General features: G+C 35.9%; 5 protein-coding genes across 18 annotated transcripts in view; 3 read left to right on the top strand and 2 right to left on the bottom strand.

Moving 5' to 3' along the window:
- The window catches only part of l(2)gl (LLGL domain-containing protein l(2)gl), a 106231-nt gene extending 84704 nt beyond the window's left edge, over window positions 1-21527 (top strand). For 3 of the 7 annotated variants that reach the window (XM_071588706.1, XM_071588702.1, XM_071588705.1), the window contains 9 exons: window positions 3965-5028; window positions 5191-5307; window positions 7330-7496; window positions 7618-7859; window positions 13344-13726; window positions 14738-14915; window positions 15005-15150; window positions 18688-18752; window positions 21073-21527. In XM_071588706.1, coding sequence (XP_071444807.1) covers window positions 3965-5028; window positions 5191-5307; window positions 7330-7496; window positions 7618-7859; window positions 13344-13726; window positions 14738-14915; window positions 15005-15150; window positions 18688-18752; window positions 21073-21147 — 2437 coding nt within the window. In that variant the 3' untranslated portion in view covers window positions 21148-21527. Of the gene's footprint in view, window positions 1-3188; window positions 3369-3964; window positions 5029-5190; window positions 5308-7329; window positions 7497-7617; window positions 7860-13343; window positions 13727-14737; window positions 14916-15004; window positions 15151-18687; window positions 18753-21072 lie in introns of all 7 variants that reach the window. The other 4 variants (XM_071588707.1, XM_071588703.1, XM_071588708.1 and 1 more) reach the window with 4 other exon arrangements.
- Window positions 21528-38317: 16790 nt separating this feature from the next.
- On the top strand, window positions 38318-65020 carry LOC139690035 (casein kinase I-like). 2 transcript variants are annotated; one of them, XM_071587219.1, is made up of 10 exons: window positions 38318-38488; window positions 38617-38694; window positions 39129-39239; window positions 39311-39459; window positions 39566-39794; window positions 41094-41264; window positions 48672-48820; window positions 51532-51811; window positions 56399-56531; window positions 63435-65019. In XM_071587219.1, exons 2-10 carry the CDS (start codon window positions 38619-38621, stop codon window positions 63538-63540), a joined length of 1404 nt encoding a protein of 467 aa, XP_071443320.1. In that variant the 5' UTR covers window positions 38318-38488; window positions 38617-38618; the 3' UTR covers window positions 63541-65019. The 2 variants fall into 2 exon arrangements, with proteins under 2 accessions (XP_071443320.1, XP_071443319.1); XM_071587218.1 differs by lacking the exon at window positions 38318-38488 and having other exon boundaries at window positions 38604-38694; window positions 63435-65020.
- Window positions 65021-65049: 29 nt separating this feature from the next.
- Window positions 65050-69123, bottom strand: LOC139690036 (L-xylulose reductase). Of its 2 annotated transcripts, none has more exons than XM_071587220.1 (6): window positions 68945-69123; window positions 68617-68869; window positions 68427-68532; window positions 68187-68288; window positions 67454-67571; window positions 65050-65264 (listed from the first exon to the last, which is right to left on the bottom strand). In XM_071587220.1, the coding sequence occupies exons 1-6, from the start codon at window positions 68994-68996 to the stop codon at window positions 65161-65163; spliced, it is 735 nt and encodes a 244-aa protein (XP_071443321.1). In that variant the 5' UTR covers window positions 68997-69123; the 3' UTR covers window positions 65050-65160. The 2 variants fall into 2 exon arrangements, with proteins under 2 accessions (XP_071443321.1, XP_071443322.1); XM_071587221.1 differs by having other exon boundaries at window positions 68617-68863.
- A 49-nt stretch (window positions 69124-69172) lies between these two features.
- On the top strand, window positions 69173-100877 carry LOC139690735 (uncharacterized). Of its 5 annotated transcripts, none has more exons than XR_011701498.1 (6): window positions 69173-69362; window positions 69448-69855; window positions 78964-79029; window positions 89912-90089; window positions 90875-90973; window positions 100827-100877. XR_011701498.1 is itself a non-coding variant. In XM_071588265.1 (3 exons), exons 2-3 carry the CDS (start codon window positions 69472-69474, stop codon window positions 78982-78984), a joined length of 405 nt encoding a protein of 134 aa, XP_071444366.1. In that variant the 5' UTR covers window positions 69173-69362; window positions 69448-69471; the 3' UTR covers window positions 78985-79313. The 5 variants fall into 5 exon arrangements, 2 of the variants coding, with proteins under 2 accessions (XP_071444366.1, XP_071444364.1); XR_011701497.1 differs by lacking the exon at window positions 100827-100877 and adding an exon at window positions 94098-94461; XR_011701499.1 differs by lacking the exons at window positions 89912-90089; window positions 100827-100877 and adding an exon at window positions 94098-94461.
- Window positions 100878-114748: 13871 nt separating this feature from the next.
- On the bottom strand, window positions 114749-143294 carry LOC139690796 (uncharacterized). 2 transcript variants are annotated; one of them, XM_071588367.1, is made up of 7 exons: window positions 143067-143294; window positions 142607-142897; window positions 118944-119036; window positions 118480-118567; window positions 117745-117818; window positions 117067-117220; window positions 114749-114889 (listed from the first exon to the last, which is right to left on the bottom strand). In XM_071588367.1, exons 3-7 carry the CDS (start codon window positions 119016-119018, stop codon window positions 114789-114791), a joined length of 492 nt encoding a protein of 163 aa, XP_071444468.1. In that variant the 5' UTR covers window positions 119019-119036; window positions 142607-142897; window positions 143067-143294; the 3' UTR covers window positions 114749-114788. The 2 variants fall into 2 exon arrangements, with proteins under 2 accessions (XP_071444468.1, XP_071444469.1); XM_071588368.1 differs by having other exon boundaries at window positions 142607-143294.
- Between the last annotated feature and the right edge of the window lie 885 nt (window positions 143295-144179).

Below are 144179 nucleotides of genomic sequence, written 5' to 3'. Positions count from 1 at the left end.
TTGTGAACTGACCATTTATAATTTGTCATTTTTTCAAGTAATCAATGTAATTATCTATGTGCATCCCATAAAACTGTGGTCATTATCTTATTTGCTGATTTCACCATCTTCAGAGCCTTCATAAACTCACTGTTTTGAATGTTTCTTTGTCTATGGAGTGTAATAATGTGCCCATGTTTTATCCACAGTTATGTATGGATGCAGAACATTGTCAGAATTACAATGGAAAAGCTCCATATCAGCTTCAGAATTCACCACACAATTGCATTTTTCTTCTCTACTGATAGCCAATGCAGCACTCATTTCCCTGCATTTTCTTTCACACCTAATTTTTCATGCAAAATTGGAAGAGCTGTACCTTGTCATGTGCCTGTGTCCTCAACTTTTTCCCAAATTTTGATTCGTCAATCACCCAAAATCATATCATGGATTTTGTTAATCATTTCAGAGGAAGTCATTTCCACTGGATGTCCTGAATGTTTATCATGTGTATGGCCACATGTAAATTTATTTATCGAATTGTGAACAGTCACTATAAGAGTAGCCAGTGGGTCATGAACTTCATCCAACTCGGCTTTGATCTCTTTTGGTGTTAAGCATTTTAAATAGAATTGTTTGATCTCCTCATGAAACTCATTTTCTCCATTTTTCTAAATAAACAAAAGTTTGTTGCTGCCATCAGCTATAAAAATGAAACCAAATTATGGATATAGCTGAATGTTTAACAGCAGTCTAGTGAGAGATGAAGCTTACAGAAAGAAAACCTTTTCCAATACTAGGTTTTTTATGGAATTATTGAATGAACCATGTATTATAATTCATTATTTTGAATGTGTTTTAGTTCTCATGAAAGTAGATGAATTTCATTTTATTGCAATGTCTCTAAGTAAAATGCCCTGCATTTAATTTCATATTTATCCCCCTGTCATTCTAATTGCTAGCAAATATTCATTCTGGCTTCCAAGTAAATCCAACTTCATGGAATTTTCTGTTTCCCAATACATCAGCATCCACCTGTTGATACATTTCAAACTTTTAGTACTTCTAGAAATGCCCATGCATGAGTGTGCTGATGATAAAATACATGTACATGTATTAGTAATTGAATTATACCAGATGTAGTTTTATATGAATAGAGTTAGTACAATAAAATGAGCCAGAGAAAGAAATGCGATGGTTTAGGGTGGGAGGATGTGGTGAATCATGTGGTATGCAGGGGCATTTTTATTCATCACCTCAAAATGTAGCGGAGAATATGAGTGACATTGTGATTTTATTTGAATTATTCTTTGATATTAAAATCATGAAGACTTTTGTGATGGGATCATATTTCCTGACCAATATATAATATCAAATGTGGAGGTATTAAAAAGTAAAGAATTGCATCATAGAGAGAAGTGGCAGTGAAAGAACTCAACACACTTAGAATTTTCATGCTAATGGGAATTTTTGAATACCCTCACTTCATTTTAATTTTTCAGACTAAGGAATTTTGTCCACTCTGGGATTTGGAAATGTTATCTCTAGGGATTAGCTGGAGATAATTTAAAACTGTCTTCACTTTTCTGGTAATGAAGAAAAATGGTACTCATGTTCTCCAAAGAAAAATTTTCTTGTCATTTCCAATCTCATTGCAAGTCTGCGATCATTATTTTGCCACATGGAGAACTTTCAGTAGATAAATCCCCATGCATTGTAGAAGGGCCATTTATTCTTTGAGGAGTATCTTCCTCTCAAGTCTTCCAAGTTTGAAATAACATTTAAATTATGTGATGCAAAAATCAGATATTTATAGTCATTTCTTGTTTATCCTGGAATGAATCCTGTAATGTATTCAACCATTACCATAAAAAAACTATAAATGTCATTATCACCCCGAAGGTCAGTTTGATAGGTAAGAGTAGACTTCACTCAATGCCAAGCCGAACAGCTTGTGAAATTCCTAAATCAGGATAGGACGGTCAGATACTTTCCCAAGTGCCACTTAAGGTTTCCCTGAAAGATCTGCTACCCAAAAAATCACACAGCTTAGATGAAGCTGAGGGTGCTCAGAGGTGTGCCAGGAAATGTAACCTGGGCCCTCCAGTCATTAGTCAAATTTCTCTTGCCGTGGGCTACCACATCCCCCATCCCTTATGATAAAAATAAAATGGCTTAAACAGGTTTAAATCTAGCACACACTTTTGAATCAAGGACAATCTCTCTGAAGGATAGATTTTTTAATTCAACTGGTCTTGCAAAACTATTAAAAATTATCTATCATACTGAATGGCATATATGGGCTTTAAAATTTAATTGAAAAAAATACTCCCCAGAAGTTGAAAGAGAAAAAATTAAGCAAGTGTTAAAAATATTTATGCTGCATTCCAACCCCATCTCAGTGCGAAAAGATATAAAAACTGTCAATGATATCTACATTCCACATTGATGAAATGAAAATTGAAATAGAAATCAGGAAGAAAAATGCCAGCCCGTGTAGGTTTCAGATTATATTAACTGTATGAGCATTTTAAAGTATAGGATAATTTACTTAGACGCATTTGATTGAAAGAAAAATGCATAAAAAGGAGTGCATGAAGATGTCCTGAAGATTTTTGAATATAGCTGTACTAAATTCCATGATCTACCAGTCAAACAATCGAAAGAAAGTTAATCTTCTCTTCTTCCAAATTCAGCTTGTTGAAGAACTTTATGAAATATAAGCAAAATGGGTGATCAGCAGGCAGAAACATGAATGCATGCTCTCTAAAGTTATAAATGTATAAAATGTAATTGACAACATGAAGGTGGTTCCATAGATGCATTTGTGATACCCTGTTCCATGGCTGGTGTTGCATTTTGAATACCCTGCAAAATTGATTATAAGACAGGGTAAGGTTTTGCTCAAACTGTTTGCTGCTTTTTTCAGAATTTAATTCAAACAAAATACTTTCTACGATGTTATTTGGCAAAATTATGTATGCTTATGAAGCAAACTGTATTATGGTTCCACAATCATTTGTGTTGAGTTTTTAGAGGTATATCTATCAGTTAATTGAATTATCATTACATAGCAGTAATTTGAAAATTAAATGTTCTCACCCTTGCCAAATAATTTTTTGGGTACTAATTGATGATACATTTTTACTCCATTTGTACTTACTTGAAATATGCATCCATTTACATACTAATGAAAATCTGTTGATCAGAGATTTGGAGGAGCAGGATGAACCCCCAGAGGGTGCAGAGGATGAAGGTGTAATGGGAGGCGGGGGCACATTACCAACCACCTCTGAGCCTGCCCCCGCTTCCCAGGAACCTACTGCCTCTGCAAATGGTGCTGAAATGTCAGGAATGCCAGAGGATACAGGAACAAACCAAGTCCCTGGGTAATTGGCTGATGGGGCCATATTAATTGTGATCTATTTTCTGATTTATTTTTCTGGCTTAGGTTCTAATTTGCTTAGTAAATATTTGGTTTTGGTCTCCAAACTTCATTTTTTTCCTTCTGTAGTTACCAAAGTGACATTGGATTACATTTTTTGTACATATTATGAACTCCATGGTTCTCTTTTATTTTGTTGCAGCATGAACTAGCTGCCGCTACTCTGGTATTTGGTGTTTTCTTTTATTCTCTTTTAGTTGTGCACAGATTTGATGGACCATGATTTAGATTTCACCAGTATAAAAAATTCTTTCCTCGTCATTCTGATTTTAGCAGTCATCACATGAGTTTGTTTCTTTTCAGAATCTTTTGAGCAGTGCATGCTTGTTATGCATATGATGTGTTCGATGTTGTAATGCAATGGTGTATTCATCAGTACTTAAGCTGAATTGATGCAGGAGCATGTGTAATTTATTTTGTGGTTGAGTTATAATATACAATTTGTGTATATATGGATTATTTTGAGCCCGTAGAGAGACAGATTTTTAAAAAGTATGTGGAAGTAAATCATTACTCCATTGTATTTGCATGCTGCCCCAGATGGTCTGCAGAGAAGGGCCTGCACGTTCAAGATTCCAAGCTCTCCAGCAGTCCATCTAAGGACAATTTAGATAAAACTAATGCCTCGCCTAGCCCAGTTCTCCTGCAAGATCCCTGTTCTTTGGCTCGTAGAAATAGTGCTCCCATTCTCTCCCCGTATACATCTAATTTTGGTAGCCTACCTGATGATTTGGCTGCACCTAATACTGCCTGTGCACTACCAGTAGCATTGTCTATGCCTGATCCGCAGACCAACAGGGCAAGTACCCTAGATTCTAGAGCAATGGGTGAAAAAGTTAGTGGAAATATTGATCAAAATTCACAATCTTTAAGGACTGAAATGAATGTCTCTCGTCCAGTATTGGGCAAAATTGGCTTAGAATGTATCAAACGAACCAGATTCATTAAGGATGTAGAGAGAGAACCCAAAGAGAACGCAGCTGGAAGAAAAATAGACCAGCCCCATGTTAAAGGTGGGTGGCAGAGGATCAGGGCATTGGTTGTCAATCGTAGGAGGGCCACTACTCCCACCAGAATTGCTCCTTGGGTACAAGCAGATCCTTCCTTGCCCCGTGAACCTTCAAAATGGGAAGAAATAAGTAACTCCTCCCTTGTGTCCCTCGGCCTTGGAGCTAGTCCAGAGGAGAGTTCCCTTTTAAGTCTTGCTTTCATTGACTCCTCTCCTGTAGTGACCCCAGCATCCCCCCCTATTGCACCCATGCCCACAGTTGCTTCCAGCCTTCCAACCAATGGAGTGGAGGCTCGTATTGCTTCATTGCCTTTAGAAGAGGTTGAAAATGCTAATGTAGTCCCTTCTGCAGTAAAATCCTCCATTGCTATGTATTCTCCTCTTAGTGCTTCGGGCAGTGGTGAGATGGCAGCAGGGGATACTGCAGCACCGGCAGCATCACCAACATCTCCAGCCTCCACATCAGGTGTACCTGCACCTCTCAGTCCTGCAGAGGCTAGACCCATAGAGAGACAAGTTGAAGCACGGCCTTTGGAAGATTCTTTGGGCAGCATGGTTAGGTGCTTGTACTTTGCCAGAAGTTTCATTGTTAGTGGTAAGTGAATTAGTTATTATAATGACACTAAACTACCACTTTATGTTATTGTTGTAGCAGTTTACATCCTGATAGAAAAACTATTACAATTAAATTTTTTATTCTTTTAAATCTCCTGTTATTAAATATTTTGTGACTGATTTATTTACTAACATTTTACAGCCCAAACAACAACACCAACTCTGTGGGCTGGAACAAACAATGGCACTGTGTTTGTGTTTACTATTACTGTGCCAAATGGTCAGAAGAGGATGGAAGAAGATGTTTCTTGTCAGCTAGGTATGTTTTATGAATCATTGTCAAACCCTGTAATAATTTTAAATTTGGTACTCATGGTAGAGCTTTTTTGAGGCATCTGTTTCATAATCAATCAATATTTGGTGACTTACTGTAAACTTTTTATCAGTCTTACATTTTGTAATCTTTATCATCTAATTTTTTTGTAACAATGTCCTAAAAGAAACAATGTAAAGAGTGGGACTCCAAATTTCATTTGAAAAAATGGTACAAATTGAGTAGCTTCAGGCATAATGTGATGTCAGTCGAACATTTAGAATAACTGATCGTAGCACCATTCCACTTGATAAAATTTATTTCACGGCCAGGTTTCGATGTATTACATCATCATTAGACCTGATGATGATGTAATACATCGAAACCCAGTCGTAAAATAAATTTTATCAAGTGGAAAAGTGCTACGATCAGTTATTCATGACAAATGGTAAATGCTAGGGTGGAAAGTTGACTAGCAAACACATTACATAATGAGTAATTCACATAATGAGCAAAAAATATTTTTAAAAAGTGATTCACCTAACATGTGATGTTTCACACAACGAGTGATGAGGAGAGAGGAAGTCCCAGATTGATGGCGTAACTGCTGCTTCAATCTGTGTTCAGAACTTATTCCACTGGCATCTTATTCTTGCTAGTTATCACACATTTTTCTAAACTTGTGTTCAGACATATTGTTTGTAATTTTGTTGTACAAAGTTTAATAACCCTTGCAGCACTGACCTCAAAAAAAAGCTTCAAGAAAACAGCGATAAGAGAATGTAAATAACCGTAGAAATGAAAATTAAAATCATTAAAAATTGAGGACAAGATGTGAGCGCGGCTGATCAATCACTGTTGATATCAATGATTTGCCCTATTCTCAAGGTCAAGGACAACTGAGGAAATAGAGGCTTCAAAGGTACTGACAAGAATATCTATGCAACAGTTATGTATGCTCAATGATGTTGAAAGTTTTGCATCTCATATGGATAAAGAGAACGAATTGCAAGGCAAAACTGTTATTGAGAACATCATTCATGAGAAGGTAACAGTGATTCTTACCAGTCTCATTGAGAAGACACCACGGCCATTAGCGGCGGAAGGAGAAGCATTTGAGGGAAGCCATGGGTGATTCAAAAAGTTTGAGAGAATAACCAGCATCAAAAGCATTGTGAGACATGGGGAAGCCACAAGCTGTGACAGTTGAGAACTTCAACGATAATCTCAAGAACCTCATATTTTTTTAGGGCTACCTGCCACAACAGGTTTTTAATTGTGATGAAACTGGTCTTTTCCAGAAAATAAGCTATAGCAAACCTATATAACAGCAGAGGAAAATGCATTTCCTTGCTACAATTCATGAGAACACCATCTTATGCTGCTATTTTGTGCCAATGCAGTCAGTGATTGGAAAATTAAACCACTGCTTGTTCACCATTCTGAAACTCCATGAGCCTTAAGATGAATGTAAAGCAAGGTTCTACTGTACCTGCAATAAATTGAAACCTCAAATTTTTGGAAACAAAGTACAAAAAAATCAAAATACCTCCACACTTAAGGTATTTTGGCAAACAATGTAAGAATCTGGCCTAGAGAAATTAGCATATACAATCAGTTGTCACAAATTGAAGCTACCCTAAAACTGACACTGGCATCTGTAACAAAAAATGCAAATTTAAATACACATAACTGAAACACTCAAACCCAGTGATAAACAAAGTTTGTCCATTTTAAACACTTCACAAGTTATCTTTAATTCTATGTGGGCTTTACTTTACAAGGTATACAGATGATGTAAATCAGACCTTGGTTTTTAGTTTTTATTTAAGTAATTAACATCTGGTGTTAACATTTTGAATGGCTTTAAAGGCTGTTTTATTGAGCCATTAAAAGATCATTCTTTTTGTTTTATTGGCACTGTACATTAAATGCTTTATTCATGAAACTCACTTGTAGAAATGTATTTTCATTTTTGCTACATCAAGACAGCTTTGCATGTAAAATGTATTTTAATCCACTTTTCAGGAAAAGAAATCCAACTCAAGCATAGAGCACCTGTAATTTCAATTACAGTGGTAGATGGAAGTGCAGTCCCACTTCCAGAGCCACTTGAAATAGAGAAAGGAGTAGCTCCTCAACCAGATAATTCAGCCCCCCATAAAGTATTGATATGTTCTGAGGAACAGTTCAAGGTAGGCATGTGTATATGGGTATATAATTTGGAATTTAATTTCTGATAGGTGATTTAAGTTATAGATATTGATGGTAACACATGTTCACTACTTTCTGATTTGTTGGATTCTTTGCTTGCAGATGTTTTCCTTACCAGGTCTAAAACCTTTGGGAAAACTTAAATTAACAGCTCATGAAGGAGCAAGAGTGCGGAGAGTGGGACATGCTCGATTTTATGCACCCCACCCAGCCCAAACCACCTCCACACCCTACTCAGAAACATGCCTCCTATCTCTGACCAACCTTGGAGACCTGATCATTCTTAGTCTTCCTGATTTGCGTCGACAGCTGGTATCATCATGCATTCGCCGTGAGGATATCAAGTAAGTCTTTGAGTCGCCATAAAACTTAAAAAAAGCTGGTGATTTTCAGATACATGATGATGGGGTAATCTTAAAGACATGGCCATAAATCCCACCATGGATGTTTCATGTGATAGTTTTTGTGGGTAAAAAGTGACTTTAACCATCTGAGTTTTTGCCAAATTCAGATGAAATCTGAGGTTACCACAGTATTAATCCAGAGTGGTTAAGGCTTTCTAGCATTCCTATGCATGATGGTGTATCTTGACAACAGCTGTTTCTTCAGCCATTCTGCTGGCATCATCAGGTCTTTTCTGACCTGAAGATGCCAGCAGAATGGCTAGTCTTGGGTCAGAAATGAAATCAATGAAAAGACAAGAAAAGGTAAAAAGGAACAGATGAAAAACATGTGTGAATAAGTGCAGTTAAAGTTGTCCATGTGAAAGTTGAAATCTTTTGCAAAATCGTGAGACATCACTTCAATGAATTCAGATCAAATATTAATGTCATTCTGGATAGCAAAAGGGACAGTCTTATTAAACATGGAGAAGGAAAAAATTGATTGACAAAGCATTAAGATAATAATAATAATACATTTTATTTGTCCAGCGATCAAGTAGCTACAAATGTTACACTTGATATAAGACACGTCAGGGGAAAGTGACAGAATACATTTGTGGATACAAGACAAATCAGGCATAATCAATAAATTCAGCAATTGAATAAAACATTTTTAATTTTAAGAACGTAAGTAGATTGACTTTAAATGCAGCCACACTTTTATGGGCCTTAATCTCAGCTGGGAGTTTATTATAAAGTTGAAGGCCCATAAAATTTGGGCCAGCACCTGCATTTTTTGTACGCACATACTACCTTGATCAAAAAGTTCCCGGAATAACCACCGTGTGGCGCTCCCATCGTTCCGATTTGAGTTCTGTTTTTTTTTGTTAAATTGGTACATCTGTTGTTGATATTCCCTTTAAATCTTAGTGTCATAACTTGACATTTGCAAAAGTTACGTAGCCAAGAGTACATCTATCTCTGTGTGTGTTGGCGATTTTTTACAATTTCAGAAATGGATTTAAATTTGCAACAACGAACTTGTATTAAATTTTGCGTAAAAAACGGATTTAGTGGCGCACGGACGTTGGAAATGTTGGAAAAGTGTTTCGGCAACGATTCTCTAAAAAAAACGGTCGTTTACCAGTGGCACGAGCGGTTCAGAAGTGGTCATGAGTCAATCGAAGATGATGAACGCAGTGGCAGACCATCGACATCGAAAGTCGGTGAAAAAATTGATAAAGTAAAAGAAATGTTGGTCAATAACCGCAAATTAACCATCAGAGAAATAGCGGAGGACTTGAACATTGCCTATGGATCCGCCCAAGACATTGTGGTTAATGATTTGGGTTTCCGTCGTGTAGCAGCAAAGTTGGTGCCAAAAGACCTCAATTTCATGCAAAAAAGAGACCGTGTTGACGTCGCAAAAGACATGATTTGCGAGGCTGAATCCGATCCCACATTCATCAAAAGGATCATTACTGGAGACGAGACGTGGGTTTATGAGTACGACACGCAATCCAGACATCAGGCAAGTGAATGGCGTTCACCAAATGAGCCGAGACCAAAAAAACCACGTCGTTTTCAGTCAAAAAAGAAGGCAATGCTGACGGTTTTCATGGATTACAACGGTGTAGTGCATCATGAATTTTTGCCAGAAGGCCAGACAGTAAACAAAGAGTATTATTTGGGCGTTATGAGACGTTTGCGTGAAGCAATTCGCCGAAAGAGACCAGAAATGTGGGCAGAAAACTCGTGGATTTTGCACCATGATAACGCACCGTCGCACAGTGCTATCATTATTCGTAATTTTTTGACGAAAAATGCAACAAATACCATCCAACAGCCACCGAATTCACCTGATTTGGCTCCCTGTGACTTCTTTCTGTTCAATCGAGTTAAAAAACCATTACGGGGAACGCGTTTTAGCAGCCGAGAGGAAGTAATGGAAAAATCGCAGGAAGCACTGATGGACATACCGAAAACCGAATATAAAAAATGTTTCGAGGATTGGATCAAGCGCTGGCATAAGTGTGTTGCAGTCGATGGGGATTACTTTGAAGGGGACAATATAGATTTAGATGAATAAACTTGTATTTTTAATTTTCTGAATAAATTCCGGGAAATTTTTGATCAAGGTAGTATAAAATGTGCAGCTGCTCATTCTGCCTTGTAGAATATTTGTGGATATCGCAATTTTTCACATACTCAGATAGATTTCTTTTTGTATGTACCACTGCATGAAAAATATAAATACATGGCACTGGCAATACATCCAATTTTTTAAACAGGGGACGGCAAGGGGCATTTTGTTTTGCAAAACTCATTAGCCGAATGGCTCTTTTTTAAACCCTGAAAATAGCCAAGGCCTTAGATGATGAACCCCATTGAAGGATACTATTGGCTATGTGAGAATAAAATTCACCATAGCATAGTGCACAGAGAACAGCCACTGAAACTGTGGATCTAATGGACCTTATTAAAAAGCAGGCCGAGCTTAACTTACTGGTTAAAGTACTTATTGTTCATCCCAAGAAATTTGTGAATTGATGTGGAAACCCGAAAATTTGGTAATTTGTACCTGTGGGAGAGAAGAGAATAGAGATTAAGAGAATCTATGACTGAAAGGGAATGTATCCCAGAATACTGAAAGAATATGGCACTGTCGATAATGGCAAGAGAGGAAACTACATTTTAGGGCCAAATTTAATGTTGCAGCCAAGTAGGCTAATGCCGACGCCGGGTTTCTCTCCACCCTTAATCCTTTCCTGTCCATCCCCTATGGCGCAAATGACCTTAGATGTCGGTCGCCTCCCCTCAAAACTACTACTACTACCCCGATAGACGTTAAGGTGAATGTAAGCATCTCTATGCCGAAAAGGGAAAGGGCCGGCAAATGTGAAAACTTATGCATGAATAATTTAATGAAGAATGCCAAGAAAAGCAGAAGTTGATCAAGTGGGAAATAATGCGAATTTAGAAGCTAATCTTGCTCCGAGACTCATTGTAGGGAAGAGAATACAGAAAAATCATCTGGCATTTATTGAATTTGTGAATCTGGAGAAAGTTATTGATGGTGCAGACTAGAATATATTGCTATATATCCCAAAAGAAATTGGGGCAAACTCTAATGCTGGATTAAGCAAATTTTCTGCAGAGAGAGCAGGCAGTAATTAAATGTGATGAAAGCAAAGAAGAAGTTGACATTGAGAGGAAAGATTACAGAAGTAAGGATAATAAATAATGAAGGAGGCAGGTAATGAAAGCTGTAACCACAAGGAACTATGCAAGAATGAAGAAATCAGCAGTTAGTATAATAGCCACATATGGTGGTCATATTGATAACCCATGATGATGCCAATAAACTGAATAAATCTAGTCCCATCACTTGTTTGATAATAAGTATGAATTTTCACTTCAATATCAAACCAAAGGTCCCCACTATGAGCATATAAAATTCCTACTTCAGTAGCCACAAGTTTGTACTTCAACATGTTTTCTATTTCATAGATGTTGATCTACAACCATTGTAATATGTTCACTTCAAGAGTTACTTATTTCACTGGTTAGGTGCTAAATGCTGCCTTTTTGGATGGTATCATAAGCAGCTCAGAGGCCAATAGGTGTGAGAATGTAATGGTCAAATATATAACCAAAACATGCTAGAATGGGTATGAAAAAATATCAACATACTTTCATCTACAAGTGTGAAAATGGGTAAATGCAATGATCAGAAGCACTCAGTGACTGAAAATGCTGAAATCTCAAACTGCGCATCAAAATTTACAAATAAAGTGCCTAAAATTTTTTGAAAGGTTTTTAATTGAGTTACAGATTTATTTCACAGTTTTAAAGCAGGACAGGACCAATAATATAATTGGAATGTGAATGTAAATCAAAGTGTACGTTTCAACCTAAAATATCAGATGATATAACCTTTGCTAAAGAAAAAATCACAGCAACCTTCACCACTCCCTCCTCCAATGAGGATACCCAGATTCTCTCCTCCATAAAAAAATACTCAAACATTCCTACGCCCCAAAGCCTGCCTCAACCACAGACTCCCACCCTCTCTCAATCTGTACTACCTACTTCCCTGATATTCAGTCCCTCATATTCATCCTCAAAGACCTGTACCCCAATCTCAAAAATCAAAACACTTCTTCAACCTTATATATATAACCAAACTATATAGATATAGGAATCACTCACTCAAAATCTAGATTATTTCAATTCTAAAAGCAATAAGATGACGGGAACTCTAAGTTCTCAAGTTAGCCTAAAGTTTGAAATGAAAAATCACGTGCAGAATATTGATTTTTAATGTGATGATGGATGATGGGAAATATTTATGAAAATAGTTTTTTTTAATTTTGCCATTATATATTTTGGTGGTATTTTTATCTCAAGCATTAGCCATGCTATTTCGCTCAATAATTCAATCATCAGCATAGAATTCTTTTATTCCAAAAATTATTGTAATTTTCTTTATCTTGCTTATAATTTTTCAAAGTTATTACAAAAACTGCTTTTATTAGATCTCTCAGGGGCTGGAGATGCTCCTATCTCACGTAGAAAATCTTTTAAGAAATTTCTGAGAGAGTCATTCAGAAGATTGAGAAACACGGGTGTGTGTGTGTGTGTATGTGTGTATTTATATATATACTTCACTTCTCTATCTTCCGATGAAGATGGAGTAGAATTCCGTCGAAATTATCTAGAAATTACGTGTGAGTGTTCATTTTTTTGTGCATATGTACATACATACATAATTATGCACATATTCACCCATACATGTTCATATAAAAATTAAGGATGCACCTACACATACACACATACTCATAGTAAATGACTGTGAAGATAGAGAACAATAAAATAAGGAAAGTCTAAGCAAAGAATGATGTTTGTGGGAAAAGCTAGGGAGAGCATAAATTAGTAGATAAGATTGGAGAAATTAAGTTTCAAGAAGTTACAAAAATGTAGTTTCACAATTGTAGTTTATAAAAACCATGATATAAATGTCTAAATGTAATACCTACCAGTGAGTCAATTCACTTGGCTTTATATTCTTGGAAATATATGTTATCATTATTTAAGAATAACGTTGCAATTAGGCTATTTTCCTGGTGGCAACGTTCAAGTTTGGTCAATGATCACTCTTACAACGAAAAATACATACATACATGCACTGGCTAAAACAGATAGCAGACAAAATATTCTTACTTGCAATGACACTTCCAAATTACATACAAACAAACTTCCACATCATGTACAAAATTCCATTCACATCACATTCAAACAATATTCAAATAACTACAATGAAGTTTGAAATTTTGAGGTGCTGAACCACAGTTCTTATTTCTTATGCGCTGACAAACTTCTTGGTGGGCTTAATTAGAGAGCTGTGGGCCCTAAACAGCATTTTTGATTTTCTTTCATTTTCAGTGGCATATCCAGTTTGGCCTTCACACGATTTGCAGAGGCTTTCTACCTTCATTCATCTAGTGAATTGCAGCGTGTGACACTTTCTGCCACAAAGGTCACGAAAACCAATTGCTCTTTGCTATTGCCAGAAAATGCAAGACCTAAGAGAGCATCTCAGATAATCATTACCCCTCAGGATGATATAGAAGTGGAAGTAGCTGTGGCAGTAGAAGAAGAAAAAGGAGAAGTTTTGGTGGAAGGAGTTGTAGCTGGTGAGCCATCAGATGAGTCAAAGCAACAGGAAAGCTCTGCTCCATCTTCAGAGTCTACAGTAGTTAGAGAAGATGAATCTGTAGTGCCAAAGCCAACAGTAAATGGCTGTGCAGATGTTGATGAAAAAAAAGGTATGCTGCTTAGTGCAAATATTCCTGCCTGCTTTTAGATCAATTATTTTGGCATACATAATTCTGCATGCTAAATATTTGCAGAATCAGTACATCTGTAGAAATATTTCCTTATGGCTGTAATTTTCCAATTATAATACGCACTCATCATAAAATGCGCATATGTTTTCATGAGCAAAATACATAAGTGTTATCCATTATATTAAGTTTGTACCTAATTTTTAATCTTCCTGCTTACATGACCTCCCCTCCCATTTTCACTTGTGGAGGGAATTTTCCTTCTTTGTGTTCATATGTTTTTAGTGCATGAAGAAGATTGCATCTTTATTTGTAACACCCTCTGACTTTGGCTGAAGACTGTAAATGATATGATGGATATCATTTATGTGGTGTGTTATTATTTAAATTCAAGTTATATAACCAGAAGTGAATTTAAAGGCACGGTAACTATGGCCGTATGGATATTATGGGAAGAATCAACCCCAGCCATACTCATGATAATGGGCAAAGGGTAAGGTGAGGGAAATTAGAGAGGAAAACCGAACAGTTCTGTTCTAACCCCCTATATCATTTTAATTTTTAAATTATTTTTATTTATTTATTTTTCCTCTCAAATTTCCCTCGCCATATCCTTTGCCCATTATTAAGAGTATGGCTGCGGTTGATTCCTCCCATAATTACCAGAAGTTGTGATAATACCAAACACTATTACAGCCATTTGCAACATTCAATAGTTCATGGTAGTCACATTTTTCCTCTTTCCTTCATTAGTGGAAAACAAAAATATTGATATTTTCCAATGCTGAAAATTGTTTCCCCATTAAACAAGGCACCCAGTGAAAAGTTTCATACTTTGGAAAAAAAAGAGATTTTCTGTGGATTTGTTGAAATTTGCTTTGATTTTTCTGCTACTTACAACCTATTTTGTGTCTTTTATTTTCATTCCCATAAATGATTTTACAACATCTATATGCAGTGTAAATAACAATTTTCATATTTTTTTCATAATAGATAGCACTTTAGAAAGTCAGATTGAATTAGGAATGATTAAAAAAATAACAAAAGTAACCACTACAACTCATTTGTCCAAAGATAATGGTCCCAAAGAAAATGGTGGCACCCTTGATGACGAAGAGTTACTTGACATGACCGGGGACATCACAGTAGATTCTGTGAAAGACCACTTGATGTAAGTGCTCAATTTGTAGAATTGTTTTCACCTTATGCTATTACTGTGAGTTAATGCACTATTATAAGTATTGTTACCCATTTTTACAGAACCTCGATGAATGATGACAAAATAGTTGAGCGAAAAACAGAAAAATTTGAAATCAGCAGCTCCAAGGTGGAGTCATCTGTGATTGTTAAAACCACCACGATTAGTTCGAGTGAGGTTGCCACAGTGATCAATTCCTCTGGTGAAAGTAAGTAATTTTTTGTTTGGCTCCTGCTTTTTCTACATGCTGGTTATGTATTCTGCTTCATAGACTCCTATTCTGTGTTTTCTTTACTACTTTTATTGCATGCACATGTCGCATTATTCATTGCAAGTTTGATGTGTCTTGGTAGTGGTAGAGTTTTAATTTTACCTTTCCCCTAAACAACCTATACATAGCCATCTCAAAGCCTTTCATGTTATATTTTTTGTTGCTATTGTTTAATTGAATTCTTATCCATTCATCCAAATTTTAATTACTGTTGGTGCAAAATCAGTAAAAATTCATTGCCACACTGGTCTTATGTTTGAAAATCCAAGCATCATAGACAGCCCTCTTTCTTTATCAGCTTTCTTTGTACAACTTTTATCCACACCTGCAGCCTATGTTCTTCTATCGCATATTATTACACCATAAAATGTTCAAAGTTAATTTTGGAGAATTTTTTTCACTTGCTTTTGACTAACTTTTCATGGCAAATTAATGCTTAGCAATTCATTTACTTTTAGAACATTTTAAAGGGAATACGCATCAATTTGCTATATTTGTTATTTTGGAAGAACTAGGTTTGTGTTGGTAATATATTTATTGAAATTAATGTTCATTAAGATAAACTTTCAAAAAGTTCATTAAACTCTGTATGGGAACTTATCAATTTATTTTGTGCGATTCATCTTTACTCCAAGAAGTCTGTTAATAATTCATGACCTGAAATTAGTAATAATCTAAAAGTTATATCAAGCAAAATAATTGTTTGAAATTAAGGAATTTATATTATGTTGATTGATTCCTAAAATGACCTGAAAGATCAAGGTAATTATGTCACTGACCTCTGATGAAGAACATTGTGAATGTCAGATTTTAAATCTTTGCTTCAATGTGTACTAAAGTCATCATTTTTCAATTTGTGAGAATTTTCCTTACTTTTCACATTACATGTGAGTAAATATGGAGTTTTTGGGTGCTCATCTTCAAACATAAATTCATTTATTTTGGTCTGTCAAGTCAGATCAGTTCTAACAAATGCCAATTTACATTAAATTGAAGTGCTCATTTTTACACATTTACTTTGTGTTTTAGCTATTGAAATATTTATTTTCAAAAGTTTATTCTTGGGTCTGAAAAACATGCCATATGTTCTGGTCAAACACAAATGCTAAGTATACATCTACTAAATCTTTCTGTTAGAATAATAAATATGAAGCCCTTGCCAAGGAGTGTAAATGCAAGACCCTAGCAACTAGGCATGTATGTGTCTCAATGCAACAATTTCAGAGTGTAAAAATCATTCGCCTTGACCGCAGTTTCTTTAGAATTAGGCATATATGTATTTAGAAATGATTGGATTCATCACTGGTCGTGCTTGTTTAATCATTACTTGGTGAACTAATTTTATTTGCCTATCACGCAGAAAACCTGTCCTGTGAAGAATAGATCTGTAAATACCATATGTCCTTTTAGGAAAGGAATTGTCATTTGTACAGGAACCCTTCTAAAATCAGTTTTTCTTTGTGTTATAAATCATAAAATATGCAATATGTTGGAATGTTAAACAATTTATATTGCCCATATTTAGCAGTTCATCATTTGCACTCCAGCTTATTTTCCTCATTCTCCCCCTATCACCATCTCAAAAGGCACCGCAAACAACCATATGCATAGAAACCAATTCTCAACAGAGGACATTGTGCAAAATTTTCTCAAAAAGAGCTAAGTGCTGGAATGCATGAGACATGGGAAAACAGTAACAGTATATTTTAACTCTAGAATTTCCTAATTATGGTCACTTCTTGAAATAACTTAGAGCTGTCAATTTTTCAGTTTTATTTATCCTTTTTAAGAACTATGTATTAATTGTAGATTATTCATCCATGTGTGACAGTGTGATACAGTGTCAACCCTCATTTGCAAAGAACTGTGGAAGATTCCTCGACATTTTTTTGTGGGAACTAGTAGAAAAGTATATATGTATAATTGAGGTTGGTGGAAATTATCTTGAGAAGTATTTTTTTCATGATGTATGCACACACAGTTCTAATAAATTGAATAACACTAATATTTTTTCATAAGACCAGGTTCAAAAATATGTAAAGAAAGGCCTAACATGTACAATTTTCAAGTATGACTTCCCGTTTCATCTGAAGCAGAATTTTTAGTTTCTGTGTGATTTTTATTATTTTTGTTTCCTTTAAACTTATAGACATCTTTATTAAAATGAAATAACATGAAACTAAGTTCAGTGAATAGTTATGATGTTATTTTCAGTGATTTAAAAAACTGCCCCTACTGGGATGAAAGTTTCATATTTTACCTTGTTTTATTTTGTAGATTGCTCAGCTGACAAATGGGTTCCTATCTAATTAATCCAGCAATCATTTAAAAAAATTATTAGCAAATGCCTTAATGACTAATTCATTAGTTAGAAACTAATTTTTCCGAGCCAATGTACACTATATAATCAAAAACTTACATTCATAAACAAAACCTGGGAAAAGAACAATGAATATCAACCCTTACTTTTCATTGGGTCCTGAGGGTTTACATTAAAGGTTTCACTACAATTGAAAATTAAAGTTCTGAAAATTATGGGTATTTAATGGGTAAAAAGTTCCATTGTGATTCAAAATATCTTTTACCCATCTGTGTACCCTAGTCACCCAGAAACAAAATTTTGAGCCATAGAAAGAATGTCAAAAAATGTTCCCAGTTTATCAGACTCCAATTCTTTCAAACTTTTCACCTGTTATCCCTGAGGTTGGTTTCAATGGCTGATTATATCTTACTGTCTTGGATATGTTATTTTCAATGCTGTCGTATTCACTTTTAGATTTTTCTTTCTTTTTCCTGTGTACCAAATAATCAGTAAAATCTACGGGAAAAACTGCTTGCAAGAAATATCAGGAACTAATTAGGGACTAGCTAATGCAATCCCTTTAACCCTTGTCAAGCCACTATCATGTTCGCTAAAATGACCTCCAGGCCACGACTTCTTATGTATGAAAAATTGGCCTGAAAATGGCCAGGCAAATGAAGAAGTAAGATGGCTCAAGTACAATCCAGCTTACACTCGTATGATTATATATTAATTATTCTGCTGTATCACAAAGTAACATGAGCATGAAGCAATGACATGATTGTAATGTTCATCTATGAAAGTTGGCCTAATGGCATTTCCTTATAATGATAGTGATCATACCACAATATGAATTCTTCGAAATACATATTTATGTAAACTTTTTAAATTAAAGAAATAAAGTACGTATGAATATGAACAGTTTTTTGGGGTAAAGTTAAGTCACTATCTTGCACAAAATTTCTCTTAGATAGCTGATTTTTATCATAGGTGTGATGTAAGTGGAGAGTTCTTCCTTGCTTAATTACCCTCACCCTTTTGTCTTTCGCTTGACCCTCACACCGTCATTGATCTGATTTGAGTCTTTATTTCATAGTTGTGTTTTTATGTAAGTGGTTGCCTACCTTTCCTTTGGTAGGTCTAATCAATCTCTTGTACCCCTTCCTATGTAGCCGTAGGTCAGGAAGAGTCTCCAAACCGGACTGAAGCTCTACCCAGTAGAAGTGTTCTGAATGAGGTTAGATACAGTTTGGATGTATTTATTTCAAGCTTTCCTGAGTTTCATTCATTTATAGCTTTTGCTTTTTGGTTTTGCATATGGTTGTTTGACTGTGGGTGGAATTTCACACATATTTAATAGTTGGTTTTTAACTAACAGCAATTATTAATGCATTAAGATGTAACCTATCTATATAATCACTATTCTTATAATTATATAATATTCTCTTTGCCTTTGTTATTAATTTGGTTGTGTTGTTGTTTGCTAACTTGAATTTACTTTTTCCTCTTCTTCCATGCATTCTTACTGTTAAGTCTCCGTGAGTAAGTACCTATTCTTTTGTGGATTGCTTGTCATGAAAAATAGATGTAATGTGAGTCACCTACCACATCAAGGAGGCAGGACTAATATTCTCATCCACAGATACTGATTAGAATGATTTAATTTTATCAAGTTCTTTTAGATTCAAGATTATGAAGCTTCTGGCTTATATAATCTTTTTCTGGATGCATCTCTACATTTCATCTAATTCTAACTTTTTTCAGGTCTGATTATGTAGGAACTAAACTTTTTTAATTTCAATTTTTGTTGGTGTTTGTGGTGATTTCAAGCTGCTTACTTCCATGGCATGGTTACATAATTGTTGTATTACTGGCACATGCATTTTAAATATGTGATGTTACTCAAGCATCTGTGTGATTATGATATTATTGTGGAGGTAAAAAGGAAAGATGTGATTAATCCTCTTCATATCAGTACATTAAAGCCTATAATGATGTGTATTCCCAAGTTGTTCCAATGATAAAGTGTGGCATCCGATATTAATAATTTTGAAATTGGTGTGAATTTCTTGCATGTTAAAAAATCTGTGTATGGAGAGGATATATTTTGCATGCATCATAACTTTTTATTTTTTTCTCATAATAAAATACAGCTTGATAATCAAATCCTCCAATACTAACTTGGAAATAGATTATTATTCTACTCCAATTTAATATTTACCGCCATGAACCGTGGCATTGCTTTTATATATTCTCTATGTAAGTTCAAATATTATTGTCAATATTTTATAAATTGAGAATGGTGTGTAGATTAAGGTATTTGGTTGTTCAGTATTCTCAGAAACTTATAATTGTAATTGATAAATATTAATAAGCAATAATGCATGAGAATCCTTAGTAGTTTCAATTTACACCAATTGATTGTGCTATTAGCTATTCTTTTACGCTATCAAAAAATGTTATTGATGATTTAACAAAATATATTTAAAGCTAGATATTGAATACTTAAAAGCAGTGTGATTTTTTCTTAATCATCAAAGAGTTAAAATATTAATGTATAATTAATACTTGGGAACAGTTTTAATGAAATATTATTGTGAAAGACTTAATTCAATTCTCAATGAATGGAACATGGAAAGAGAATGAGGAAAAGGTATATCATTGAGTGCACAGGTTACATGTATGAGAACATGAGATGGGAAATCAATGTGCAGTATATATTTCTATCAATCACTGGTGTAATAGTCAAGATATGCATCAGTCATCCCCAATGCGCAGTTTTGGCGCTTAAAAATTCTTCTAATTATTTTGGAACAGATTGCCAGTTGTGAAATAGATAAAATTGTTATGTAGAAAATGTAAAAGAATTTTCTCAGCCATCTTACATTTTGTAGACTCAATTTTGGTTCCTTAAAACATTGAAATGAAGTGGAGGATCAGTTATATGATGATCTTCGTAGTTGCCTTTTAGGTTTCCCACATTTGTTGTATGTACTCGCCATTTATTGGACTCATATAATGCTATCTTGAGATAGAAGGCCTTGTTATGGTCAGAATAGATATTAGGAAGCAGCCAAATTTTTATAAACATATTTTTGCATACTGTGCCATTATTTTTGTTCAATCTGTTCTTGACTAAACATTGTCATGTTTCCTTCTATCTTTCAATCTGCAAATAATTAAACACTAAGTTGGTTGTGCATGGTTAACACTGTGTGTATATTGGTACATATTTGTAACTACATGTATAGTCACTGCTTCGGAACAACTTTCTCCACCAGCTAATGTAGCATTGGAAATAATGCATTTATGGATGTGTCACCATACTAATGCCTATCAATTGACTATTTCAACTCATTGTGCAACTGACTGATTTAAAAGATTTGTCAAAATTCTTTAATGGACATGTTAACTTTGAACCATTCGCACTTCACAAGTGTAGTTTTGAATTACTCTATATGTAACACATTTTTACACTCCTAGGTTGAAATGCCAGTTGCTAATATTTTTCATATTTTTATATGATGTGGTGGGGTAATTTTCCTCTTCTTTTTCAGATTAGTGTAGTGAAAAGGCGACTGATGGTGAGAGCTCCTTTGGCAATAATGGAAGACCTGGAAGAAGTTGTTTGAAGCAAAATTCAGTGTGTGATGGGAAGCTTTCATCAGGAAGTCCCTGCTATTTTGAAGACAGAATATATGAATAAAATTATACCTATGAGTTTTACTTGCTGATTTTTCCAAATTCAAAACAATCAGCTGTATGTTTGGTAAAGTGTGTTTGGTACACCATGGTTTTTCTATATGCTTTACAGTATCTAACTGCCTCTTAAAATTTTATAAGGGTGGTTTAGCCATTTTGCACCACCTTTTGATGTTACATTCCATGATGTTTGATATGAATGTGTGCGTGCGTGTGCATGTGATTTAAATTTAGTCAAATTTAATGTTGTGTCCCTGTCAAATTATTGTCCTTGAAGTGCAGCTAAATAAATGGTGTGATATTTCTGGCATATTTTTAATCTGTCTGTTGGAACCCTTTTGTATAAATTGACATTGCTTTAAATCATTTATTTTGTGTGATTGGCAGCATATTTAAAAAACAAAAAGCAGTATTTTGTAGTCTAGTGATCGTGACTCTTTTAACTGCATCAGAATATGATAAACATGTAATTTTTATTATCTGTAGGTGTTTTTAATGTGTTTTCATTTTTGAAAAATCTTTGAATGTCTTCCCAAAACCAATAAGGTTTACTGTATTCAGTGAAACTTGTGGAAATTCTTTTATTGGAAGGAAAGTGTGACTCAGTTTTTCCATATATTATAAATTTCTCATAGCATAGGTTTCTTTGAAGTACCTCATCATTTGGTGTTCAGATTTCGTCATCAACATCTAATAATGTTGAAATTCAACACAACCTAGGTTGTGATAAATGTAATTTTATGGAAAAACTATGTTGTCTTTTATTTCAACTCCAAAAAACATTTTAATGAATGCCTTATGCTTACAGTTCTTTAAATTGGTCACTGTTTCTTCATTGTAAGTTTGCAGTTTTATATTGGACCAATTGCTTCAGAGTTCTCTGTAACATTGCATGAATCTCATTATGAAGCAGGAAAAATTTTAATGGTGACTGGGTAACAGGGTGATAATCTAACATTTATTGTTTCCTAAATTAGTGTGGCAGCATGTGTCACCAGGAGATGTCTATCTTTGAATAAATCAAAGAGAAAAGGCTAGTTTTATTTTCTTTTGAAGGACTTACTGTAGCCAAATGTCTTGCAGTACATATGAGTTTGGTGATGGTTGATACAACTGAATTTTGCATCAATGAATGAGTGATATTGTAGTGAATGTGTGTGCATTTATAATTTTCATAATATTTTTAATGTATCACAATTGTGTTGAAATGCAATTCAATATTTGATTCCTGGCTTTGTATGAAGTGTGTAATTCCCTGCGCCTTCAAATGTCCATTTTGTGTGCAATGAGATACTGTTTTGACTCGTACCTAAGCTAGAAGAGATTGACACACAGGCCTAAGGAGGTGCATCAGTTTTGATATACTGGATTATTAATTAAAGTATCCACAATCTGAAAGAGGTAAATGAAAAAAAAATATCTTTGTAAAAATGTTTTCATTCAAAATGATTTATTATAAAATTTTGTAGAGAAATGTTTATATCTTTATTTAGAATTAAGGACCTATATTTTTCTTGATACATCACCAGACAAAAGAGTGATAATGACAGTTGTGTCAGTATTTGATCAATATAACGATTGAAATGTCCCTTTAGTATAGTTTTTGCTACCAAAATATATCTGGGACTAAAGTTCATATTGAAGTGTATAAGATATACAAGAGTTGAACAATAAATTATATGACATTTGAAAACGTTGTATTGAATGAGCAAATGGTTTTAAAGGAATGCTTGTTCATATAATGCCTTTCTTAATTATAATGCTACAACGTTTCATGTTGTTGTTTAAAGGTAAAATATGAATATAAGATGTTTGAGAAACATATTTTTTGCTATTTAAATGAATGCTTCTGAATAAAAACATGAAAATAGCTTATTTTATGCATTTTGCCTTGACATAAATATTAAAAGGAAGATTACAAACGACATAATAAATTCCTTGAAATACTGTGAGATGAACCAACATTTCTGCTTATTGTAAGTGCATGGGGGCTTTAACATTTTAAATGCATACATAAGATGTAAGTACTTCGTGGAGTATTTTTCTTGCATATTTTCATCATTATTGAAGTAAAAAAAATGGCTGTTAATCAAAAAATGTTAACAATTCTTGCATACAAGCTCCATTAAACATATTCATCGATTAAAATGAAGTTTCAATGCTATAAGATGGTTCCTTGTGGACTAAGAAAGTACTATTGAGCCCCTCGACTCTTCTTTTGTCCTTGCCAATTGGTTTTTGCAATGGCTTCTTTTACAATTATATTTGGAGTTATTCCTTTTTGTCTTTTATTTTCCTGTAAAATTTTTAAAACATCTAATAACATCCGTTTTCAAAATAAGAGTATATCCTTGAAGAGATATACATGTAATATTATGGTTGGTTGATATTGGGGTGTATTGAGCATTAATTTGATTCTAAAAAAATTATTTTTAACATCTTTATATTAAAAAAGCTACATATCATCATCAATTGATAGTACACATGATAATTACATGGTGCCCAAAAATGTAACTTATCCATGCAGTCTGTTAAAGTATAGAATTGAATTTAATCATTGAAAAATGTCTATTAAAACCCGTATTGGTTCCTGTTTGACTTTTTGGAAGATTTGGTAAATAATGAGATCAAATTGAACTACCAAAATTTTATAAAGAGTCGTAAGGAGACCAGAAGCTGTTCAGTGAAGTTGATCCTGGATCCTCAATCAGAGACCCTAAGCATTGCTAGATGTGATATATTCTTCTTCTCTGATGTTTAGCAAGAAGAGCTCTTTATATAATGGAGGGGTACTCAAATTTAGGCCACTAAATATCTTTTCTTCCAGGAATCATTGTTATGATGGTATTGTTATCCTGAAGAAAAGGATTGATATGAACTAATTCAACGGGTATAGCACTCAACATGAGATGCATAGTAAGTGGGGAATCTAAACACGGAAGGAATAGAAGGATCTCGATAAAGGAAAAGTGAGGTGACAGTCAGAGAAACCTGTAAGTATCTTGCTGGGCAGCATAGCCATTTAGTTCTCATATTAGAAGTTCCCCTGTCTATGCTGTATAATTCTAATGGCGAAGCATCTAATCCTAAGTCAATGGATATTCAGAACTAAATTATAGGGGAAATATTTTGATGCAAACGTGGGTTGCTTCCTGCTTTATATCAGATTTAAAGTGGTATGTAAGCGGGTTGGATATCTTGATATCTCAAACCTCACTCAAAAATTATCTGGAATGATGAGCAGAAGTTGATTGTGCTCCCTCTCTCTTATGGGTTAAAAGCTGTCATATGGCTAAATTTATACTTTTTTTACTAAAGGATGAATACTATGAAAAAATTAGCAATAAATTGCAGGAGATGCCGTGACAGTAACTTTTAACAAAGTCATCCACTGTATGTCCATTAAAATTCAATAATTTTAGGTTTAAAAATCATTCGCCTTGACTGGGATTCGAACCCAGATCCCTTGATGTAAGGCAGATTAATTTAGCCAGTTAGACTATGGAGGTATCCTCTTACACTGAAATTTTTTTTCAGACTAGGAGGGCAAAAAAAATTTCGGAGTGTAAGAGGGCAGCTTGATATCTTAACTGGCTAAACACTCGGCCGGACATCAAGGGATTCAGGTTCGAATCCCAGTTAAGGGAAATGATTTTTACATTCTGAAATTGTTGCACAGCAATGCAACTCTATGCAGGGTTGTTAAGTGAAACTGCATTAAAAAATAAATCCATTTCATAAGACCTATATATTTTCTTGTAGCTGATAATTTCAGTTTAATGTACTGTTGTTTTTATTCTGTGACGGTGCTTAATCTTAGGTCCATTAATGTCTTACCTTGACCTAGATAGATGAATGATAGTCATAATTTTGAATTCACATACCGTAATTGGTACTTTTCCTTGCTCTTTACTTATATCAGGTGCCTTAATTTCTTTATTACACTTTTGCTGCAGTGACTTTTTATTACTCATTAAATTGCGAGTAAGAGCAGAATGCAGTCCAGAGTTCCAAAACTGTGGTTCATACTCTGCACAGAAAGGCAGTTCATTGAGTGTGGTGAAGATTTTACATTCAATATCTTTTGGCACATTTTCAAGAGCTCTTTGGTCAAGCTTAAAAGTTTTATATGGCAGAATTATTTCCCCAGGAGCAATAGCTTTCATAAGTAAACTTCCGTCTCCTATGGAAAATTTAAGTCATTTGAAATATTATAGTGCAGGGAGGGATATAATTCCTACTAAAAATTTACTTATAGCATTGGAATAGAAGCAAATGTAATTTAGCAATCACAAGTATTGCTGCAATCGGAAGCATAGGAAATGGCTATTGTATATGAAAGTAATTCCAAACAGCCAAATTAGTTATGAAGATGGTTATAGTGGCCTTTTCAAGAATTGCATTCATACTAATTGGATGGACGAAAATACTCCATTTGACCAAAACATTACATACATATTGAAAAATAACAATCCTGTCCAAATACAGTAGTTAGTGCTACACATTATGGGGTACCGATTGGTATTCACTGTAATATGACATTTAAAATTGAGTGGTGCTGCAGTGGCTGATACTTAGGAAAACAAATTTAAAATGAAGTGTTTGCCAAAGCCGGAGGGCTATTCCATACACCATAAATTTCATCTTGATTCCTTACCTGGAACTAGAATGAAATAGCCAGATACTGGATCAGAATGCTGGTGGGGCTTCAACTGGGCCAAAAGAAATTCTTCATTAGTTGTAAGCTCTCTACACAATGTTGCAAAACACTGCCAGAAATATATTTGAAAAGTGTTACTAGTTTTTTTGATTCATACCTCATTGAACTCTGATTATAATAAATTATGATAACCCTTACTTCGATAAATATCACTTTGAAATGAGATGTAGGTAATTAAAAATTTTAGATTAGCCTAAAAGCTAGACCTAGGCTATACTTAATCCCAACCCAATCATGGGTAATATGTAAAATACACCGTAGGTTTCATAGCAGTAGCTCTGCAAATAAACCACAGTATGGCGTAAATAATATTCTACTAAATATATGGGTTAGATACATCTGGCATAAAAAAATACATATGTGTTTAAGTTTGGAGGGCATTTGATATTGGCATTTGGTGAAGGGGTTGATCATAAGGTGGTATAATTCTTTTATTGTAATGGATTTAGTGTTCACCAAGAAAGTACATGGCAGTTACATTCAACTTTTCTTTACAGTTTGTTTTGTGTCTTGAATTTTGAGTTGGAAGCTAGAAGGAAGAATTTATTTGTGAAGTAGTTTCCAGCTATCTGCATATTTTAGGGCATCACATAATGTAGTGGTGAATTTGTAGGGAGGAAGAATTTGTGTAGATGCTGATGGAGAAGGAAAGGGGGATTGAGCATCTGTTTGTGAATGGTGGTAGCTGTTTAAGTGGCGGTATTGTTGGTGATTAGTTGGTTCATATGAATGAAAGTATTGAATTTGTTATTTTAGAGGTGAATGTCTGAAAGGTGTTTGTGGAATCAGAAACAGAAGACATGCAGGAGACTGAGGGGGAGGAGTTATGAGAAAACAAAGGAGGAGAGCATATCATATCCATGAGGCCTGAGGAGAAAGATGTAATCCTACTACAGTGGAGGGGAGAAGGGTTGGAGGGTTTTTTAAAGGAACTAGAGCTTAATGTGGTACATATTCCAATATCCCAGTTGGCAAAGAACTAGGCCATCCAAGTATATATTGTGATACCTTTTGTCTGTTTATAAAATATATTGTTGAAAGTGAATGCTATGTTAGTCATAGTGAATTCTGCTGGAGGGACAGGAGGGATTCTGATGACAGGGTTGAAAAAAATGGTCTAAAATTGTAGAAATCTGTTCTCTGAGAGAATGTTTGTTGGAAAAAACGGGTCACCTAGGTATGCTAGCCTTGTAGATTTTAGGCAATATGTAAGAGTGTGGTCTTGGGGTTAGGAGGGGAAAAATGGTGATATCAGTGAGTAAGAGATTTTAATTCCGTCTCTATGTACATATTACAAAAGAGAAAATGTCATTTGAAATTGTAGGTTTGGGTCATTCAGAAGGGCAGTGTAGGAGGATGAGTCTTTATGTTGGTGCAGTGAATCATAGCTATAATCATTTTTGTTGAGCATGATGATAGGGAAGCCTTTGTCTGTCATCATTTGGGTACAATGCTGTGAATGGATAGTAATTTAATGAGAATTTTTGATTTTTAATGAGAGAAGTTTTTGAGTGGAATCAGAGATTGTCGAAGCATTTTGTCAGATCTGTATTATGATTGAGTTGATGAATATTTCATGGGAGGTATTTGGATGGAATTGGATGTGGTTATTATTTAGAAGTTGGGTAACTTTATGAGTGCATCATTGATTGTGAGGACTAAAGAGAGTTTGGATGGGCTTTCTAGAATGCATTCCAGTGCATGTTGCAGCAAAGCTTAAGACATCCGTGAACATATTTGCTGGGCTAAATCTAAAAGTTAGAGAAAAGGAGAGGTTTCTATTGAGAAGTACTAGTACTATTGAGATGGACTAGTCACCATTTAAGGGTATCGAAGAAAGGTTTACCACGTCACAAAAATGGGAAGTGGATATCACAGCTGCTGGTTCATAGGGATGACATTTGAGGAAAACCAGAGGGCCATGAAGTGAAGGGGCAAGTTGGGAACAGTGGCCATGCCAGGTTTAGATGGGTAGAGGGGCTCGGGTTCTGGTGGATGAACAAATGTGACACCTTCAAGAGATAAAGCAAGTTCTAGAAGATATAATGATTTGGATAGCTTTTAATAGGTTTCTGGATCTATGAATGATATTATTGAGTGGAGATTAAGTATAGGGCAGAAATGGATATGATCTCGGTAAGGGATAGAAGGTTTGCTTGGTATTTGGTTACTAATGAGAGGTATGGAAAAGAATGAGACCCGTGAATCTAAATGTGATAAATGATGAACATATTGGGCAAACTTGCTAGTATACAAGTGGAAACAGCACAGACCAAAGGGAGAAGTTAGAGGGATCCAAAAGAAAATAGTAGTGGAATAAATCTTCTACCTTATACAGTAATGTCATCGATAAGTATATCTCCTGCCACAACCAATCTTTGAATAATTGTTTTCACATTACGATCCTAGAAATCCTGCTCAAATCTGCACTATCATGTAAGTGAAACCTCTCAAAATAGCTCACTTCTGGCCACATAAATCATGCCATAATCCAAGTCTTAATATTATTCATCGATACCCCCTCCTCAAACCCTACGCCCCTACCTCTACATCTTCTGCCCCTTTAATATCTCTATCCCCTCACATATTTTATCCTCCATATAACTGTAGATGTCATCACATCACAGACATACCTAAACATAAATAAACATGTTACAACTTAACCTTAAAGAATACAACTACATTATAAAATGCTTTGCTCTTCAGAATTAGCTTTAGCTTTCTAATAAAAAATGATAAATATGAGGTGGGCCAGATACTATAGAATACTAGCATTTACAGGAAGAGGGTGAGAATGACTATTGGCAAGGAGTTGTTTACAGGAGTAGAGACAGATATTCCACATAAAGCTTTCATGACTTACTTTTGAAATGAAAATGCCTAAGAAGCGATGAATGAATTCCCCAAAATAATCTAATATGAGAAGTGCCAACAATTCACTTTAATAGTTTTAGGCTGATCATATATAATATTAAGGTTAACCTTTGTCACTCTTTTCAGTGTTATGTATGATACTGCCATCTCATATACACCTATATTTTGTGTATGTTCATGGGGCCAAAGGAGTATGATATCATCTATCAGGTGGACCCAGAGGATGGGTTGGAAAGTTTGACTTTGTTCTAGGTGGCCCATGAATAGGTTGGTATAAGCCAGGCCCATTAGGGTGTCTTGAGTTGGTAGTTTAAAAACTGCCGTTGAATGTGAAGGCATTTTTGGCAGGGAAAGGAACAAGGAAGTTGGTGCATGGCATTAGCGGAGAAATTGTTTGTGGGCCTTCTTTGTTAGGTGTGCATGTGTATAGGAAACTCTCCATGTTGGTTATTAGTATTTTGGTGTGTGGTGGAATTTTTATTGAATGTAGCAAGTTGAGGATGTCATAAAAATCTTTAATAAAAGCAGGAAGGGATGTGGTCTTTGAATGCAGAGATCTATCCTGTAGAAAAATTGGTGCTAGAGACAATGGGTTACCTAAGGATACCAGCTTTTGGATTTTAGGTTATAGATTAAAAAGTAGGATCATGGGATTGTGATGGGAAAGAATGGCAATATCAGTGGGTGTCAAGTTTTCCCTTGGTCCACACATATTTGAAAAGAAGAATAAAACAGTTTGGAAAGGTGACTAAACATCATGAGAAAGGGGATTATAGAATATCGAGCCATTATTTTTGTACAGTATTCCATAAACGATGTAGTAATTCATGCAGAATACTAACAAACATCAGGAGTAGCCCTAATTATTGCTGTATCTCCTTGATGGCCTCTTAAGCTTGTGCATCATAAGAAAGGCCACATTTAAGAAATGCACAAACTTAATCATAAAACAAATCAAATTTTAAATGGTACATCATCATCAACAATGTATGCTTTCATAGAACTCTTCAATTTTTTATTAATAATTGAGGTATTTTTTTAATTTTTGAGGTATTTTGGGTCAAGCGGACAACATTTGAATAATTTTTTTAACTGTTGGAAAATTTCATAAAAATTTGAATGTTATTCATTAGTGAAACTTTATTCTGCATACTTTTTGTATCTGTCCTAAGTCCGGACATGGGCCCAGATTTTAGGAACAAGAACCTTGCAGTAAATATAACTGATAATGGGCAGTAGTAATGGATGTTCAGTATAATGGTATATACAATTTCATTCCATTCATACTGAATTGAAAATATTTTCTGCCGCAAGTATTGAATATCAGTGTAGGAGAATGTTATTTATATTTGTGAAAAAACTGTGTATGTACACATGCAAATGCACAAATATGTATATTTATGTATGCATGCACTTATTTTATATCATGTTTGTATTCTTATTTTGATTATAGTAAAAAGTTATTTGACCAAGAAATAATTTTATAGAATTAATGTTTGTACTTCACTGGATTAATCAACAAAATTAAAAACCTGTTGGTTTTCCAGAAGTTTTGTCCATTCCAAGTGCCAGCATTGTGTGGGGGTTAGGCAGAGAGGTTGGCCAAACAACAATGATTCACATATTCCATTTAAGGACAGACGGCATAATACCACAAATTCATATATAACTAAGTCGCTTCCTGAAAAAAATGTGTATTTTGTTTCTTTTTATATGTTTCAGATGATGTGCTACTGGGAATTTAAACAATCTTATATAATTTCATTTTCTTGATGCTTGACAAACCTTGTGCTTTGCACATATTTCCTCCAAGACTTACACCAAGGAAATCGGTCTGAATCAGGAATCTGTTGCCAAATGGTAATGACAATGGGTTTATCATACATTCGGACACATCACATTTCAGCACTAGGTTTTGGTTTTGGGAGAAATTTGCTTTTATCCTTTGCTTTCCTGTTTCTCTATTGGCAAATATCAATCTCACATGTTCATTGTCTTTGTTACAATCAAGAAGCCAGTGCTGTTGAAAAATAAAATCTGAAAACTTGCATCCAGGTAATAAATTTTCAAATATTACCGTACTAACCAGTTATAGCCTTTTGAGAAAAAATTCATGAAGCATATGCCAGCCAAAGAACCACAGTTATCAAGCTGATGGTCGGTTTGATAGGTGAGGGTAGAGCTCACCTAGTATAAAGCCCAGCATCAAGTAAAATTCTTGCAGGGTAGGAGGACCAGGTCCTTTCCCTGTTCCACCTAATGGTTTCCCAGGGAAATCTAGTACCCAAAAAGTAACACTGCTTGAGTGAAGCCAAGGGTGCCCAGACGCATCCCCAGTTAAACCCAGGCTCTCTGGCCAGTAGTCCAATGCCCTGCCCCTTGGACTACCATGTCAATACATGTACCAAGCATTAGATATAAAATATGAGGTAAGTATGTACCTTTTAAATGTAGACCAAATTTTTAGGTTGGTTTTTGTTGCTTAACAATGGATTTCACCGCGAGTCAAGCACTAAGGTATGCAATATTCATGCATCAGTGTAGATGGAGTAGTTTGTTCTCGGTGCCACCAACAATTTCTACCATCAAATATATGAATCTGGGTCTTCAGTCAGTGGCTGAATTCATTTTCTATTGTTCTACCATGCTGTTTGAGTTTGAACCCAAGAAAAATGTGTATCTTGGGTGGTACAGCATTTTACATGGTAGTATTTTAAATGGATTTGACTCAGTTTGGAAAATTCCAGTGGCCCAAAGTGTATCTTAAAAATATACCCAAGTTATATCTTATAAAATATTTCTGTTTTACTCAAAATTTTAAAGTTGTCGGCACCATAGACATTGAATTTTTCCCCAATCAATCCACCTATATTTTAATCAATAATATAGCTATTACAGCATTAAAGTTGCCATTATTGATTCTTTAGAGGACTTTTTGTGATTTTAGAGATTATTTTATCTTTCTAATGCAAAATTCTTTGATTTAAAGATTTTGTGTACCTTAAATTTTAGTATGTTACTAGATCAAAAAAAGTAAAATTGTGGTATGGAGGGTGAGGGGTGACATCATGGGGATCACTATGCTTGCAGTTTGTCCCATGAACTGAAAACCCTTCCCTCTAGCTATGATGAATTACTCATTGAACCCCCAAAACTGTATATAAATGAGGGGTCCCAGAGGAATGGGAATCACCATTACCCTACCCTGCAAGACTGCAACCTTGATGGACTTGTATACCCTACCCTGCCGAGATGGCAACAATGCCAGACTCAGCCTCCTTGCCTCTGTGACTCCCCATTTTATAACCCAAACCTGTTCTTGTAAATTAGATTTTAAATTATATAGTACACCTAAATAAATGGTTTTCAACATAGATCAGGTGAATATGCCACTATAACATAAATTGGTGTCAGGTGTGGGGTAATTGTTACTCCCTTTCCTCTGGGACCCCCGGTTTATGTACAGTTTTGGGGGTTCAAAGGGTAATTTGTCATAGCTAGAGGGAGGGGGCTTCAGTGCATGGGACAAACTACAAGCATAGTTATCCCGGTGTCGTCACCCCTCACCCTCCATACCACACAATCTCCAACCTTATTTCCCTACATCTTCCTTTTTACAATGTTTTTAGATAAATTTTTCTCTTCTAGATACTTTTCTATTTTTCTCTTCTCTCCTAAATGATCTAAATTATGTCCTAAGCTCAAACATCATTTACTAGGACATCTACAAATTTGTATAGCATATGTGTTGAAATGTCTTCACTCTAAGAATAATTACCAAATATTTCTTTAGTAATTTGATTTTAAACTATCTCAATTATTTAAGTATATGTACAATTTTATCATTCAAAATACATACTTTTTATCATCCTTAATGATTCTCTATGCTTGAAATATTTTTTCAGAGATGATAGTTAGCTCAAGTAGTCCATAATTTTATTCATATCAAGAACTATACATATACAGATGTTATGATTTAATTTCTAAGGAAAAGCAAAAAAAAAATATGTATTGATAGTTACCTTAAAATATTCCTCCAAAGCATGTTTACTAGCTGTTACTTTTATTAGCTCCACAAAACCAAGTGCTTTTGGAAATTCAAGCTCAGAATGTAAATTTTGTTCTTGTGTGGGCAGTTTTGTTAATGGGCATGTCAATTCTAATACCTGAAGTAATCAAGCACATTCCCTCTTTACATATGATCAGTAGAGAAGTACATGTATTCTTAAAATAATGTCAGAATAAATTATTGCACATAATCTACAAGCATATGTATGTTCCTTTAGACATTGTTTAATTTGCAGTAAGAGATTTGCAGTCTATGATTAGCAACTTATACTCACCACTATTTTTTTGACTTTAGTGTTTGATACTTCTTGAAAAATTTCTTCTAGGTATTCTTGAACTTGCAATCCTGATTTTTTTGTGAGCAGAGTTACTTGAAGCTGTGATGAAAACTGCCAAATCCCTCCCTGAAATATGTGGCACTATATTTCTCTGGGATTGAAATCCTTAAAGAATCCCATAAAAAAGTATTACAATTGTTTATTAAGCAATGCTTCTTCCCTATTACATTTACTTGTTACTGCCTTACCAGTGAGCTACTATTTAATACATGTGCTAAAAATACTAGCTCCACTCAATTTCCACAGTTATGCAGGAGTCAGCATGACTAAAGTGAATAGAGGAGCAAAAGAAGAGTGAGGCCAAAAACCCAGTAGACCAGAAAATGGTATTTGAATGAAGCTAGCCAGGAAGGGGAGTACTCAGTCAAGCCTCTGTATTTTGGGAGAATGCATGTCATCTTAAGTCACTAATATAAGTCCTGAGAATTCAGGGCTAATATGATTCTTAACTGGTATACATATGTGTTGAGTGGTTGACAGGAATTCCTTCTGAATATGATTGGTTAGAGTAGTTCAGTAGAGTAGTTGAATCCGAATGATAGCTGTAGCTCTGCTGAGTCCAGCTGATTACAGCAAAGTGCAACAGTTCTACCAAACTGAATTGATTATGGTATAGTGTGCAACTCTACCAAACCTAGTTGACTATGGTAGAGTACAGTGGTTCTACTGAACCTAGTAGGATTGTTCTAAAAGCTAGGGTGGCTACCAAAACCAGTAGGCAAAATTTCCATGGAAGAAAATATTGAGGGAAGGGAAGATTTTTGAGTAGGCATACCTGGACATGCTATTTTATGAGAATATCAAATTGGGGTTGGATACAGACAGACATGGAATGGTATGTCAGCAGTTTGGATAGCCAGTTAGCTGTGTAGAAGATTTTAAAAACCATTTATTTTACAACAGAGAACACATATGTATCATTTTGCCCATGGTTACTTTCCCCATCATAATAAAAAAATCACATTTTATTGAATACCTGCAAAGCATAATAGAGGTAGAAAATTTTGGCAATGTTGACAGTTTTACATTGCTCTCAAAAGCATTACTTCTGGAAAATTCAGGTGGTGATTTTCTTTATGAAGAGTGGATAGAAAGTGTGTATTTGTTTGTCAACCCTTACCATTATAATAAATTGAGAAACAGATGTCTAGAAATGACCATGTGCCCAGCTGGCAGAAAGATCATTGCTTGGATTGTGTTAAATAAACTTATGACTAGTAAAGAAATTGTAATTGTTTCACATTGCAATAGCTTTACTTGAAAACATGCTTAGAGCTCAGAGATGCAGTATTTGTGCAAATTATTAATTGATCCGGGTTTGATTGTTATTGAGTGCTGATGAAGGCAATGTACTAAATTTTCATGAAGATCAGCTTGATTTAGTTTTCTGCTCCATGTTAAAACCTTTTGTGCTGTAATAAACCTACCAGTTAAAAATTATCGCCCTGCTTTTAGTTCCTCCTTGAGTACCATGGTACACGAATGCTTATTAGGGAATGGCTTTTATTTGGCATTAAAGAATACTGATTCGGACTCTGTATATCATTTCGACTCTGTGCATTCTCTTTCTTTGCTTGACTGGGAGCAGATAATTTTTAGTTAGTAAACCTTTCCTTAGAACAGTTTCTAATAATCTCTTCTCTGTGTTATAAAATTTCACTAATTGAAAGACCTTTAGCAAATTAAAGTTCCCCTCGTGGTTATATGCAGAATGTGAAACCTTAATTATTTATTCATTTAAAAAAAACTGCACATGAAGTATAAACTGTCTCGTTGTGAATGTTATTATATAGAATTGTTGGTAGTCCATGCCCAGTTAGAACTTAGTAAGAGTATGTTACTCAAATTTTATGATAGTGATGCTGAGAATTCTGATAGTGAGATTGTAAAGGCATTCTGGAAACAAGTTAGCTCAACAAGGAAACAAACCACTACCTGAATCCATCCACTTATACCAATTGGTTTCAAATAACCTAGAAAAAAAGCTAACCTTTTTGCTGAACTTGCTACAGTTCCAACCATATAACATTCTATAAGTTGTCTGTTGAGTTAATTCAGTACAATCTGGGCTTCATTCAAAACTTCTTAAGGTATAGGTTCTTACACTTACTATCTTTTACATACCTTCCAGACACTCCTGCAGGCCTCATTTAAATGAGCTGCAAATTATGCCATGGACTGCTCTTTATGTATACATTCTGATGTTATTTTTTAAGAATATCATGCATGTATACAAACAAAACATAATATCCATCATCATGACACATATATCATGATTGACATACACATTGAGGCAAGGTTGTCTAATTTGAGTGGTGAGAGGCCATACCACCAAGAAGCCAAATTTTTTAACCTGCTTCCAGATTTGAAAGCATCTCCTTCAAATAATTTTAAGCATAATCTTAAAGCATATTTGCTAATTAAACCTTTGTGCTCTGTGGATGAATTTTGTGAATCATGTAAAGAAAAGTCTAACGTTTTTTGTTTGATATCCTATGTAATGTAAATAAACTTTTATCATGTGATGTATACTAAGAGAATTTATGTACATTTTTTTTGCTTGATAGCAAAACCATGCTGAACCGGCCTATGGTGACTAAAGCAACAAATAAATAATTTTTTCATTAAATCCCCCAATTGTGATATTTTTCCCACGATCTTCAAAAATGGTTTTGTCATTCCTGTATTGAAACAGATGACAAGAGTGATATACTAATCACCACCCAAAGGTTATATAATACTCTCTTGCCAAAGTCTTTCAGAGTAGTCTTTGATAGGATAATTTGTACTTGTAAGTCAATTATCATGAATAAACTGAATGGATTTACTTTAAATTGCACCTAAAACTAACTGTTCTCGTTAACAATATCTGGAACACTTTTCACAAAGTTACACAAGTTGATAACATTCAGCACACTTAACATAAACCATTTTTTTAATTGACCACCAACTCCTCTTAGCTGAGTTTAATTCATCAGGGATACAAGACACACTCCACAGTTGACTTTTTAGTTACTTGAGTGATAGAAAACAAGTTGCTAAATCAAAATCATCATAATCCCTTGAATATACAAAAAGCCTTCTCTGGTGTGCCCAAAAAATCAAATTTGGGTCTATTTCTTTATTTATTTGGACCTATTTATCGTTAATGACATACTCATATCTGTTCTCCTTTCGCAGATGATTGTAAGCTGTACTCCAGGATAAAATTTATGAGTTTGTGTAATCTAAATTCAATGCCCATGAATGTAAAAACGTTCATGTAAAAAATGTCCAGTTATAACTTACCCTTTCCATTCTCCCATCATCTGTGATTACCTATTAAATGACAAGAAACTGCCGTGACTATCTGACCTTATCTCCTTCATTATAATATTAACCAAGTCAGTAAAAAAATTTCCAGGGCTTTGTACTTGTTAAGGAGGACAAAAACATGTGTGAGTGAAGACTACATAATAGTAGCTAACTTTGCTTTCTTTCTGAGCATACTTATCTATGGTCTTAAACTCTGGGGGCATATTCATGAAACTGTGGAAATAATTTTACTACAGTAGAAGGCAATCAGGATTCTAAGCAATTCTGGACCCCGTGAATATTGTAGTCCACTATTCAAAAACCGGAAAATTGTAACCATCTACTACCTGTTTGGGTTGTACAGCCTCATGGACTTTGAAAGAAACTGAATCTATTCCCAATCCAGTCATCAGCTCATTCACATGACCCAATATTAAAACATTTTTGATATAATCTGAGTATGCTGTCTAAGGCCTGATATCAATCTGACAACTTGGCAATCAAATTTTTCAAAAGGATGCCAAGCAAGACCTACTCTGTAAGCTGTAAAAGGTTCAAAAATCTAATTGAAAAATGGTTGTCCACTAACCCACTGTACTCTATAATGGAGTATTTCAAGCTTGACTTTGAAACTATTGTATTTAAGATGCATTGTTTACCATTCTTTACTTACTCACCATTTACTTACTCCTGTAGTATCACCCTTTTCATTATGTCTGCATCCATGTGAATATATTTTATATCATTACTTCTATATCTTCAGAGGAAGACGGATTGTTTCCGTTGAAATATCAAGAAAATACGTGTGAGTGTTCTCTTTTTTTGTTTCTATATTATGTGTTACTGTGTATTGTACTATATATATATATATATATATATATATATATATATATATATATATATATATATATATATATATATATATATATATATATATATATATATATACAATGCATATTTTTATGCAGATACCAAAATAATCTATTACCAGCTAATTTTAATAATAATTCTCACAGTGTTATCAGATTTTGACTTAAAATCTCCAATTACTGCAGTTACAGCTTCCAATAGTATTTCCTTGAACCTATCAGCGGAAACACGAGTTTCATCAACCTGAGGACAGAATGTATTATAAGTGTGATTTTTTAATATTTCAATTAACTTTTATTGCGAAGCGATTAATGATGATTACCATTTCATTTAAAGAGAGTAATGCATCTTGGAATTTTCCATAACTTCCTTTAATTTTATCAAATTCTATAATGCTCTTAAAATGAGACCCTACTGCTGAAATTCCAAATCCTGCTATTCTATCACTTCCTCGGATAGAGCATCCCAGGGAAAGAACTGCTTGGACAGCCTATCAAAGAAAAATATACCATTTGATCCTTTCAAACCACAAAGATGTGGGTTGTGCAAAAATCTACCAATTAATGGCGGTATTTTTTTTACTCCAATGCAGTTTTCCAAAGTGAAATTGGTCATTGGATAGCCTACGTCCACTAGCAGGTGTTGTACCGGCTGATGTCTAAATGCCGACCTTTCCAAATAACGATTCATTATATGCAAATTAATGCCTCTGTAAACAAATTGTAGGCATTATCAGTATACATTTCTGAAAAAGGGCATTTGAAACATTGCAGATTATTGACAAACAATACTATTACAGCCGGAGTTAGTGTTTGAGTGATGTCAGTTCTTTTCTGAATTCCTCAATGGTAATTTCAAATATCGCAGAATGAAACCGCCTATGAAATATCATTTGTTATTATAAATCGATGGTAGCGACACCAGGCAGGAAACCGTTCTATCGCCCAGGCTCTGACGGAATAGTAGAGTATAAATAAGTGTTGCATACAATGAGAAATCTCAATAATCCTTTGCTATCCCACGTCCTATTGTATTCTTGATGAAACGGATTAATATATAAGGATCGGCGTTTGTGTTTGTTGCCGAATATTTGTAAAATAGCCCCAGGTATGATTGCGTGCTGGTGAAGAATTTCCGTCTTTTCTCGAATGTCAATGAACAAGGTTCAACATGGCTGCTTGCTTCGAATCTGTTTATGTTGGTATTGTCTAATTCGACTTTTATGACCCTTCCAGAAATGGAGCTAAGAGTGGGAAATAAATATAGGTTAGGACGGAAGATAGGTAGTGGATCTTTTGGAGATATTTATCTGGGTAAATATGAATATACCATGGCTGAATTCTAATTTATTGACTTAGTGGTTTTCCCCATAACTTTGCATCAACTCATGAGTACGACTTTTATAGTCTCAGCATCAAACAATCTTCCATTGTATTCCATAGAGCAAGTTAATTGTCATTAGAATAAGGTTTTGAAATGAAATTATTGCCAAACATCCTCCCCGAGCCACATTCTTTTGTTGACAGCAATCTTCCCTGTCTGACAATTCTCGTTTTTATGACATTGAAATACTGATAACAGTGAAATGATCGATTGTGATTGGCGAAGACTTAAATTGTTCTTACATCTGAAATAGTTATTAATGCTTTTTTCGTTGAAAATGCTGTTATTGATCGCTGGGGAAGACAGACGTCTTTCAGATTCATTGAAAGAATTATTTCGAGCATTGTAACTCTTCTGTTCATAGGCACTAATATTTCCACTGGCGAAGAGGTGGCCATTAAACTTGAATGCATCAAAGCGAGGCATCCGCAACTTTATATGGAATCTAGGATTTATAAAATAATGCAAGGAGGAGGTAAATACTTTTATATAAGATAGTTTTTTAATGCATCGGCCTGCACATCTAATACTTTTGTGCTTCTTTAGTTGGAATTTCAATGATTAAGTGGTGTGGCTCTGAAGGAGATTACAACGTAATGGTAATGGAGCTACTCGGCCCTTCCCTGGAAGATTTATTCAATTTTTGCTCACGCAGATTCTCCTTGAAAACTGTTTTACTTCTTGCTGACCAGTTGGTACGTTTGAATCTACGATTGAACATATCGAGTGGCATTTTTCTCGCCTACTTTTCTCCTACCATGAAGTTAACAATTATATTTTTTTAATTTTCTTCTACTACAGATTAGTAGGATTGAATTCATCCATGCCAAGAATTTAATCCACAGAGATATTAAGCCTGATAATTTTTTGATGGGTCTAGGGAAGAAAGGAAACCTTGTGTACATCATAGACTTCGGCCTGGCAAAGAAATATAAGGATTTTAGGACTCATGTGCATATTCCCTATAGGGAGAACAAGAATCTAACTGGAACTGCTCGGTATGCCAGTATCAACACACATCTTGGTGTTGGTAAGTGAGACAAGTGTACAAAAAAGTTTTTGAAACTTGAAAATTTTATTCCAATATGTTGTCTAAATATTTATGTTAAAAATGTAATCGTTAGAAAATAAACTTTTATTGAGATTAACATTAAAAATAACATCTTACAGTAGAAACGTTTAATGTGCTACCACCCAAGTCTGATCCTAGTAATCATTTCTCTGTCTGTAAATCACCTTTGTTTTAATTTCGGAAAGATGAGTATTGAATCTCTTTAGATAAGAATGTAGGAAAAAATAGGGAAATATAGAAATCTCATTTTGTGTAGCCTAGAGTTTTATGTTAATTCATTTTCTTGAATAATGAGTATGTATTTCCTACAAATTATTCCTACTCTTAAGAATTAGTTGTGTTGCTTCTTTTCTCATGTACCTTGTCCATTTTAGCCATTATTTTCTTCACTAATCTTGCTGTTGAAACCTTTAATTAATAAAAACATGATTTTTCCCTGCGTAACAGTTATTATTATTATTATTTTAGAATTCTGTTGCAATAAGGCGATTTTCCTGGTGGCAACGGTCAACTTTGGTCAAAGAAAACTTGCAACGAAAATTACATACATACACGCACTATAAAAACAGATGAGACAAAATATTATTCTTACATACAATGACACTTCCACATCACATACAAAATGCCGTCCACATCACATACAGACAATATTTTAATAACTTCAATGAAGTTTATTACCCAGTGGCTGCTTTACATTTATTCTTAAAACTTCTAAAATTGGATGGAAAGGGCTCAAACAAACCTCCAGGCAGCTGGTTCCAATCAATTATAGTTCTTTTTAAAAAAGACTATTTTTTCTTATTTGTTTTTTGCATCCTTATTTTTATTTTGAAACTATGGTCGTTTTTTCCCTTAAAGTTAGGCTTTTCTATCCCTTGCCATAAATCTTCCCATGCACAAAAAAATTATATATATACTACCAAACCGACCTTCGGGTTGATTACTGTGTTTATGTTATAAAATATATATATTTATATATGATATATATTATATATGATATATTATATATAATATATTATATATAATATATTATATATATATATGTTTTATATATATATGTGTTGTATATATATATATATATATATATATATATATATATATATATATATATATATTTATATATGATATATATTATGTGTTTTTATTTATATTTTATATTACATATGTATGAATATATTGATTTTTCAGTGGAAAATTTTAAAATTCTGTAATTCAAGCTTTTCTTTCTTACTAATTATATGTTATCTACCATTGCAGAGCAAAGCCGTCGGGATGACTTAGAATCATTAGCGTATGTATTAATGTACTTTAATAGGGGCTCATTACCCTGGCAAGGCCTCAGAGCTGCAACAAAGAGGCAAAAGTATGAAAGAATAAGTGAAAAGAAAATGTCAACACCAATTAAGGATCTTTGCAAAGGTTACCCTGGTAAGTCCTGCAGTATTTTTAACCTATATTCATAGAAAACTATTTTGCTATTTGTTTCATCATGTGTAGTTTATTTCCCTCTAAAACTCTAATTTGTTTTATAAGTGTATACAAAGAGTTAATTTTTACTATTTCACAATTGGAGTTCCCTTTATATAATCGAACAACTGAATTAACCTGAGCCATTCTTCAGTAGAAAGTGTACAATGGTTGGTGAGATGATAAAATCATATTTTTTGAGAGCTAATCAATCAATAGCCAAACAGTTAAGGAATTGTAGTTATTTTTGAGTGAATTACAGGAATTATGTGATAGGTATGGGATAAAGGGTAGCATCAAGAAAGAAAATTAATGAGATTCTTGAGGAGTAGGAGAGCCATACACATAAAAGTTAAAGTTAAACATAAAGTAATAGGGAATAAACTTAGAGCAAATGGAACTGTTCATGTGTTTGGGTAGTATTTTAGTGGAAAATGGACATGATAGTGAGAGCATTAAGAGAAGGATTGAATTAGTAGAAAAAAACATTTAAAAAGGAAGAGAATTTGTAATGGGTACATTCATTGGAGATGTGAAGAAAAGATTAGTAAACGATTAAATATGGAGCATAGTTTTAATGTATCTGAAACTTAGTCTTTAAGGCAAAAGGTTGAGTTTGGAGGCTTTTGGATGTTTGGCTAAAAGGGATAAAACAAGTTGGACAAAGTGGAAGGGCAATTCTTAAGTTTTAAATGTTTGATTAAGTGGGAAAAGAGAGAAAGTTGCTGGGGAAAATCATAATAAGGCAGAAAAGGCGAATGGAGGAAATTTTGAAAGGTATATTGCAGGTGTGATAGAAGGGAAAATATTGGTTGAGGTAGGACAAGAGGATCAGCATTCTCATTCTGCATTAAAGCAGACAGAAATTATGAAGAAATTAAGGAGGAAATAATGTAGGGTGGACGAGAGAAAGTTCTCATGATAGGGTGATGTTAATAATTATTAGAAACCTTCTGAGATGAAAATACAGTATGTAGGACAATTTCTTATTTCTTAGCATGAAGGTTATAATTTTTCTCAGTGTCTCAATCATGATATGACACTTACCTAATGGAATGTGAAACCTTGGTTTTATTCTAGATTTTTTATTCTAGAATGGAAACAAACTTCTTTCATAAGGTAAACATCTTATGCAATGAGAATTAACAAACATTCTACCATTATAAATCTTTAAAGTTATTAGTAATATTTAAGCAAGATGAAATAAAATCATTTTGATTCTTTAGCTTTGTGGTTTCATGCATTAATATAAGTAATTAGAATTAAAAATGGAGTGAAAGGTATGACCTGACCAGAAATTAAAGAGAAATTCTTTGCATAAAATGTGTATGCTTAACTTTTCTAAAAGATATATGTGTTGTCTTGAAGTGGTTGTAGTAAAAAAACACTGAAATCCCACAAAAAATTGATGAGCCCATGACCATGGTCTTTATGATACATATCATTAGCAGGTGACAGTACCTTACAACAGTTTCCTTGTGTGTTAGCTGGAGGAGGAAAGGTAGGAGGGCATCCTACTAATTGACTTGATGAGGAAGTATGTTTTGTGACCCACAATGGTCTATGCAATATGATGCGAGGGGTCCTCACTACTCTCCTCCCCCTGTGATTTAGGTGTGGTTATGGTCAGTGAGGAAGGGTTAAGGTGTCATTTATGAGAGGTGAACAGGAAAGAAGCCCAACTATGTTAATGACATCACGGCTCTACAATTTAAAAAAATTGCTAATCTGTCAACTTCCTCAAAACATTTAACTTGCACACTTTCCTTTCAATTTGTAAAATATCTGTTGCAAAGTTAGTGTTACGTTTGTTTCCCAGTAAGTGTTGTGCCAGTTGAGATTTATTGTCCTTTTTAATGAATCATGAAGCTAAATTATGAGGTATTTTGTTTTGATGCACTAACCCTACAAATTGCATTTCTTGTGCTCATCAAATCACATAGGGAAATAACTCACGGTATATCTTTCATCTGTACCTTTATCCAGTTTACTCCAATTATTTGGAAATGCAACATTTCAAAATTTAATATTTCTCCCAATTGTATAAAACTAACATGGAGTATGTAACACTTCTCTGTAAAGGATCTGTCTTTGATTTTAAGACAGATGACGTATGTTTTTTGTAAGTTTCAAGAAAGGTAATTACTTTTTCATTATCCTGGCTTCATCCTAATTCTCTAGCTGAACTTTGATAGTTGAATACCCATTAGGTATATGTATATCGGGAGGGTGGTAATCATATTGACTGATTTCTCATGTCATAACAGAGGAAGGTCAGTATTTTCTTGCTCCAGATTTGTCATTTATGTAGGGTTTTAAATAACGTGATTTATTCGAGTATCATTAGTGGATGAGAGAGGATTAGATATTAATTTATGCTTCCCTCTATGACTAGCTTTTTAGTTTTTACCTTCATTAGCTGTTACATGTTTGCTTGAAGTGTAAAATGTGTCAAGGATGATGGTCAATTAAATAATTATCATAATATATCTTGCTAATATATTTGAAATTTACATTATGGTAATTTACCCATACTTATATCTACCTTTCTATGGATTCTGTTAATGAATGATGCAACTCACGCCCCAGCACCAGAGCTACTGGGGAATGTGTTGTATATATTTAGGAAAGAAAATAAGTACTTAATGTAATTTGACACCTCACTATCATAATGTTCCATTTTTACTGTAGAAACATAATTCTTAGTTAATTTCCATACTTTTTATTATGGTACTATCAGTTTTGATAGTTGATTGCCATTACCATCTTGCAGAAGACAGCCTAATGTTGAAACTGATAGTGCTATATTAGATGTGGAACAATTCTACCAAATTAAGCCTGACTTCTTCAATTATATCCATATTTAATGAGTAGACTACTGTGAAGGTGCTAAATTAATATAGATGTTCCTCAAAAATCTGTATTACTAAATATCATCAAATCTTTTGTAGAGATCGTAGCAGATTACAATTGATGTGGTATGCATTAAGGTTTTGAATAAAATATATTTGTGACTAGTTTAATATGGCAATGATGAAGACATTGTCTTTCTAAGGACATGCAATTTATGACTCTGAATTTTAACCATTAATTAATGCATGTTTATTTCACTTAAATGTATACTAAATGAGTATAATGCTGACTTGACAAAGGGTTTTCTTCTGTAAGTGATGTTGATTGAGAATCTTGCAGTAGCTCAAGAATCAGAATGATTCACTTTCAATGATCAATCTTTGATAGTCAAGCCAAAAGTTGGTTGGATATTTTCTCTGAAAGCATTAGTTTGCTGATTACTTTGGCTTGAGTTAGTGAACAAGCATTCACGAATGTATTTTTTATTATTTACTCGCAGCAACTCCGGCTTACTTCCTAAACATAGTAGAAACATAAAATTAGCAAACCCTAGCAGTGGCAGAATTATTTTCCATGGGTATCCTGATCTATACTTGGGTATCGCGAAGAACCCATCAAGTGGAGTGATCTTTCAAACAGAACATTAAATTGTGGGTCCTTTTAAGAGAGAGGATAATGCCGACACTGAGTTTCTTTCCACAATTTCATTATTTACTGAAGATCCCATCTCTACCAAATTACCCATCTCTCCCCAACGGTTCTAATGAACTAATCTGTTGTTACCTGCCCTCATATCAGCTCAATTTACCTCATTTTTATGTTAAGATAAAATGGCATCATTTTTTTACTGGCCAACTTTGGAACCATAAGTTTTTTATTAGTTCATTTATTTTGAACTCTGATATTTCCAAGTCCAATTGTGTCAGTCCCATGAACTACAAAATAATGAAGTTAAGCTGTTATGTCAAATTTAATAGACTACCGGCAATCCACTGTACCATGTGTGTCAGTTACTTACAAATGTGATATTGATGATAAATTTTCCATTTTGCTTACTGGCTTCTCATTCGCCATTGCTCATCAAAGCAAATGCTAATTTTTTATTTGCATGTAAAAAAGGGGGCATGCTAGTTTTTCTGAACTTATCAACGGGTGAATCTTTGGAATTATGTCATTTTTATGTAATCAAATCTATGTACTGTGATTCCCAAGTTTTTCTAAATTGAATTAGCTCCGTTCACAGTGTATTTTAAAACTTGGGGTGCAGTTAAAACCCACTGGAAGATTATCATTTCACAAAAATTCAGTAATTTTGGATTCTTTTGTACACCCATGACATTTATCATGCCAGAAATTAACTGATATCTGACAGAATAATAAGTTAGGTGATTAAAGTAATCATATTTTCAATTTCTAAGTGGAATATCAGAATATCATGTGTGTAACAAATTTTTGTGACATTTGTTCGTAAGCTATAAGAGTTCTTAAATTTCACAAATTGGTGACCCAGAATTTGAAATCACCCGAAATAATATAATCATAGAAATTTTCAAAATTTATAATATTTTGGTGTTCTATTATGCCCCATTTTTATAAATCATTATCAATACGGGAAAAACTAATTTATAGTAAGGAAGTAATGTTGATTAATAAAGCTGATATTAATATTTTTCTAAGTTTTGGACTGGGTAATAACCATCACATTTTCCAGCCAATTGTTGTTTGTAAGATTATAGTCTTTATAACATGTAAGTATGTGAGTAAATACAGGGAAGATTCTTGAATTCATTTAATCAACTGGAATTTCACCAATCATTATCTTCTGATTCCTTTTGGTCAGAGTGGTTGAACATCCTCTTCTATTTAGGGAAAGCCACTTGATTTTACAGGGAATAAACCATTCGCCTAGACTGGGATTGAACCTGGATTCATATATTGCTGGATGATTGCTTCGGGTAGTAAATCTACCAGGGTGCCCACTAAACATTGAATTTTTAAGTAGCATGGTTGAATAGAGTAGTATTACATTACTAAAGGTTACTAATTAAGTAGCTGAAGGCAATGGTGTAGCACTAAATTTTGCTGAATCTCAAGTGGCTCAAGCACTCTCTTGTAAACCGAGGGATCTTGTTTTCAAATCCTAGCTCAGACCAATGATTTTTCCACTGTAAACTACTTGCAATTTGGTGCATTCCTTGCATTTAATGTTTGCCAGAAATTCAGCATCATCAAGAAGTCTATGGATGCTTTAATTTTTCTAACAGTTGATAGCAATATATTAAACAGTTGGTATCCTGCTGCCCCTGCCACACACCCTCTTGATGTACACTGGTCATAATGTAGATAATATTCCATAGTAACAGTAGTCTGATTAAAATTTCATAGTATTTGCATATTTTAGGGCCAAATTTGGTGTATCATAAAATTGATGGATTACAGTGCCAAGATTCATTTTATGGAAGTGCTGCTCCAATTTCCATGCATAGTTAAGACATTTAATATTGCTTTATTATCATTTAATCTAGATATTTATGTAGTTCTTCTCAAGGGTGAATCCAGGAGAGGTCATGGACACCCTCCTTCACTTCCTTCACCCCCAGGTTAAAACATCGTAAGGATGGCTAAGTCAGTTTCCTTATCTCCTTAGCAAATGCTTAGTTCAAATGTTTTCATTTATTGAAGTGGCCATGTAAGTTTTTGTGTAGTGGTTGCAACAAATGTTGTCATTATTTGGAATACCAGTATTTTTTCCTCGGCTTTCCGACAATTTCATGACGATTGGTACCGGTACTGTTTTTATACCATCTTGGTATTTTTAAAGAGTGGATTGAGTATCAAGCTCCTTGCTTGATACTCAATAGGTTGAATTTTTCAAAATGTCAGCACTCCCATATTTTTAATTTAATTAAGTTTTTCTGTGACATAGTTAACAGTCGAATGGTTGAGAAATAATTATTTGAAGGAGCTCAATTTTTGTAGAGACAAGTATATTTCTTGAAACTGTACTTAGTTCAGAAATGCAGCAGTCAATCTATTGGGAGCATGCGGTGGTGTTTTCAGGCAAGGTGAGTGAGTAGAATAATGTTAAAAGTGATGAATTGGAATGCATGAGTGTTAGCAGGTGTATGCAATCCATTGCCCACAAACAATGGTGCATATAGGATTAGAAGTGCCCATGAACTTGTATACCATCCATTAAAGAGACTTGCAAGCGGCCCTCTGCTTGAGAGACCCATAGAGGAGAAAGCTGACTTGTGACACATGAAGTGACCAGCCGAATCTCCCTCAGATTTTGAGTAAAAGTCACAACTTTCCAAACGGATTTCATGATTGAGTTGCTGAACACCTAATGGCATGAGAAATTGTGCCTTTGCTATTATCATAAAATTCAGAACAAAGGTGCCGTACCTGATGTTACATGTGTACATTGTATAAATTGTTATTTGGAGACACCCAACCAGGAATGAATTACTTTATATCCGCACCTAATTACATTCCACTATCATCATTACACTAATGATTGATGGGAGGTCTTTGAAAAATACCTTCTAGGTACTATTTTCCCTATTGTACCTAGCAATAGAAATGACAACATGTTCATCTTGATTGCCATCACATATTGTTTGCCTAAAATAGACTTAATTCATTACTTGGCTAGTAATCAGTTAATTCCCCACATAGTTAATGATTTATTTACTAGGGAAATTGGGTTGCCTTCAATAATTTATTTTGATATTGAATTCATTGTAATTGTTGTTTTGGATGCCCATGTCTTATTTTGTCAATGTCGCATCAATCTCAATGTCAGTGTATTCTATTTTGGTTGTTTTTTAATGATAAAACTCACTCACTCCTTGCTAACACCACCCACTTCTGAAGTCATCGTCATGTAGAAATAAAAGCATTGACTGGCTTGAATTTGGTGCGCATATTTTTGCAAGTTTGTGAAATGATATTGGCACATCACATTGACTGGTTTGTGTTCCCTTTTACCCGCATTCCTCCTCAAGTCCTTACTCCTCATGAGGAACATTCATTCACAAAGCCAAAATCACCATGTTGGCAAGACCCAACCTATTGGGATCTAATATTGTTCATTATCCCCATTACGATGAATTTTCTGCAGAGCTTTATCCAAGATGATTTGGGAGGCCCAAGATCTCCACCCGAAGAGAAGTATTTTGTGGCACAATTTCCCTGGTCACATCTTTTATGCCCCCTCATTTTGTCGTGGTGGTGGGAATAATTTTACAATGTACATTAGATTGTATTTGATATCAACTGGACAAGGTTGACCCTCTTTGGCTGAATGTCGAGACCTAGCACCATGATTCCCCATTCCTGACTGTGTTGTGTTATATTGCCTACTGAAACTTTCAAAATTGAGAATTCATCAGTAATTACTGTTTTTAAATTGTATTTTTATTTTTTAGTGATATTTTGCATAGTAGTAGTTATTAATAAAAATATAATTTGAACAATTATTAGCTTTTTATGTTATGAATTCTTTTTCAGTTGAATTTAGTGTATTTTTGGATCACTGCCGTTCACTCAAATTTGAGGAAAAACCTAATTATGCCTTCCTACGTCAAATGTTCCGGAAACTCTTTCATGACCAAGGCTTTACATACGACTATGTGTTTGATTGGAACATGCTTAAATTTGTAAGTACACATTTAATTGAATAACTAACATTATATTACAGAAAAAAATGGTTTTACATGTGCCACTCAGTTGTGGTTACCACAATACGGCATGTTTGGCCTTGTTTCTCAAAATGATTCTCTTTTATTTTCTTCATTAGTAGTAGATAACTTTGTTGTGAATTTATCTCAACATGCCTACCAATGGTGCAACTGTATGTGATGATATCAACATGGTTGGTGTCCTATGATTAAATACAAATAGGATACAAGTGAGAGGTGATCATGTGAATGCAACTGTGTTGGAAGGCCAAAAATCACCATTAGTTTTAATGATTGACAAACTGGAATAGAAGGAATTACTGTTTTGGTTCTATCAGATGAGAACATGAAAGTCAGAGACTTGTTCAAGCTGTCTCGAACTGAATGTATCGAATGCGATATCAGTTTGTATTAAGTGTTTTGATTCATTTTATCTCTAGAAATAAATCATTTGGGGAAAAAATGATGTCCTTCCATCATTTTAATGATTTATTTTAAAGCATATTAACTTATATAATATAATATCCATGACAGTTTGGAAATATAATTTCATGTGATATGGTTCTTTGGAATGCATTACATTATATTAATTTGTATCTGTTTTATTTTTAAATGACTGCACTATCAAACCTTTGCTATTTGATGATGAGAAAGAGTAAAATTTATAATATGTAAATCTTATTTTACCTCGCACAAGGGCTTAGTAGTACCATGGTACACCTGGATATATCACTCCAACTAATGAAATAAATATATTAAAACTAAATCATATGCTAAGTTGATTTATAGCTTAATTCAAAAACCAGATAATATTACAAACGTTCATTTTTTCTAATGTTAATCGGTGAAGAGGAATCATATGTTGTTAGGTTATTTTGAAATAAGGAGTCATTGGACATATAAAATAATATTATTAATATTCATGCATGATGGTGGTACCCAAAATAGAAATGTTTATGGTGACAGAATTTGAGGAATTACAATAATTTCTCCAATATATGATATGCAAAAGCAAATAAGTAAATAAATGTAATGTATAAATGTTTTGATTATTTGGTTTGGAAAAATAATTGTTAGTTCAAAATGAATTACTTATCTTTGGCCATGCAATATTTTGAGAAAAAAGCCTACCTAGAACAATGGGGCCTAAGTCCCCTTCTAAGTACTTCCCTTGGGTCCTCATGCTTACCTTCCACTTACCAAAACAATTGGCAAAGTCCTCTTTCAGAATCACCATCAGCTACCTCGTCGCATTCTCTTTTATCTCATCAACATCAAGAATGTCATGCTGCAGTTGCAGGGGACTTGCTCCAGAGTGAAATGATGATCCAGGTTTGATAAAGAAAAAGATTCGTCATGGAGATAAGATGGCATACCTGGAGATGAGTCCTGCGTTTATGGCTATGGCTATGAAACAAAAGTCCAGTCAGTTGATGAGATAAAGGAGAATGTGATGATGCAGCTGATGGCCAGTCCGAAAAAGGACCTCCATGATTGCTCTGAAAAGTGGAAGGGATGCTGGATAAAGTGTATGAGGTCTTAAGGAGATTAAGGCTTCCTCGTTCTAAGTAGGATATTTTTTTTTTCAAAATGTTACATGGCTGGATAATTTCCACAGAGACCTCATACAGTAGCAAAGCTGAAGTTAAAACTCAGGTGAATCTGCATTAAAGAGGAATTTCTGTAGTTTTAGACTTTCAAATAAACCACAGCAATGTAACCCCATTTCCTTGTAAAAGATTGTCTAAACATTGTTGCCAGTTTTCCTTCTATTCTTGATCTATTTTTTCTCCAACATAGTTTGTGGCTTCTGAATTTATTACACACTACTTTGGATTTGATTCAGTTTTTTCTTAATTGGTTTGCTGGGAATTGTGAGAGAATTATTCATAAGTGGCCCTAAAACCTGAAGGAAGCTAGGATTCCTAGGTTTGCCTCTGGGAATTTAAATTTCTTTTGCACATAGAGGATGGATATGGCAACATAGAACACATGCAATTTAGGTATAGATAGATGGCGTCATAGATGATATGGTTCGCTCAGACTTCACTTGTAATGCCCTTTTATTTATTTGTGGGGGTATCACAAATAACATAGGTGCTTAGTTACCCATAGTGAAGTTTACTGGAGTCAGTTAGGATTTTGATTTTACATGAAAAATGCTACATACTTAAGTGAGAAGTAAAATAAAGAAATATCAAAGTCCAATAACATAGCCTCTATGCTGTAAATCAAAGATTTTCTGCTGTCCCAACCAAAAATGAATGTGTAAATGGTGCATAAGGGCTCAGCTATGTTAGTACATATAGTACATTTATTGTTTATCAGAAATATGCCCCAGCAAGTTTCTCTGAACAAATTGCATGTATAAAAATGATAATTTTCCTATGTATAGTTACTGGGTATTCTTTTGGATTAAGTTTCACTGTGAATGGGGGTTGTTTGCCATAAGTAAATAGTCAAAAATCTTTGTTAGACATTCTAAATTTTAGGCTGAATTTTGAGTGGTTGTTTCCGTGGGATTCAATGAATGATTTATGGAATGAGAAATAAGAGAAGATTCATAGGTATCCGTTTAACAAAGCATAGTCTTAAATAAAATGTTTAAGGTAATTATTATGCCGTGGTAAGCTAATATTGTATGCATTAATTAGAAATCTTTTCTTATCCTTTGTCTTATATATTCACAGGGTGGATCAAAGCACGGGAACCCAGAGGAACAGTCACAGCAGCAGCAACAACAACAACAACAACAGCAGCAGCAGGCAATACAGCAGGCACCTCCACAGCCCCAGCAGCAGCAACAACAACAACAACAACAACAGCAGCAGCAGCAACAACAACAACAACAGCAGCAGCAGCCACAGCAGCAACAGCAACTCAGGGAGTGGAAGTACATTCATCGAGGGTTGGCACAGCCACCTGAAGTGGTTGGAGGAGGAGGTGGATTTGTAGTCCCAAGTCCAAGTGGTAAGTCGTGGCAAGAGAGAGCACTCCAACAACCAGAAATCCATTTTGTTGGACCTACTAAAAAGTGGCTAGCAGTATAATCCAATTGCTGTTTGGCTTTTTTTTTAACTTTTTAGTTGATCAAATGACTAAAGTCATGTTGATGAAACATTGTTTTATAAACATGTAATTTTTTAACTTAAAGGAATTAATTGGGTGTTAAGAACATGTCCAATGTTTTTGCTCTGCAGCAGAATCCTAGTGTAATGATTACAGTATAAAATGAGTCTTGATATAACAAGTGATGACCTAGGTACAGATTACCTTATGATTTACATATAAATTGAATTGATAATAGTAAGCCCTACATATTTAGATCATTATTTAGTAATAGTAAGACCTATGCGGTGATAGTTTGATATGATGAGTGGTACAACACGTGAGTCAAATTGCATTTATATTTGATGGTCAAACATATTTGCCACCAGTTAGGCATGCTCATTTGCAATTTCTGGGCATACATGCTTTAAATAGCTCTTTTGTTTGTACATCACTTTAACCACTTCAATCATACCACAGAACTGTCATGGCTGTAAAACTTATTTGAATTAAATTCTGTATTGGCATTATCTGTCTCTCACACTGGTTTTGTTAAAAGAGATTAGCAGCAGGATAGTCTGCTTAATACTAGATGTATCAATCAAGAGCATATATGTATTAGCCTCTTAATTCTGGCTGAAGCAGGCAGGCAGTGCATCTGTGAGAGGGAAAAGTGAATGCATATTTAAAATGTTCTGATTGGCTAGTAACTTCGATTAGAGGAAATTAGTGCATGAAGAGGGTGTTGAAGACGGGTATAAAGAGGATATAAATTAAATATTGTCCATATTAATTTTATAAAGGAAACAAAACAACTGGTCTAAAACCTCCTTTCTGATGAAGCACTCACTTGGTATCACCAAAATATGGTAGGTGCTTATGGTTATTGCAAATTTTAGAAAATAAGATTTTGTCCATTGCCTTCAGGTTTACCTTTCCACAGAAATGAGAGATTGGCAAATAGATGAACTTTCTTTTTTTGCCATATTTCTTTCTACTCTTTGGTCATCTCAGGTCAGCAAATAATTTTCTAGAAGTACCAAGGTTTAAAATTAGATTGGCATAGGTTAGAGAATTTTGAACTGCAGCACAACTGCATTTAAATTTTATAATTTTCCAGTAGATAAAAGATGAAAAAAATGTCAAAGTTTTGAGGTTCTCCCATGACTTTGCAAATTATCTATTTGGTATTGGTGGTACGAACACTAATGATCCTATGGAAGATTATTTAGGAACTCAAGATTAACATCAGGACAAAATATGAATTTGTGAAATTAATCTGCATAACTTGAGGATGATAACCAACTCTGGCTATGAAACCATGGAAAGTGATGATGGTGAAGATGAGGATGATGCAGCTGTAGAACCATCCACAGAAAAACCTGTCTGCCACTGGTCAAAAGCCCACTAGAAGTCAGTTTCCGGAATACTGTTGAGAGCCTTTGTTGTTGCCGCTTGAACCGCCTCGATGGAGTTAAACCGATATCCTTTGAGCTCCCTTTTTATTTGCGGAAACAAGAAAAAGTCAGGTAGAGCCAGGTCGGGGCTGTAGGGGGGATGAGGCAACGTTGCCACGCTGAATATCGTCAGCAGGTAAATTTCCACCTGTGACAGTTTTTGTTCCTCGCTCAAGACTTTCTGCACACTTTCCTCATTGCAAGATCCTCTGTTGCAATTGTTTGGACGGTTCCGACTGAAAGGCCAGTCTCCTCACTGATAAGGGCGATTGTTAAATGCCTGTCAGAGTCCAAAACTTTTTTCACTTTGGCCACCTGAGTATCGGTTTGAGCGGTTGTCGGGCATCTGATACAGTGCTTGTTTTCGACGAGCTCCCGGCCTTCCTTAAACATTTTGTGTCACTCAACAACTCTTGTGTGGCTCAAGGCATCATCCCCATAAGCCTGTTTAATGAGTTCAAGGGTCTCCGACGTGGATTTCCCGAGTAACGCAAAACTTCACAGCGTAGCGTTGCTTGACAGTGCGCTCCATGCTGGCACGATGACACCACAACCAATCAAACGTCTGAAAAATCCATCTCTCTCAACGCATGCCCGGAGGCCACTGAACTAAGTGCACCTGAGTGGTGGGGTACCCGTTTACTGAGCCGACTGGTCGGACCCTCATCCACAGCTCCATTGAGGCTAAAGCGAATCAGTGCCAATACTTATTGTGCGGACCCTGTAGTCCCTCGAGCTCTGACTCTATAAGAGCACATGAACGTTAAGTTTTTTGATTTGTCTATCTACTCACTAAATCAATTTTCTGTTTCCTCCATCCTTTTATCATCCTCTCAGTTGGAGTTAGGCCAAATTGCCTTTCAGCTACCCTGTTTCCATTTCTGAAGCCTAATTCAAGACAAATTTAAATGCAATACTTTATTGGCACATCAATATAACAATCTGTTATCATTTGATCCCATGTGGTTATTCTAATTTTAGCTTTTTATGCAACAAATAGCTTGTGTTTAAAAGGAGATATGAATGCTAAATTGAAAGGAATATATTACAATTGAACAACACTATCGTACTACTGACGGTTAAATGCCTTCTTGTCTCTTGAGTATACCACGAGAGAGGTAATGCTTAAGCAGAGATGGCATCCCTGTTAGCCCAATACCTATAAATTTCGCAATAGCACCAGAGGTGAGATGAAACTGAACTTCCTACATTGTTTTAATTTATGATTTATTTGGGAATTTTTTAGGAAATACGAGGAATGTTAAAGTTCTTATTGCTATCTATTGGCTCAAGGCAGTAATATTTTCAAAATTTGTGATAAAGGCATCAATTGTTAATGTCTGATGAGTTAAAAAATACTTAATAGAAAGTACTTTTTACCTCATCAAATTCACTTGTGATTTATAAGACGAAGTCATACTCTTATACCTTTGGCACATAAGATGCAGGTTGTTTTTAGAGCACATTTTGTGGTAAAAAGAGTTTTTCCTTTGGGCTGGGAATAACTATTCTTGAAAAAATTATTTTTATTGTGAAACTACATGAATTTTAATATTATTAATTATTTTCAAAATTATTATTCCTGTTTTGTAAGTCTGTCTTGTAACAGGACTCATGTCCTTGGCTTCTACTTGTAGCTTTATAGCATCTTCCTTCCTTGATATCTGTCAGCATTCTAAACTGTCCTCATTTTTCTTTTTTCCCCTTCATCTACCTCCATATGGTCCACATTTGTAAGCATAGATCAAACTATGTATCTATCACATATGATATAGAGGGGTTTTGGTTATGTAAAATTAATTTTCCTGTGATTATTAGGTCTGAAAATATTGAATTTCAAAGTTTTATAGAGTAAATTATAACCAAATGATGATAACATGGTCTGGCTCACAATGCCATGCAATGTATGTAATTACGAAATTCTACTGATCCTTTGCTAAGATACAAACCGGTGATCACAGCCGTCTATTGGAAAGAGTATGAGTCTCCTTGGTGGTTCATCCTAGACGATACAAGATTGCATTACTCACCTACAAGGTTTGTCCTGAAAGTAATGTCAGTAAGTTAATACCAAATCATTTTTTGAATTTCTCATTACAAGTGTTTAAAAATCTTCAAAATAGGCTCCGTTTGTGATGATAAATCGGCTCCAGCAGGACTTCCAGCTCTCGAATGCATTGCGGTAGGCCTCCTTTGGAATGTCCTTAAATGACATGGTGCAAGCTGCTTTGATCTTGTCAATTGTCCCGAAATGCTTGCCTTTCAGGAGTGTTTTGAGGCATGAGGCAACAAAAAAAGTTGGGGGAAGCAGTCTCATTACCTGTAATGACGTTATCCAAAAATTTGGGATCATGTTTGCACATGTCGAGGTTTTCTCGGCATTTTTCAATGCGGCATGAATTTTGGTCATCAGGGAGTACTTAAGAAACCAGTTTTGCGCACACCTTCCACATGCCAATATTGTTCGTAATGATCTCATAAACTTTAGTTTTTGGAATGTTTAACATGTCGGCCATTAAACGAACACTTAATCATCAGTTGGAGTTCAATAGTTCCCTCACTTGTGTTACATTATCAGCCGTGGTGGTAATGGATGGCTGTCCTCGTCGTTGACCTTTTCCCGGCCTTCCAAAAAGGCCTTCTGCCATTGAAAAACTTGCCGATATGACAGGACATCAACTTTGTAAGCAGTCTTGATCATAGAAACGGGTTCCGTAGTGGTCTTGCCAAGTTTCACGCCAAACTTGATCATAATTCTTTGCTCTAACGAGCGCTGCATTTTTACTTAAACAAGATCATAAAACAACTCACAGACAGGCCCGTCGCCTCTCTTCAGATGCTCAGAGCACACTTGGTGACGGAACGCTGCTTAGCTGAGTTCCCCCACTCAGTTTCAACCAGTCCGACTTAGTCGCGTCACAATAAAATCGCTAACATTACTTTCAGGACATACCTTGTAGGCATTAGGTTATCATTATATGCAATTTCCTTGTCTTTTGGCATCTCTATGTACTCTTTTTTTTTCTTCTTTATCTTTTGGCGCCTTTTCTAGATCGAGGTGCTGATTGGAGTTTCTTAAGTATGAGACGCCGGGGGGTAGCTGGTGCAGGAGTTGGAGATGGTAATGCTTCTACATCGAATGTAGGTAGTGTTCTTGCTGCCACTGATTCCTCTAAGCAGTCCAAGTAAGTATTGCCCTTGGGTGTATGTGAATCATTCTCCCTATCCCTGGTGTGACAAATTATCCCATGCAGTTTGATCATTAATAACAAGGTTACGATTACAATCTATAACCAAAAGGAAGGCAATCAGTCAGCCAGGCGGTTATTTCACTCTTCATTTAATTAATACCGCAGGCAGATCAGAATTTCTAAAATGTGCTCTTTCATTCTGTAATGAGGGGATTTTAGCTCTTTGAGATGTACTGTTTAATCTTTTCTCTGTTATGGGTTGCCAAGAGTTTTTTCTGATGAGAGACTTCTATTGGAATTTTTCCTAAAACAATTCACAGTAATCAACCTAAAGATTGCTATGATTGGTTGGAAAAAGGCCTGTGCTTATAAAACTTACCTAGGTGCCCCTGGGGGGTTGGGGACAAATATGCCCATAATCATATTTAGAGCCACAATTGAGGCCTACCCAAGGTGGAGCGGTATGTGCCCAGAGCTCCTTGAGCATCAGCCTAACTTCAGATGTGAGAATAGTCTTGAAGATCATGAGAACAGACTGGTGAAAGCCTTTAATGGGGAAATTTAGAATACTGCATGCTCCACAAGTCATGGATTCGCTTTGGCTTGTAATATCATGCTCCTGCTTTCATTTTCTGGTTCATTGCCAAATGCATTTAATCAAATTACACTCTTTAAGAATTAATTACGGCCATAATCCCATATATTATATTCTACTGTAACTTCATTTTGATCAATTTATGGGAAGCAAGGTTTGTGAAACTACAGGTTCCATAAAAAAATTCTAATGAGAGAAATACTAGAAATGATGACATTTATGTACGAGGGTCATCCGGAAAGTAGTACCCGTTCGTGCCGCATGAAGTGCTGACGACGCGAGTAGCCGCTGGACGAGGTCAGATAGCTTCAGTGGCTTGTCTGCCTTCTCTGAGCCAAGTTGCGTGACGCTAGCATTGCCTGTGTTGTTTCTGTGATTGTTTACAATGTTTAAAAAAATTGAGAACGCCGCCAGTTGTGAAGTGAGGGCAGTGATTAAATTCCTCAATGCAAGAAACGTTCGCCCATGTGATATTCATCGCCAATTAAAGGAGGTGTATGGAGACAATGTAATGGACGAGTCGTCTGTTCGGCGGTGGTGTCGCAACTTCAACATGGGGAGGGGGAACACACACGACGATGAGCGTTCGGGGAGACCGTCTGTCATTACAGACCAACTGGTGAGCTCAGTTGACGAATTCGTGAGGAACGATCGGCGCGTCACAATTGATGACATCTGTGAGCATTTTCCCAATGTTTCTCGAACAATTGTTCATGAAATTGTTAAACACCATCTGCATTATGCAAAAATTTGTGCAAGATGGGTCCCTCGCGTATCTCAATGAGCTGGCGGCGAAGGACTATGCAGCAGGAATACAGAAACTTGTCACACGTTATGACAAATGCCTTAATTTGCTTGGAGATTATGTTGAGAAGTAGTTTAAAGTATCCTCTTTCAAATAAAATTTTTTATGTTTGTTAATATTTACTTTTGTGTCTTTATTTCACGAACGGGTACTACTTTCCGGATGACCCTCGTATGAAAAAAGCTAATTGTTGTTATTCCTTTCTATGAAAAAAGTATGATACTAATGATGTTATCATATAAATCAAAATAGTGAGAAAGTACAATAACAGGCAAATGAAAGCAATAAAAATAATTTTATAGAAGTTTATAATATAACCTTTTATGGTGGCATACTTCAATTTTTGCCATGATATTTCCAGGTATTAATTAAATATGTGTTGTTTGAAAATATTGATTGCATGAAGTGTATTCTAAGACCTTGTTCTTTCTAAGTTCAATAGACAAAACATTGGACTTCAATTTAAAGGCACTTAAGAATTTCTTATGATTCAATATTTGCAGTTTGACAGTATAAAAACAATGCTGTTTTATTCCCAATAAAATATATAGTTAATTAGTAACTCAATTAACTTTGTGCTTTATCAACCTTGAGTATTTTGTAGAAAAAAAGCCTAACAGTGGATGTGAATAAGGTAACCGTAGACTTTTATTTCCTCACATTCCATGTATCTACTCTACAAAATTGGTGAAAGTAATATTTTCTGTGTAAATATTGATGCAACGTCCTTTACAGTTTCCCTGCTATTTTCCTTAGATAATTGGTCATTTATTTATCCAAATCAAATTTACAGGGTGCGGCAGGAAAAAATTCAATTTGAAATTTCTGCCAATATATGCCACATGTAGAGGTCGCCATTGGCACCCAAATAAGCTTGACTTATGTACTTAACAGTCATAACCTCAAAATGGTCGTAATGCCAAGAGCAAGTGCGGAATATAACCGAAGAGCTGCAATTATTGAAAGAGTGAGCTGTGATCGCTCAGCGAAAGAAATTATTCGTTTTTCTGGTACCTTAGATCAATGCTATATGATGTTATTGCAAAGTATAATGAGTCAGAAAAGTCTGACAACGGTTTTGAAACACTGGCAATGAAAACTCACTTGAAGGAGTGCATTTCAGGATGCCCAATGTCATCCAAATGCCTCATGAGCTGATTTTTGGGGAGCCAGGGAAATTGATCTGAAAATTGTTGTAGGTGTGAGGGAAAAGATTATGTGTTGAATCATAAGAGACCTCTGCTATAAGTCTTACACCCCTGAAATATGAGGGCTGTCTAGATATTAACTTATATTTTGAAATAAATAATGAACCTATGGGCAAGACAAAGTTTTATTACATACATCTGAAAGGCACATTCTTAAACTACTTTTCTACTTTGTCGCCATTTAAATTGAGGCAATCATAATGATACCCAAGCATTTCAATTCAGTCTCTGAAGAAATATACTGCCATAAATTTTAACCACTTGTTTGCAACAGCATGCAACTCTGGATCACTGTCATTGTGCTGTGTGGCCAGCCATATTTGGCAAGAGATCCGTAATCTTAAATCGGCGATTTTCACAAATTTTTTTATTGATTTTCACTGTCAGTTCATCTGTCACAAAGCTAGGCAGACCACTGCAGTCCTTGTCGAGAACTTTGGCCTGGCCAGTTTTAAACTGAATACACTACTGCCTCACTCCACCTGCACTCATTATTCCATCTTCATATACTTCACTAAGTTGTCTATGAATCTCAATTGGCTTGTGGTTTTTTGCCGATATAAACCTAATCACAGATCGCAGTTCACAACTTGTGGGATTTTCTATTGCAGTGTGCATATTAGCAAATTAGAAGAACCACAGTCCAGACACTACCACAGCAGCATGCGCACTGAGTGTACGAGGTCTGTTCAGAAAGTATCATGACTTTTGTGTATTTTCAAACATTTTTTATTTATTCATGAACATCTGTTTTGTCCCCTCAAAGTAATCCCCATTAGATATTATACACCTGTGTCAACGTTTTTTCTAATCCTGGAAGCACTTCAAAAAATCATTTTTTGTGATCTTGTTTAGCTCCTCCTTTGATGCAATCTTTATCTCATCAATCGTAGCGTAACGTCGTCCTTTCATGGGCCCCTTCAGTTTCGGGAACAAGAAAAAGTCCCTGAAGGCCAGATCTGGGGAACATGGTGGCTGCGGCATCATTAGTGTGTTGCTTTTGGTCAAAAATTCGTGCACAAGTAACGATGTGTGAGCAGGGGCGTTGTCATGGTGCAAAAGCCAATTTTTATTCTTCCACAAATCCAGGTGTTTGTGTAGAAATGCTTCATGCAAATTGCACATTGCTTGCAGGTAATATTCCTCATTTACCGTTCTACCTTGTTGCAAGAACTCATGATGCACCATGCCCCTGCAATTAAAGAAAACTAAGCAAAACTTTCACATTCGACCGAACTTGGCATGCTTTTTTTGGTCTTGGCTTGTGCTGCAGCTTCCATTGGGATGATTGAGCTTTAGTTTCATGTCATAAGTATAAACCCATGATTCATCACCAGTTATCACCCTCTGGAAAAAAATTGGGTTGTCGCTGGCAAAGTTCTTACCTCATTACCAATGTTAATGCATTGCTGTTTTTGGTTGAAAGTGAGCAATTTTGTTCAAATTTCGTGGTGACCTGTGTCATGCCCAAATCATTAGTAAAAATCAAATGGCACGAGCCAATCGATATGTTTAGGTCCTCAGCAACTTTTCTAATGGTGACTCGACAATTGGCCATTACTATTTTCTTCACTTCATTAATGTTTTCATCTGTTGTTGACGTGCTCGGGCATCTGGCATGCTCTTTGTTGTTCATATCTTGTCGGCCCTCTGAGAACATTTTGTACCCTCAATAAACATTGCTTTGGTCCAAGGTAGCTTTTCCTTTTGCCACAGTCAATGTTTGGAATGCGTCCCCGCACTTAATTTCGTTTTTCACGCAAAATTTGATTCAGATTATTTGATCCATTTTTTGGAACTGGCAAAAATCGAAGACAAGCCGAAACACGTCCTAGCAAAACAGCTGTCAACAATTAGCTGAACATTCAAAATGGCCAAACTTTTCGGCATAAGTGTGAGACATAAGTGCCAACATAACACCACAAAAAAATCAATTATCTAACTTTCATAACCTGCAAAAATTCAACATTCGTGATACTTTTTTAACAGACCTTGTATGGATGCTTAGATACCAAAATGGTGGCTCTAGCCCTACCCACTGCCATGCTAGGCCGAAACATTAGTTACTTTATGGACTGCCCTCTTTAGACAGATGATTTCCGAAGTAACCATGGCAAAGCAAGTTGAATGTTTAAACCTGCTTTTGTGTTCTTTCAAAAACAAAACTGCTGGACAAATCAATTTTTTTCTGGTGAAAAATATTTGGATGGTGAAACCAATCTTAGGAATGCCTGCGGGCTTGCCCACAACCCTCAAGAAGTCCCCATTATTTCCAGAACAAAATTTCCAGGTTATGTTCACATGCTAGGAGTTGTGTTCAGTGAGAGTGATGTCATGCCACCGCATTTATTTAATAAAAGAGGGAAATATCAACAAAGAACCCTGAATAAAGAAACTTGGTATTTTTTCTTACAAAAAACTTCATTATACCACCACCGGTTTCAAGGCTTAGGCGATATCATTGGGTATGTGCCTATGTGTTGAACTGGTTGTAGTATAATAAAGTTTTTTAATGTGAAAAAATGATAAGTATTTATTCAGTGATGATGAATTTTCACAAAATAGTCTCTTACACCATTGAATTCATAAACCAAGAAGGTTATTTGCATGTTCTGACAAACATAGTGAAGCTGTAGATGGAGACTTGTCATCTGTAAGGCCATACGTTTTCCAGCAGGATGGTGTGCTAGCCCATACGAATCATTTGTTGCAAAATTGGTTGTTAGATGCCAATATCTTTTGGTCCAAAGAATTATGGCCTCCCAATGGCCAAGATTAAAATCCGTTGGACTGCTACGCGTGCAGCGTGGTTGAAAGGGTTACCACATTGATACCCATTACAACATTCAGAGCCATTATTGAATACATATTCACCAATATAGACTGTGGCACGTTAAAACAGGTCTATGAATGCTTCAGACTAAGAATGGAGACCGTCATTTAAGCAAGTGGAGGATACATTGAATAAATTTGTTGTTTATGATCTTACAAACAATTCAGTACAAAAATTTTGTGAACATTTTCATTTCAGTATAATTTCAATGTAATAAAAATATGTTTGGAATAATTGTTTAATTTTTCCGAATGTTGGATATAATGACATTCTTTATGTTTAACTTTTCTTATCCTCATAATTGCCCAACTCTGCGGGAGTTAGCAAATGATGTCTGCCAATTAGTTTTAATCAAAATTGTGATGGATTACCCAAATATGTCTTGATCTTGTTCTAGTATGGCTAGGTAATGACCTAATATAATAATAGGGCAACAGTTTAGTGACTAGGTAGGATAAATCTTCATTTCATTCCTTCAAAACTACCTCTTTGGAAAGTAGTTTTGTTTTTACTTGTCAATCCACTGTCGTGGTAAAATATGAACGTTGTATTGTGTGTCTTTGCGTTCTTTATTAGATGAATTGCTGTTATATTAGCATTCAAACATATGAGCATCCAAATTTGTCATTATATAAGTGATAAGCATGTTTAATTATTAACCAAATTTAAATAGAACCTGAGAATTGCATTAAAAATAGAAACACCCATTATGAAAATATTTATTCTGTAACTTTTTATAAGGCTCAAATTTAAGCAGAAGAGTGGATTCTTTCTTAATGAAATATAATGAAGACTGTGGCTGATATTTTAGCAAATAAGGTAATTCCTCTTTCATGTCTAAACCGCAGACATAAAGCTGATTTAAAACTACTATTGATTGCCCTGAACTGCTCTCTCTCTCTCTTCAACTTCAGGATACCAAGTGGATTCACCTGCACCCACTCCCTACTCCAAATACCTATTCCTAGAATATCTCTCACCAAGTGCTCACCTTTATTTCGCCTCTCCTCTCTTCTAAATTCACTTCGATCCTTTTAATTTATCATGCAACAATTACATCACCCAAGCTTAATCTCTTCTTTCAACAAATTAAATTTTTCCCATGTCCATCTTAGGTTCTCATTGTTTATTGTTATGCTGTCATTGTATTTTGTCCTCTTTCATGTTTGTTATATTTTTTCACTGTAAATTGGTGCTACTGCTGTACGTGAATAATGTTTTAAAGTAAATAAAATTAAGCACTACGCTGTAATGAATTATGAATGCCATTACTAAGGCTTGAAAATTTAAAATTCAGCATGCATTAAAATCAGGATATTTGGTGGGATTTGAATTTTTTTGCATATTTTGTTCCACTAATTTATTCTGTCAGTGTGTGTTGAACTTTCTGAGAAAGGCAAAGTGTCATATTATGGTTTGGACAGAGAACTGAGGACTTATTTTGTACTATTTTCAGTTCAGTCATTCAAATGGCACCTCCCATATTCCAAGTTGGGGGAAGTGGGCGTCGAGGAAGTGTATCTAAGGATGGAGGTGGAAGCATGAGGCACTCAAAGAAGTGAGATGCAGCCGGGTGCTCATTGGGAGGTCCATCATTTGGAGAGAAGCGCAGCTGTCGACGTCCACTCTAAGCACTTCTCCCAACTCCCCTACAGCCTTCCCATAGCACCCGCTCTATCAAATATTATACTGGAATTTGGGAATTTCCCCCCTAGTGTCGCAGTAATGAAAACACTTCAGGAATATAAGACCTTGGCTGAGAAGGGGAAAGTTGACAGTGAATGTGACTTGCCTCACCCATATCTGTGTGCTTCCAGCAGATAGAGGATACAAAAAACCTTGACAATTAGTTGGAGGATTTGAAATATTATTTTCAAATATTGTGGTTTTATACTCTGATTTTTTGCAGACCCACTTCTTTTTTAAGCATGGGGAAGTCCTGGGTAGTGAACGAACAATAAATTGAGTTACACAAGCTTCTAAGGCAGTGTACAAAACTGAACCTTAAAGATGAAATTGGTTTTAAGAAGTGTACATAAGTGACCAATTCCACAGGTGATCCTTATCTTCATTACAATATGAAGAAAGCTGCGTAGTTATTAGAAATCCTTGGCTAGGTGGGCTATAAAGTGTTATACTGAACTGCTCTTCATTCCGCGTTTAATCCTCATGCTCTCAGTATGAGGTGTTGGGTTATAAACTGTGTGGTATATACAGCTGTGTTTACTAAATGCCTTTGCAACTCTCATTTCTTACCTTTATTTTTCTTGGTCTTGCAATTGTGCTTTGCATTCTTGCTTGAGGTGGCTTTTGTGAGCCAGTATGTACCAAGTGCTTGGGACTCAGTCCTGTTTTAGCCCACCTTTAATAGCCAGCTGTGTGTGTGTGTGAGATTCTCCAGGCTTCAGTGTAGTGTAATTGGGGCTTGTGTATTTGTTACGGTGTGAATGTGAAGTGTGTTTGCTGAAAGCCGTGTGTGTAATTGATACAGTGTTCTTCCTTGTTCATTCAATGTCTTGGGGGAAACTGGCGACTAGATTCTACTTGATGTTCCCCCTTTTATTCTTCTCATGTCGCAGTGATGTGATTGCCTATATCCGCCATGCCTTTTAAAATATTTTATATACATGTTTATTTTAAGAAGTCATCTTAACTCCTTTGTAACACCTTAATGCTAACTACTGGTGTCGCCTGTGATGTCAGCAAATTTTCTATTACCATAAAGTCTGAATTTGAAGTGGCAGTTATCATGATTTACATATGTTCTGTCGCCAGTTTGTTATCGTGTTATAATTTTATTACAGTCTGTGATTTATTAGCCTTGTGACAATTATTCCCTTCCTAATCATGAAACTGTGTAAGAGAGTAAGGAAATGGTATTTGATTTACCGTCAAAGGTAATAGTGTTTAGTGCTATTCGTTGGATCTTGCTGGTATCTTAATGGGGAATTCATGATGGTTTAAAGAGGGAAGCTTTGATGATAAATTAACTCTCTTTTTTGTACAATGTGTCCCACAAATATAGTTGGGAATTTTTATATCATTTGTTGTTGTTAATGACTACATCCCAGTAACTTGAATGTGCAATTTATTGGCCATTTCATATTCATAAACACCTCAACCCATTACATAATTGTACAGTGATATTCTTCCCATTAGAAACTAAGAACTTTATCAGGTTTTCAGCAGGCCAAAAAGCCACCATCTATGGGTACTGTTGTACCAGTAATCATTGAGGCTTTGTCACTTAAGAGGAACAGTATGACATCAACCACCTCGTGCACATCTGAAAAATAATAACAGTAAAATTATTGTGTGAATTAAAAATTGTATTTTTATGATAGGAAAATCACAGGAGCTATTGATACTAACACTGTCCAGATCATGATTTTTTTATGCATAATACTGCCCACTTTCATCCTATCGATTGTCATTTTCAAATTATTACGTGATAAAAGCTTGCCTACATTTAATAAGGCCCTTTCTTTTTAGTATTATAAAATGAGTCTGGAATTCAATTAACCACAGAAAAATGTGCTACCGATTTACCTTGATTCATTTCTGAATAATGCAGGATTGGATTATATACATGTGCTATCCTTTTGGTTAAAGTAATTTAAAACTAAAATGGCCATCATAATTTAAGTATGAGATATAAATTATCAACTTTAAAACAGTCTAAAAATCATTTGGACATGAAAGAAAGGCAATACTTTTTCCTTGGAATAGTTTCAGGATCTTATATGAGATCTAGATTTAGTCACCTTTTCTCAGCAATAGGTTACCATTTTCTTTCATTTATGATATTTAAGTTACAAAATTTACTATTAGATGATTCTGGTGGGGAAGAGGTAGTTTACATTTACAACCTTGTTATTTTGATTTTTTTAAAAAGGGTATCAGCATGCCTTCAAGGACTTTAATTAAGTCATGTTAATAGTGTTTCTTCCCCGGTGACTTTCCTATTTACGTAACATAGTATATTTTTTCAGGTAACATTTGAAATATTCTGGTTTGATAAACTTTTAAGAAGTGAATTTGAAAAAACTTGATGAATTCAAACATTTGGACATACATCTTCGGTCTTTTCCAGTAAAATGTATATCTTGCTAGACTTCAAATTATATGGGACACAATAGTTAACTACGAGTAGTGTGCAGTACCAATACAGTCTTACTCTCCCTTTGAGAGTTGCTGTGGCAAAATGATCGATTGAATGCTCTTATCTTAAATTATGACCTGGAGATTCTATGCACTAATTAAATTAAATACTAAAGCAAACATGTTGGCAGATAGCTAGGAATACACTGAAAGGAGACAATTGGTACATATATTCCTAGATAATTTTTTCTACTTTATGATGAAGCAATACTTCCTAAGAGTAATATTTTGAAATAAATATAAGCACCTTTCTGTGGCAACTTGATTTGTTGTTGGTGAAACCATTGAAATGTAAATTTTTAGTATTCTGCAAGCCATTGCCAAGATATTTGGCGGGGGGTGAATACTCACCAGATTAATTTTGATTGAAATATTTTCCCCCTAGTGCAGTCAAACAACTTTATTCTGATCCTTATTGTTCATGGGAAAAATGACATCTTAATTTATCTCTTCAACACAATCTATGTAATTTTATTGACACTATCTCCCATACTGTAGTACAATGGGGCTAATAATACATTTTCATTATCATTGCTTCATACTTCATTGAGACATCTTTCCAATTTATGCATGAGATTTAATCCTTAATTTAACCTTAGCTCCACAAGTAACTCTAGCCTAGCTCCTCGAATAATTTTAATACAATACTCGGTTTAACATAACAGGACCTTAGTTTCAATGATATCAATTAATTTGTGAGAAAAAAAGAGCAGAGATCGCATTGCTTCAAAAATTGATGCCTCAAAACTAGTCTGAAATAAATTTTAGAGCATGTTTTGAAAACTAATAAGAACCTCCTACGTGAGTGTTACCTTAATATCATCCCTAGCAAGAACTACATGAACTAAGGGGAGAGACAGGTCTCCACAGGGAAATATAACGAGTGCTAAGGAAAACTCGGAAGAAGAAATGCCATACAACCCTACATCTGCGTAAACACCCCAAATTCCACCTTAAAGGTGTGGGACAGGGTGTAAGCACCAAGTGGGGTGGGTAAACTCAGATGAGACAATGGATACTTTGTTGTTATACCATTGGCACAGAAATTTAATTTGAATCGCTGATCACTTGTTGCTCATTTTGTGTTACTTTAAGTATCTAGATCATAGTGGAGCTACTTAAAAACCTCACTGCAATGAAAGCAAATGTTCGTACCCTCAATCACATCTCCCTTACATTTGAAACAATTAAAGAGAACTGAGTTATCACTCTAAAAAAAATGAGTATTTTGAATTGCAACTTTTTATTATATATATTGAATATAGCAATGCATAAATATTTTCAAATTTTATATTCCCTTAAAAATGTTCTTACCTGCAAACCGTCCAAGGGGAATTTTATTCAACATTGGATTGGCTTTTTCAGGTTTTGACCAGCCAATTTTTCCCATTGCTGTCATAACTACAGTTGGATTTACACAGTTAACTCGAATCTGCAATGTAATGATTAAGTGCCACATCAGAATGTCACAGTCATACTATAATAGTGAAATAATAAAAAACATTAAACCTGGAAAATTGCTTTAGGATATGTGATACGGGAATTAATATACTATCCAACAATAATATGATTGTATGCAATTAGGACAGTTAGTCACCAGAAGCAACAAAAAGGCTGTAATCAACCATGAAGGGCTGTTAAACTTGGGGTTTATTTTGACCTTCCTGACTTATCAAGAGAATAGAGCACTTAAGTGAACACAGTGGGAGTCCCATTTATGATTTTCATTCTAATTTTAATATTCATTTGAAACAGAAGTAAACTTGAATGTCCTATACTTTTTTAGCTTCGCTTGTCTTTTAAAAGGAGGAGGAATTAGTTAACCCATCCTAATTTACGTAATAACTTTTCGTTAAGTGAGTGCATCCCATACTATGTTTGTGCATTTCTTGAACAAATTCATGAAAAATTAAGTTACTGCTTACAATTGGGATTCTTTGGATCTAAAAAGCATAAAAGTTACTTTTCACTTAAAGAGCTCTTGGCATGCTAGACTGAAATTTTTTTAGTGGGGATTATTCATTGTCATAAAATAATCAATACAAACCTTGTTTGGCCCTAATTCCAAGGCCATGACTTTAGACATCATATCAAGGGCTCCTTTGGTTGCACAGTAAACGGCATGATCTTGCAATGCTGCTTGAGAAGCCTGTGTGGATTAATATGGTGGTATATTTATAAGTTTTGTACAGATTGCCATATGTATATTTTGCGTATTAAAATTTAATATATATTCTATATTTCGCCAATCGTATGATATAAACTCTGCAGCCCATAAGTAACTTACTTGAGAAGAGACATTGACAATTGATCCACCAGTTTTTCTCTCGATCATTCCTCTAGCTATCATTTGGCTGACGTTCACCACAGCTTTTACGTTAACGTCGAAGGACCTGGTATGAATAATGAAATGAATCACTCCTTAATTGTAGGATGCTATCTATAAAATTACGACTGAAAATTTCTTTTTGATATACCTGTCAATATTTTCTGGCTTGATGTCAATAAAGGGTTCCAGCAGAGCAATGGCAGCATTATTGACAAGCAGATCGATGTGTCCAATGGATTTAAGAGCATTTCTAGTTTTCTCCCAGTCTGCAAGATCTACGCAAATGACTTCAATACCCTGTGTTTCAGCGGCCAACGAATCTAAATGCTCACGCGTTCTTGATAGTGCGATTACTTGAGCCCCGCAATCAGCTAGTCTCTTTGTAGTTTCTCTACCTATACCTAGGGAAATTATTTGAGTCACAGTTAAATTTATTTATATAACAGAAAAAATCAGCTGATTTTGAATTTTTCCACCTTGTCCTGCTCCGGTGACCAAAGCTCGTTTCCCGTTAAAATTAATTTCCATAATTGTACGAGCAATCGTCAAAGTTAACTGTAATCGAGTTCCGAAATCTGGGTATTACTAGCAATAACAGTCAGTTCAAAGTTCATCTCTGCTGCCGCTCCACGACAGTAAACAGAGCTGTAGAAGACGTTGCATTTCGCCGCTCGTTTATTTTCACTTTCGTTTCTCGTATTTGTAATTGCTTACGATATCCATGGTTTTTATGTTACTGTTAACGTAGTGTCATAATGGAAATACTGATGCATTTTCTTTATATCCTGACAAATAATCATTTTAAGAGGCCGCGTATATCTTTATTTTTCTAGCGAATGACTTCAGATGTCGTTATGGTTTTTAGGGAAAGGTATCTGACAGTAGGGATACAAGGTAAATAACCCCTAAATTAAGCCATATTGTTGTCAAATAGTGTTATTTTTTAACTAATATTAATGTTTGTAAATTCTTGGTTTAGATTCCATGGATCCGTTTTTAAGGAATGGATGACAAATTACTGGGAATGCCTCAGTATTCATTTGTGGAAGTGGGTGGACCCATTCGATCAGGATTCTTATTTCTTCTGCACCTGGCTTGGGAGTCTAGGTTTAGATTACCAATCCTTCTTGTCGTGGGACTAATGGTTTTGGATGTGCGAATGCAACTTGAGATAGATTTTGATGCAGAACTAATGCAAGAAAGAAGGATGCAACTCGTCAGAAATATTGAAGATGGAGATGATGAGGACGATGAAGGAGAGGACGATTATAGTGATGAAGATGAATTTGAACTAGATGGTGACATTGAAATCGACGATGACGGTGATTCAGATTCTATTGATGATGAAGATTATACCAATTATACTTCAATGTCTGATAGCTATGAGGTTGGTCCTAACGAAGGAATTATAGTTGCAAGGTTTTGAAGAGGGAAATATAATGACTTTCTTTTTTAATTAAACTACTTAAAAATGCGACTAAATGGTGTTTGTTGTGTTAAGCGTTCACCTGAATTTCTTCCCGAAATTGAAAAAAACGAAGTGATAAAATGCTCATGTATGCACGAAAATTCAGGTTAATATATGTGATAAAGATTATGCACATTAAATGTATAGTGAATATTATAGTCTTAAACATGGGGGTCTTATTTTTCTCAGATTTGGTTGTTGATTATTTTATTCCCAAAGGTATCAAAATACTAGAGGTCTATTCAAGAAGAAAAATTCGAGTGATCAGTGGGATTTTTATTAAAACTTGAACATAAAAAAATCTCCATAATTTCTGCATTATTGTTGTAAGACGAAACAATTAAAAAGGAATAGGAAGCGGCGTAGGTAAAGCATAAAAATTCAATTCTTGCAATAATCAAATTCTTGTGACTCGGAGAATCTTGATAAATTATATAATCAAATATTTAATCTGAGAACTCAAATAGATATTGTTGGGAAATGACCTAAGCCGTCATGGTTACCTAGGGTTAATATACATAATTTCTAGCGATTCCTGTGATTTGCAAAACTAGTCCAAAACGGAAGCGCCGATCGTATATTTAAAGGCGGGGTAAATGATTTCCTACGGTGGAGGAATTAATTTATTGTTTAATTATTCGGGATGTTGGCATGATAATTATTATTTTGGAACAATTGTTGACAAGTTACACCTCTACAATTTACAAGGAGTGAAGAAGAGGCTTAACCAAGTCCAATATTTTCAAGCGAAGTACATATTTTGATCCGTATTTAATCTAAAAATTCTTTTGAATGTCTGGTTAATTCTGCTATCAGTCGACTTTTGAAAAGATGTGTTTATTTCGAAGAAAGAGTTTTTTATTTCATTCTAAATTAGAAAGTAAGATAGACATTTCTATAAAATTTTGTTACAATTCTAATTATTGCAAGCAAGCTGAGGTCATGTGCATTTTGTGCCTAGGTGAGAAAATAAGAGTAAATGATTGAGTCTTCTAAGCGGGATGAAAATGAGACAGTTAGATCCACACATTAAAACCCCAATTTATGTCTAGTATAATTCCTCCACACATGGCATCCAGACATCATCTTAGTCTACACCAGTATCAAACCTGCCCCCTAAGCCATGGAAATTACTGCACTAATTGTTGCATCAGTGTGCCCCTCTAAGTATATCAGCTTACTATACCAATAACAAAGAAGTAGATTATGGAAATATTTAAAAAAGCTATGCTGATAACACATAGTTCAACAATGTCTATCAGGCTCAGTAAGAAACACTTTTTGATTAGCCTATTTTATTAAAGGGCATGTGTCCCCCTGCTAACAGGTACCACCACATTTATATTAGAGGGTTTGCAAATTGTCATCTTTTGCATGGACCATACATGCAAGCTTTAGGAAGAACACAACTACTTAGGGTAAATTTGTTATGGTGATTAACATTATTTTTGAGTTTAAAATTAAAACAATTTCGCTCCTAGCTGGAAAAAATGTGGTACATTATGATGCAATTTATCTCTGCCGAATTCCAGTGTTGGGGTCTTGATATTGATTGTAGCAGTGGTTGGATGATAAACCATTTAATGCCTATAACCACAGTATTTTGATATCAGTAAGCCAGAAAAGTGACTTCTGAAAGCAGAAACTCTGGTGGTCCAAAACCCTACCTTTTATCCTATATAGCCGATCTGAGAAATCTAATATTTTTGCTGGACATTAGCCAATGATTTTCATTGCCTTCTCTTCCCAAAAGGAATCCTTGCATACCCATATGGTTGTCATGACTTTTCTTCCAGAGGATTTGACATTGAACATTTCGTATGCTCAGTGTTATTGAAGTGCCACCACTTAAATTGTTTCTGGGATTCAAGAGTCTAAGTGATGGATTCATGGGTCAACTAATAATAATAAGATTGATTACATTTATTGGATTGATACTAAGATCCCGTGAAGAATTAATTTACTCTCTTTCCTTTGACTGACTGGGTGCTCACTGAGCTGCAACTTTTGACCCGCTGAGTCATTCTTGAAGTACCTGAAACACACTGCCACCATTGTTGTTGTCTTTCTGGAAGTGTTCTGTTGTTTGGACATTTAAAAAAGTTTTATTTTTTATTTGTTGAGCAATATCATTGTAATTTAATTCAAATATACTGCAATGCTGCTAAAAATCATATTTTTTTTAAACTTTGAATGTGATCAGCAGTCATTAGAATTTATTCATACGATTTTTTATATTGTTCAAATTCATGCATTAATTAATAGTCTCATTAAGAATAAGGTGGTCAAGTTTATGTGAAACTGATGGAAATCTTAAGTTCATATGATTTTGCCACAAGTTCTACATAAAACTCCTCTTGTAAATCATATTATGTGTCATTATATACTATATGTTATATCATATTATTATATACTCCATGTGGAAATCATCATATAATATACTCGACATATTTCCTCCTGGAGCATAAAATTTTGAGATGGAATCCATAGTATTATCACATTTTACCGACCTTATTTTCTCATCTGAATTAAATAGAGACAGCTGACTATATGATGAACTCTTTGCCTTTTGGGAAGAAATAATTGGTTTGAAATACCAACCGTGCTTCTAAATAACTTTTCTACCTTATCTTCTATGACAAACTATTTCACCTTTTGAGAAGGATGTGTCTCATTAAATGTTATACTTGCTTATGAAACTTCGTTTCTTTCTAAAGTAAGAGAATGTTTTTTGCATTAATTTAGAGTGTTTACTTCCATTTCACCTTGTTTCCCCTGGACCTAAATGGTGGATATTAAAAACCTCTGCCTCTGATCATGCATAGCCTTTGTTGATTTCATGTGAAATCCATGTGGATTTGAAAACTTGTCCTTTTAGAAGTTTCTCATTTTTAAAAGTGGAAGATGAGCTAATGCAAATTGATTTCAAATTCTTTTTGATCTCACTTCCATTGAGAAATCTGAACACTTTTCCTGGTTCTCTGATCATATATTTTCTAAGATACGTCATATCTCCCATGGCAGCCAAATGTATCTTTCTCTTTTGGAACTCCTGCCTAACTGTTTATTCACACAACTGCTTGTAGTACAACCTCCCTTGGGTCACCACCAATGGTTCTGTGGGAAAATGCAAATGAAAAGGAGTGTTTTTTTAAAGGAGGATACTGTGTGGCATATTTTATATTTGTACTTATTATATCTTAACTTTTTGTGTACAAAGTTGCAATCAAAGTCTGTTTTGTCTCATAAAGGCTCTTTAAACAGTAGACATCCATTTATACTAGAATATATGACATATTTCATGGAATAATGGACAAATACACTTTGATGATTATCCTTTTAATGCTAAATAGCAAAAATATGAAGTAGGTAATGCAGTTGAGCAAAAGAGTGTTACATCAAGTGATCAATTGCGTATTTATAAATATATGTCCTCATTTGAAATGGGAGTTAATTTTATTATGATGAAAAAGTTAAAAGAAATAATCCCTGATACCTGTGGTATGCTGCATCTGATGTATGTTTCATCAAAACCTAAATGTTTAATTAAATTTTAAGGTTAAAAGCATAGCTTCATTAAGTTTAATGCATCTTTCATGTTTTAATGTGAACTTTAATCTGATTGACTCATTTAGTGTTTCTACGAATTCAATAATTAAACAAAATAGCCTATAGGAACCTATTGTAATAGCAATAGCAAATATGTATACCTAGAAGGCTTTTTCTAGAAACATTCAGCAGTAGGGGATTCTTAATCATCATTACTATTTTTTATATTGAGACATTATTGAATCCAAGCAAGTATGAACATTGATTTCATTTACCAAAACCAAGAGGTGGAAAGACTTTCTTTATAAAGTCACCTAAAAATGCATCTAAATGTATCTTACTTAAGTATGTAATGATAATCTCTCCTTAATGTCTCTGCCATCTATAGAACAATTTATTCTTTCATTATCATCTAATGATATCCGTGCTGTTTGTGCTCTGCCAAGTACAGTATCTGCCTCCATTTCAATTCAAGTTTTTCCTCAAGACTTATCTTTAACTGTGAATTTCAGTAACATTTACTTCGTATTATGTTACTAATATTAACATCTTGCTCACTGGTGGGGATAATGCATTTGGTACAGAATCCACTAAATCAATCATTATTAGCCATTGTCACATCAACTCCTCTCTCTGTTGCATTTTCGGAGCCTTTTATTTCAATATGGACCTCTCATCATTTTGCAACATTGTCATTCTAAGTAATTTTAATTCTCTTCCTCAAAGATATCTTGTTTTTGCATGCATTCATTCTTGTGTCCCTGCCATGCTGTTCATATTTCTCTCCTATTTCAAAATCTCATCTTCATGCCATTTTCCTATGTAAGAATTTGTACCGGCTTTATTTCTGATTGGCCCTTTGACTTTTCTTGCTTTAAATATGGTTTCCAGTAAACTATCACGACTCAGGATGTGGCCGCTAACTATTCCTGTTTTTGTTAAGTGTCCTCTCTTGGCCTGTCTCTTCACTCTCTGCCTGAGGTACTCCTTCAGTTGCTTTTCAGATAGCTATGAGTTTTATTTCCGTAATTCTTTGGTAGCTCCACATTTCAATTGCTTCTAATCTTCTTTCCTCTGCTGCTCCTGTAGTTAATTTCTCACCTCTGTGGAAAAGTGGATTCTTATGGTTGTTAAATCACTTCCTTTTGTTTAAACTAGTTTATTCTGATACAAATGGTTTAACATCCATATTTTGCCTACCACTGGTGCCAGTGTGTCTCCCTGTCTCCTTTGTAAATTGCCTTACCTACTTTATGATGAGTGTAAAGTTTCTTTTTTACCCTAATCATGAAGGAATTCCTAAAAGTTAAACCTGAAACTGTTATGTTTCCTACTTTAATTGCGGACCATTACCTTCGTTATTCTGCAGCAGGTTGATGATAGTCCATTATTCTCCTGGATTTTTCTTTCTGGGTTGACATTCCTGACAAAAGTTTTTCCACATATCATTGAGGCATATTCTGGGTAAAGAGGCTGTATCCATCTTCCCGGCTGAAACTATTAGGGTTCTTTTCCTTGATTGTTTGAGGAAAGTAATGATTTTCCTTTGTCTGTATTTTTGTTAATTTCAAAATTGATGTGGTCTGGGGATGATTGGCCTGAAACAGGGTACCAAGTCTCTTAAACACTCATTTATTTTGCTGCTAAATGCAACATTTAGTTCAATGTGGACTCATTCTTTGAGATAATAAAATTACAATTTCATAATAATCTACCATGAATACTTCTACCTGAAAAAAAATCAACTTAAGGGCTTAACAATATCTTTTCATAAAATAAACTTCGTAGTTTCTGTTTGAATCATTTTTTGACTAAGAGATTATGGTACAAAACTTTTAGTTTGGATTTAAGAACTGCATACCTCCGTTTTTAGAAATTCAATTATTTCGGCAACCTTATTTCAAAAGCGAAGGGTTGCTCTCCAAGCTTTGATTGGAACTTTACATGCTGTAATGTTCCACCTTATTGGACCTGGCATTTTTGAGCTTTCATTTTTTTTCATTTGACTTTGCCGTTTTATTTTGACTCACTTTGTGAACCACCAATTATTTGCATTGTTATGTCTTTGATGCAAAGAAATAAACCACTTAATATTTTATTTTAATATTCAGTGTAATTTCTGGCTCCATGTAGAAGCTGAAAAAAATAGAAATAATGGTTACCTTTAATTCATTTCCATGAAGATACTATTTTAATAATTTGAATTCTGTTGTTAATGTAGTTTTTTTCTTTGGTGGTTTTTAATTCTTAAAAGAAGTTTCATCACTTTTGAATGCTTATGCCCTGTTAAGGGATGAAATATTTGAGTAATGGATGGGCACTTGTTTAAAATTGTCTTCTAATGAGCCATTTTAACTTGGATACAGTCGAGGAACAACTCAATGGAATAAGAATGAGAGTTTTAATAGCAAAAATTAGAATGACGATCAAAGGCATCAAAGTTTCTGAAAAAGTTAAAAAGGTCTTTCAATTTTTATGCCCCAATTAAAATGGCTTTAAAATTGAGTTCTATTGTTTAAAAAATTCCATTGATAGCGCAAAAATTTAAATCCCTATACTCTATCTAATCTACTAGTTACTTTTTATTTGGTGTTGTAGCCAAGAAACATTTGGCTGGAGGGTCCTTAGCGCAAAGCCTTTGGGTATCCCTGCTGTACCTGTTGATTTTCTGGGTACCACATTTTTCCTTGAAAGTAAAGTTGCATAAAGAAAGAAACCCCCCCTCCCACTGTATATAGGAGCTTCATTCATAGCTCATTAGTAGCTGAGTTCTGCCCTGGCCTATCAACCTAGTACTTGGATTAAATTTTGGCGGTGAAAGTAATAATGGCTGATGAACCAGTCACCTGGGACTAAATATTCTTTCACATGGTGGATGAAGGTGGTTTATAGTGTATCTCATTTCATTAGAATACTTATAGTTTAACTAAGGAGTACTTAATTTATCATTGGTTCCACTGGGGTGCTGTTAGTTTATGCTCTTTCTATTAACTCTATAGATAGTTGTCTTTCCCTTACTATAGTGGTCTTGGCTAAAGTTGATTATATATTTGTGACCAAGAGCAATAAATGCTGTTCCTATTTTATTAATTTTTCTCATCAACAAAGTATTGCAGATTGCCCTAATAAGTTTGTTACATAGCTTGGACATTATCTTTGCATAAAATTATTCTCAAAATTTTCTTATTTATATGACTGATATTCTGAAGGATTTTGAGACAAAGCATTGAAGAATTGTTATTGCCAGATCTTAAATTTAGCATTGTCTGAGATATTTAGAATTTTCAGGTTATAAATATTTTCTCCAGTCACTGATTATAAAATAGAAATGCTGTTCAAGCCGGTGTCTTATGCTAAAATTTTCAGTTATATCCTTAATTTTCATTTGTAATGTCTGTGTTTAAGGTTATGTAAGAATGTGTTATCCAAACGGTGCCATCTAAGAATGGGTTATCTTAACAGTGTCATCCACTGATGTCCATTGAAATACAAGACTTTCACAGAGTAAAAATCTAGGGATCTAGGTTCGAACCCTATTTAAGGCAAATGATTTTTGCACTATGAGATTCCTGCATTTTGACGCTCATCAGCAGATGACACTATTAAAGTAACTATTGTGGCATGTAGTTGTTTAAATTTGTCAAAGGAAAATTACTTTTGTGTATTAATATTGGCTTTAACCTCCTGGACTGTGGCACAACATACACGACTACTATTCCTTGTGATAATGTATTGGAATTAGCCACTGTAATCATTTTTCGTTAAAGCTTGCAGAAATCCACGGTAAGAGAGGATGCATTGGTAGTAGCTTAATTGATCAAAGCATTTGACTGGACATCAAGGGATCTGGGTTTGAATCACAGTTGTGGTGATTGATTTTTACGCTGAAATTCTGTAATTTAAGCACTTCACTTCCCTCACTCATATTAGGTTTTCATTTGCGTTTACTTTTCTGTATCTTTCTTTAATACGTAAATCTCCAAACACTCCTTAATGCTAAATTAGTTTTTAAAAAGTAGTATTTGATAATTTAGTTTACGTAATACACTCAAAAGTTATTTATTCTATTCAAGGCTAAAAATGATATCTACTTAAAATGTTTTGGAACTTTTTAAATACATTTTTTCAACCTACCTGTGACCTAGTGTGTCTTATCTGCCTCAAAGTACTCCTCTCCTACCTTATTACCTGCCCCTGCATCACTCCCAATGCCATTGCCACTTCTGGAAACTGTCCTGGAAACCCCTATCATTTTAAAGTGGATTTCAGTTTTGGAAATAGAAAGTCTGTTGGAGCCAGTTCAGGTGACAATGGTGGCTGAGAAAACAAAAGTCAATAATCAGTAGCTATGTGTGGGTTGGCATAGTGTCATGATGGATGTACCAGGAATTGCTTCTCCACAGCTCAGATCTTTTTCTTCAGACACTTCCTCTTAGAATTTTCAACTGATGTACATAATGTCAAGCATGCACCTGTTTTTATAGTTCACTGCAATTTCCCAAAATATTAAATGATACCATGGTTGCGTACAACATGAATTTTGTCAGATGATGTTTAGGATTTTCCTGACACAGGTCATCGTCTTATGATTGCTTACCTTTCTTAAATCACCTAAGTTGCTCAAAACAGTGTATATGACCCATTCACTGATCATCATAACCTTGTTCTATTCCATGAATTCTCATTAATGTTTTACCACATTTTAAGGAAAATTAAATTTATTTTGTCACCGATAAAAATCATTCAGTTTGTATACCACTGAGTACACATTACATGCACATGAATAACAGGTAGCTGTGCTTTTATGACTAATCACAGAAGGATGAGACAATTTCTACCACATTAACTTGCATTTTATGAAGTTCTGCAAATTTTTGAGTAGAAATCGTATAACATGATTTAACTTTGTTGCGCTATAGGTTATGGAATGTTCTGTGCCAAAAGCTCTCTCGTATCCTCGAGAAGCTATGGGACTTAATTTCCTGGAAATGCAAACATATATACATATATAGAGACCTATTGGAGAGTGGACAGTGAAATCATTGATATTTTAAATTAACCCTAATTGGCAAAGTATTTTTAAACTTAAAAATACATCGTCAGCATTTAATTTACTTTGTCTAAGTGAAGATTAGAGATGTACATGTGATGCAGTAACTGACCCTAGCAGAAATACTTTACACTAAGTGGAATTGTTTGATGTCCAACTTAAATGAATTTGAAATTTCTTAAGTCTGTGGAAATTTATAAAGACACTTAATGTGACCTCAGCAGCTCTGCAATATCTTATTAAATAGGAACCTAACTCCCAAATTGAGTGAAAATTTTAGATTCTTATTGGTTTTATATTTGTCTTAATAATGCTGCAATTGCATCAAAGATAATTGAGAGTTCCTGAAGGGTGGTCTTGTAAGCCTAATTTTCTTTAGTTTCACCGTCAAATCTCAATAACCAGCTTTAGTTTTGCCTCTTTTTCAGGTGCCTAATGACGGGAAATGAAATGTACTCGGTGAAAGGGGCTTTCAGGTCAGGATCAGTCTTGAGGTAATTTGAACAGTGGTCCTTCCTGTTTGGAAACAAATCATCTCTGGTCTAACTTAAACTTACACTTGCTACTATGCCCATAAGATATGGGGATATCCATGAATGATCTCACTAAATTGTGGGAATACTTTTTATTTACCCTTCACTGTGTAACTACTTCTACATTCATTTCTGTGGATATCTTTTATGGATGGCCTCTTTCCTTGTCTGAAATTTTCTGAGAATGAGTGAAATGCAGAAAAGTGTACAGTGGTTTTACATGAAAGATGTTTTAATAAAGAAAACCTGACTGTCATGATTGATATTTTTTTCATTTTATTCAGATTTAAACGATTATTTATTTACAAGTTTTGAATATTTAGATAAAAGTAGTCCGGCAAGGGATTGCATGCAAAGTAACTGTTTGTGATGTGGATGGATTGGGAAGCAAAAAGAATGAAGATGAAATCATTCATGGATGGCCCTTATAAGGTGAATATCTACCTGATGAAATTACCTACCTCCTATTGTGCTATAGTTTCTTTTGGAGGCTCTCATAGATATGTTTTGGGAGTTCAGAATTTCCTGGAATGCTTTTCTGTGGGTTTTTTCATTCTCATATTGGCAAGCTATGCTTCAGAAACATCTTTAAGAGATAATGAAGACCAAACACATCCAAACATGCCGGAGAACCCTAAATAATGACATTGCTTTATTTTGACTTCTTACTTGTGGGGCCTCATTCAATCATGTACATTCTTATATCAACAACCCCACCTCTTGCACTCTTCAAAGATCACCACACCCTTCTGACAGATAGATTCTGGCACAGCTATACAACATAATATGTGATATGTATACGAGTGGAGAAATACTGATGAACTGAAAGATGAGGAATGTAATCATCCTAATGCGTAAAACAAAAATAACGCATGAAAATTTAGAGCAATGCCAGACATGCCCATGTATTGAAGCTTCTAGCAAAAAATATATTCACAGATTTAAGTGGAAGAGTGGTAAAGTGAGTACCAATTTGGAATTAGAAGAAGTGGAGGAACAAAAGCATCTACTGTCGCACTGAGATTTATTGTTGAGAAGGGGATACAGAAAGATCAACTATATCCCATTCCTTGGTAGAAAGCCTTTGACAACATGGATAGGAGTATAATGCTATGCATCCTAAAGTAAATTAGAATGAACTAAGTAATAGGAATGTAACAATTTCAGAGTGTAAACATCATTTGCCACTATATTTCAGAGTTTAAGAGGATGCCTCGATAGCTTAACTGGCTAAAGCAGTTGGCCAGATGTTGATGTATCCAGGTTCGGATCCTGTTCAAAGGGAATGATTTTTACTATCTGAAATAAGTAATAGGAGATGGATGTATATTCCATGTAGAGAGAAAGTAGCAGTGACTAAATGTGTTGGAGGCAGACTAAATGTGGCAGGGAGGAAACTAAAAAGAAAGGAGTAAGGCAGGGTTGCCTATTATTGCTATTGATATTTAATTTTTATATGGAGAAGACAATCAAGGAGAGGAAAAAGGATAAGTATGCTGTGATTTACAGAAGACCTTGCTATACTCGCAGAGAAGAAAGGATCAAGATGGATATAGTAAGTAGGAAAATACAGTACAGGTAAATATACCTGTAAATATAGTAGGAATGGCAAGGTTAAACAAGAGCAATAAACCAATTTAGGAATGCCAAATAGTGCTAGCATAGGCATAAGGAAGTAATTCTTTAAAATTTTATATGGAGTCTCCTTTTTAATGGATGAGGAACTTAGATGATGGGAGCAGCAGGAAAAAAATGAGATTTTAGGCAATGGAAATGTAGTGCTGTAGAAGAATACTGGAAAGAAAGTGGGCATAGTAACAAATGAACCACTTCAAGAGTGAGTGAAGAGAGTATGGAGGACAAAAGAAGAAGAGATAAAATGATAGGACATATCCTGAAGCATGATAGTTGACTGATAATCAAAAAAGGAAGCATGGACGATAGCTAAAGGAATACTTACAGAGGAAGGACTGAGATGAACTATGAGAAGCTGGTAATGGAATATCTCTGTGCGAGGAACTATGAGGGAATGAAGACATTGGCAGGGAATGGGAGAGTTTTGAGAGCTACTATAAATTGGGACTTTGATTGATAACCCATAATAATAATGAGTAGTTTTGTTATTATATGTTAATGGTTCATAGTACTCAATAAATTTGACTTTGGTAGTTGAAATTTCTTTTGAATTTCCATTTGGGTTATCTTTCTTAAGAAATTAAAATGTTACCAAATTGAGTTGACATAGCTGTATTTTACGATATTCAGTAATAGTTATGGCTCCTTGATAATGAAGTAGGACATATTCTTTCAATTGTATCTTTTGGCATTTTACTGCTACCTTTTTTTTTTGTTGAATGAAGAAAAAAAAGAAAATGGCAAAGCTTAAGGCACTAAGCTGTTGTACAGCTAAGTTTAATTGATAATTATAAGAATGGTCCAAAAGTTAAATGTTTCATTGTTTTGAAGTCTGAGCTTTCTGTAGGCATCAAATTATTTTATGTAAGTTAAGTACATACAAGAAAATATTATCATTTTATTTGCAACCGCAGAAGAGCAAACCTCTTTGAGCATTATGCCTTGTGTTATCACAATTATTAGTCTCAGAACAGTTGGCTTGGATTGTAGTTGTAACTTTTTCTGAGAGATACTTCTTCCAGAAATTCCATTGTCTTTTCAGGAGTGTTTAAATTTAGTCAATATATGGAATGTAGTCTCTGCTGGGTCTTGTTATAATGTGTGGTTACTTGCGTGTGGATTACTAGGTATTTATAAATAGCTAACTAACCACCTTCTGTTTTCTGCCTGTACATATGACTTCAGTATTTATTGATATTTTTGTGACAAAATTTAATGCCATCCATCATATATCTATTTTTTTTGTATATTCTTAGCTTTGATATCTATTTACTTTACTTTCTTTAAAAACTTATAAAGAATTCTATCTTTAGTCCCACAATCTGTACATGAACTGGAAACGGAGCTGAAATCAGGCAGTTTTGCTTTGCTCTAATGGATAACTTCTCTAACTGAAGACATAGCACATTATATAGGCACACTAATGGAGACAGAAGTCTTACGTCGAGTGTCACTATCCTTCTATAAATTCTAACCATTTGTTTTGAATTGCACAATAATGGTTTTCACAAGAATATTACGTATTTAAAATTTTTGGGGCTGCTAATTCAGAGTTGAAGACAATAAGCCAGATGGTTAACATGAAACAAATAGTATGGGTGGGACCTGTTTTAATAAATAAGTATTAATTAAGTTCTGAGAGTGACTTCCTTCTCTCGTATTAATCTCATTCTTTATTTTTTCTTTATCTCAATTTTGAACGATATTCAGGGACAAAGATGAAAATGCAGGTAGATATTTTTCGAACAGCAGCAACACAAAGGCCTGATCATAACACGCAAGACAAGATATAATACAAAAAAGACATAGACACTTGAGTATTTTTTTACCACAACTCATATTGCATTCACTTGTCTAAACACAAAACCTCGGAGTTAACACTCCTTGCAGTTAGCATGCTTCACTGTTTTATGTGAGCTACAGGGTTTTACGAAAAATTGCAGTATTTATTATTTGGAGATTAACGAGAAGAGCTATGAGGAGCTCGTATATTATATAACTTGTTAAAGCCATCAGCTAATAAGCTTTATAGCTCCTGAATAATTTAGAGGAAAAAGTTGAACTGCGATGCACATCCAGAAATTTGTTAAGCTCTGAACGTTGGATGGAAAAAGCATGAACCAAAGTCAGGGTTGTTAGAAATCAGGCTGGTAGTCCTACTTGTGTTTAACTGGTTTATGTTTGACAAATGTGCCTAGTAACTTTCCAGCTCACTCAGTTGTACTCAGTCGCACATCTTCGGCGGAGTTTGCTTGCAAAGACTAGAATAGATCATGTATTCACTGATTAAATACAATGGCTCAACTATTTTAGCCACACACACAGTGGAAAAGTATTCTCCCCTGTTAAAGTTTAATATACCATTTCACATTTCATTAGAGATAATTCATCATTACAAATGGCGCAACTGAAACCTAATGCATTATGAATTGTTCAATTGAAGAGTGTTAACCAAATATTATTGAAAGCCTAGCACATAGCCTCAAGTTTTTAAACAGTCAACAATTGTTGATGATAATAGAGGATAAAATCCCCAGAACACGCAGTGCTTCGGTGAATTAAGTCGATTTAGGCACATATTCTAATATCCTTTTTAAACGCTATTTTGCTTAAAATGCCTTGATATGATCTGTATTAGCAAGTGCATTTCACGGACATGGGGATAATTTTCGATCTCTCAGGAAATTCAATTACTAATACTATTTTCCTCTGACTTGGTAATGGATAGGTTGCCAAATGTTCCTGTTAGATTTTCTGTTGGCAATGTTATTGGGGAAGGGGTGATACAAGCATTACCTACCATGAGGCCATGTAAGTCTTTCCTGCAGTTGGGCTACTTGAGGGGTCCGCCCATATTCTTTTTTTCTTGTTTAAATACGAGATGCCTATTTTTCTCTTGAATTTAACTGAGCGTTATTGAACATGAAATAATTAGCCATTCGCGGTTACCAGCTGACGCTGTCGGAAGATCACAACGCAAATGTTTCAGGGAGTAAATTCGTAGACTTTGCAGCGACTTGGCGTAGCTGAGTCATTTATTTCGTGGTTTCATTCCGAAGATGACCCTATGAATCGAGTTTACCAACGCCAATGATCCCATCAAAGCATTCCGTGGAAATGGGCGCCGCTGCATAAAATAGAAAAGTAGCAATATTTAAAAACTAATGATATAGCTCGATTGAAATTTTCCGTAACGCATCATAAAATTGTTTGCCTTATTCATCAAAATGGATAAATTTGTATGGTCCACGTATCCCTAAGTAGAAATTCCGAATCAGAGTATTATTGATTAACGCCTTTAGGGAAGAGTCGTTTTATTGGTAGAATTGAGCTCTTACGGCTAGTAGCATTAAATGAAATAAATAATAGAATAAATGAAAAACTCCAATAGCCATAAATAGTTTACCTTTCAAAACAAAGTACAAATGAGATTAGTTGACTAACGCCACAAGTCAAAGGTTGGGGTAAATGGTAAATAAGGAAAGGGATGAGAAAGGTTTTCTATCAATAAAAAGTATTAAAAATCCGTGTATCATTCTGATTTTCGCCGTTATTTTTCTAGGAAATGTCAATTTGATGTAGGGTCATGGTGGCACCCTATTAAAAACCGCAATGAGCTTGCATTGATAGATAAAGTGTTTGTATTTCATGAATGCTAAACCACAGAAAGCATGCAGTGCCATGGGACAAATAAAACACATTTAGATGCTTAAAAAATGTTGGAAACTTCATTGAAGGATTCCAAAACTCCAAGCGAAGTAATCTCTCTACCGTAAGCGGTATTTTTATGAAGATGTGCCATCAAATTGTTAATTTAAAAAAATGATTCTCAACCCTTGAATTTCTGAGCTACAGGGGATATGTCGACATTTTTGCACATCTTAATTAGCAGTGTCCGTTATATTACTTAGAGGGAACTAGATTAGTATAAATGGAAACATAAAATCTTGAAAAACGAATTTTTATCCTTGAAAAACCTGGAGTAAGACCTGAAATCAGAAAAGATTGGATAACTAAAGCCCTTCACTCCTTCATCCTTTGATTTTTTCTGTTTTCAAGTATAATGAAAATGTATTTACAAAGCCTAAAATCCTTTGAGGTGAATGAGGTATATGGTAATACGCTAAGATATTTGGAACAAAAATTTATAGACGAATCGAACTCTACCGGTATATTGAAGTACATCATTTTGCTCTATTAAATAATCATCAGTTAATTCATACGTTTGTAAATTTTGTATTATATTTCCTAGAGTATTTTATATGATAACAATTAGCTGAAAATAGGTGCGTTTTTCCTTATACCCCTCAGCACATTTGAAAAATCCTATTCAAAGATTCATAATATCAGATCGCTTGTTCACTTTTTTAAATACCTTATGTTATGGGCATTTTCCAAAAACATCGAGTGATGTACACAGAGAGGCGAATAGCTGATATAAAACAAGAATAGACAATCCTAAATTGGAACTTGCGGCACTAAGTCGCCGGAATAAAAATTCGTTTCAGTATGCTCATCTAATGCGTATCTGTTGGGCAACAAATGCTTTTGTTCATTTTAGTATAGAGATTTAATGAAGAATTAATGAAACATACACCTACTGAGTTTATCAAGACGATTATGCTAGTCAGAGAATTACGATTCGTATTTTTCATACTTACATAACTCAATAAAGTTAACTCAGTGAATAATCGTACTTTGGTTTCATTGAAAACCATACTCTTTTGAATGTTCATTCGAGCGTTAATATGCCCATAACTTATTGACTCAGGACATTTAGGAAATTAGAGGAAGAATTCTCCTACCGCGATAATTTTTTTCCGTCTGAAATTTTTCTCCTTGGAAATTGGGCAGAAGTTTACAAATTTCTATTTTGTAAGAAACACTATTCAAAGTTGCCTAAAATAAATAGCACGCGACTGGAGTATTCATGTATCCTTTTATTGTGTAATTGGAGATTCATCAGACCCCATATTTTTGTATTAATCTCATTAATGGCTTCCATGACTTCATCTTATGTAATTGATTCCAATGAACACCTGATCGATGATTTACATTTTTGTTCGCTTCTATTCTGATAACAGCTATTGGATATGCCGAAAGAACATATTTTTAAAGTTATTGAAATTTCATCTGGGGTATCAAATACACATGCATTGTATTCCAAGGCTTGGGTAATTTTAAGAAAACTTTTAATAATTACAAATTCCCAAGGTGATCTAGATTCCCGCACTCACTATTTCGCTTAACAATCAAAGTTGAGTTAAATGCTGGCTCTGTCTAATATTTGTCTCCGATTTTCACTTACCGATACTGCAGTGTCTTTTTTTTAGATTTCCCAAAAAAGTCACTACTATGATGCTATAATCCATAGCCGCGCGATAGGGTCGATTTCGATACGAAATGTCAGTATTGGCGATAGAGGCGTCAAATTTCAGAACTAACCTTTCGGGTAGGGTGGACAGCAAATATGACATTTTTGAAATATCAAGTCTTGAAATTAAATTCCCTTGAATCTTTCTCCTTCGCAAAGACTAATCATTAGATATCACCATAAACCTTATTAAAAAATAATTTGAGGTCGCTGCACCATCTCTAATGATTTTTTGATTGGCTATAACTTCGCAGAAGCAGAGGCCTACACTCTGTGAAAGATAAATATTTATGAGGCAGGTTTTGATATTTATTTCCAAGGCAAAACCCCTGGGGCTACCCGAGGGTGGTGTTCCACCTTCTGTTCCTTGTGTTAAAGTTGAATGTCCTTACTTGACCTCTGATTATTCTCTGTTCGAGCTATAACTGCAGAAGCATCTAACTCGGTGAAAAAATAGATTTTAAAGGGGGGACCTTTTGAAAGATGTCTTTGCATGTCTGAAACCCTTGATAACTGCAGTTTGACGGTAAGCGCTACACATGTGGGTAAATGAAAAAATAGGACTATGGCAACGATGTTGGAGCTACAAAAGGATCATGTAACATATCTTCGTATATCGGTATTGCGGTTAATATTAAGTAGGTTTTCGATGGACACAGATTGAACACCGCTGCATTTCTAAACCTCGCCCAACAACTACACCCCACGCTATAATAAACACATCAATACCGCGTACATTCTACCTCAGTTAATTCCCGGCAGAAAGTATCAGTGGTTAAGTTTTTTTAATGCATATAATATCGGTCTAAGTATTGAATTGATGAGGTCTGATAATTATTTGAAAAATGCTGAAACTATTAAAATAATTGTCACATAAAGATGTCTTTCAAACACTCCTGTCTTCTTTCATCTTTCATCAACTGACCATTGCACTGAAATGCTAAGAAACGTTCCTTTATATTGGTTCCATCATCGTTATTTGGTCATTATTTTGGCGCAAAACTGTAGTCAATGGTGGTGACCTCACAGATTCACCGCCAATACTATAAGTTCAAACCGAAATGAAATAGCGGTGCCGTGTGGCTTCAGGTGATGACATTATTACGATTATGTTGACATTTCTTAATTATTGAAAGAAAAATGATGGTCAAACAGTTGAACTATAAAACGTTCCGCCATGGCCTAAAAGAACATTTGTAGGAAATGCTAAGTATGAATTCTTTTGTTCAATAATTTCCAATATAAAAAGTGTATTCTTTAAAGAAAGTTTTTCGGCTTCTCTGTGTCGATTTATTTTTTCTCTGCTTTGCTCCCCGTTCTATGATTACCATTTGATGTATGTTACGACTCACATGAAGAAGTTTTTATAACAGTTTCCTTGCTGTGGATGCGTAAAAATATCCGTGCCCGTCTTTTGGCGACACGAAATATGAATGTGCAAACGAAATAAAACTATTTCTTTGCATTGAAAGAAAAATATTGTAAAAATGTGATAATTCTCATCTTAATTCGTATTGGTACAGGAAACTGACAGGTCAAAATTTTTAATAATTTTCTGCTAATTTGTCAAGATTCTTGAACAAGTGCTTGCCAAATTCCCACTGATCGGCAGTAGTACTGTACTGCGCTTGAATTCCGAAATGCGTTACTAAAATACGAGTATGTCTACTGTTACGGTGGCAGTGACGTTTTGCGTTTCCGTGGCAGTACTATACTGGTTGCGCTGGCGGTGAATATTGGAACGCACCCCCAATGTAACGAATACCAATTTCATGATATTGTTAATTAATTAATAAATAAGTGCATTTTTTTCATTTTGTCAAACGGAATCTATGCTGACTCGATGTAGCTAGTTAAATTTGTATGTGAACTCAAATCAATTAGAAAATGAGGCGATCTTTCTTATCTCGTGATATTTTTCTCTTGTCACTTTGTCATGAGTAATTTTAGCATGAAATACTCCTTGTTGAGAAACTATTGCTCAGCTGTGAAATTAGTAGGGTTTCACTTTCTACGATTGGAATGAACAAAGAAGCCGAGAAAAGCACCCCGAAACTTTCCCGCCAGTTAATTGCTTTTTTGTTTGGTTCACCATTATAGTGGCTTCTTCCCACTTGGTTTGGCTTAGCTTATAAAGGCAATGGGCCTCTCCGCAACCCCTTTGTTGACTCGAACATTTTTAGGCTGAGTGTCACTTGCTGGGCCGAGTCGGTACCGGGAAAGCAAGAGTGTAAGTAGACGTAGTGGTGCAGCAAGTCTCGTCCGCCAAGTACCGTTTATAAAGCTTATTTCATTTCCGCAAGTTTTAATGCGATAATAAGATTGGCTGTGGCCGATTCCTGGTATAAGCTGCTATTGATGTAAATAATCCTTGCGTTTGCTTTTTGTCCGATTCTTGCGTTATGGAAAGTGATACTTTCTTTAGAGCCGACTAAATTAAAAAAAAAATTCAAACCGTGATTTGGAACTCGTTTCAAGCAGTTAAAGTTGTGACTAGCTGTCAGCGATTTGAGAAACCTAAAGAAAATGAAGAAATAACTTTATTTTTCATCATTTCTTTTCGCTCATCTAGGCTCACCGTGGGCAATAAATTACTCCTAATCTGACCTATTCCTTATTGAGCCATTTTTTTTAAGAAAAGAGATGAAGGTTTTAGGAAGAAATAGAGTTTATATAGATGGAGCTGTTTGGCAGTTTTTTAATTTAATTATTTAAATTCAGAGCCCACGAAATCTTATCATGCCTCACACAGCAAGTTAGATTGAATTTGGATTTGTTGAATGATGCGTTCTTGAGCAGTGGAACAGAAATTACGATGAGTGTCAAAGGAACAATTTCAGCTGTTGATTATCTGTTAAAATTAAATTGTTTAAAAAGCAGATTTAACAGTGGAATAAATTAACGGAAGAAGCTTTTGATAAGTGTCAGAGTGTATCGATTTTACCGAAGAGATAAAGAATTGTTTTCTTCCTTTCCTTTTGCATTTAAGTTCGTCCGTAATTAGTCACATGTCCTACCGTGAAATATCTTAAATTTGCATATTGGTAGTATAAATGACAAACTTTTAGGATCGATGAATGTCATCAAATTATTCGACATCTAAAGAAGTTTATTATCAGGAAGTAATCTAAGACAAGTGCAGAAACTGGGTGATTTCTTTACTACACAAGGCACAATTTAGGGGAAATCGTCTGTTCCGCTAAAAAGAATACGCTTAGTTATGCCCATAGCCTGAGGAAAAAATATTATTTGCTTGTCTGTTTGTTTTCTCCGTTAAATCTGCCCTCTCTCCCATGAGGTACGCAGTAAGAATCGAAGAGCTAAATGAGAGACATCTTCATTCGAGGCAGTGGCCGAGACTTCCGCTAAGTGGCCATCGCGCGGCAAGGTGCACTTTTTTCACATCGTATGGCGTTCGGTTTTCCTCCCCAAGCGGAATCTTGTAACGATCGGCGCTTCGAGACTTCGTTTTCGTCTTAATTATGTCAACTGTGAAAGAAGTACTTTATGCTGCATCCTTTTGGTGCAGAGAAGGAGTGTAGAGCCATATCCTCTTGGACGAGGAAATGACTATTGCCCTCGGTGTTTTTAAATTTATCCCATTCAGTTTTGGCAGTTGCTACTCAATCCTAAAATCATTCTGCCGTCATCGTATCCACATAAAGGTATATAGACTCAAGAAAATTCATTGCGAATTGTTCGCATTCTCATCGTTTCATTTTTAGGACGCATTTCCCTTGGGTCCAATGTTGCTTGCTCTCTGGTTCCTTTGTTTTGAACTGTTTTCACTGCCGGTAGTGAGCATTGTAATTAATCTTCCCTCTACTTTCGCAGGGCTAGAATGCGCACTCCGTTTCCTCCGCCTCTTTCGTTGCCCCTCTTTTGGGTCGGACTCGCGGTAATGGCGGTCGCGGCCGGGGCCCAGATCCCGGAGGGCATGCTGATAGAGGAGTCCATTGTCGCTCCTCCTCCGGAGACATCGCGGCAGCTCCAGGCATCGTCAGCAAGTCGGGTACTTATAAATGCAGAATAAGGCTTCCTCTTCACTTCCTTCCATCCCTTCTTGGCCGTCGCAAATGTTTTTCCGGAATTCTACTAATGGCCGCGTTTGTCGCATAAGCTTTCCGCCAACCAGTAGTTTCAATGGGTTAGTTAAGTTCCCTTCGAGGTGCCCGTGTTCAAAGTTGTTCTTCAAAATACTTGTATTACACGTAATTGGGCAATTTACTTATTAAAAATTGATTCTGTAGTTCGGAGTGTAGAATCATATCCTCTTGGACGAGGAAATGGACTATTGCCCTCGTCGCGACTTCCAATCTTCCAATCCAAGCCCATTACATATGCTTAAATACCTTACTGTATGTTGCTAACATTTTATTTATTTTTACTCATTTAATTCTTTTTGAATATCCATCCAAAACTGATACACAGCATAACCTCCAGATATTTAGGCTTATTTAAAATTTAGCAAAATGCTGAGAATAACAAAAGAGATTTTGATAAGACGCTTAGTTGAGATGCCCTTGTTGGGAGTTTGTTTTGGATTTTTCTTTAGAGACACTTAAAGAGTGCGCTTTTCAAAACTAGCTCCATAACAATAACTTTCCTTATCAGGTCATTGCCCCAGTTTTCCATAATGGCACATGCTCTTGCGAGTCGAATTTGATTGCTCTCAAAGATGATCGTATCCATTTAATGTTTTGCAACTGGATGGTGCCAGTCAGGTTTGCCAGTCTGAAATATATGCAAAATTTACAATTCTTTCAATTATGAAAATTTTGTATTCGGTCCTTTCAGCACGACGGACGTTCTATGAACACGATGGATGTTGACGAGGAGGAGGATCAGCTAATCAATGTGGAAGAAGGCCCGACGTGTTACGTGGAAGTCCAAGTGGTAAGATTACTTCACGTATTCTGGATAGGTTTCAGTGGACATTGATTTATTGTGGTTATTTATGGCAATCAAGGATGATACCGAACTTCCCTGCGTTAAATGTACCTTTTTCTTTCACCCTCGACCTCTTTTGCATGCTTTAAAGATTTTCAGAGGGTTTTTTAAATCAATAAATCTAGGGTATTGCCCTAAAGGAATCTCTTTTGTATTCCATAGTTTCATGTCAAACAGGTTTGCATCTTCTACAGCGAAGTATCACGCTAAAACGAAGGGCCTGTTTTTGAATGCCTTGATAACATTTGGATTTCAGGGGCTTAAACCTAATTTGGGGTTTCATTAATGAGTTAAAATGTCATTCTTTTCCTGAAAAGTTTCATGGTACGGGAAACTGCTGTTGGAGACTGCTTCATTTCTAGACTTATAAGATATATTTCCATTCAAATCATCATTTTGCATCAGTTAGTTAACTTCCTATGATTTTCAGGTGCTAACACTTAGCTACCGATTATGAAAATCATACTTTAGTGCATTGATAGCATTTGGACTCGGGGTGTCAACCTCGTTGGCCATGTTAGTTATTTTGTTTGCATTTATTAAGTTCACACACCTCATGTGGAATTGGAAAATTCGTTGTTTCAGATGTAACTTTGTGGTATCTATTTATTTTGAATTTTAACAAATGCATTCCACTCAACATTTCTATAAACTAGGGTTTAGATCTAACCTGATGATGACGTCTTACGTCGAAACCCGAGTCGTATCCAAATAAATGTATTTTGGAATCGCCAAGTATTTTTTAAATTCAATGAAATTTAGAATTTGTGAAATTATCATTTCAATAATGCAAATTTTGTCTGTAATCCGATTTTTGGAACTCTGTTTCCACTAAAAAACGAGGCGTTTCAGGCGTGATATGGCGGAATAACATGGTCAATTAAAAATAGCAATTTTCCACAAAATAAAGTAAAATACGACCGGTTTCAATGTAACTACACCATCATCAAGTGATGATGTAGTTAATTGAAACCGGTCGTATTAAATTTTCTTTGTGGAAAATTGCTATTTATAATTAATATGTTTTCACTTCCCGCCAGGGAACGACAATGAGTACTGGCTGAACTGGCTGGTTGGCTATCATCATAATTCTGACGAATTATGGACCCGATTTCAGACGCCTGCTTTAAGATGGTATGAAGCACTTGGCGGTGGTCACGTCATTACTGAATACGCTTCAAAGCCTAATTTTTCCTAGAATAGCTGGTATCATCGCTGTTTGATTAAGTTAATGGATATTACTTTCGGAATCGTTGATAAGGAAATCTTATACTAATCCATATTAGCTTCATGAATCCTGATCATAATAGGGACTCCCTCCGGGTAGTTGGTAAGTTCGGTCACTTTTTGTTTATAGATAGTCGATTGAAAAAGTTGTGCTCAAGATCTGTCCCCAGAAAATTATCAATTGTCAAGCAGGGAATGGCATAATTCTAAAAAAAATCAGAGAATATCCGAATTGATATTTGAAGTCGGATATGCAATATAATATTTTTAAATGGCCGATAATGAGCCGCTAATGGCCGCTAATTTTTTCAGTGGCAGAGAAATGCGTTCTTGAGCTCGGTTTAAGCGGCGGTTTCAGTGCAAACCCTGGCGATATGCATGATGTGCGACGAACGCTTGACTTGGTGGTGGCCACGAAGCAACTCGAACGTTCGGCGAATGACTGGTGAAATGACAAATCCTGTGAAATGTAGAGACTCCTACTCAATCCATCCATCCAGGATTATACATCGTCAGAGCCATTGCAAGCACATTTGCAATTTGCTCGCTCCTCCCTATCGCGAGGGAAATACTCCCGTCTACGATAAATCCACGGGCGATTGGCAATAAAATGTCATTTCTCGCCCAGATAAACTTTAGGAAAAATCAAACAAACTATGAGCTGTCGTGGTGGACGTAAGAAGAGAATGGTGATTAATTAAAGTGTGAACGGTAGGAACTGAGGTACTTGCATGCATGCACACATATATATATTTCCCTATTTTTAAAAACCAGGTAACTTTAATATTTGATAAAAAATTGAATTGGACGAAATAGGGAAAACAATGCAAGATGGAGAGAAATTGGGAATTTAAAGTGGTAAAATCCGATGTTTCTTCAATTTTAAAAGTAAGGTTATTTCAACTTCTGAGAGAGGAAAGGGCAACATAGTTACATAACCCAGGATAATATTGGCCAATAGTTGATAGTTTCCTATCTTCTTAATAAGGCTGCTCAATGTTCTTTGCGCTAAGATTGGTATTTAGAGTTACTCATACTCACGAAATTCCAATTAAATTTACAATTTGATGAATCAATTTCAAAAGTACCTATATTACGAAAATGTGCATACAGAATATATTTGCATGCTGTACGGTCGAATTTGATTACTGGACTATTATAACGAACACATTATTGAAAATTCTCGACGAATTTAGATTAAAAACCTTTGGTGATAAGTGTTGTTTGACTTTAATTCCATGCTCTGTGATTTATATTCAGTTGCATCATTGAAGCAGTAAACGTAAAATGCGTCTGATATGTATTTGTTTCCGTTTTTGTTAATCGTTATGTGAAACGGTCAGTGGTCTAAAAATATGTGTCACCCTCTAAGCGTGTGTTCTTGTGTTACAAGAAGTGTTTTCTCTTAGTTGTGCAATCACTTGTTTCCTCGTTGGTCTCACATAATGCACGGTATAAAATTTCTTCAACACCTAAATATGAATATTGATATATTCTTGTGATTGAAAAATCACGTCTGTGATTCATCTTTACTCAGATGTGTACTTCATGGTGTATGTTTTTTCTTGGTGTCATTTTCAGGCTAATCTCTCTATTGCCGTTTAAAATGTAGTGGTTCAAACATAAATATGGGTGAATAGACTTTTTTTAGCAATTGGCGGTGTGATTGAAATTCTGCAAACAAAAACGACTTGATTAGTTCCTTTCGTTTAATTGGTCAACGTTCCTTCGATTCGCGTCCACTCTGGTTTTTCACATTGCGAACTGAGCACCTAACACTATAGATTCTCTTCGGTGGGCTGGAAGGAAAGTGGTCTCAATTCACTTCCGAATGTTTTTTCAGACTCGTCGCATGGCTGGTCGCTGCATGGGCCTCGGCAGAACGCAAGTCTGTGTAGCCGGGATATACCTCCATCCCTTTCATCACGACTGCCAATGATTCTTGTATTAAGCCTAGCATCAACTGACTCATCGCCATTGTTCGAATATGTGATTGTGTTCGGAACAGTTCCACAGAACGACCAATCGTAAAAAAACACAGTTAACCTGGATTAAAACCTCACACGAAATCACAAAGATGTCAAATCCAGAACGGATTGAAATCTTATTATGTTAAACATTTTCTCCTCTGCAAAAAACGATCGTCAGCCAACTCAGGATCAAATGTTCCATGCATTGTTTGTGCTTTCATTCATGTGGTGTGTACAAAACTGTAATAAAACTCTTTTTAAGTGTTTTCTTTCTGTGATGGTTTTGTATGAAAGCCTACTGATAAAAAGTTCAACCTGAAATTAGCATAAAAAGAGAAATGAATGTTGGTTGTGCGTGCCTATAAAAATGAAACATCTGACGCTTCCTGTGCTAAGCAGTCAACATAATGCGGGGACATTTATATTATCCAGTATTCTCCATATTTAAAAGAAGAGAAATTTGTTATTAAGTCTGTCAAAAAGAATTTCGTGAAAAGAAAATAATTTCCGTAAAATAAGGTGACTCTACTGTTAAGGTTATAACAACAACAAGTGGTTCTAATAATTACCGTTGTTGACATAAAAACTCATAAATATTTTTTTAAGAAATGCATTGTTGTTTATCTCCTCAGGCAGGTTTGGGCTGAAAATAAGTATCAAATGATTTTTCCATTATCAACTCCGTATTTTTTATGTGTATCACGATGAGATGCTAATTAAATAAAAAATCATAGATCTTCTTAAGTCTGATGAAGCCAGTTAGGGTTTCATCCAATGTGTTATGGCAAAATACAACTTTTAAATGCTCTACTCGAATTTGTGATCTAATATTACGCACTGAATGTCAACATTCGATCTCACTGTGGAAGTACATATTGAATTTGTATGAAGTGTTATACTGTTGTATTACTTGGGGAATTGAGTAGGCGAGTACAGTAGGCGACATGGTACCAGTAGTTCAGAAGGGAATGAATTAATTCATTGCCCTATTGGAAGAAGAGGTTCTCTAATATTACCATCTTTATCTGTTTTTATGCAAATAACTGTGATTTCTGTCTGGAAAATTTTCAGTTTTTGTGTGTTTTTGAATAAGGAATATTGAAATTTAGGACATTCCTGGGATGACCTAAATGCGGAAGCATTTCGCGTAGTGGACTTCGAAGTAACCCACATTACGTATCAAAATGAACTATGAAGGAGAAATAGCAAATATAAAGATAAAAATGGGCAACCGTTAATGTATATTAGTGGTGTTGGTGAACTAATAATGAAATTAGCACATCCGAGTAATTATTGTGGGAAAATTGAAGTACCACGGCAAACATAATAAGTAATAATAGGATGGACAAACAAACAACCATGAACTGATGTCCTATCTCTGAAGGAGAAAGATGAAAAGCTTATATCCTTGCTAATAATTTTCGAATCCTTTTCCCTCTGAACTTGAATTAAAATATAGGCATTAATGTTTTATTCCAAAATGATATCTCCGGGTATTGCGCAAGATATTTTTACTGCAAATAACATATGTCCAAAAATGAAACATTGAAAATTCAGCGAGCCAATAATGAAATTGAATTTAGAATACGTTTATTAGGAATCAGATTTTGGAATTTCATAACATAAAAAAGGTTAAAGCAACAAATAGCTTCAAATGGGTTGAAGTTTCGGAAAAATCATATGTAATCTTGTGGCAAATCAATAAAAAACAAAAATACTTTTTTAATCAGCTCTGATTGAATTAAAAAAATTATGTTAACATTTCTACCCATCACTCTTGTATGTGATTGTATATCTTTATAATTCACTTGATAGCTGAAAAAGAACATCTACTCGTATTCAGCTCCGTTACTAAGGAGTTAAAACCTATTTTACTTAGGAAAGGGATTATAAGAAAAATCCACTGTTGCCTGCACATGTTTAGTAGTATTACTGTGAAAGAGCCTGGTTTCAAAATTTGTCCCATCCTCGTTATGTCGAAAAATTTGAAATAAGTAAACCACTTGTCCTTTTTAAGCTGTAAGCCTTTCCTATTTGTATTCAACGTTCCTGAGGAAACGGATCTCTTACCATGGCACTAAGTCAGACTATGAGAATTGTCAGAGTAGCATCTCTTGGAGAGCTTATTGTCACCTATAAATCGTTTGTATCCGGTTTGTCTTTTTGTGAAATTGTACTGCTGGAATGGGATTTTTAAATTTGCATGTTGAAAAGACGTTATTTTTCTAGGTGTATTTAGCATTCATATTTGGGTGATTGAGGTATTCATTACATTGGCTATGCTGTTGTACTGGTGAAATTCGAGAGCAGAAAATGTTATCCAATGAAATACCAGGCGATTTGAGTTACGATCGGCTTACTCAAAGGTCGCGGGTTCGCAACCTTACTTGGTCAATGAAGTTGAGTTAACTCATGTGATTCGGCTTATGGAAAGCCTGATTTCCCGTCAAATATGTCCAATGAGGTTTCCGGGAATAAAATGTTCACAAGAGATATCATTATCATGGACTGTCAATTCGAGGATTGGTATAACGTACAGCAGCTCGTGTAGCAGCTCTCCAGACTATTCTCTATACTGCCAAGTTCTGCATTCTTTATTTGATACGGTATTTTCCAATGCTTGCTTCTCACAGTTCATCGTAGCCTGCCGCTGTGCTTCTATTTGTTTCCTCCAGTTATGGTCTTTGATGATAAATCTTGCCTCTGGATAGGTGTAATTACTTTCCGATCGTCAGTGCCCTCCATTAGGTTCTCTTTCGCTCACCCTTCGAAGTACTTTTTCATTTTTTATCCTGCCTATACATTTTAGTTTCACCTTTTTTCTCAACTGCTATATTTTCGAGAGGTATCTGAAGAGCGAAAAAATAAATATTCACGTAATGTAACTTTTTCAATTGAGCGCTAATTTTAGGTTTATCTTTTATAACGAAATTGTCGAAACTGTGATGCTTTAAACGCAACAATTTCAGAGTGTAAAAATCATTCGCCTTGCGGGATTCTAACCCGGATACCTTGATATTAGGCCGAGTGCTATACCCAGTTGTTACCAAGACGTCCTCTTCAACTCGGTGATTTTGAGGGCTTTTAAGGATTAAGATGTAGTGATTTTCTGGCTAAAGCACTCGGCCGGATATCGAGGGATCTGGGTTCGAATCCCGGTTAAGACGATTGATTTGTACTGTCAGAAATTGTAATGCACATTTAGCGGATGACTCCATCAAAACGTATTGTCGCGGCATCTCCCGCAGTTTCTTGGAATCTGTGATGCTAAAGTTAGAATCTAGTGCGATGATAAGGCTAAATGTGAGTGTTGTCAGATTTCTATAATTCTCAGGATTCTATATATTATCAGCAAAATGTGCTGACGAATTTATCAATCTCAACTCTAGCTGAGATTTTCACCATAGTAGTTTTTTTGGCCTAGTGGCGGTCGATTTTTCGAGTTATTCCTATGCGAGACCCGTGTGGTGTAGTTATTGAGACAAATTGGCCGAGCAAGTGTTCTGGGTGTGAATTCCTCGCCTTCGTGGAACCGACGGAAATTTCATTTGTATTGATTCTTCCCAATTCAGGTAATTTCTCAGAAAATCTGTTTACTTGATTCCATCGCTCGTAATCTGAGCCTCACGACCCGTTGAAATTGCCCTCGATACCCTCGCCTCGCGGCATCACCTGATGTCACCGCTTATTTGCAGCCATTTATAATTCAAGATACGGCCCTATATAACCAAGAAGAAGAGCTGCATTAGTCTCATTCCGGGTAGCCACGCTTTGACCACTGACATGAGGTTTTACGTTGAGGTTTTGGCTTTGGTGATAGTGCTTCGTAGGGATGTAACGGAAGGGCTGAGGCCATCCACGGGGCATCTTCTGGAAAAGTCGCTGACTTCGTTGGAAAGACTTTTATTTTTCTTTCATTCCAGGGTCGATCAGATGAGCCTCGATTCAGCCTTAGGGGTTGCTATTGCCAAAGGTTTGTTTTTCAGAATATTTTATCGGTAATTATTGCTTTTGGAATTATGTTTGCTGCAAGCAGAAGCGAAGTAACGATTGAAAAAATTGATCATTTGTCATCCGTCCAGAAAGTTCATCCAAAAGTTAGCGGTCGGAAACCTTAGTCAATCGTCTTTGACCAAAAGGTCTCCTTAAATATTCACTATTTTAGGTCCAACACATTGCTTATGTTCAAGTTTTTCAAAATTTTACATTTCTTAAGTCCAAAACTTGATACTTTTAACATTGAGAGAGCAGAAAAAATTCTATGTATACCGATCTCTAGGTTTTGATTTTGCAATAGTTGTTCATAATATTAGTTTCCAAAAAGTTAGCATATTTCTTGGAAAGGTCGGCATGGGTCTGGATTTATATCATAATTTCATTATTTGAACCTAACGCTTGCTTCCTGAAAGTGCCTAACATCCACACATTTCCAATTGAATTTTTGTAGCTCCTATTACGTGATATGTGCAGCTGAATTTATACTAGGGTGAATGACTACATTTGGATGGACTTGATGTTCTTCATGGTTATTCAGCTCTCTAACCATTTTTGTTTTTTTATTTAAACATTTTAGGACAAATATCTTCAGCTCTCCGTGGCACTAGCGGCAGATCTTCGCCTCCTTCCAAACGCATCCTTAAAAATTTGTTTGCCTTACAATATCGTTGTTCCACCCTCTTGCAACTCACGCAAGATATTCTACTACAAAATAATCGAAGTGGCTTCGTAAGTAAGTGTGCATTGCTTTTGTTCTTGGGTTATAGATAATTGCGATCATGATCATCCTTCGATGAAAGTTTGAAATTATCCGTTAATATACCTGTAATGACTGAATTACGAAATAAATGAGGTGAGGACGAGAGAGGATGAGGAGAACTCGGAGACTTGAGTTATTCGAGATTCTTCGCGTCGCTTTTCTAAAGCACTGATTATACTCCTTTGTTGGGGATTTCTTCATGGTTGAATGATTGGTCTAGGTAATTGCTAGAGCAACGTTATGTATTTCCGAAAAATCCTCTCCATGAATGGACCACGAAAGTTTTAATCAATTGGTTGCCGACTCCTTGGTAAAGATAGAAATGTACGCACCTGGTGCAATCATATAGGACTGAAAGTTTCTAAATTCCAAATAATGCAGTTTTATGTTTCCCCTAGTTGAAGTGTCAGCTAGGTGTTCATATTGTATGTGGTCTAAATCCGAAATCAATACAACGTATGCGGTTTTACAGACATTATTTTCCCTTCAGTGCAATGTGGCGCTCTTTATTTAAATATGTCTCTTTTGTTGCGTTGCTTAAAGAAACAAACGAAAATATAACGGGCCATTCCTGTACTTATCGACATAATGCTAGATAGTTTTAATCTGCCGCTACATTATCCATCTTCGTTAATATACCTGTAGTTGTAAAATGAGTTTCTTCTTATGATTTGCGTCATTTGGTAACCATGCTTTACCCACCTCGTAACAACGCGTTCATTCCTCGTGCGTTCCATTTTGTATAAGTTTTGGTCTCTCCCCCACATGCATGACATCAATGGATGTTTGTGATCATCTTTTGTTTGGTTCTTTTTTTAGGAAAGCGATATTCGTTTCATAGTTTCGAATACTTTTATTTTTATTTGGGTATAATTTTAATGTTTAATATTTTGCGTTGACAAAACATTATGCATTCATTGGGAGTATTATTTTTCTTTCCTCAAATTATTGTATGCTATTGTTTACCAAAAGCGAAGTATAGACCGCATACGTCAAGAACACCGCCGGCTAAAATAATGACTTCTTGTTCGAATCCTGTACTGATCATTGATGTGCCAGCGAATGATATTTTCCTCCAAAGAAAATATATTGCTAAATGGTTCCTGTTGCGGGAGCGTTCCTTTACAGTCATTATACAACTACCATATTTCACCGAAGAATGAATTTAATTTGCTGGAGTCTATGAAAACATTTCAGCTGTTCGTGATAGAAAAAAGCTTCGTGAATAAATAATGCTCTGCCCAGCCACAAACGAATTCCTTGAGTCATAATTACGCTGTACTACGAGGACTAATGATTGATTTACTTTTCGTGAGAAATGCTCACAATTTTTTGTGGAGTGCTCTCCTATTTATGAATCGAGCGCAGTAACCCGAAATTCTCTCATGCATTAGCGAATTCTCTCTTTGCAAAGAATACAAGATGAAAATTTAGAACTTCAGATCATGGAAGTAATCACACTGAGAATGATTCAGGCATTTAGTCAGAGCTTGATATACGAGCTCGTATTACATCGTAAATTGATACCTCTGCATCAGCGTGAAGCAGCTGAAAGATATATCTTCCTTCGGTCAAATTACATTCTTGGATTTTAACTATCAATTTTAGGGGAACCCTTTTGTTCACTCCTTTTTCGTGAAGGGAACATTGACGATTTCGAGTCAGTGACTTAATTAGCTATAAATTTTAGATGAGTTCAGCGTTGAAAGATATTTGATGTGTTGGTATTAAAACATTGTAAATTGTGGAGGAAAAGCTTGTCATGCTTAAAAAGGTATATGCGTGAATGATGAAAGCTAATTAGTACTCCCGTACCCATTCTTCTCTTTGTGACATGAACGCGCAGATCTCGGAAGATTGCTGGATCCATGGTATTGGGATACCGATACCCGAAGATTGGAATGCGACAAATCCTCGGAGCGATCGCCACCAAATTTTGTGTCCAAACAGCGGCTGGACCTGCCGGATGGTCCGTCATCTGACGGGTGCCTTGCTGATATCTTGGCTCGACCTTGCGAAGGAGTGGAACCTATTTGCTGGCGTGAGGAGTTTGCACCGGAAGCGTCGGCGGCCACGGGTTACGCCCTCACTCACAGACTAATTTACGCCCACGTTGCGAGAAAGGTTTGTTTAGTTTAATCAACTTAAAATCTGACCCGTGACGATGGGTGACTTCAGTTGCATATGAACACGAGTTTACATATGAAATTAATATTCAAGATTTTCTTCTCATGGGTTAATGTTTTATTTTGATTGTGACCATTTTCTCTTCCGTTATTGCCAGCTTGTTAATTTAGGATCTTATCCCGAAAAAAACTCTTTTCACCATTTTGTTCCATAATTTTATGTTTGAGTTAGTAAGTAGTGTCTGTCTTTGGATGGATGGCCAACGACAGAATTCCTTTCTCTTGGGTAAACTGCCTTTCATCTTAGTGCTCATCTTTTGAATTACTATTTTTTTTCAATTTTTACAGACGTAAGTGTTTCGGCGTTTGTTATACCGATTTTTCTCATTTCCATCATTTATTTTATAATATAGGGACAGCTCGAAACATCGTTTTTGTTCCATTCTAAAGTTTCAATGAAAAAATTTCAGAGTGTAAAAAATATCAGCCTTGGACGGGATTCTAACCCCGATCCCTCAACGAAATTTTGGGGGCTTTGAAAGAACAAGATGTTGTGACGAAATACTGTGCATGAAATACCACAGGCATTCGCAGTCGTGCGCGAAGCGCCACAGTACACGAGATTTAAGCCAACTTAAAACACATGGGTCGTTTTACCTTTTACAAATTCCAAGAAACTGTGGGAGATGCCGCAGCAGTAACCTTTCCCAGAGTCAGCCGCTAATATGCATTTCAGTGCAACTGATTTCAAAGTGTAAAAATCATCCGCATTGACCGGGATTCGAAACCGGATCACTCGATGTCCGCAACGACTACGTATGTCAGTGACATTGTCGGACTACCATTGACGGCCACTGATAACTACCATTGACGGCCGGAAATCGATCCGGGTTCAAATATCGGTCAAGACGGATGATTTTTGCACTCTGAAATCGTTGCATTGAAATGCATATTAGCGGATGATTCCAGCAAAATTTATTATTACGGCATCTCCCGGAGTGTCTTGGAATCCGTTCTATGGTTTGCATTTCTGCTATTAGTTAAAATTTCTGTCAGATACATGTATCTAAACTTGAACATACCTACGGTCGTAAAACAACGAAACACGAAAAAGCCGAAACCGTAAATTTGAAGTTTACGGTCTCGGCTTTGTCATTTTTCATATACATACATATATGCTCAAGAGCCTGCGCTAATACGCCACCTCATATGTAATTACATTTTTCTTCGTAATCATTAGCTTTTTTATGGCATCACGTTTTGGAGCGTTGTCTTGAATACTTTTTATTTTCAAGGAGTTTTTATTTAAAATATGCTTACCACTAGTATTTAAAATATTCGTAACAACTACCATTAGTAGCTGTTACGTTACCGGACCATGCCCTATTCTCAACCCACAATCTCATGGAAGAAGATGCAGGCCATCAGGACTTTGAGCAATCTCTATTTTCCTCTCCCTTTTATGGTACATGTCGAGAATAATTGGGTAAAATGAATCTCACTCAGGTAGATAGTGTTGTATGCGAGATAAGCCCCTATGCAGTAAGGTGACGGCCTCGGTGGCGGTGAAGCAACGTCCTCGTCTGCCAACCGAAAAGTCGCAGGTTCGATTCCCGCCTGGATGGGTTTTTCTCCATCTAATCCTTGGGTGTTTGTAATTGTGTCCATTTTTATATGAATCATTGTTAATAGTCCGATTTAAAGGCCAAAAAGTGATGTTTTAGGATCAATGCTAAGTGAATAAAAATAAAATTAATCCGAGTTCGTGTACGTTTCCTAACTTTATGTATCATAGAAGCAAACCCTGATGCACACTTGGCCTCGGCACTGTGGGTGGAAGTGATACTGATGCTGGCCTTGTGCGGGAACAGCAGTTGGCCAGCTTCACGCTCCGACTTAATTTTCGTAGCTGCCATGCATGAAATAACGAGGAAGATGGAATTTATGAAATAAAACTGGCCGTTAAATTGCAGATTCAGGAACACTGTGATTTTATCCTCGTGATTTTAACTATGTCAATGAAAACTATGGAACTATTTTCGGTGGAATCAAGGCTTTATGTCCCATTCATGTTTTGTCAGTCGTAAGTGAGTGGTGGAAATACACCGCGAATAAATTACGTCATGCTAAACTTAGCATGTCGTCCCTGTCGTGGTCAATAACCGTCACGTTATCTTCATCCTGAAAGTGCGTCGTTTCCCATCGTATTTTTTAAGCATCTCTGTTTTGGCCATTAATATAGGTGGCACAGGGAAAGGAAGTGGCTACCCCTACTTTGAATGACTGAATTCTGCATGCCATGGGGGGAGGGGTGCTCTGCTATCGTTATCAAAACTAAGCTTCGGATTGATTTTCTGTTTTTCTGTTCTAAGCCCTTTTATGTTGGTTCTTATTTTCTTCTTGTGAGTCAAAATCATTTGAATAACAGCGTAGCGTTTCCCTTCCAGTTCAAACTTCAGCAATGTAATCAGAAGGAATGTCGTGTGCTCTATCTATATTAAATAGGTATACTTTCACTTGATAATTTAAGAAACACAAAAATATTTTATTCAAGAGAAAATTGGGAATATTTAGAACTTATCGCACTTCATAAGGATTTGAGAAATTACTTTTATTTCAAACTATTACGAGGCTGCAGAAGCTGAAAGGAAAAAACTTTTAATGTTCTTCCTAGAGATTAGCTTATTTATGAACTGTTATAGCAGTGTCATTGTTCCTTTTGTTCATGAAACGTTTCAAATTAAAGAAATGTACTACATGCCATCTAATTTTGAAAGCCCGGTCATATACTAAGGGAAATGTAAAAGTTATCTCTGATTGATGAACAAATCATACATTTCGTTTTAGTAGTTCGTAGTTATTAGGCGGGGACGACCGACAGCTAAGGTTTTTTTTCCGCCATTAAAGATAGGTGGGTACTTTGGTAGAGGTAGGGTGTTCAGAAAATGGAAGGAGGGAGGTGAGAAACCTGGTGTCAGCAATGATCTATTATCTTCATGACAGGTGCCAAATAGTCCACAGTTTAAAGTCCTATCCGATGGGCGGCGTATTTCACTTTAAATGCTCTCCCCAAAGCATCCCAAGTAGGGTTCGGGATACCACCGAAAACTCCTACCGAACCTTGATCCTCGGGGTGGAAAACCAGTGGATTAGACGCCTCACCCTCTCGATCCTTTCGTAAATATGTGACTGTGTGTCGCACAGAAAGCATAGATTTTGTTGAGATGCATGCAAATAGTGTTTTTTTGCTGCAACTTACTTCTTGAATCTTCCCAGTGAGTTCTGTGACACCAGGCGTGTGAAAATTATTTTTCACGTTTCCATGAGCGTGCAAATGACCATTAACTTACTGTCAGCATGTCTAGCAGAGGCTATGCCGTGAGTCGCACTTTAGTCTCTGTTCGTCTTAGCAAGCATATGAGAGCCGTAGAGGTCATGGGCGGCCAAAGGACTTTTAAGCAGTGCTTGGAAGTTAGAAACTTTATTAAAAATTGCTTTACATACATATTTGGATTCTATATTAGAATATTGTTATACAAAATTTCATGGGATAAAATGGATTCATTATTTTGGCATTAAAAGTAACGTCACTGTTCCATAGTATTGAATAGAATGTGTCTAGTTGAAAGGTTGGATGAAAACTTTGATTTTTACGAAAAATATTAAGGAGCGCGCGAACGATTTACGTAAACTCTTAGACGACATATTCAGGGAAAGTCTTCATCACATGGCGTCTTAAGATTTCTAAAAGTTGGTTAGTTTAGGCTGTGTATTTGATGAGCATAAATTATCAGGTTGTTTTGAAAATATATCATTTATGATGCTGATTCCATCATTTTGCACACTGGACTGATCTAAGCTAGAAATTCTCGTCTTATGAAGGGTCTTATAAAGAAACATACTATATCTGCAATCCGTCATTTTTACAAATATTTCTGATATATATTTTAAATTTCCCAGTTAATATCCATTACTATTGTTTATATGACAAGGGATATTGCCTGACACTATATTTTAGTATGGGCTCGTACAATTCTAGAAAACATAATACACCCCGATAACCATGTAAATAATACGAGTTACCTGTATATGAACGTACTTTGAAATGGAGCGTGGCTTTGTACGGTGCAGAAGCATGGCCATTGAAGCCAAACGATAGGCGTATAAGGAAGTCTTCTGAGATGTGAATGTGGTGAAGAATAGGAAAGGTAAAATGGACGGAAAGGAAGACGAAGGAGTCCCACGCAAAGTGGGGGAGAAGAAAGAATTGTTGAGACAAATACACATGAGGCAGGGAATATGGATGCCGAACATTTTGATTGAAAATGGAATGTTGAAGAATGTGATAGAGGGGAGAGCATGAGGTAAGTGAGGTAGTGGGAGGAAATAATAGGTATGTTGGACGGGATGGATGTACGTGTAGAATGTATTCTGAATTGAAAGAAGTTCATTGTAGTCTGTGGCGTCAGCTTGTGCCATGTTAGGCGATGCCAAGGGATGTAGCGATGCTCAGACTGTGTTCATCCAAAACCTACCTTAAGCAACCAAATATAACTAATTAGCGGGGTTATTCAACGAAGGCTATTTTGCATGTTAGCATAGTAATATGTTTCCACGGAATGCAGAGAAAGGACAGGAAAGTAGATTTTGATTCTCATGCATTTTTACCTCCGTTACCAGAAAAATCGCTATTTGAATAAATACCACTCCAGTCGTAATCTTTCCAGATAATAAAGGGTCAAACTTTAAAATCATTTCCGTAGGCAATCGGGGTCAATCATAATATTTCATGCCCTCCAAATTCAAATATTCCAAATCATCAAACAACAGATGAATTGATGGGTAAAATTGAATTTTATACGAATATCTCTGAGATGATATTTAACGAATACATTTATTCAAACCTGTTAAAAGTTGAAGCTGATACTTGAACGTATTCGGCGGTAAATTTTATCGAAAATAATACCTTCGAGAGTATTCGAAACAAGCGATGTTTTCAATTGTACAGGGTGCGACGACATAACTTCCTTTTTTCCAATCGCAACAAAATCCATTTTATTGAACAGAATCTTTTTATTATTTTTTAAATGTAGACACATATTTAATTTTTGTTTTACACAGCTTGAAAAATAGAATCAGGCAAGAGTCCACACACTGAATTAGCAGATTTCTGGCGTTTGTCATAGCCCTTACCAGCATAGCAACAGGTGTGCTGTCAATTTCTGCACGTATATTGTCATTTGGGTCTTGAAGGGTCCTTGGATGTGGGATTGGTCCTTGAAGGGTCCCACATATATAACGGATTTCAAAAAACCCCTCGAAAAAATCACAAGGGGCCAAATCGGGAGAGCGGGCTGGCCACTCCGAATCGCCCTAATTGAGATGAGGGTCTCCGGGATGTGTTCCCTCAATACAGCCATCGATACCCTTGAAGTGTGAGCCGTTTCTCCGTCCTGTAAGAATTAAATATTCCCTTAGTGCAGTTCATCAAGTCGTGGAAAAAAACTCCTCCAACATGTTTACATACCGGTCTGAATTCACTGTCACTGTGACTTCATTTTCTTCAAAAAACCAGGAACCAACAATACCGACTGAGGTAATTGCATACCAAAATGTGACTTTAGGTGAATGCAAAGGCATTTATTGCAATTCTCTGGGATTGGCGTCTGCCCAATAGCGCATGTTCTGTTTGCTGACGTATCCACTCAATGAAAATGGGCTTCATCACTGAAAAATACAATTGCGTCTTCAGGAACGTTTTCGAGAAGAGCCTCACATGCGTTCCTCCGAGAATTGAAGTCAGGTTCGAAGAGTTCCTGCACAACAGCCAACTTGTAAGGATGGTAATGAAGGTCATCGTGAAGAATTCGCCTCACTGAGCGATGAAAAAGTCCAAGGGCTGACGCATGTTTGTGCGCAGAACACCGTGGGGATTGCAAGATGGCGGCTCTCACTGCCTTAATGTTCTTAAGTGATCTGATGGGCCGAGGGACTCCAGTTATTCGTCTTGTCGCGGCTTATCTGAACGTGGTGACTCATATAAAAATTGATTTCCGATCCGGGACAGGGCCCAACGGGCCTACATTGAGGCGATTTCGGAAAGCCCGCTGGGTTACAATGACAGAACATCTGTTCGAAAGGTAGGCCTCGACGCAAACGCACGCTCCTCACTGTTACAACGCATGACGGTGACTGATCGGGGGGGGGGGGGGGAACTTTAGAACCCTGGCTGTCCAATGAAACCACTCTTACCTAGCTACGGTCTCTACAGCCTGATTGGCGCGCATTCCCAAAAAGGAAGTTAAGTTGCTGCACCCTGCATAAGACGCTGTCCCTTTATGTCTTCCGTAGACTCCCAGCGTCATTTGACGCTGGTTGAAATTGAAGTGTTTATGGCGCTCTAAGATTGTGATATCTCTGGCCGATTTGTTATCATTATCAAAATTCACCAGTCATATCCTTTGATACTGAATTACTCCCATTGCTCCAAGGACCCCCAAAGCATGTTTTTCATGACTTCATGCGTATTCTCCTTTGGTGACATCAACACGTGTTCAAAAATGTCGGATCGATGGTAAGGATGCAGGTATTTTTCTAAGTTCCTTTGAATTACAAATACGATTGAAAGTCTTCGCAATTGGAAGTCCAGCTTTTCCATGTATCTTCTCGCAATGACATCAGCGTCCTGGTAGCTGTCTTGCCTGCATCTTGTGCCCCCGTAAAGAGTAGATGGCGATGTTAAAACTCACCCACGTGGGACTCCCCTCATACGAAGTGTGTTCAAAAAGTAATTTTGTAATTTCGCATAGTGCATAGTACACGGCATAGTGCTCCATTTGTTCTTGCTACAAGGTCAAGTGATCAAGTAAGAGTACAAAGTACTAGTTCAACACCTTTTGCGTGAAGCAATACGAAAAAACACCGTATTTGTGGAATAACAATTCATGGCTTTTGCATTACCACGATTATGCAGCTGCTCACACTTCAGTGCTTGTTCGTGAATTTTTGGCGAAAAACAGCACTGTAATGATGTCGTAGCCTCCATATTTGGCTTGTGTGCCCTTTCTCTGTTCCCAAAAAATAAAGGGAATCTTTAAGGGCCACCGTTTTACAAGCATAGAAGAGATTGAAAATGCATATCTGAGAGAGTTAAAAGCTATACCAAAGATCCAGTTCCAGCAGTTTTTCGAGTGGAAAAAACGCTGTCATATTTGGTACATTATCTAATGGGGAGTACACCGAAGGGATATATATAATATTGATATAGATGAATAAATAAAATTATTTCCAAATTACTCGACTTCCGGTTACTTATTGAACACTTCTCGTACATGCTCCGTAGTGTATGTAGGCCATAAAGAATTCTCGAGTGTGACTGCACGAATCAGGGTGAATTTCTTACAGGGAAAGGCGGATGATGGCTAAGGTCATTTGCGTCATTAGGGTTTGGTGAAAGATTTAGTATGGATAGGACTTTCAGAGAATGGAGGAAAGTTGGAAAAACCCGACGCCGACATTAGCCTTCTCTTAACGATAGGCGCCAAGGGGCCCACAGATAAACGTCCCATCCGATAGACTTCGTGCTTCAGTGCTCTCTACACAGCACCCTAATTAGGAATCGGGATACCACAGGAAAATCCTAATGTACCCGGGCCCTCAGGGTTGGAAACCAGTGCAGTAACTGCAGCACTATCCCGATCCCCAAGTCAATGTGTCACCTTAGTTGCTATATTCATGAAGAGTGATGAAATTTGTATTCTACCCATTCATGTGAATATTTTAAACAGATATTATATTTATACATGTATTTACTGTTTTTAAGAACTGTGAGGTTCTTATTAATTCTCTAAAACTTATTTTCGGCCAGTCCTGAGGCTCCACAATATATAATTTCCGCCATTTATTCCCTGAAATGAATTAATGTAATTTTAACAAAGGTAGATAGATATAGTTATCTGGATTGTTAATTCACAGGAACCATACTGCATGGGTAAAAGAAGGCCCGAATTGGATGTGATTTTATGCTCTATTTGCCGCAAAATCCTGAGAGAAGCCAAGATGATCGCGGATCATGGATATCCTACCATTTATCGAGACCTGTTCATGGAGCAAGGTATTTAATTTAGTATATTGTACCGATTTTATTTATCATATAAATAAATATATATATATATATATATATATTTATGTTACTCTACCGATTAAGGTAGGCTTTGTACGCAATTCCATCAGTTAGGGTTCAGAAAGGGGAGAGGCCATAGCTGTAAAGAGGTCACTGGTAGCGGAAAACTTCAGCATGCATTTGTCTGTTTCGTAGATTATGATATATATATATATATATATATATATATATATATATATATATATATCTATATATACACACACACACACATATATTAATATATATTGAGTTTTAGGACACTTTACTTGATTTTTTCTTAATGTGTATTTTATGCTCAGTATACCAATGATCGAATTCGTTCGTATTTCTTATTCCCGAAGAAGTACTTAAAAACGGTGAATTGATTCTATTGGAAGAAGGATATAGCCTGAAAGCAAATCGCAAGATAAATGAAGTTGTCGGGAATTCATGGGATCACAGTCGTAGCCAGGTAGAAGTGGATGTTTCAGGGTTGCCTGTTATCAAGTGTAGAAGGGGTTTGTGTTCCCGCGATTTGTAGAAGGTAACAGTCGTTAGGATCCGCCCGAATACCTACCTTAATAGGTAATGTACCAAGGAATGAATGAATGAATCCTGAACTATTTATGCGAAGAATTCAAATACTTCTTGGCTTGAGAATTCATAGAGCAACTAATCATTTGGTTGATAATAAAATTTAGTTTTGTAGATACTTTATCATCGATATTTTATGTTTTTGCAAAAATGGCTAAACATTACTTTCTCCGACAGTGGCATTGTGTGGATTGGAGAACTTCACAGAGTTTGCGAATCCTTTGTGGCTTCATCACATATTATCGTGGCAGCACCCGTCCGGCTGTTATGGAAATACTACGAAGCTGCGAAAAGGTGTTTCATTGAACCGGTGAGTACTCATGGCGCGTATTTTCACGAATATTGCTTCGATTGCATTCTTTTTCAATGGCAAAGTTTTCTCAGCTTCATTCAAAAAATAATTTTACCTATTTGTGCGTTTATATCTCTCACGATTGATTAATATTAGCCGCCTGAGGCTTCCCAGGATACGGCTTGGGAAAAATTATTTTTTTCCTGCTGCAATGTCGGAGGCTATTTTTCGAGCACAACCTTTTGATTGCGCAATGATTAGTTTGAAGGAAAATAAGACGGTACATTCATGCGCGTACATGTATGAGTAGGTATCATTAACTTTTAATTATTACTACAAAGTAATCTAGTTGGAAACTTAATTTTCATTCGTTATTCTTAAGACTTCTGTATAAATTAACCACCCAGAGTTATACATTTCTCGCAGCGTTTCTCGATCTTTCGAAGACCGTAATTATAGAACGTAGGATATTGCGTCGAAAACCATTGTTACACCTCTTAAGTGACGTCATTTGAGTTGTCAAATCTCCGACCCTGAAATGGTGTTTTGAGTTGTGGACATAAGAAAAAGTTCCTTGGGGCTAGGTCGAGAGATTAGGGCGCACATGTCAAAATTTCAACGCCGCATCGCTTTGATTGCCGGTCGCACCGTGGTCGCGATTGCAGGTCGCCCCGTATTTGCTTTTGAAAAGGAGTAGTAGTTGTGGAGCCCAGCGTGCCGACACCTTTGAGATGTGAAATTCTTCTGAAGCATTTTCTACACACTACCATTGCTAAGATCAGTCTCATTCAATATCAATTGGACGGTTGCTCTTCGGTCTAGTAGGATAAAGTCCTCCACTTCTTCACTGTGGTAGAAACGTCCATGAATGATGAGTGTCCACTTCTTGAACCGTCTGTGTGGGACACGAGGCTAATTTTTAAAAATGCCTTTTCAAATTGGCCACATGTCCCTCACATTGAGAGTCACCATTTCATCGTGGATTTGCCGAGCACTGTAACATTTCAAACGAAGAAACTTTATCACACTGCGAGCATCTATCTTCTCCATACTGCGAGTAACATCAATCTATGGCTTCCTGGAAGAGAAAAAAATCTTTGACTTTAAATCAAAGACTTAAATGGCTGTAATTTACAATATTATGTACATAAGGATCACTTAATATGCAAATTAAATATCCAAATCTCTAGGCTATTTCTTAGTTGTAATTTACTTAAAACGACACCCCCATGTAATTATAGAATAAAACTTAGATCTTTCATTATTAGATGCTCATGCATTGACATGGCATACATGCACGTTACATTGAGCATTCCAAAGATAGAACTTTAATCATTGGTTACTAAAATATTTTACGGAATACCACATGCGTATGAATACGCAGGAGTCTTTTTCAAATATTTTTATTTTCGAAAATATTCACGATGAAATAATGTTATTATTATCGGTATCAATGAGGAGTAGATTTTTACATAAAAACTCTGAAACAATCCTGCGGTATTCTAAGGAACGTAATTCTAAAGCATTTTACGCACCTTTTTCATTCTTCAACTCCATATTTCTTCTTCCACCCTTGCTGATATGGTTGTTATTGTCCTCGATCGTCCACGACTACATAACCTTTACGTATCTATCTCCGGCTTCAACATTTCATTTATACCGTTATATCTCGATCATCTACTTTTTATGCCTAAGAATTACCTACAAAAGCTCCATCTCTTACTCTGATTCCTGCGTTTGTTTTCCTCTTGTCCTTGGTACGAGGGCGATTCGAAAGGCAAGGTCCTCTATTTTTTTCATGAAAAATCAAATTTATTCTCAACTTTGCGTACATCATTGGAAAGGTTGAGCATTTAGCTATTTTTCTACATAGTCGCCTTGACGATCAATCCCTTCTTACATCCTTGTAAATAGCATTTTAATACCGGCGTCGTACCTTTCTCCCGCCGCGTCACGAAGCCAACTGACGACTGCTTCTTGCACTTCCTCGTCTGACTTGAATTTCTGTCCTCCAAGGTGTTTTTTGAGAGCGGAAAACAAGTGGTAGTCGCCGGGGGCAACGTCCGGGCTGAAAGGAGGGTGGTCGATGATACCCCAGCTGAATTCATTGAGTAGGGTGGTCGTTTGATGTGACACATGGGGACGTGCATTGTCATGATGCAAACACACTCCTTTGGTGAAACACCTTGTAGTAATCGAGGACCTCCGACACAATATTCTGCCCGGAGAAGTAACCACTCTCTTCAATAAGGCCTTCCTTTATCTCATGAAGGGCAATTCTCCGGTTATTACGCACCATCTCGTCAATTGGAGCCACCGTTGATTCCGGCAAACTCGGCCGCCCCGACCGCTGCTCATCGTGGACGTTTTCCCGGCCATCAAAAAACTCCCTGCGCCATTTCCGCACGTTTTTGATGTCCATACTCTTCTCACCGTACACTTCCACTAAATGGCGATGAATTTACATCGGAGATGCAGTCGTCAGTTGGCTTCGCGACGCGGCGGGAGAAAGGTACGACGCCGGTATTAAAAAGCTGCTTACAAGGATGCAAAAAGTGATTGATCGTCAAGGCAACTATGTAGAAGAATAGCTAAATGCTCAACCTTTACAACGATGCACGCAAAGTTGAGAATAAATTTGATTTTTCGTGAATAAAATAGGGGATCTTACTGTTCGAATTGCCCTCGTATTTTCTTCATCCTCCTCCATACCCACTTTCCTACAACCTTCAGTCCACACACTGACACATCGTTTTAAATAATATTGATAGCATTTTAGAGTTGATATGCAGGGAATTATGCATCAGGTTAATTAGCTGTACGAATTTTCCACTTTCACCCTCGATAGTAACCGTGGAGGAAATGAATAATTGAAAAGGAGCTCGGAATTGCTTCTTTTGCTTTTGTGGTTCATCTTTGCTTGAATGATTTCTCAATGCATGTCAGACTGCCTTGCATGGCTGCGAGAATTTCATATTTCATTGATATTTCTTGTCTGAGTGTACAGGGTCTTACATCTAGTATCTTTCCAGGTCAATCCTTAAGCGGTCAGAGTCTATAATGGATTATGGCTGCCTTTCTCACGCTTCTGGCGTCGCGTTGGCATCATTAGCAGTCAACATCAGATTCATGGTTATATCTCTGTGATGTGCCCAACTTTGTTGTCTTCATCAGGATCGCGTGTAAAGAATTCTCGCAATTAATTTCAACTCGACTCAAATAATGTGTCCTGCTTCTAGCATAGTGATTGGCCATCGGAGAAAAGTTGTATTATGTTATGTGTTGCCCAATAAACAAGATAATTTTATGCTTTCGGTAGTTTTGGGCCTCTTTTTATTTACAATTGAAGGATTTATGCACTTGAGCTCTACGGCCTCTTAAATTAATAAAATAATGAAAACTCCTATAGCCGTAATAAGTTTTTAACTCATTACAGCTATAGGAGTTTTCCTTTTATTGATTGAATGGATGGTTTTGTTCAAATAATGAAAGAGCGTTACTTAATTTGACCTTACAGTGAGAGTAACAAACGTTGAACTTTAATAACATAGTTATTTTCCGGTTACTGAACTCCTATTAGTTATTAATAACGTACTGCTACTGTTTAATTTAAACGTGCTGAAAAGAAATCAGGTATCCATTAAAATTTTTAAATTGATTTATTTCAATCAAAGTGAAACATGACATTAAACATATCAATTATTTGTGAAAATTATAAAAATAGTGTCATAAAAATATCAAAATTCGATTGGAAAGACAAATATATTGACACCACATCGTGGTCATAATAATAATATTTGGCATATGTGTGCGCTAGCAGAAATTGCTTGGATCTGCCTGCACTGTCTTCAGACACCAATGAATGCCCGTTCACCAGTCTCGTGTGCGAATACGGCGTCATCTTGTTAAATTGATTGGGTTTTCATGGGTTCCGCATATAAAAGCTATGAGTGCGTCGTATAGAAGATACAATCAATGCCATTGCAGTATTTACAATTATACCCTAGAAAACTTTTCCTGTGGAAACTAAAAATCAGCAGACTTAGAAGTATTTACCTAATGGCTCAAAAATGAATTATATATTACGGTAGAGATAGAAGACGGAGATTCGTAACTGTGACAAGAATCGAAATATTTACACTGGATTGGCTATATTAGTATATGCAGCGAAGTGAACATTTACTCACCCTTAATCAACGTGCAAAGAGTTTTTATCATTTTTCGTATCCAAAAACTTAAGTATCTGACTATAATATTTAGTAATATATCTTAGGGTTTATAAAGACATACTTAATAGTTATTTTAAGGTACCATAATAATTTTTAAGCATTCGAATTGTATTTCATCGATATGGTTGGTTTCTGCGTTTGAAAGGATACAAGATTTTTCTCGTTGAAATTGAAACTAAAAGTTGTTTAGTTTCAATTTCAATATGAAGAATTTCCATCAAGTGACGCCAGAAACTGTTTTATTCAATATTTTTCTCGTATTTAGCATGAAAACCAACGGGTCGTACTGTTCATCGCTTGAATCTGTGCTCAGGGAATTTGATGATTTTTCAATTTTACTTAAGTAAATGCGCATATATTTGAAAAAAGATATAAATAATGACGTGATGGCTATGGAAAATGGTATATTTTGTAATTTTCATGACATTTATCCTCGGTATGGAGGTTTTGCGTATCCCCCAATGACTCCTCCTTCTTTCACTAGCTGGTAAAAGCTGAACACGACAAGCCACAGGTACACATAGAGAGCTGAAAATAAAAACAAAATATCATTAATATAGTATAGGATCCCATTGGTAATATTCAATTGATTTTTAAAACTTAATGTAGTGACTCAATCAAGAGCACACATCCATCTTTTTGTCAATATCATTCGTCGAGTCTTATTTATCTATCTTTTTAGTTTAAAAACGGGGACAAATAAATACACAATTGAAAAAAAGTCTGCTCGTAGGAAATTCATGATATTTTTCAGAAGTGCGCCGGGATATTTTTCTGGACAACAGATAGATACAATGGTCTATAGAAATTGAAATTTGATTGAAAATTGGAAGATTTTTTCACAGTTATTGTACATATGAACAGTTATTTATGCACTTTTTATTCATTTTCAACGCTTTTTGTAGCACCTGATTGCATGTCTTGCAAGATTTACTGATTTTTTTCCTTTTTTGAAAATCATTTTTTCACGTTATTCGGTGACATTTCCGAGTCATAGTTTTATTCGCCACTTATAGCGGAGGATCTATTCTTTTGGGAAAATGAGAAACCTGGTAAACTTCTGGAATATCGTCGGACTGGAAAAGAAAGGGAATTTTAGCATTTTGTTTGAATGCCTGGAAAAAATGATCTAACGGCCGCTGTGTTTGGCCTTTTTAAGCTTTAATGAGACATTCCTTGGATTGTCTGTGAACTGTTTATGACGCAATAATCGTGGCTGATGGGGTTAATTCTGATGGGGGGAGAGTAAATTTCTCGAAGCATAGAAAGAGAAGATCCTTATATTGATGGAGAGATGTAATCGTTAGAAACACGCTAAAAATGAAAAAGCGGTGTCGGTAGTTTCTGTCTTTTTCGATGTGCTGAGTGGTTGAAGTTCTTTTACTTATGTTCAGGTATTGATATTCCGACATACCTGTATCACATTCAATTGACCGTATATTGATTTTCAGTTCCTTATAATAACCAATCGGTACCCAATTTCCTCATCGCTTTCGTTTATTTTCACTGCCTTTAATGTTGTTGCCAAAAATAAACCCATTTCTGTGAGCCATTTTAGTTTGATAAATGCAAAATTATTTGCACTTGAGAATGTTTTTTTCTTCAAAATATCTGTAATTTAGACAGTAACTTCTTCATCTTCTGTACCAGTACACATCGCTTACAAAAACTTGTATTTTCCTAGCATATTTTGCTAATAATATTTCATATTTGTTGAAAACATAATGCTCTGAAGAGTACGAAAATGAACTGGAAACCTGGAAAACTCAGTGAAAAACAAATTTCGGAGTCACAAAACGCCTGAAATGACGAGTAAGCACTTCCACATTCTTAGCGTTTCGAAAGTTTGGACAGTGCAACAATAGAAGATGTAGTGAAGCTGAGGGAAACCATGTTGCATTCAAGACGATTAAGTAATGACGATTGATCACGTGAGGGATAAGATATTTAAGGGAAATATTAATAATTCGATGGAGTGTTCAAGCTAAATGATGTGAGGAGGGTGGGGGTGAGATAGAAAGAGAAGGAAATGAGAAAGGGAGGCTGAGTGTATGGGTATCAGGGTTAGAGGGAAGAGGGGATTACGGAAATATTTTTAAAATGACAACGAGATGCATGTCGAAATTATCGTAACATCTCTAAGGAAAAGCTTGACTGAGGACTGTTTTATTGAAAGGTTTCTTACTTGTTAAGTGGAAACTCGGGGGAGAAATGAATCTTTCGAGGAAGAAAACAGGGCGTGGTATTGTTTTTCGCTTTTTGTCCAATTTAATTCAATTTAGATTTAATGAATGAGTGGCAGGGCCACTTTGTCTCAGAAATTCTAATGATGCCCATAGAATCTCGTGCAGCAAGAACGGTTGCATGGGTGTATATTTGGAATGGATAGGGCGGAGGTGTCAGAAATTATCATTGCGGGTTAAGTGGGAAGAGAACAATCGAATTTTAAGTATTACAAAAAATACTGCTGGAAGGAATGCCTTACGTCGAATCTGCCAAAGCAAAAATATTGGAATCATTCTACGAATAAAATTCAAACGAATTACCAACTTATCCTCCCACTGGAGTGATGAAATAGTTTTCAAATAAAAAGCACTGGGAAGTATTCAAAGCAAGACAGCCAGTCTTTCTAATTTCACATATTTCTAAGGATTAAAAACTTTTAAACGGTCTAATATACATTTGCTAGTAATTTTTTCTCTTACCAACTGTAAGGAGACCAAATACGAGCCAGATAGTTCCGTTCAAAGTGTCATGGTGGACGTAGAAGTTGACAGCGGTGTAAATGACGGACACAGCGAGACCAATAGCAAGCATAATAGCCAGCGCCACCCATGGGAGCATCATGTACTTATTTCTCTGTCAAGGAAAGGAAAAAATATTGAGTTTATTAATTAGGCAAGATATCATTTATTTGGTTGTCGATTTAAACTGATGTATTTCACAAGAAGAAATATGTTTGAGGTACAGTCGACACTACTTATAATTAGTATAATTTGTCAATTTATATTATAATCTATATTTTTGTGACTAATTTTGGTATCTTTTCCTTGTTTTTTACCATTCCACGTTTTTTAACATGTTGGCAATGCCAGTCAATTTTAGCCTTCTTATTTTATTATCATGCTAAAGTCTTAAATTTTATAAACTATGGGCACAAGGGCGTTAAATTGAAAAGTTCTATCTTCAAAAGAAGAGTAAATTTTTGTCAAAAGTTTGTCCTGCCAAGTTTAGGGGTAAATAATTGTTCTCTGTTTAAATAGATAATGACACAATTTAAAGGTGGTAATATAATGAGGGAGAACTGTTTGGGTATTAATTGGTGGTACCAGACCTTTGAACAATTATTTTTTAATCGAAAGTACCAACCACACATCACATACCTTTACAGCGCCCAGAATTAGCAGTACGGAAATTAGCACTGTCATGGCCAAATTAATCGCCAAGATGATCTTAACTGAAAAATTAAAATAAAATCTTAATCAAAAATATATTAAAGTTAGGCGCTTATTATATGCCGTCTTTACGCATGAATTAATTGATATTAAATGCTAGGTATATTCATTATTCTATAGGATCATTTTCTTAAAATCAGCATCCTACTTTGTTATTCAAATCATGTTGAATACTTGTATATGGCTGCGTAGGTTTTCGCGGCGGTGTTTTGAAGTACTCTGCATTGCGGTGAAACCCGACAATGCAGAGTACTTCATGTTGAATACTTAATGAGTATTACCAATTAAAAATATATGTTTTGTCATCACTTTTGAAACTTTTGACACAGTGAGCATAGTGCTAGAGTTCAGGACGTTACTGTATTAATAAGAGTTTCCCAGTATGTGTAATGAGAAAATTAAGTAATACATGCATATTAAACTACCAGCAACTCTTTCTGAATAATATATTCTTGTATCGGGTATGTTAAACACTTAGAAAAAAATATTCGCAGAATATTCATTGCGTTTTAACACATAAAAGGCAAAATATGACAAGTATTTCAGAAACGCATTTTAGTTTTAATGGTGCTCGGATTGTTTGCAATGATTCAATAACCTAATTATATCAGCCTTCAGTTTCAACTATGTGCTAACTGTATGCAGTGATCTAATTATACATACCCACGGTTGGAGGCAACGTGTCAATGACTATAGTTTGCATCTTCACATCAGTCACCAGGACAACAATGAAGGTAATAATACTGATGACCTATGGAAAGAAATAATAATATTTGAGGTTTTTATTATCTTGGATAAAATTTTCAATGCCAATGCATATTTAAATTATTGTGTATTTAGTTATTTGCTTTGTTACCACAGCCAGAACAACGAGAATTAAAGAAAACATTTTCCTCTGCTCTCCTTCAGTGATATAGATGAAACGTTAAATGTGTGTAACAATTATTTGTAAATGGCTTGCTACTATTACTATGTAGTTCGATTTAGATTAAAATTTACTGAACCAATAAGTGATACAAATGATTAATTAAAGATTTAAATATGCCATAATTTCATTTCGGGTAGTAAGAATATAGATTGGGGAATTGGGTAGTGTTCATATGATGTGAAATATGAATCATTCTTACAATTCCGAGAACCCCAGTAATGATTGTTCCCGTCTTGAGGCTGATGCATCTACAGCAGGAGTCGAGGATCGGCATTTTGAATCTTTTTCAAATCTGAAATAACAGAAGAATACAAGATTTAAAGATTGTTCTCACTCTGAAACCGAGGACTAAGCTATAGTACATTTTCAAAAATTGATTACTCTGCATTTTGATAAACATTGATTTCTTAAATATGATGATGAAAGCTTGTTGACGAAAAAAACTACGTCCTTGAATCTCTTTTTACCTGTCTTCAATACTTGAAAGCATGAGATGTATAAATGATATAAAACTATTAATGAAATTAGCTGTGGGCCTTCTGCTATTTCAAAATAATAACAGTGCTCTCTTTTTCCTGAGGACGTAATTGCCTTTCATTATTAGTCACCAGTATTTTCCATGTATGTAAGAGAGCTAGCCTTCGGTCTTGATTCACAGTTATATAGAATAAATTCTCCATGCGTGGCACGGAGTAAGTTCGACAACTTAAAATGATTCGTACATTTTATTATTGAATGCAAAGTGATGAGCTATTATTTTACGATTTATTATTTGCACACGTTTAATGAGAAAAGTGCTTTTTAAACTTTTCATCGCCTGTTATTTGCCTTGTTCTACATGCTTTTTATTATAAAAAATGGTTGCCTCGGAGTAGGAAGGTGATAGCTTTATTGTTTTGAGCGAATAAACGTTCCAACGAATGAAACGGGAAAATATTTTATTCTAGTGAGAGTCCTTGATCTCGGCAGTTCGTGAGCTACACAAATATATCCGGTAAGTTTCAATGGTGCTATTTAATTAACTTAATGGAATATAGTTTACATTGTCATACTTTAAAATGTTCAACTAGTTTCCAGACAAGTCGATTAAAAACTCTAGTTCAAATTTAAAATACAACCTAAAAAATGCCGCTCGAAGATATTAAACAAGGAATTTGATGATTTGATGAGCACTAATGTATTGAAGCACGGATTCCAAAAGTAAATTTTATCTTCACCAAGACTAAATTTTAATAATTTCGAAATTTTTGACGGGCGTATTACTGAATGAATATATACAGCGGTTTTAGTCTCAACTCGTCCGACAGTATTGAGTTTAAAGAATTCATCGGCCCCTTTCCTCCAAGGGATATATTTGGGAAATTCAATCTCTTCAACGATCTATTTGGTCTGAATAACCCTTAAGATTTCGCTCATTGATGGCCGTAATTAATATTCCTTGTAACAACATAGAATTTAATATGATTTAGAACACTTAGTACAGATCTTTATTTACTAAATATTAGTATAAATTTCTCCAAATAGTTTAAGCACTTGTTCAGTCTTCATTAAGCTTCTACGAGGAATTCAGCTATTTTTTTCCTTGAGAAAATATGCGAAGAGAGTAACCGAATGAAGGCAGTGTTCTAAATATTTATGGTGGACTTCGAATTAGCAATATTTGTTTTTTCCTGGGGATTCGCAACTTTTATGACGAATTAACACTTCAGCGATGAATGCCTACAATGGCTTTTGAGTTACTGTGGTAATGAACTACATTAAAGCCTGCGGCAATCAGCGGCATCGTTACCCATTCCTTACCAACTTTCCATACCAACCAAAGACTGAGTTATTTTAAAGGCACTGAAATTTAGGGAATAGCAAATACCCGTAGAAAGTTAGGATTCATAAAAAGGATGCTTGGGAAATTTAATGATAGAGTAAAAGAGGTCTATTTTTTTACGTTAGTTAGGCCCCACCTGAAGTACGCTTCGGGTGTATAGGATCCTCCCGAAGTAGACTTAGCTTTGGAAGTAGATCGAGTGCAACGTAAAGCAGCTAGATTTGAAAATAGTTATGAACAAGTTAGCTGTGTCACGACGCTATTAGAAGAATTAGGATTAAAGCCCCCAGTTGACCGTTGGTTTAAATACAGGTTAAATTTACTGCATACATTTTAGGCAGATAAATTATCCGAGGATGTTAAAGACATTCGAGTATTACCGGGCCCTGCTTACTATGGTTGATCAGATCACGTACACAACATCAGGGAGAGAGATAGTGGCACGGTTAGATTTAAAATCTCGTAGATATGATCGCCCGCGTGAAGGAGACAATTAGTATTGGCAGTGCATACATGTATTTGGTTGATATCCTGTATGGATTTTAAATAGACTAATTTTTATAACATTGTTCCGCCATAATTGGAGTATATCCTTTTTTGAACAATATTGTTATTGAATGCTTTTGCATGTGCATTACTTCTTTCGTATGAATAACTAAATCTAATCTAAAATCTAATAACTAAAAAAATCATGCATACATTTTAAGGAAAGATACACGATAAAAATCGATTTATTCTGGGAAGTTAACTTTTTTTAAATATAGCTTATTCTCCAGTGCTGTATTCGCAAACACTCCGAAGACTATGCAATCAAGGTTTTGAAAACTCCGCTTTTCGGTAATATAACGATAAAGTCGATTAAATGAAGAGATCTGTAGGCCATACTTGATGTTACTAAAACTTAAACCGAAAGCAAGTTCATCATTGAGGTCCGAAAGCCTGCTGTATTGGAAAAATGCTCTTGATGTTTTGAAGGGGGATTTTTAACTAATTCAAATGTTAAATGCGTCTTATAGGTAGATGTAACGCGTATGCCGAATACTGTAGACTATGAAATTATGTACAGTTGACGTCGTGTATTCCTCGAACAATTTGTTGATTTGATATAATAAAATTGAATACGAAATAGTAAAAATTCAAGACATCTAATGGACTAAAATATCAATATTATTGATTGGTAGCTGATGGATTGGCCAATTAAAGATTGTATGGAAAATGTGCGAATTTTGAGGACATAAATAGTATTTAAATAGTGAATATACTTTTGCTAGAATCAAGCTTACGTAGCTACCATCTAGCTGGGGAATTTTGGTGCAATCATGAGGACAGCAAACTTCATACAACAGTGAAGCTCTAAGCACTGGCGGAATCGGTTCAAGGTTACGCTTGTCAGAGGGCATTGCAGTTCCAGTATTAAGTTATATGGACGTGTGCGTGTGAGAGGTGGCTTTGAGAGCTCAGAAGCCTTCTCCTCTTCCCTCTTCAGCTTTGGACGACCACCCCGCCCCCTCTCCTGACCAAATTTAGCGAGCCGCTGCTCTCTCCCGTTGGAGACACGCCAGCGAGGTCTTCGAGGCGGATTAAATGAAGGACGACCGGCTTGAGAGGATCGGGTCTTCTGCATTGAGGAATGGGAAAATACTGTGCGCGATGTGCATCCAGATCCTCCAGCTACCGGTTGTTCATCCTCTGATATCCTCAGATAAAGTCCTCTCCTTGGAATACTCGTAATTGGGTCTTCCGATCGGGCCGCTAACTTCCCGACGTATTTTGTCTTTTCCCAAGCATGCGTGAGTCGTGCACCTTGCAATTGTGGTGTTTCTATCGGGATATTTACACTTGGGCCTTCGTGCAGAGACATCATACATATTTTATCACACTTCATGGAAAAGGTCTCAGACAAGCCAGTAGGAACGTTTGCTTAACAACGCTTTTCCTTCGATCTACTTCATGGCTTGCCGCATATTGTCCCTTCCTCTTGCCTTATCCGATTTTCAGCTGTGATTTTATATCAGGCGATGGATTATTTTGGCAAACCGACTGACTTGAATCATTCCATGGTAGTGAGTTATTTTGAATGTATTTTCAGGGGTTTGCGTGACCATTGAATATACAAGTTTTAAAGTGTGTCTGATGTAAGTGCTAGATCTAGGATATCGTGTATATTTCTAAAACCTCGAGCGTTGCTATTGCTTACAGAACCTGTTATGGATTTCGAGTGTTTTTTTCAATTAGCGTAATTAATGCCAAGAACCGCGGTTAATATTACTCTATTATCTGAACCAATAACTTTTCGTGGAGAACTTGCATGTAGATGATTCATTTTTTATATTGCTGGATAGTCTACATAATTCCATTAGCCATAATAACAATTTGTTGCTATGCTATATCCTACTAGCCATCGGAATCCTTTTTTTTCCATAATAATGCACTTAAATGATTGACAGGTGGTGTTACAAACTCCAACGTGAGATCTTGGCTAAGTTATGCTACCAGACCTTCCGTTTTCTTATTTAAACCGTGTATTACGTGTCTTTTTTCAACTATTTTCTCACTCTTAGATTTCAAACGCATCACTTCTTCGTTCATAAATGATATACATAAATTCACTTCCTCTGAGGGCATATGCTATGCTGACTCTCAAAAGAGACCTGTGTACCGAGAGTTCCGTCGTGGAACGCACAGGGTGTCGAAGACCTCTCCGTCCCGTCCAAGTCCACCCGCCCACATTCCATCCCACTCAACTCGTAAGATTGCATCTCGGTCATCCTCATAAATGACTCCCTCCTCCGTCTCAGACAACTTGGGCGTCATTGAAATCTTTAAAGAGATCATCAGTACGAAAAAGTTTACGTCCAAATACTGTTTATAAATGGGTTTGAGGCGGGCTTTCGTTCGGTCATTCGGCACTGTGATAACGCCCAATATGTTACCAACGCCTTCAAATTACGCATTTTACAAGTGGATCTATGTCCGAAGGTTAAATTTACGGGGTAATAATTTAGAGACGGCTAGGCTAGGGTTAACTCTTTTCATTCTTGTCCACCGTTTAACGAATGATCGATTTATGAATGCTAAAATACGCTCCAATTTGAAGCTATTCTTAGGGTGAATGCAAACGCACTTTGCGGTACTATATTACCTTCTCGTTTGTTTTGAGATGAATATGACAATTATTCACCAAAATGCCAAAGCACCTAAGGAATATTTGTCAATTCATTGAAACTATGGGGTCCAATAATTATGTTCATTACGCCGGTGTTTTGGCTCTACGTGGTTTGGTTCTCGCAGAAGTTCTCTAGGGCCTGCCTTCCTATGCATCGTATTGCAACAGCATTATTTTTTCCTCGGGTTTAAAAAAAATAGTTTCAGGGAATACTACTTCTCGTACATATGACCATGAGTAGAATGTAAGAACTAGATTAACCATATTAGGTTTATCGAATAGCTATTCTTTTACGAAGATGACTTTCATATGCCTGAATAATTTGATCTTATTTGCATAGTCTCGGAGTAACAATTATTTGTATAAGTATAATAATAAAAAGAATCTTAATAAGCCATAATCGATGGAGAACTTGGAACCAGGTTGTTCGAATTTCAGCAGAACAGGGTATGTAGTTCGTAGTTAGGCGTTAGGAGAAAGTAGCTTCCTCTCTAAGTTTTATATGACAGTGATATTCTCCCATCAAGAACAAGTCAAGCGCATTTTATTGCGAGAATAGTGTCAAATATCCACTCCAAGAAAATAGCTGTTTTATAAAAAAAACACAATGTCTTAGTGAGCTCTAGGATGGATTGATTTGACGCAGCTCTCCACTTAACTGTGGGATACTCCATACCATCAAATTTCTTCATTTCGCATGTTATTATTTCTAATTTAGTTCTTCTTCCTTCCTCCTACCTCCCGTTTTTCCTTCTAAATTTCCTCCTTTACTTTTCTTACTGTTTAATAGACGTGGTAATCATAATATATTCAATGCAACAATTTCAAAATGTAAAAATCATTCGCCTTGACTGGGGTAATTTATTTATTTGCGAGCTCTTCTCCGAAACAGACAAAGAGACTAGCAGTTGGCTCCATACTTGTTAGCGGTGAATAGAGAAAGAACGAAAATGAAGATATATTCGTGGAGCGTACGACTTTGCACATTCTGAAGTTTTCAGAATCGGCAAAAATCTAGCGGCGTAAAACCACCCCCGGTGAAAGGTCAGGGCGCAGAAAGAAACAGCAAAATCTCTTCGGCTTGCCCTCGACTAGTAGTATTCATTTTCTCTTTCTACCTTCATAGTTCATGCACTATTTAAATTTAAACGTTCTTTTTCAAGGCTTTGAGATATAAAACTGTAAATAATTTATTAATTAATTAATTTCATGCTGGTTATACTCAACGTCTGATGTTGCTTTGCGTCGGCGATAAAAAATACGAAATCATATCTCTTTTATGACATTCTTATTTCGTTTACAGCCTTTAAAAGTAAACTTTATCAGTTTCCCCTTTTCATTGTAGATAGTTTAAGGAAACAAGAACCTATTTTGATAGCTAAAACGATACCAACAGATAGAGAATTCCCCTCAAGCCGCCAAACATGTTAAGGCACCAGCCACGGATGCACAAATACGAGTTCAAACACATAGGTGAATATATATTTGCTCATTTACACCGACACACGTACAAATAAAAATTGGTGTGATAGACTAAATTATTAAATGTTGGATTTTTAAATGAACGTATTTCGGGAAGGAAGACGACTGGAATCTATAGGTCGAGGTTTCTTTCTGTCATATTTTATCTTTTTGGCTGAACCCGCCAATATGATTTCGGGGTTTAATAATTCCCTCCTAAGCAAACCCCGTTGATGTAAACCTTTCTAAAAGTCTAAGCCTTGCCTGCTCCCTTCGTGAATCAAGAGGCTCTCAATCTAATTCCTCCGTTATACCCTCTTATGCTATATCAAGTAAGCATTAGTAAATTACTAAGTCCTTAACAAATTCAAAGTGTCACATCGAAAGTGTACTTTCAAAGCTCTTCTAGATACATTTAGGGGCCATTGCGTGTGCCCCATTTAGGTTTTCGAAAGTAAGACAGGAGGAAAGGAAACGCTCTCGGGGTTGCATATGCTTCAAGTCCAGAAATAGACTCGCGTGGGCTCCCGATTTCCCCGTCAGGATTGCAGCTAAACCTTGACGTCATCACTAGGGATTTACGTATGATGGTAAGAATGCTATTATGTTTTCATTGCAATGGGAAAATCTCTGTTCTGTAATAATTTCGTAAACTCTTGGCAAGATTAAGTGCGGCAAGAGGATTACGATTAAATAGAGGGATTTGAAAACCTCGAGATAAATTCGAAGAAACTGGAAGCTTACCAATTAGATAATTCCGAAATGTATCTCCAAATGTTTTTGCAAGATAACGCTCGATTTCAATAATGTGCCTTGACGTAACGAACTCGTGAGCCATACGCCCAAAATTTATGCTTTGAGAACATGGATTTTCGGAGGCGAATTCTACTTGAATATGCTGTCGATTACGTCATTCGGACCGTTATAGCCGGTTGTTGACGATCCATTGCTGTAAACTGACGCCAAGATTTCGTGAAAGAGTACGTATATTGATAAAGGAGATTCTAATATCGCAAAGTGGAATTTCTTTATGATGAAATGAAAATGGAATGAAATGAAAAACTAAAATTCGAAGCTACGGTTTATTTAAAAGCGACTGTGGTTTCTGCTATACGAGTTACATGTACATCGTCGTCAGATGATAAAATAAATTCACAGGAATCCTGATTGATGTCATCAGAACTGGACAGAATATGTTAGGGAGGGGCAGAATAGAGATAGGGTTACATTGCTTAAGTGCGTCCAATAATAGCTCCATATAACCCCTAACCCCACCCTAATCATACGTAACTGCGGGAAGCGAGGGTGAAGGGGTTACCATCATCATCCTTGGTCACTCCTCCTCGCCAGAATGAACTATTGAGAAACTCAATCACCTTACTCTCCCAGTCGACTATCTTGTCACCTCATTCAATTTTCCCCTTCCCGATCTTTTGTAGGCATGCTGTAAGGATTATTGCGAATGTGTTTTGATGCATGATGATAATATCTAACGTCGAAACCATGGTCGTGTTCCAATGAATATTGTTGTGGGATTGCTGTTTCCTTTTCCTCCATCAAATGTATATCGATTGAATCCGTGCTAACCGTGTTAAATATAGTGAATATTATTAAACTAAATGCTTGTGGAAAAAAACTAATTTTAAATAAAGGGTAGAACTTCGCTTTTAGAAATAAATCTTAGCACGTGATATTGTATTGCTTTTTCAGCAATTTTTGTCAGAAATCTTTATTATTATTTGTCTTAATGACTTGAAAATTACTTAAGAGCAGGTACTATTACAGCAATGGTTGCGTTTATTAATTTTTAATATATGTTGCTTGTCGTTCGTGTGCACAGGATATTTAAGTATTTTAATTTGTACAAGTATTTATGAATTTAAATATCTACTTTTTTTAAATTGTGTCTGTGGCCATTTAACATAATCGCATATTTCAAGTTTTGTGCGCATACAAAGCAGCTTGTTGTGCTATTTCATTAGATTTTTATACGTATAAAACGCGTACTTGTAGTTGGTAGTGAGATCTTTCCAATTATTTCAGTCCCAAGAAAGCTGTGGGAAACTTACAAAAGTAGTCTTTCACAAGGCTTTCGTTGTTTCATGTGCTGCGCAAACAAGCCCTTAAAAGGACTTTCTTAGGTGAACGGAGATGAATCTATATGATGGAGAAATACATAAGATGCCAAGTCCAAAGTAACCAAAGCAAAAAAAGTATAGCCAATGTGGGTTGTGGCGTTTGAGAAATATACGAATGATGTGTCGAAAACAGCGGTCGAGAATCTTTGTTTTCTCATACTTCGTTGGAGGTCTACTTTTAGATAACTTTCAATTTTTTTATTTCAGTAAAGGTCTTTCTTATTACTTTTCATCTCTCTTCAGCATTATGCTACAAACGCAGCAAGACTAAATACTCGTATGTAAGTGGCCTTCTAAATCTCCTTCGTGTGCTAAAGGCACTACTATAGAGAGTTTTTGCTCTTTAAGAATCGACGTAATACGTTTTCATGCTGTTTGTAAAAACCGTATATTTCGCTTGTCACCTAATAATTTATTATAATTATTCCACATAATTCAAGCTATTTTATGCTAACATTTATTTATATCGAATTTGGAAACTTGGACAAAATAATGGTTTTTCTATGTTTTCAATGCTTGTTTTCTTGTTTTGTACCAAATACAAGTTGTTTTCGATGACATACGAGTTATGCCTTCATTTACGAATATAGCTGTATACCTTTGGCCACATTGCTATTACTATGATCATCTTAGAACAATTTGAAAAATAGTACTAAACTCCTGAAGACCAGAGTAGGGCCTCATTTCAGCTATCTGTCAGCTTTTTCATTAGTCAGTTTTGCATTGTTTTGGTCCCAGCAAATATCATAGTACTTCTGCAACGTTTTGGATGATATTTCATGACATAGCAACTAAACAAAAAGTAGTTCTAAGTCATCAAATCTACAATGTTTTATGGTGTCTTACTGAAGTTTAATTTGGGTATTTTTTCTCCTCTGTATTGTTTACTTTTACATTGTTGTTTTAATGAATTTCTGAAGAGATAGAGGCACATTAAAATTAAAGTATTTTCCTATTATTACACATTAAATGAATTTTTCCTCTACCAATGTCATTAGGAAACAGTAATCATGTTATTTGATAGAATACACCTTCCCTCAGATATTTTGTCCACTTGAATTTGGAAGAGAATATATTCATTTGGTTAATAAGGTACAGGAAAGAGTTGGAAAAAAGAAAAGAATTAGTTCCACTTACTGCCCGAATTCTCTTCCAAACGGGTATTTACGGGCAAATCCTATATACGTATATATATATATATATGTATATATATATATATATATATATATATATATATATATATATATATATATATACATACACGTGTGTGTACATGTATACATATATAGGATGCCGAAAACTGTAATAGAGGGGAGAATGTTAAGCAAACGAAGAAAGGGCAGGAACAGGATAGGGATGTTGGACGGGAAGAAGGGAGGAAGGAAGTACACAGAAATGAAGAGGGATCTGATGTAGACTAGGTTGCTGGATTGTGTTTTCCTAGGAGTCACAAAATATTTATTTGGTAGTTGTGTCCATCCAAAAACCTACCTTAACCGGTAGATTACCAAATAATAATAATATATATATACATATATATATATATATACATATTTATATATACATATATATATATATACATATACATATTTATGTATACATATATATATATACATATTTATGTATATATATATATATATATATATATATATATATATATATAGTCAGGGGGTAGAGCGTTGGACTGCTGACCGGAGGGTCCCAGGTTCGATTCCCGGGCAAGGCACTCAGGGCACCTGCAGCTCCACCCAAGCTATGTGATTTTTCGGATACCAGGTCTTCCTGGGAAACCATAACCAGCACAGGGAAAGGAACTGGCCCCCCTACCCTAATGTGTGAATTTCACACGCCGTCGGGCTTAGTACTGGGTGAACTCGACCATCACCTACCAAACCGACCTTCGGGTTGATTACTGTGTTTATTTATATATATATATATATATATATATATATATATAAATAATATATTATATATATATACGAATACGAATAAAAAAATATATATATAATATATGAAATATTATTTTTTAATTTCAAATATATATATACATTAAATATATATATTTTTCTATATATATGTACATTTAATTCCCGGGCAAGCTTCTCTGGGCACCCTGAGCTCCACCCAAGCTATGAGATTTTGTGATTTTTCGGGTATCAGTTCTTCCTGAGAAACCATAACCGGCGCAGGGAAAGGCATTGGCCCCCCTTATTACCCTGCTAATGTGTGAATTTTACGCGCCGTATAGGGCTTAGGGTTTATTACTATGTTTATTATAAATATAAGTATATATATATATTATATACGTATATAATTTATTACACTCGCATTCATGTTGAACTTTTCTCGGTGTTCCGTCAGGTTTATGATTTTTCCAGGTTCTAAATATATTGCCTTGAGAGGAATAGTCTTCCGTTGAAACAGTCACACGGGGGGGGCAGGGAATCAGCCGCTCCTTCTGTTTGGTGACTTCACCTGCATACGCCTATCCGCCCACTCACATCTCCTCTTTTCTTTGCATCTGGCATTTGCAATGCCTTGGCAATGACTTCGGGATGATACGAATCCCAAGCAGGGAGAATGCGAGGCGAAATACACTATTGAGAGTTCAGCGGACGAAACTTCATTTGCGGGGATTGAAGTGAAAATTGAAACAAAGCTGGATCAGGTAAGAGTTTCAGAAGCGTGGTGATTTATGATGAAAAGCAATAGTGTCGATCGATCTGTCAACTGAAGCGCATAACCCCATTGCGTATTACCCAACATCTATCGCATCAATTTTTCACGTCCACACTCATCGATGCAATAGTACACAAGATCATTTAACTTTAGGTACGATCACTACCTCAAATTATCCACGTCCATCATATATATTATTCGCCAGATCCCCAGAGAGTAATCGCCTGGTCCGCTGACAGAAAATAAATAGAATTTCAGATTGTTTGTTTGTTTACAGAATATTTACTTAGTTTCTTCCACTGAAGAAGTAATCACATCTAACTGTTACAGTCTCAGTCAACAATTACAAATATATTTATGCTCATGGGCGTTGTACGACCGTTTTTCTCAGTATAAATGCTATAAGAGATTAAGGGATAAAAAATAAAAATTATCGGTGTATTGGGGATTTCAGGTAGAAATGCAATTCGTCAGCTGCTGAAGTTGGCTAGGCTATCTGGAATAAATGCCTCGAAATCTGCAACCGTATATCTTTGAATACATCACTGCAAATTCAATCACATTCCGGAGTTTTGAATTGCCCGTTAAATTTAAACGGCGCGTTATTTAAATTTCCAAAATATTACGTGTGTTCATTATTTTCCTTTCGTTAGTTATGCCTACAGATTTCTAGTTCACATTATCAATCTGCATGTGTTTACAGAGAGAATTTAATGCTGAAGCTTTTTTCACAAATGAAATAGTAGAAATAACTGATAATTAGTAATTAACTTAAATTAAAATTGAAGTAAGAATTGCATTTATCTTGGCTTGGCAATATTTATTTTTCAGGATATCACTGGAAGTATATTTATTCCAAATAGATATGATTTATTAATTAAGCACGTAGATTTGAAATAGTCCTGAATACAATCCCATTGCTAATCATATACATGCTGGGCCACGACGGACATACTCTCCAGGCGCTACCTAAATTTTCTTGACCCTATCCGCCCTTGCTTCCCCATTCTCACGATCAACCTCTTTCCCCTCCAACTGAGTTCTCATTCGACAATGTTCAACCGATATCCCTATTCCTTATCCGTCTACATTTCACGGAGGAACAAACGAGATCAGAATTTTAATGCCCTGCCATTGCCTGCGGAAGTGACTTTTTTGTACCTAACATTAAATTCCGTACTTGTCAGCGACAATGGCAGAGTATTCCGCCATTGCAAGCCTACTTATTCTTTCGTGGAAATCACCCGCTCATCTCCCTGAACCACCTATTGCATCGCTAACATCGAAGCGGAATTTGCCTTTTTCTCAAATTGGAAATTTCGTGAGTAGGTTTACGCAGGTTACCCTGATATTATCATAGATATTCTCCTAATACTCAAGCAAGACAGTATTTGAAAATATCCGCTTCGTTCTGATCGTCGCTTTGTTTCGGGTAGGAAACGATTGAGGCAATAAAACGAAGCAGAAAAAATACTGTTTGTTGTTATTCAGCTAACACTGCGTAGGTTGTCTAGATTTGAAAATTATGAAATTTCTTTGACAAGAAGTAGATCTTAAATGGTTAAATTGCTAGATACGAATATACGCTGCAGTTTATTTCGCGACACGTAGCGCGCCCGCGATATGATTGCCCAAAAACAGCCGAATCCACAAAAACCTAGCAATTTAACCTCTACATGCCACCCTACACCACCTGCATGCCACAGAAATTATTTCAAAAAGGGAAAAAATAGAAAAACTCATCTCATCAAAGAAATACTTTTTCGATTGCTGTATGTGCATTGTGTGTAACTTATAACATTGACATTAATGGAATTGTGTTTCCTTTATCATAAATGCTGAAGCATAGAGAATATGGAAATCAAGTTTTCAACGAGGCATGACGGTTGGCCTGGTAAACGTACAATATAAATGCAGCATAAATCATTTTTCCTCCCAGTAACAATGAAAATTTAATTCTATCATATTTTCATCAGTATATAATTGGAAATGAAATGTTGCAATGGAGAAAGCTATGATTTTAACTACTATTAGTCATTAATCCCAGTATGATTCCATATTGAATGCATTTTCAAGGAAGTATGCCCACGAATTAAGAACAACCGTTGAACTTCACGGAATTTAAGTGGTGTCACGCACATTTGCGAAGCCTTGTAAAAGTGGAAATTATTGTTCATTCACACAGGGCTGCATCTATATTCCCTGTTGCTTCTCGAGGATCACGTCTCCCTGCTTCCGTAGTGGGAATCACGCGTCCTTCGGTGTTGGCACTGGGCGTAGTTTAAGGAAGGAAGAGGGACTCAAGGGAATGGGGAGGGAATAAGGAGCTCCGCCCACACTCCAGGCAAGAACCTGTGCTTCCTGGGCCTCCACATGAGGGGTTATCGACTACGTTTTCTCATTTAGGAGTGGTGGTCCTCTTCCGCTTTCTATCAACTCCACCCCACCCATTACTTTTCGCTGTGCATAGAAATGTATTCGCCCGTTCCATTCCACTTTCTGTTCATAAAAACTCACCGTTATCCAATGACAATGAAAAAAATACAATGAACGGGACAATGACATCCCTCGTTAGACAATGAAGAAAAGTGGATCAGCAGCTTGCGCGTCATTCCATATCAGGACCTCGTTCTAATACTATTTATTTTACGCATTTTGGGTCACAATGCTTGGAGTTAATTGTGCAGGTATTTATATCGGTATGTACTCAGCATACAAATTTATTGCGCCCGTTTTTTTACGGCCGTAGGACGAGAGCCGTGTACTGAGCAGACTCCAATGAGGTTCCAAAAGAAAGGCCGATTTAGAATTCCACCTTAAGCATCATCATGATGATGCCCAACTTAATATTTGGGCACAGTAATAATGTTTGGTTAAATCATCGAAGAATTCCGGTGGCAAACGTGGGGGTATACTTGTATGTATGATTATAGAGAAATTTTATTCACAGATTCACGTGTAAATATTAAACTTGTATTTGCTGTCCTTTGTATGCGTAATTATTCTTATTTTCATGTTACAGTAGATAACCTTTATATATAATATGCTTAATGGTTTGACCTGCCATTTTATATTAAATAAAGTATCACAACATCACATTGCTACATAATTATGACGTCTACTGACAATTCAAATCCGTATAAGTGGGAATAAATAGTGACATTTCAGCTGGGCCAAAATCTTAAACTTGAAACCTTAGGGAGCTAGTTGTCTTTTTAATCATATCATAATTGTTTGATCAAGGGTGAGGGATTGGTTTAGATTCCTTTATTCCACCCTTAATCATTTCCTGTTTTCATAGTATGTCATTTTATACCTATAAATATATCATGTAGAAAAAAATTGTGTATCCCAATGACTAATCAAATATTGTTTCAATTAAATCGATCAAATAAAAGAATTAAAAGTTTTTAAAATGTAGTCAGCGTCTTTAGTGTATCAGTGCTATGATATTTTTTGCATTTTTAGAATTTAAGTAGGAGCAGCTTGGTCGCTTTTGTCTATCAAACCTCCAATGACAAATACCATTTACCGTAGCTATTTTATGTAAGATTATTGAGCTTTATCTTTGATTCCTTTGAAATTTAACTATCAATACGCCTGATGCTCATTAATAAAAAGATACGACATGCAGTTCGCATAAAAGATCTGCGCACACGGAGTGACACGTAAGCTTTGACATTACAGTCGTATGACAAATCTGCTGACATATATTTCTCCCTAAGTATACCATTAATGATACAAATGAACGATAAAACCTGCGCTTGGCGAGTCTTGTCGTGTGCGACCGTTGACCACCACCTGGTCAACGCTCCCATGCTCACGCCATGAGGTTTTTTGAGGTCACGTCCCGTCTCCATTGTGGTAGGTGCAACCTACGCCCACGCCCACCCAGGCCGGCGCTTGCATCATCCCTCCCAATCAAGGTTCAGCGTGGGAAAGATCTTTTTTACTGGTGAAAAGAAAACTCAAATTGCTATCAACCCCTGTTTGAATACAATCTCTTTGAGGGGGGGTCGATGGGAGATCATTTTGAGCGAAGGGTTTTTACAGCCGCGTGAAGATGACCATAAAATAATGTTTTCAGTCTTTGTACCCTTTATAAAAGGTAAACCTGAGAGATCAACAGAAGGTCATCTATGAGTTTATTTCACTCCCACGGTGCGGGTGGGACACGTGTAATACTTAAGATCGGTTCCGCCTCTAATGTAAGTCAAAAGACATAAAGGAATCGACCGAGCTTTTCCATCCCGTAATCGTGACGCCCACGTAAGGGAAGGCTATTCCAAAGCCTAACATTATCCCATTATGGAAAGACGACTGAGCTTTCTCTCGCTGTCCCTTGAACGAATACAAGGGTCCTACACAATCAATCTGATTCCTTTTTGGGAAGGTAACTAAATTCGACTTCATAAACGCAGCGATGCTTTTCCATCCTGTTTTGTTTTTCAATATTTCATATCCATTGTTATCGTTTTCTATCGCTTTCTCATCGTTAGATTCCTGTGTATTTGACCAATCCATCCTTTTGCCTTTAGACACTTTGAAAAATAAAAAAATGATCGGCTTGTCTCTGGTCTAGCTGTTCAACGAAGTATCGTATAACTTCAATTGATGCATTTTTTCCGCATGATAATAGGAAGAAATGCATTTCATTGCTATTTTTAGCATAGGGCGAGTGTTTAAATAATTGAGGACTAACTATTTTTTCCTGCGGAAGAAATCCATTATTAATTTTCCAACAATTCTCGGCTGCCCTTTCTTTTTTTTGTTCTCCGTTTCGGTTGTTTTACGATACCGCCAAGGAAACACATAAAATGCATAGTAATCATGAACTTGCGTCCAAGACCCCAAAATGATCTGTTGGTGATAATGGCTGCTAAATAAGATTCTTCCTTTGTGAGAGCAAGTGACGCCTGTGGCAATGCAACGGTTATATTTTTCCTTTGGTGAAAGGAAATGCAAGGAAGTCATTTTACTCGACTGAGCCTCGATGACCCCGATGGGGTCATTTTCTTAATCAGCCCACGGGCAGTAGTAGTGCTCGGTGAATACGTTCCGAAAAAAATGAGAAAAAGTAGGGAAATATATTAGGAGTTCGATAATTGCAACATAATAATGCAATAAATATAAATTCCCAAATTTTAAGTATTTTATTTTGAAAGTTAGGAGTCGAAATTAGGAATAAAATGAAGTCAAGGTTTTAGGTGAAATATTCGGTTATTTATAAAGGCCCATTCCTTCAACTTCCATTTTGAGTAGAGAGTTTCTAAATATGAGTTATTAAAAGTGATTCTGTGACATGTACCAATATTCGGTATTTGGATAATTAAAGAAGAAATTTGAATATTCAACAGGAAGCAGTTAAAAAAATAAAGTTTATAAAGGTTCTTAAAGTTTTTGCAAAAATGAACTTTCATTTCAATGCGAATAAATTATCAAAGAGGTTTTTTGAACGAGGTAGACCAGAAATAAATGAGACAGAAATTTTATTTAAAAAGTTCATAACCAGTGCTTCAAAATATACCACATAGCCTATGTGTTTGTGAGGTACGAATATTATTCGGGCCTATAAGCTTATCAATTCCAAGCGAAATGGATTTCATGGAGTTGGATGCTTAAACGTTTCAAAACTGATTCTCCCATTGCGTCGTAATACTCATTGTTAGTTTCTCTCCAGTCCTCAGCCTCTTCCGTTTGCGCATCCGAAGAATTTCATTATGCTGTACAAATTCCTCACCTACTTGAGAAGTGTTTTAAGCTGACTACGGATAATCTACTCCTCGAAAGAAGCTTTCGTGATCATTTCAGAAAGATGGCGTTCACAATTTATCTTCATGACGCATCGTATTTCCACCTTCTTTCACAGTTTTTGTCACCTGTGGGTGTCGGGGGCTCTTCTCGGAATCCTCGAGTTCAGGTGTTTTAACAACCCGAGAGGAGCAACTGCGAGGAACGGAGGTGGGGGGCATGAGAAGTGTATGAAATGCAAACTGTGCCACTTTAATGAAGTAACTAAATGGAAATACTCGTTCCATTCCAGAATAAAATAACCTCTTATCATTGCTGTCGTGGGCTCCATACCATTGAACATATTATATAATTTGTGGAGCTAGTGAAACTTGCCGTTTCGAGAAAAATATTTTGGCAGTCGTTCAAAACATACATACGAATGCGCTGAATTATAATAAGTGACCCGCATGCATTTTGTACGAGTATATTTTATCTCGTACAAATCAGTACCCGCATGGTGGTTTTAGTTTAGTAGAAGGGGCTTATTGGTGTACACAATATTTTATGCGTAAAGCAAAAATTAGTGGAATGGCAGTCTGCCATAATAATTATTTAAATATAAACGAAATATATGGGGAGGCCAGCAGTTCAACGCCCTCTCCGATGTATTAATCGTCTCCTAAATAGGGACCGAAGCGCCAAAGGTCTCTCAACTTTGGGGGTCAGATCAAATTTTATTGAGGGTCTCATAAAAATATGGACTTGAATTAACCCCACATTATTAACTCCACCGTATTGTGCATGGTCTCTCATTTTTATCAAATTGTTTAGATTCATAGACAGGTACGAAAAAAGGTTAAAATTTCAGGTTTTACTTTTAGGATGTTATTATTTTTATTCATATTTCATTAGTGAGCATGACTATATCCATTTTCCCAAAATAAGTTGCGGCCGGAATCACCGTATTATGACACAACATTCAAGATTTACTATGAAACGGGGTGAATTAAGGATTTAGAATAATTTCATTGTGTTTGCAGTTTATTTAACGGAAAGCGATATAATACAATTATGCCTGTCGGTTACATAGCAATTTTCTCTTCATGAACAAACATTTAAAAAATACATAACTTTGTCAGCGCAAATGTATACATTGTGTGACGGCTATTGTTATGCAGCTTCAAAAAACCTTTTTTGCTCAAACAATTAGCGGAATTTAGAAATTATCTATCCATCTTTATTTTATTTAAATTACGAATGGCTTCATTAATTAAGAGTTAATTTATTTTTATACTCAAGTGGGTACTTCGGGCTAGCTCTTCTTCCTCATCTAGCCATCAAATCCACCTGTATCCATCTATTGAAACTAATATCTCGAGACCAAATTTCGTCACATCTATTGAGTCAAATGAATGGAATGCAAAATGCGAACATGGGATGAACACGTTGAAGGTACAAAGAATTAATTGGTCAGCCATACACGTGAAAGGGCTTGAAGGATGGACATGTTATACAGGAAGGAGAAAGGGTGAGAGAACTGGCTGGTATTAAACGGCACGCACTATTAGACAAACGACAAGAAAAATACTAGTTGAACTAGAATGTATTCAAGTAAGCTGGAGAGAATACAGAGAGTCCTATGGTTGAGATGTTTGGCCATTAGCGGAGATATGATAAAAAGTGAACATGATGCAGACGCCTCATGTAAAGGAATAATATATTGCGAGATGGATATACGGAAAATGCAGGTGGATGAGATTCAAGGGTTGAAGAAGGTGGACGGAATTATTCAAGAATTCAGGAAAAAATGGAAGGAAGGTTTTTGTGGACTAATTCATGGCATTTACGAGGAGGAATTTGCCAGGAATGTCAGTTAGATTAATATTACTCACACATCATAAAAGAGTAGCAGTGTTTAAGGACAGTGTTACAAGTTGAACTTTGACTACGCGGCAAAGGTATTACTTTTATTATCCAACTAAGGTTGGAAATGAGAGCGAAGGGATTCTTAGGTGAAGACCAGAAGGTTTAGACAATGAATACCCGTCATGATATCAGGCACCAACGTATAATGGTTGTTTTTGTTTGCTTTGCAACTTTCGAGAAAGAATTTATGCATAGCATAGTTATGAAAAAATACCTACTGAATTTTTTGGGGTTTTATTTGAGGTTTATAAAATTGAAATAAATGAGTATGTGTACAGTTAAGCCACCAAACATCTACTTTTACGGATTCTATCATATTTAAAACTGTCATTTTAACGTTCCTACTCTAAAATGGTAAAACCCATGAAGTTGTCACAACCATCGCTTGACTGCCCTGTTGCTGAAAATGTACTGTAAGATCGTTCTGTGCTGAAAATGTGATGCCGGATGATGAAGATAGTCATTAGGCTATTAATGCTTTTGATCATTTTAACGGGGCGAAAATGGATTTTAAACGAAGTGATTCGCAAAATTTACAGGTGAGGCACAAATATGTATTGAAATCGTTTTTTATTTGCATTTCATCGAAAGCATATCAAGTAACAACTTGTCTATAACTTCATCGCACATTTGAGTTCATTTTTTCCCTAAACTACTTATTTTCCTATGATACTTCAATTATTGCCAATTTTTGCGCATGACTATATCGCAAATATTTTAGTGATGATGATAGGCTCCCCTGTTTCTGTTCATTATGCATGCACTCCAATTGGAAAAATCCAAGGGTAGGTTTTTCCAAGCGGAGCATCACAGATGGTACCTTGTATACTATACATGCAATCGAATTGAAAATTCTGGTCTTTAATTCCTCTATAAACAATTTCATTATTTTATTGTAAAACGTTTAACTATTCAAAATAGAGAGACAATTAAATGTCTCTATGAGGTCATTTTTTGTGCAGTTAATTTTGTCATAATGACTAAGAAAATATACTCAGGAAAATATACTCAGGATTGCACGAGGTCTGCACGAAAAACTATTAATGTTATTAACTATGCTGCAGTAATTTATTCAACCAGGAAAAAAATCCTGATTTGGGGTCAGAGGTGCTGCATCGGCACAGTGAAGTTGAGTACCACCGAATATAATTTTTTCCTTTGTTTAAGTCATTTTACTACAGTCAGTGATATGTGAAGATGAACACAAACGAAAGCGGCTTCAAAACCTCAAAGAAAATATTGTTTTATAGCTCGTTAATGATATGATATAAAATAACCTGGCCTAATATTCACTTTTATTCCCTCCATTTTAGTATGCCCGCGGACTTTTATAATGGGTTAAATTAACACTTGTTTGAAACTGAGCTTTCTGCTAACATGTATATGGATTTGCACGTCTCTGCGGGGATTTTAGTGAATTTTTTACCCTTACCCATCCCACCTGGTGCTTGCACCCCCTGCCACACAACGTTTTGGTGGATCGCGAAGAATTAATGCAGATGTTATAACTTGTTTGGTCAGCATAATCTCGCCTATAGGAATCAATGCTTTCGGCTACCTTTAACGTGGACACTATCTTTGCACACCTGTTCACATGAGTTCCGGTTGGGAAGGGGAAGTGGAATAATAAACTTGGTATGGGAATGATATGAATTAACAACTTGCTGGAAAAGAACGATTCTCTCGACACTTAATTTCGGAAATGCATTTAAGGGTTTAGATTAGCTTTTTTCGGAACAATGCCGAGTCGATTGCGCGCTTTGAGTCAAGCCAGCTGCGCGTCCGAGAGAATTCGTTGGAAAAGGAAAGCCAAGTTAAATGGCTTGGAATTTGACGCCCACGGCAGAAGAGATGGTGCTGTAGTGCCACAAGAATGCCGTCCAGTGGGAGTAGCAACTCGAACCGTGTTCAGTCATGGCTTGGTTCTTAGAATTCGGCGTCGTTGGGCATGGATGACTGCGAGCGACCCTGAGATTATCTATATCTTTGTCACAAAGTTTCCCTTTTGGAAAGGACGTGAAGCATTTATAGATACAACTAAATGATCTTGGAAGAAGGCACACTGTCTTCATTAATTGAACACATCTGCCAAAATTGTGAAAAGGGGTGGAGAGAATAAATATTTTGAAATGTTTATAATTATGCTGAGAAACACTTACAGGTCACAATTTCAAAATCAGCAAGTGTATATTATCTACCGCAGAGAGATATAAGTTCACATTTGGTCCCTCTATGAAATAACATTCTTCCAATGAGGCAGTTTAGTTACTTTCCGTCACAGCACATCAAGGGTTCAAATACTTTTTGAGAGTAGCAACAGCGCTGAGTAATTGATTTTGAAGATCTTGATCCTAGATAAATGCATGTTGTTTGAGATTAAGAAGGATATTCATGTAAAATACAGTGAATGAAGATGTAACTCAAGCACAAAGGAATAAGAAGTTGTTTTATTGGTGACCGGCAATCGCGCACGATTAATGCGAGTGAGATGCATATACGATGTACGTGACGGGGATTCAACTTTCAATAAATTCAACTCGTTATTCTATTACGTTCAAATTGCAAACAGACAGGAAGAGAAAATTCTTCCAAATTCAACTTATAGCGCCGAAAAAGTGGTCACAATGATATCAGCGCGAGCCTAATTTAATAACGCCATAGACTAACCCAAAACTGGTACTTATTATGAACAAAAGGAACTATCATCTACCAAAGCTTTAGTATCGCAATGGATTTTATAATTGTCTGAATCAGCGGCAGTGTCAATTGTGAAAATTTCATGAAGGACAGGTTGGTCAAAATGTTTCAATGATACTTATAAATATAGCTATGGGTAAAATACCTAGGGAAAACTTCTGAAGTTGCCAGTTTTTTTCACTGAAGCAAAATTGGATTTTAATGAGGTGACAGCAAAATTGAGATACCAGAAGAGAAAATATTTTTGTGAATGTATCAAACCCCTTCCCCCATAATTCAATCAGTTTAGAAAATATATAAAAAAATACTGAAAGGGTCTACTAGTTATATCCTCCATTCGCACCATACCTTGTTGAGTGTTAATACACTAAATGGGGAGAGGGTACGGAGAGAAAAAATTTTCCGCAGTCTTAAAATTTGTGACAACAATGAATTATTTTTGTCGAAAAATTGACTTACACTCAAGATTAACATAGACAAACAAGTGCATAGATAGCATCAGTCAAGAGTGTTCATCACTGGTTTATGTTTTTATTTTCTATATATGAATACCCTGCAAACCACCGCCAGGGTGTTTGGCAGGGGGTGAAGACACACCAGAATAATTTTACCCGAAAATCACCCTACTACGGTCGAACGATGTTATTTGATCCCATATCGTTCGTGGAAAAAATGACATCTTAAAACTGTTTTACACTCAATCTCTGTAATTTTACTAGCATGATCTCTCTCCTTCCGTAGTACGATGGGCGTAATATTACATTTTCAACATTACCGCTAAAGAGACCTTCCAATTTATGCAAGAGCTTCAATCTGTAATTTAACCTTCGCTGAATGAGTGATTCCCAGCCTAGCTGCTCTAATATTTTGGAAACGCTAATAAGTTTATTATAAAATGTTTTACAAATCTAGCTCCTCTATGCTGCCCGTGATCCAATTCGGATATGATAGACTAATATATTGTTGGGATAAGTAGTTAATAAAATAAGTTTAGTGTTTTTTGAGAATTTTATAGAGTTAAGTTTGAGAATGTCAATTATAGTTCTAGAGAAATCAGCAGCTTTCTGCTTTACATCAACAATTGTTTTCAGAAAATATTTAAAAAAATGAATGGATAGATAACGCCGAATCACATTCGATAATCAAGAAGTTAGTTGAATGATCTTAAAATTTTTAAAATGAAAAAATTGCCTTAACCTGCAATAGAAAAAAAAATAATCTTTCTGGTGACTTTTATGAAAGAAGGATCATGAAACTTATCTGTTAATTTCAGGGTTATTTTATTCTTATAAATATTGCAACTTCAATATGTTTATATAGTATCCTTAGACGCAATGATCAAAAAGGAGAAGAAAAAATGTTTAAAATGATACAATCAATTAACAAAGCACGATAATTATGGTTGGCAGTAGTAAGAATAAAAAATATGCAATAACCTTAGACACTAATAAAACGTACGTGGGATATAAAATCGCCTAAAAATATGGTAATATTTGTTATTGTGCATCTGTAAATTCTGCTTATCTCTCGACAGTTTTGCGCAGTTGTTTATATCCGCTCCGATACACAAACGAACTATATTTAGCGATGAATCTTTCAGCCGGTTGAGGGAAGATGTTTGGTATTGAATCACTCGTTCTTCTATAAAAAAAACATTCCGCTACGAACACGAAACCAGTCCCCGCCAATGCTCATTTTTTATCATTCCATTCTCGTTATAGTTGTATTTAGCATTGAAAGTTATTCGCTTTTCCCATTCCAAATCCTACATTTGAAAAATTGCGCTTGTGAATCGACATCGATTTGGTGTGAGTAAATTATTCCATCATCATCATTATCACCAATAGGAATAGTTTGCTGTGCTACATTTTAATGCACGGTAGACCTCTAACCAGCAAAACTTTCAACAAGATCACCCCATAAGGTGTTCCACAGGTGTTTTCTCCTCATCCGGACCTGTGAGCCAAACTTCGAGGTCACCGCGGGCGGAGTCTTGTCATTCGTGACGTCACTTCCAGCCGCGGTTGTACGTTTTACACAATTTCCACCCACGGACACCGCCGAAAGTAGAAATGGCGGACGTTCCCATCCTTGGATAATATTTCACACTCCATTGGAATTCGACGTAGCACAAACTGCGTACATCGCATCGTCGACCTAAGGGTTGCGGGCGCGCTTGCCGGGCGGCCTCTCTCGCTCATAATTCCCCCCAAACAGAAGGCACTCCGGAATACACTCACCTTTCTCAGGGAGGAAGAATAATATTCAGTAGTTTTGCGTGGAGAACGATTCCTCTCCTACAAAACTTCCGCAGCAGCGGGCCCGCGTCCTCTCTCCTCGGGGATGGCTCAAGACTGGAAGTCCTCCAGGTCTCAGAGACGGGATGGCCGACCGGGGAAACGATACTGTTTCGGGCGAAGGACGGAAAGCGGAGGGTGGCGGAGAGTGGAGGGGGGAGGGAGCGACGGGGGGTGTGGCGGTTCCTTGTGCCGGCGCCAAAGTTGGAGTCTCCGAAATTCCCTCGCGGGACTCTGGTCCAGTTAAAGAGGATGTAGGGTGTGGGAGAGGGGAATGAGAAGAAAGGGAAAGAAGAGGTTTGGTTAAGAGGGGAAGTAGACAGAGAGAGGGGGAGGTGGGAAAAAGTCGATTACAGAAGGAAAAATAAAACGTGGGCGCGAAAATAGAATGAATGTCCCTCACTCAGTCGTTTTCTTAGGCGGCTTGTGGGGCGCGGTGCGGAGGCAGGGGAGCACTTCTGCTGATACTACTCGGAGTGGATGTTGGGACGGACAGTGGGATTTCTAGGGGAACGTGCCGGTTTGGCTCTTTCTTGTCACAGTGGAGTGTGCTTCTCGAAGCGTAGAATTCGCTGCGCGTGATGCGTGCCACGGAAGATGGGAGAAGAGTTGGCGGCGTCTGCGGCTCGCTTGCTATACTCGCGCCAAGAGCTCAACTAAGGATTCTAGGTCACGCGGGGAGGTTAGGAGCACGGTGGTGGAGTGGGCGATGAGGGGAGAGCATGGAGGAGAGGGAGCGGGAGGGGAATGGACGCGTGGGAGGGGGATGGGGAGGTAGAGGGAAAGGAAGGGGAATCGAAGATTGAAGGGGTGTGGATTGAGGAGGAGGATTGAGGGGAGGGGTGCGTGGCAAGGGTAACGTGGGGTGCTGCCTGAGATTCAAAGAGAAGTGATCTCCAAAAGTGGATGGGAGGGAGTGGTAATAGACAGGCACGACTGGAAAATATATCGATTCACATCGATGTATTTTATCATCATAGTTTTACCATATTCATATCGCGGACGGCACTTCAATCTATCAGACGGTTGCTTCATTCGTAACTTATCCAATGCCAGTCTGCCAGACATTTTTGCAGTATTGAAGTACCAGTATCACTCATTGTGAACTTCAGATCAATTTCGAGTCAATATCGTCAATTTCGAATCAAAATCGCTGATAAGTATGCGGTATTTATTGCAGAGTTGGGGTTCAGGTTGTGCCTTGTTGGGAAATGGACCGGTGTTCGGTCTGTGTCGATCCAAAACTTACCTGAAATGGTACACTGCCGAATGACAACGAACTGAGAAAATGCAGTCAAGGTGATTGACTTTTTCTTTAATCGGCGAAACGGCCGATTAAATATTTTAAGAATTAATGAACTCACGTAATCTTTGGGTTAATAAGCGTGCCGCAGTGACGTCCTTGGGAAATCTATGAAGCTTTTACAGTACTCAGTACGGTTGTTCATTATGATTAACTGAAAACATTGAAAATATGCGCATCATCAGGTTTTGAAAGCGAAGGAAAACATCGATG

Source organism: Hetaerina americana, unplaced genomic scaffold (genome assembly GCF_022747635.1).
Source record: "Hetaerina americana unplaced genomic scaffold, ioHetAmer1.1.p SCAF_3, whole genome shotgun sequence".
Taxonomy (NCBI): Eukaryota; Metazoa; Arthropoda; class Insecta; order Odonata; family Calopterygidae; genus Hetaerina; species Hetaerina americana.
Note: the sequence above shows the minus strand (reverse complement) of the source record. Positions and strands in the feature narration are given on the sequence as shown.

What these genes read in the sequence shown, in the direction of transcription:
- LOC139690035 (XM_071587218.1), top strand. Translation starts at nt 38,604, where the DNA reads ATGACCCTTCCAGAAATGGAGCTAAGAGTGGGAAATAAATATAGGTTA. An exon ending in TACTTCTTGCTGACCAGTTG is followed by an intron (nt 39,460 to 39,565) that starts GTACGTTTGAAT and finishes CTTCTACTACAG; the next exon opens with ATTAGTAGGATTGAATTCAT. An exon ending in CAACACACATCTTGGTGTTG is followed by an intron (nt 39,795 to 41,093) that starts GTAAGTGAGACA and finishes CTACCATTGCAG; the next exon opens with AGCAAAGCCGTCGGGATGAC.
- LOC139690036 (XM_071587220.1), bottom strand. Translation starts at nt 68,996, where the DNA reads ATGGAAATTAATTTTAACGGGAAACGAGCTTTGGTCACCGGAGCAGGA. An exon ending in AAGCCAGAAAATATTGACAG is followed by an intron (nt 68,533 to 68,616) that starts GTATATCAAAAA and finishes TATTCATACCAG; the next exon opens with GTCCTTCGACGTTAACGTAA. An exon ending in TTGTCAATGTCTCTTCTCAA is followed by an intron (nt 68,289 to 68,426) that starts GTAAGTTACTTA and finishes TAATCCACACAG; the next exon opens with GCTTCTCAAGCAGCATTGCA.
- LOC139690735 (XM_071588263.1), top strand. Translation starts at nt 69,472, where the DNA reads ATGGATGACAAATTACTGGGAATGCCTCAGTATTCATTTGTGGAAGTG.
- LOC139690796 (XM_071588368.1), bottom strand. Translation starts at nt 119,018, where the DNA reads ATGCCGATCCTCGACTCCTGCTGTAGATGCATCAGCCTCAAGACGGGA. An exon ending in CACGTTGCCTCCAACCGTGG is followed by an intron (nt 117,819 to 118,479) that starts GTATGTATAATT and finishes TTAATTTTTCAG; the next exon opens with TTAAGATCATCTTGGCGATT. An exon ending in TAATTCTGGGCGCTGTAAAG is followed by an intron (nt 117,221 to 117,744) that starts GTATGTGATGTG and finishes TTTCCTTGACAG; the next exon opens with AGAAATAAGTACATGATGCT.